At 57.5% G+C, this 138,746-nt stretch overlaps 2 protein-coding genes and 3 long non-coding RNA genes across 11 annotated transcripts; 2 read left to right on the forward strand and 3 right to left on the reverse strand.

The window, feature by feature from the left end:
• Positions 1-2,275: 2,275 nt before the first annotated feature.
• On the reverse strand, positions 2,276-5,098 carry LOC144297805 (uncharacterized). Its single transcript, XR_013364663.1, has 2 exons — positions 4,647-5,098; positions 2,276-2,988 (listed from the first exon to the last, which is right to left on the reverse strand). It is a non-coding gene; the product is annotated as an uncharacterized LOC144297805 (long non-coding RNA).
• LOC144297804 (checkpoint protein HUS1) lies at positions 3,798-15,328 on the forward strand. Of its 7 annotated transcripts, none has more exons than XM_077871927.1 (9): positions 3,798-3,957; positions 4,689-4,816; positions 4,899-5,075; positions 6,213-6,320; positions 7,404-7,478; positions 11,969-12,068; positions 13,333-13,452; positions 13,992-14,177; positions 15,096-15,328. In XM_077871927.1, the coding sequence occupies exons 1-8, from the start codon at positions 3,906-3,908 to the stop codon at positions 14,159-14,161; spliced, it is 930 nt and encodes a 309-aa protein (XP_077728053.1). In that variant the 5' UTR covers positions 3,798-3,905; the 3' UTR covers positions 14,162-14,177; positions 15,096-15,328. The 7 variants fall into 7 exon arrangements, with proteins under 7 accessions (XP_077728053.1, XP_077728051.1, XP_077728054.1 ...); XM_077871925.1 differs by having other exon boundaries at positions 13,992-14,105; XM_077871928.1 differs by having other exon boundaries at positions 4,689-4,789; positions 13,992-14,105.
• Positions 15,329-21,092: 5,764 nt separating this feature from the next.
• LOC144298763 (uncharacterized) lies at positions 21,093-24,031 on the reverse strand. The gene is made up of 3 exons (XR_013365648.1): positions 23,592-24,031; positions 23,179-23,317; positions 21,093-22,546 (listed from the first exon to the last, which is right to left on the reverse strand). It is a non-coding gene; the product is annotated as an uncharacterized LOC144298763 (long non-coding RNA).
• Positions 24,032-24,492: 461 nt separating this feature from the next.
• On the reverse strand, positions 24,493-29,820 carry LOC144297806 (uncharacterized). Its single transcript, XR_013364664.1, has 3 exons — positions 29,488-29,820; positions 29,079-29,160; positions 24,493-25,426 (listed from the first exon to the last, which is right to left on the reverse strand). It is a non-coding gene; the product is annotated as an uncharacterized LOC144297806 (long non-coding RNA).
• A 2,644-nt stretch (positions 29,821-32,464) lies between these two features.
• On the forward strand, positions 32,465-110,215 carry LOC144298899 (polycystin-1-like protein 1). Its single transcript, XM_077874097.1, has 56 exons — positions 32,465-32,851; positions 33,703-33,791; positions 33,962-34,082; positions 34,561-34,757; positions 35,562-35,845; positions 38,694-38,867; positions 40,116-40,235; positions 40,717-40,885; positions 41,347-41,586; positions 42,782-42,914; positions 46,729-46,935; positions 49,792-49,973; positions 51,837-52,058; positions 54,474-54,634; positions 55,475-55,789; positions 56,391-56,655; positions 56,975-57,093; positions 57,200-57,318; positions 57,476-58,127; positions 59,010-59,087; positions 60,261-60,403; positions 60,974-61,094; positions 62,890-63,001; positions 65,205-65,400; positions 66,120-66,176; positions 70,583-70,795; positions 71,964-72,203; positions 73,912-74,022; positions 74,133-74,287; positions 75,351-75,451; positions 76,274-76,466; positions 77,622-77,705; positions 79,434-79,641; positions 80,560-80,666; positions 81,315-81,537; positions 82,267-82,490; positions 82,760-83,291; positions 83,376-83,442; positions 83,678-83,724; positions 84,411-84,555; positions 86,005-86,143; positions 87,094-87,178; positions 87,564-87,716; positions 88,590-88,708; positions 91,923-92,033; positions 92,968-93,091; positions 94,335-94,418; positions 94,667-94,815; positions 95,338-95,572; positions 96,132-96,236; positions 96,475-96,615; positions 97,486-97,620; positions 99,246-99,419; positions 103,214-103,375; positions 104,256-104,426; positions 108,001-110,215. The coding sequence occupies exons 5-55, from the start codon at positions 35,632-35,634 to the stop codon at positions 104,412-104,414; spliced, it is 8,724 nt and encodes a 2,907-aa protein (XP_077730223.1). The 5' UTR covers positions 32,465-32,851; positions 33,703-33,791; positions 33,962-34,082; positions 34,561-34,757; positions 35,562-35,631; the 3' UTR covers positions 104,415-104,426; positions 108,001-110,215.
• The last annotated feature ends 28,531 nt before the right edge of the window (positions 110,216-138,746 follow it).

A 138,746-nucleotide genomic window follows, 5' to 3' on the forward strand; every position in this document is an offset into this window, starting at 1 on the left:
AGCCCACTCCCACTCGGGTGGGACCGTCCCTCGTGGAGGACATCATCTGGGCCCAGGAGTGCAAGCGGGGCGATCAAGAACAGGTCGCAGGTTAGACATAGTCCGCTTTGAGGTTTGTCCTGAAGCGAGCACTTACCTTCGATGTCATGCTTTATTGGTTCATCCATCTATTATTTGTTAAAGATTTTATTTTTATGTCCTCTCTACACCCAACATGGAGTTCAAACTCACAGTCCTGAGATCAAGGTCCCCCGACCAGGCCGGCAGGCACCCCAAGGCCATGTTTCTCATCTCTTTGCTGGCTCGCCTATCTCTGCACCCAACTGGGACATGGAGTCCATGACGGGGGAGCTTTAGCTACCTCCGAACCTAGAACGTTCTGGCTGTATCCCCATCCTAGAACGACCTTCACCATTGAATAGCAATTTAAATAAATCGGCAGGCAAATGACTCCTGGTCAAGGAAATGGCCAACTTGTCAAGTGTGTGGGCCCCACTCCCTGGGCTCCCAGGGAAGCTATGGTTTCTTTAACATCGATCAAGGTCCCAATGACTCCACCGCACCTCCACGCGGGGGCTCAGTTTCTGCCCTGACACAGGCAGCACGTCGGCTTCAATTACTACCTATCAATCAATCAAAGTGAGCCTGGCCGCTCGGTGTGGTTCCTAAGAACATGCGACTCTTGTTCTTGGGGCGGAGAGTTCAAGCCCCATGTGGCGGTAGAGATGACAGAAAAATAAAATCTTAAAAAGAAAATCAATCAGTCGGTCTGGGGGAGACACAGCCCCGGATCCCACAGGGGCAGGGAGCCGGCTGACGGGTCTACGCACAGTATTAGAAGCAGCAGAGCACAAAGTCAGAACTTTCAGAAGTCTGCTAGAGTGGGGGACACGCCGGCCTTGACGGTGCTCGGGAGGCGAAGTGGGGGGCGGCCCCTGGAGCGACAGGGTGGGCTCAGGGTCCCCGGGGTCCCAAGGACGGTGGCGCCAACGGTTCCCAGGCCCAGGAGCGGGGACCCCGGCCGAGAGCCGCGGGACTAGGGCCAGCTGTCTGCCCTGTGTGGCCACAAACTGCAAACCCCTGTGCAGTCACGGAGCCACGTCCCTGGGCCCGGCCAGCAAAGGCCAGAAGTGGGAGGAGACCCCCCCGGGTGGGAGGAGCACGGGTCTCCTCCAGGGCAGCCCCTAAAACTTGGAGGTGTGAAACTCAGTCACTTGTCCGAGATCAAAAAATAAACAGAAGCTGGGCCTCAGGCAGGGTGAACGCAGGGTCTGCAGAAGCGGCGGAGGCCCGGGGCCGGGCGCTCCTCTGCGGAGGCCCCTGCAGACTGGGGGGCGGGAAGCTCAGCCCCAGGCCCAGGGGACCCGGCGCCCCTGCCGCATCCCGCCCTCAGCGCCCAGGCTAGGGGCAGCACAGCGCTGCCCGCGGGAGGCCAGACCCCGCCTCTGACCCGCAGGTGCATCGCCCCCGAGGCAGGTGCATCACCCCCGAGGCAGGTGCGCATCTGACGTCAGCGCCGCGGCCCCGCCCCCAGGCCCCGCCCCGACCCCTCGCTGCGGCCAGGTGGACCCACGACCGCAGAGGCCGAGGCCGCAGAGCTCCAGCTCCGCGGGGAGAGTGGGGTCGAGCTTCGTCTGTACTTTGTGCTTGCTTTATTTTCATTTCTTTTCTTCGATTCTTTTTTATTAATTGCTTGATTTTAATTTTTATGTATATACCTTATATGTGACTTATTTTTGTTTACTTTCATTGTACTTTGATTTTCTTTCTTATTTTGGAATTTAGATTCTTTTAACAAGCAGGCCAAAACACACACAGGATCTAGTGGGGTGTTTTTTTTTTTTTTTGGGGGGGGGTGGTTGCTGTTGTTGTTATTGTTGTTTTTCTTGTTTTTTTTTTTTTCTTCCTTCTTTCTGGATAAAATAAGGAGATGGAGAAATTCACCTCCATAAAATAACATGAGGTAGTACTCACGGCCAGGAAGTTCATCAATACACATATATGACGTCTAACTACAGTTTAAAACAATGATTATAAAGATAGCAGCTGGGCTGAAAAAGAGCACAGAAGAAAACTAGAGAATCCCTTACTGTAGAAATAAAAGAACTAAAATCTAGTCAGGCCAACGTTAAAAATGCTATACCTGATGCAGTCCCAAGTGGAAGCCTTCAAAACAGGAAAGGTTATGGACCACAGAGGCAGACGTAGGGAAGTCAGCCACTTATTAAAACAATAACATTCATATCATAGGAGACTCAGAAGATGAAGAGAGAGAAAAGGGGCAGAAGTTTTATTTGGACAAATTATGTAAACTTCTCTAACCCGAGGAAGGACACAGACACTGAAAACGAGAGCACAGGGAACTCCCACTGAATTCACGAGCAGCCGACGCCGCCAGGGCACGTGGCAGCTGAACTCACGAGGTACACAGACAAGGAAAGAGTCCTGACGGCGCGAGGCGGGGTTGCGGGGCGGGGGGGGCCCTAACCGACAAGGAGATGAATCGAGTTTCAGCAGATCTGTCCACAGACTTGGCAGCCCCGAAAGGAGGGGAAGGACATGTTCAATATGCTGAATGGGAATAGTATGCAGCCAGGAATCCTTTCTTCAGCGAGGCTGTCGTCCAGGACGGAGGAGAGATCAGGAGTTTCCCAGACAGGCAACAAATAAAGGAGTTCAGGACCGCTGAGCCAGTCCGGCAAGGGACTCTAAGGGGGAAAGAGGGCGAAACCAACAAAGACTGGAAAGGCCCAGAGAAGGGCGCCGGAAACACCAGGGGACTAAGTGCGCGTGTTTCGACAGACACCCTGGGTGCAGGCGGGCGAGCGCGCCCATCAGCGCCCCGACAGGGCGGGCGGCCGGCGCTCGGGCTGGGGGCTGCTGCGGCGGGCCGGTCCGGTCCGGGTCGGGTCGGGTCCCCGGCGGGCTCCCTGCGTGCGGCCTGCTTCCGCCTCCGCCTGGGCCTCCGCCTCTGTCCCGCGTGTGTCCCTCATGAATAAATGAATAAGACATTTTTAAAAAGTTGTAGGATATCAGAGCGCATAAGCACACGAGCGTCCTCTGCCGGTGCCGGCCGTCGCTGCAGCACCCGCCCCGCCCCGCCCCTGCCCCGCCCCGCCCCGCCCCGCCGCGCCCCGCCCCGCAGCAGCGTCCCGCCTCCTCCCGCCAGGCCGCGCGAGCCAGTCTCCGGTTGGGGAGGGCCCTTTCATCTTCAGGGCCTCGAGCCCCGAGAGACTCAGAAGTAGAAGCGCGTCACCCGGCTCCCTCGGGGCCAGGAGGGCCGCCGCCGCGGTGCGGGCCCGTACACCGGGCGGTGCTTGGGCTTCATCCCTCGTGCATAAACTGTCGGTCTCACGTGTGTGTTCACAACAGTCGGAAAGAGGGTGTCAGGGCGTCCCCGCGAAGCCCGAGGCCGCAGACACTCCCGTCACTCCCGGGTGACGACCGGGCGGCGCAGGAGCCCCCAGAGGCCCCGGCCCCGCCCGCCCCGGGCTGCGACCTCCGAGCCCCCGGAGCCCTCACACCCCACGGCCCCGGGAGCGCGACCCGGACCCCGTCCCGGGGCGTGACCTGGAGCGAGACCCGCACTGAGCCCGGGACCTGCTCCTCGGGGGGGAACCTCACGGCGCGGGGCCTCCGGGGCGCGGCCGCCCCACCCCCGCCCCCGCCCCCGGATGTGCCCCGGAGCCCCGCCCCCGGATGTGCCCCGGTGCCCCGCCCCGGATGTGCCCCGGAGCCCCGCCCCCCAGACGTGAGCCCCCCCCCCCCATCCCCGCCTCCCCCGGATGTGACCCCGGTCGCCCGCCCCGCCGTGCGCTGACGCCCTCCCCGCGCGGCGCGGTGTCCGGCGGTCGGCTGCAGGGGCGTGGGGAGCGCCCACCGGCCCGGGCGGCGCGGGTCCCGCCATGAAGTTTCGGGCCAAGATCGTGGACGCGGCCTGTCTGAACCACTTCACCCGTGAGCGGCGGCGGGGAGGGCGCGGGGGCGGCGCGGGGGCGGGGGCGGGGGCCGGCGGATGCCGGGGCGCGCGGCGACGGGGAGAAGGGCGTGGGGCAGCGCGTCGGCGCGGGGCGGGGAGGTGATGGGCCCCCGGGAAGGGGGGGAAGGGGGGGAAGGGGGGCTGGAGGCCGGTGGGGCCCGCGGGCTGAGCCGGCGCCCAGGACGGTCGGGGAAGTTGCCTTGGGCCAGACGAGCGTGGGGGGGGCCCTGGGCTCGCCCCGGCTCGGCCTGCAGCCCTGTGGCCCAGCGTGAGAGGGAGCCCCGCGCCGCCGTCCCGTCCCCGTCTCCTCCCCCTCCCGCCCCCTCCCTGTCCCCGCTCCGTCCCGTCCCAGTCCCCCCCCCCCCCCGCCCCGTCCCCGCCCCGTCCCTCCCCCGCCCCGTCCCGTCCCGTCCCGTCCCGTCCCCCTCCCCGCCCCGTCCCCGTCCCGTCCCCCTCCCCGCCCCGTCCCCGTCCCGTCCCCCTCCCCGCCCCGTCCCCGTCCCCCTCCCCGCCCCGTCCCCGTCCCGTCCCTCCCCCTCCCCGTCCCCGCTCCGTCCCGTCCCGTTCCCCCTCCCCCTCCCAGTCCCCGCTCCGTCCCCTCCCCGACCCCGTCCTGTCCCCGTCCCCCCCCCCCCCTCCCCGGGCGCTGCACCAGGCCCCTTCGCACCAGCCTCCTGAAGCAGCTGCCCTGCGCCCTCGCTCCCCGCAGGGGTCAGTGCCATGATCGCCAAGCTGGCCAAGACCTGCACGCTGCGCATCAGCCCGGAGAAGCTGAACTTTGTGCTGTCGGACAGAGTGGCCAGCGCAGGGGTGAGCATGTGGTGTGAGCTGGAGCAGGTGAGAGGAGGCGCGGGCGGCCGGGGCACCTCCGCGGGAGCCCTGGGAAAGGCCACAGGGTCCCCTCCTCGCCTTCCCTCAGGAGAACTTCTTCAGCGAGTTCCAGATGGAGGGCATCTCTGCGGAGAACAACGCCATCTATTTAGACCTAACCGCGGAAAATTTATCTCGAGCTTTGAAAACGGCCCAGAACGCCAGAGCGTTGAAGATCAAGCTGACTAATAAGCACTTTCCCTGCCTCACGGTCTCGATAGAGCTGGTGAGTGGGGGGCAGCGCGGAGCCGGCCCCGGCCGGTTACCAGTGGCTGTGAATCCGGACTTTGCAGCAGCACACGGGAGGCTAGTTGGCTTACCAGCAGGAGGGATGTGCGCGCAGACACTTGCTTTCCACGGGAGTCAGGCCCCCTCGTGTGTAAATGGTGCTGCGCTCCTGCCGCGGGCTGGGACCCTGTCTTTCCCCGTGCCAGGGCCCTCCCACCCCGCTTCCGACTGCGTGTTCCCATTACAGGTGTGGTCACCTCGTGCACAAATCATGCTCTCTGTCTGTTTGCACCTTGGGAGGACTTCCCCACGTCCCCTCTGACACCTTCGGGTGACCTCCTGTTCTCCCAGAATGCACACCTGTCAGTGCTGCTTCCAGAAGCCTCTGTTGCCTGGCTGTCCTCGGGACACACACCTTGTAGGCTCTCTTGACCCACAGGATGGGGTTGACGTGTCTTACCATGATGTCCAGAACCCTGCGCGCCTGGCCCCCGCTGTCTTGGAGCCAAATCACCGACTCCCGCCGTCCACATGGTCCCCTGGAGCATCCTCTTCTTTCCCAGCTCCCAGACTTTAGGGGCCCTCAGGCTTCCATTTGGAATGTCTCCCTTTCTGGCTCCCTGAGACCTGCAGCCCAGTGCCCTTCCTCCTCACCTTCCCTCAATGCAGCCACCTCCCTTTTTTAAAGATTACTTATTTAGTTATTTGAGAAAACACATGTTTGCATGTGTGCACCTGAGCAGTGGGGGCGGAGGAGAGGCGGAGGGAGAGGCAGACCCCCGCCGAGCAGGGAGCCCCACTCGGGGCTCGATCCCAGGACCCCAAGATCATGGCCTGAGCTAGAGGCAGATGCTTCACCGACTGAGCCCCGGATGCCCCTGTGGGTGTTGGTTTTCTTGCTCATTGACCCACCTGTGCCCCTGGAACTTGGGGATCCTGTGTTACTTCCCACACATCTAACCTGTTACAGGATTAAGAGCCAAACAGGCCTGCACTAAATATCTGGTGAATGTGCCTTGATGAACAAATTGAGGCCGTTCCACTTAGATTTGGGTACCCATTTCCATTTATCCTTCAGTTATTCTGTCTTTTTAATTCACGCTACGAGAATATGTTTTAATTTTTCTCTTGACAGTTATCTGTGTCGAGCAGCAGTCGCGTGGTGACCCATGACATCCCCGTCAAGGTTATTCCTAGAAAGCTGTGGAAGGATTTGCAAGAACCTACCATCCCAGACTCCGATGTGAGTGATGCCAGTTGTCTTTCGCTCGTGACGTGTTCAGTGCTGTGATTCCAGTTCCCTGATTTCAGATACGGTCTTGTAGTTTATTTTATTTAAAAATCATACAGTACCTGAGAGGAAATGCTAGTCATTTTTAAAGGATACTTCAGGAAAAGAATTGCAGTAATTGCCTTTTGTGGATTATGTAAAATACCTAAAGATAGCGCTGCACTTGGCGGAAACACCACACGCGACACACGGAGAGAGAAGTGCTTGGGTCGTAGCACTGGAGTTAGCGGGGCACAGAGGGGACAGATCTGTGGGGAGCGCTGTCCAGGACGTGTATAAGAGCGGGTCCTGCCGGGGGGCCTCCCAGAGCCCCCGAGAGTCAGGGCGGTGCCACAGAGTCCTCCGCCTCTTGCTCACAATTTCTGGAAAGGGAAGTGTTGACACAGACTGGGGAGACCGTTTACTCCTGCTGGCAGGTCCCTACAGGGACCGCACCGTCTCAGGCGCTGTTCGGAGCCCGGGCTGAGGGCTGGAGCCAGGCTCCCTCGCAGGGTTTATCCGTGTGGGGTGGGGCCAGCGTGTGGCTGTGGCCCCGCAGGGCAGAGGATGGTGCTGCATCATCCCGCCGGCCGTGCAGGGGCATCTTGGCTAAAGGGCTGCCGGCCTGGCCCCAGGCGGATGCCCACAGGGACGCCATCGCCCAGGTGACCAGAGGCAGGAGGAGGTAGCAGGGTGGTAAAGTTGTTTTTCTTTTCATATTTTTGTGTTTTAAAGATTTTACTTATTCCTGAGAGACACAGAGAGAGAGGCAGAGACCCAGGCAGAGGGAGAAGCAGCCTCCGTGCAGGGAGCCCGACGCGGGACTCGATCCCGGGACCCTGGGGTCCCGCCTTGTGCCAACGGTAGATGCTCAACCACTGAGCCACCCAGGCGTCCTTCTTTTTGTGTTTTTAAAGGAACTTTATTCAGACAACTAGAGAACGGGCCTTGAGAGCTGCTAAGCACACACGCATCGCAGACGGGTAGTGAGCCCCTGTCACTACCTGACCGTGCTCATGTTTCTAATACCTTCGATGTTCCTCGTTGGTTTTGTAGGTTAGTATTTACTTACCAGCCTTGAAGACGATGAAGAGCATCGTGGAAAAAATGAAGAACATCAGCAATCACCTTGTAAGTGGTGACTTCTTCAGAAAAGGGCATTTCACGTATCTTACAAGCATTTGGCTTGGGCCGCGTGCCCTGGGAGAAGGCCGCGCCTGCTGGAGGTATGGATGCCTTCATGCCCCGCCCTGTGGTGTCCGGGCGCCCCGGAGACCTGGCCTGGGTGCAGAGCCAGCACTTTCACCGGTGCCAGCAGAATCCTGTTCTGGGGCTTCTCTGCTGCCTCCCCTCGGGGAGAGCATCCACCGTGGCCCTCGTCCCGTGTATTTGCATCTGTGGCCTCGTGAGGATGTGTTTAGCGGTTTTGGGCCTTCTTTCCTATGTTGGACACGACGTTCCATGTTTGATCTGCTAATACGTGTTTGTTTAAGGAGTCACTGGTGCTGGCCGTGAATGGAGGGTCCTGTCCACTTAGCCCGGGACGAGGCTACCCCCAAATGTCTGCGTTTTCTTGTGGCTGCTTTCACGTGAATCCAGCTGTCAGGCTGGGAGCTTCCTCTGGGGCAACTCTGGGCACCCCCAAGAGGCTCTGAGGGGCTTCGTGAGGCACATGGGGGGACAGGCAGGGCAGTTAATCCAGGGCTCTGAGTGTTCTTTTGGTTCAGTGGAAATGACTCAGCACAGGGGCCCAGAGCCATCAGAGATGTTTTTCTCTCTCTGGAATGTTTATTTATTTCTTTTTTTTTTTTTTTTTTTTTATTTATGATAGTCACAGAGAGAGAGAGAGGCAGAGACACAGGCAGAGGGAGAAGCAGGCTCCATGCACCGGGAGCCTGACGTGGGATTCGATCCAGGGTCTCCAGGATCGCGCCCTGGGCCAAAGGCAGGCGCCAAACCGCTGCGCCACCCAGGGATCCCTATTTATTTATTTTCTAAAACTTTTTAAAGATTTTATTTTATTTATTCATAGAGACAGAGAGAGAGAGGCAGAGACACAGGCAGAGGGAGAAGCAGGCACCACACAGAGAGCCTGACGTGGGACTCGATCCCGGGTCTCCAGGACCACGCCCCGGGCTGCAGGCGGCACTAAACCGCTGCGCCACCGGGGCTGCCCTCTCTGGAATGTTTAAAAACAGATTTCATGCCGTGGCTGCTACAGTCTGGAACTCTTGCTGGGAAGTATTCTGGAGTGGCCAGGCACACAGCTCAGTGAGCCTGACCAGAAGTCTGCGTCCGAAGGGGGAGAGAGGGAAAGGAGGGGGCTCAGCCTGCGCAGATCCCCCTCCAGGAGGTGCTGACACCCGGGCTGAGCCCCCCGGTCTTTCCCTACCTCCTGGGTACGGGGTGGGGCCCGTGCGGCTGTACTTGGGGTCCCAGGCAGGAGCGGGGAGGCCTGCAGGGAGAGCCAGCTGACGTTCTGGTTCAGGAGGTGTGGGTTGGGGTCTGGGACCAAGTCCCGATGCGCAGCCTGGTGTGCCTGCTGCCTAGCCTGGCACCGCCTGCAGTGGCCGAGGTGAGAGCCCCGTCCTGCTCCGCCTGCCCTCAGCTCAGAAGCTGCACTCGTCAGCTTTGTGGTTAAAGCAGGGGTGATGGTATCGTGACGCTGTGGCAAGGGGTGGTCCTCGGGCCACGTGGGCCTGAGGCCCCTCCTGGCCACACTGTGCAGCCCATTGGCCTCGTGCCAGGTATCCCCCGAGGTGAGCAGGATGGCACATCTTCATGGGAGCTTTGCTGCTCTGTGTGTGCAGAGAGACGCTTCCTGCTGGCTGCCCAGCGCACTGGGTCACGCTTAGAAGTGGTAGGGGACGGTCACTGGCGAAATCACAGAGAAGTAAGGGCTTTCCCAGCCCCGTGAGAAATAGAGTAACGTTGGAGCGGTTGATGTTCCCGAGGATGGTCACAGCCAGCCTTCGGTGGCCCGCGCTCAGAGGACTAGGCCTTTGTCCCTCTGTCCCTGAGTTTTGGTGGCCATTACACTCCAGACCCTGCTGGTGCCCCAGTGGGTGGGCTCGTGTGCGATCACTTCGGTTTTAGGATCAGAAGAAAGCTTAGGAGAGCCTGGCAGGCTGCTTTCCTGAATGAAATCTTGATATGAAACCACTTCAAAGGCAGTGAGAACCTGCAGGTTGTTTTATGTTATTTTGCTCAGGTTCTGTGCTGGATTCCAGGAGGATGGGCTCAGAAATGCGACAGCATGTGTCTGGGTTCACATGGAGAGTTGACAGCAAGCACTTAACGTTCGAGGGCATGTTTCCAAGATTATGCAACAGTCCGATCTTTGGAGGACTGTTTCCTATTCAATTTCAAGTCATCAGAGGCGCCTGGGACGCTCGGAGCCTGTGGGTCCTTGCCTGGCTTCTGCGCCTCTCCTGCTCACGGTCTCAGGCTTGTGAGTTCAAGCCCCACGTCGGGGGTAGAGATGACCTAGAAATAAAAATCTTAACAAACTCCAGATAAGTGCTCAGTCAAGTTCAGAGAGGTTTTTAATTTTGTTTCTAGAATGAGAAATACTTGAGTTCACAGGTATTAAGGGACAGGAATGAGGAATATCAGACTGCGCTTGCTGCGTACAGATGCGGCTGCCCGAGCCCAGAGCCTTGCGGGCCGAGTCCCCCCACCCACTCCCCGCAGGTCTCAGGTTTCCCACCAGCCTCTGGGTTTGGTGGGTAACCAAAACTGCCGACTTGCAGACAGCTCTGTGGATTCCCGAAGACCTCCGGCTTTAGAGGGGGGCAGGTGCCGACACCTGGGAGAGAGACCGCATGCCATGGGCTGGTCCGCGAGGCCGTGGGCTATACGGCGGCACACGCATCTTTCTGTGAACCTCACTGGTGGGTTTAGTCCCGTTACCCAAGCGTGCTGGTTGGTGGTGGAGGCTGCAGCTGGAAAGGAGAGCTGTCTGTGACCTTGGAAGTGGCGTAGGCTGGGAGACTGGGAGGCGGGTTCTGGGGATTGGCCGGGGCCTGTCCCTCAGTGCAGGTCACCAAGCCACTCTGCTGGCAGTGCAGACGGAAATGCCACATCTCCAGACCTTTCGAAATTTGGAAATCTCACCTCCCAACCTTGAGTCTGGTTTTTACCCTTTTTTTTGTTTAATTGTGATAAAGAACTTATTTATTTGACAGGGAGAGTACATGCACACACACGCACAAGCAGGGGGACGGGCAGGCGGAGGGAGAAGCAGCCCCCCTCCGCGCAGGGGGCCCGACACGGGGCTCGATCCCAGGACCCCGAGATCATGGCCTGAGCCGATGGCAGAGGCTTCACCCACTGAGCCCCCCGGGCACTCCTGAGCTTGGTTTTTAAAAACGGGTTATGTTCCCAGGAGATTCTCAAAGTTTTGTAGTTACGTTGCATTTGTAGTTAGAACACGGGTTTGACAGCTTAGAGAATACAGCTGTGGACAAGCTTCTCCTGATTTCCACATGCCCCTCCTGTTTGTAGCAGTTGAGGATGTCCCCGTTGTCAGCGCGGAAACGCTCCCATGGGACTCTGCTCCCACATTCCCCTGTAAGTGGCGCGGGTGTTGCTTGCGCCGTACGGGGACAGCAGACCGCCTGCGGTCCCGTCGAGCCGCCTCCCAGAGGGTCGCTTGGGACAGACGACCTGGGAGTCGTGTTGCTCGGCGTTCCCGCCACCCTGGCCTGTACCGCGTGCTCTCCAGGGCGGGCGGGCTTCCGCTCTGATTGAGTCACTGCGAGGAGTGGCTTTCGCGGTGGGGACAGGCGTGGCGAGGGGCCTTCTCTGGAGCCTGCCGTGAGCCGCTCCGGCCGGCCTTCCTCTGTGCGGGCAGCGTTCCCCGCAGGCAGATGCAGGTGCATCCCCTCCCCATTTCCAGGGCTCCCGGGGACCGCTGGGCCCTCATGTGCTGCCCAGGGCTCCGTGTTGCTGCTGGGCACCATGCCATCCCGTGTCCTCCTCCGCTGTCTCTGCCGGCGACCCGGCCCCAACTCGGGCTCTGCTGTCTCCCTTCTGTTCCCGGCGGTTTGCCCTCGCGGAGCTGGACGCGGCTGCTTGGACCCTGCGTCTCCGAGCGCTCTTGCCACCGTGCTGGCTGTCTTCTCTGAAGATTTCACTTTGGGGCTTGACCACAGTCCTTTGAGGAATCCTCTAGAGCACGGGTTCTCATTTTCGGCATGAGAGTGGGACCCCAGATGGTTTTGAGGTTCAGGGCTTAGGGCTCTGTCCTGCTGTGACCACGGCACGTCACAGCACGCCGCCTCCACGGCGGCCCCTCCGCTATCCCTTCTCGCTCTTTGTCCTCCCCTCCTGGAAACCCCCCTCCCGTTCCACTCCCCTTGTGTTTCGCCCCCATGGCTTCCTGTCCGCGCGGGCACCTGCCAAGATCCTGGGGCCAGGCTGCTGCCGCCTCTCCCCGGTCTCTGCTCTGATGGGCCCTCCTGTGGGGGCCGCGGGGGCTGCGGGGTGTCGGGTGGGCCTCCCTCCCCGAGGGGGCTGCAGCTGGCGGCCGCTGTGTTGCCTGGTTTAGCAGGAGCTGATCTTCTTTCTCCCCCTTTTGTTTCCTTCTTTTTTAAGACTGTAAAATACTCCATTTGCAGATCATGGAAGCAAACCTCAGCGGAGAGTTGAACTTGAAAATAGAAACAGAACTAGTGTGTGTCACAACTCACTTCAAAGACCTTGGGAACCCTCCGCCCGGTACGTGTTCCCAGGGGTCGTGTTGTGTGTGGAACACGTGGTTTCGGGGGGCACAGCTTGCTCAGATCTCTGCGTGCAGAACGGGAGAAATGCGGCTGACGGGGTCTCAGGCTTGGGGAAGCTCAGCCGCCTTGGCCTGAGGAGCAGCGCCTGCACCTGTGGTCCCTGGGGCCCCAGGGGCCCGTATCTGCCCATTTCTGCCCTGGAATAGTGACACCGGGTAGACAGGGTTCACCTCCTGCCGCTACAGTCCCTAGTATTTATGGACTAGGTTAGCACATAACAGCTTTCTTCGCCTGACCTGATGTTTCGTCCCCTCTGTGGTGTTGGGACATCACGGGACCAGTTCAGTTGCGGCAAGTGACAGGGTGACAGGGGCGCCGGGGGTGAGGGGGCCCAGTGGTGCCTGCAGAGCTCCTGGGACACACAGAGCGGGTGCTGGAGCGGACGCCACACGGGGCCCTGGGACGTCCATTGATGATGTGGAAAACGGATCGATCCCGGGTGTGTTCTGTTCTTTCTCTAAAGTTTTAAAAGTATTTTATTTTATTTGTTTGAGCAAGAGCTGAGTCGGGGAGAGGCAGAGGGAGAAGCACGCTCCCCGCTGAGCAGGGAGCCAGATACAGGGCTCGATCCCAGGACCCTGAGGTCATGACCTGAGCCGAAGGCAGGTGCTCAACCACTGAGCCCCTGGGGCCCCCTCCAACGTTCTCAACCGTGTGATAGGACTCCCGGTGCTACAGTTAGGGTGTGTCAGTGCACGTTGCGTTAAGAGAGGTGCATCCTAGGGGGGTCCACTCTATAGCGAAGCATGTGCTGATCCAGCCATGGGAGGTCCACCTGGCGAGGCTTTGCTGACAGCCATGTGAAATGAGTGCCTTCCGTGTTACTCGTTTTCTTTATTTTAATGTGTTACAACAAGGGTGTGTGATGCTTGGCCAGAGGGGGAAGGACCGTTTCTTCCCCCTCGTTCCCAAGGAGGAGCAGTCACATGTGAGCTGTGTGGTCCCGCTCCTCAGCATGTGGCAGGGGGCTAGCAGGAACCGTTTCCTTGGACCAAAATGGGGAGAGTGGGTCATATTTCAGGTAGAGTTCCTGGGAGTTTGCACAGTGTTTTAGAGGGAAGGCCTCGGTAGCTGCTTGCTGAGCCACGACTGTGTTCACACTTTGTATTTCCAGGCTGTGCCAGCCAGTGGCAACGGGAATCATCCGTTTAAGTCCCCACACTTCCCGGTCACCTCTCACACTGTCCGTGTCATTGTAGCCTCTGAAGACGCGTCTCAGGAGAGACCCCCCGAGCAGATGGCTGAAGTGCACATAGACATCCGGAAGCTCCTGCAGTTCCTCGCTGGACAGCAAGTGAACCCTACGAGGGCTGTGTGCAGTGAGTGTGTGTGTGTATCGTTGTCCACGTTTCAGATCCCATAATCAGAGGCAGGCCCGTGACGGTACGTGGTCTCCTCAGTGCAGACACAGCTCAGCCACAGGGACCCGGTGTTCTCAGGCAGGTGGGTGTTTGGGGTTTCCTGGATTTAGCAGCGCCTGGTGGCCTGCAGCATCGCTGGCTAGGCACGGGGCTGTGTGGGTCTGTATCCGGGGAGGCTTCCAGACAACGGGTGCTGATCGTCCAGTCTGACCTGCTGAGAGGAGCCCCTGACGTCAAGTGGGCTTGGCCCCAGCTCCCCTGCTCTGCCTCTGTTGCCTTCGTGGGTCGAACCCTGAGCGCTGCCTACAGTTGTCCCCTACCTGGCCGTTTGCCTCCTGTCCCGATCTTTGCCTGTGGGCCCTGGATCGCGGTCGGCCCCGTCTTCCTCAGCTTGCACCTCCCTCCTGGCTCTCAGGAGTTATTGGCTACACAGGAGGAAGGGCTTGCTCGCCCTGAGCTTTCCATGGCTCTTTCTGTCTCCTCGCCGCTCCGATCAGGGCATCTGAAAGGGAGCCACACCTTCCACAGAGGAGCCGGCAGGCTGAGCGCCCGGCCACCTGGGAGCGGCGCTCAGGACGGCCCAGGAGCGCACCTGACGGGAACAGAAAATTGTAGGTGGCTGTGCCTGCCAAGGAGGAGCAGCCCCATAGAAGGAGACACGCAGTGAAGCAGATCACGGGAGGGCAGTGAGCACGTCCACTAGATGGGGCGATGGGGCACGGCGACCGAGGGTCAGGGTTATGGTCGCAGATGCTGGAATGGCCGGATCCTGGGGTGGGTACCAGGGTCTGCGTGCGCTGCATCCCGAGAACCCTTGGCCTGGCCTGTTGTGGGTTCTAGGGCTGAGGGTGGGAGCTGCGTCCTGGTGTGGGGTCGGACCAGGCTTCAGCCAGCCCTCCCGTCTGCTGACAGGCTCTGCACAGGCTGCTGGGTGGCGCCAGTGCAAACCGGCCCTGCCCTGTGTAGAGTGGAAGCCCGGGGGGAGGGGGGCATTGCCCTTGAGTCCCCCCCTCGTGGCCCGCTCAGGACAGCGGGCCTTGTGGGTTCTACACCAGGCGGCCAGCTGAGTGGCTTGAGCCCTCAGAAAGGTGACTGGGATCCCCAGAGGTCAGTGATGAGCCAGGGATTGTGACACAGTACGACTTGGATTTCTCCTACCCTTTGCTTGATATTTCAAACCAGCTTTTCTGTCTGTGGTTTCTGGCCTGGGGTGGCGTCCTGCAGCGTCCCACTCCTCTGCCCCACACCCTGGGTCTCCGCCTGCCCCACCCACGGCCCCTGTGACTGGTCCCTCCGCAGCCTGGCACTTGGCCTGGCCTACCCTCATGGGCTCCATGGGGTCCCCTCACCTGCCCCCGCGCTCCTGCCCGTGCTGGCTGTGGCCCTGCCGTCACCACTGCCTCTCGCTAGGGCCTCTCATGGCCATTGAAGCGAGCGGGGCTCCCAAGGAATGTGCCCCTCGCCCTGTGTGCGCCACCTGACCTGGGCTTCGGTGCGACGTGCACCCCTCCTGTGCCCTGTCCTCCACTGCAGCCTGTCCCCAGGGAGGTGGGCCGCAGCGCTGGGGCTCTTGGCAGTGACAGGGTTTCTTCTCTCCTCAGACCTCGTCAGTAACAAGATTATCCACTTTGATTTGCTCCACGAGGACGTTTCCCTGCAGTACTTCATCCCAGCCCTATCATAGACCGGTCCCTGCCCGGGAGCTCGGGGCTGCGCCGTGCTGGCCGTGGGCCATGTGTAGAGCCATGCAAGTCTGTGCATTTTACTTCTTCAGAAATTTTCTGGCTAAAAGTTGGGTTAATGAAAGACAGTTGGATAAACATACTACATTTTATTCTCACTTGTTCTCGTGTCTGTTTTGTTGTCAAGATGTGGAAAATGAGGAAAAGAGACTGTGTTTATCCAGACTTCAGGTAGGTTTAGGCTTCTACACCCCACCCTCCCCTGGCTCTGTCCTCGGAGCCTGATAACCGGCCGGGGCAGCCCTGTGGCCGCCTCAGTCACACGGGTGTCCAGCTGCAGCACGCAGAGCCCCCTGGCCCTGCTTCCCGCCCCCCCCCCCCCCGACGCTGCCCCATCCGATCCCGCTGTGGGGAGGCCGCTGTGACGCGTCTTAACTGGCATGTCAAGGCCGAGAAGTGAGGTGCGGGGTTAGGGTAAGCGGAAGAGGAATCTGCAACCTTGAGCAGTTGTCTTCCAGCCACTTGAGCGCGTTGGAGCGCGTGGTAAGACCCAGGGTCGCGAGTGCTGTTTCTGATGCTTGTCAGTGAGCGTTCGCGTGGGACGTAGCATTTGTTAAAGCAACTCTTTTTTTTTTTTTTTTTTAAAGATTATTTATTTATTTATTCAGAGAGAGAGAGAGAGGCAGAGACCCAGGCAGAGGGACCATGCAGGGAACCTGACGTGGGGCTCGATCCCGGGTCTCCAGGATCACACCACGGGCTGCAGGTGGCGCCAAACCGCTGAGCCACCAGGGCTGCCTGCCCTCAAGCAACTCTTTAAAGCTCATATCGTTCCAGTTTTCAAGTGTCTCTTCTCTCTTCTCTCCTTGCTGCAGTAAGACTTGGAAATCATGATGTTCAGTGAAGCAGCCTGAAGATAGTTCATAAACCTTTTTTTTGCTGTGATAGTTACCGACCTGGGAAGTTGGTCACTGCTGATTATCCAAATGATGTTTCGCACAGAGTGAGTGTACAGTACTGGTTTGTAGCACGAGGTGGTGGCGCAGTGGCTCCTGGCCGCCCCCTGTGGCCACCGCGCCTCAGCTCCTCCGGCGTGCGGCGTGTGTATTTTTGCATCCCACCTTTGGGCATCCGGTGTTGCTGGAGGGCCTGTCCCGGCTGGAGCGGCACAGACGCCTGAGATCCTTTGTCAGAGTGGATCTTGCAGTGCACCCAGCCACGCCGAGCTGGTGGCAGGGATGGCACTCGAATCCAGGCCTCTGACGCGTGATCGGTGGCCCTCTCTCCAGGCTTCGCTGTGCGTCCAGAGTAACGAATCCTACACGTTTCAGGCTCCGTGTCCACCAGTCACTTCACGAGTCTGGGAAGAGCGTCTTCATTTTAACTCTGCTGTGGTCAAGTAGCTTTGCACGCAGGTTCTAAAGTGCTGTAAACCCACAGGTGATTTGTTTCTGCGTGTAGAGTTGTGTTGATGGTTTCGGGGCTGGCCCAAGTCTCCGTGTGGGCAAGGCCACCCAGGCTGTCTCCGGGGGTCAGGACGCGGGGGTCTTTGTCTTCCGCTCGGCAGGACGCCCTGCTTCGTGCTTCCCTGGGTCTCAGAGCCTTGACTGAGGACGGCTTTCTCTCCCACGGGTGCTTAGGGAAACCAGCAAGCTGCTGTGCTGAGCAGTAACCACTGCAGTTCCGTTAGCTCAGGTTAGAAACGTGAACATAACTTGAACAGTTAACATATTTTGAGACTCGTCTGTCCCAGTGCTGAGCCCCTCAGTCACGTCCTACACCCGGGAGACTCGCTCTGCGGCTTCCATCGTGTGGGGCTGGCCAGGTGCCGAGCGGCCTTCCAGTTCTCGGTGGATGGCAGAAGGGCAGAGCTGCGCTTGGAATCGTGGCCTTTTATGGGGGTCCCGATGGGAGATCTGAAAGGAAGCCTGAGCTCTGCTGGGTTTTTTGGCTTCTCCACGTGAACCCTGAGCTAGGATGTGGGTCAGGATGGGATACGGGAGAGACATTAACCCTGCAGCCACTGCTGGGCTCTGGTTGGGTTTTTACGTGTGGAAAAGCCTTAGAAAGGGCTGTCTGCCCTTTGACCCAATACTTTTTATTATAGGGATTTACACAGATAATTAAAGGTGTTCTGTATTGTTGTACCAAAATCCCTGAAATATCCTAAATATGAATTCATAGGGGATCTGTTAAATAACCTATGGCTCGACAGTGTTTTCTGCTCTCAAAGTAACGTTACAGAAACAACATACTGACATGGTGCAGTGTTTATGATCATAGCTACAGGTGGTATGACCGGACTCCAGGTCTGAGAATAGCCACGTACGTGTGGGTGTCAGAAAAAGGTTGGGGGACGCCCAGGGGCTCCGTGGTGGAGCGCCTGCCCTCAGCCCAGGCCATGACCCCGGGGTCCAGGGATCGAGTCCCACGTCGGGCTCCGCACAGGGAGCCTGCTTCTCCCTCACCTGTGTCTCTGCCTCTCTCTCTCTGTCTCTCATGAATAGATGAAATCTTTAAAAGAAAAGAAAAAGGTTGGAAAAATATGCAGCAGCACTTAAACCTGATGACTTGTGAATGTTTCATTTTGGTCTTTGTAAACTTAAGTATTTTCTAAAACTCTTCTAGTCGGTTTTGTAATGAAAAAATAAATTATTTTTTAAGGGACTGAGTAGTATGTATTATTGGAATGCAGTCCATCATCTCTGGCCGTTTGCTCACCATAGGCCTTTAGACTTTTTACCTTCACGCGTGTACTTTCTGGATAGAAAAGTAAATTCTGACTCGTCATGTTGAGGTCCGGGAGGCCACGCAGACTTGTGCATCAGGTAGCGGCACAGCGCAGAATGATTGCTTCCCGCCCTTGAAGGTGGGCGGGCCTGTGGTGGGGCCCAGGCTGCAGGGCCTCCCGTCCCCGATGAGCAGATGATGACCCCTGGGAGCATGGGGACGGGGGGCCCTGATCCCCACTGACTGAGCCCCGGTTCCAGCAGAGACCCCGGGAGGCCCGGGGAGACCCCGGCTTTGCACCCCTGTGCTGGGTGTAGCCCTGGGCTTAGCATCTCGGAGGCCACTGCTGTGGGGTCAGAGGGAGCACAGCCCTCAGGCGCTTGGCCAGCCGGGTAGGAACCAGCCCTGGGTCTGGTCCTAGGGTGCCTGCCAGCGGCCCCCCAGGAGGGCCTGCCCGTGCTTCCCGCATGCCGTGACTACAGCCCTGCGCCCCAGCACAGGTGACCAGAACACCTCTGTCCTCAGGGACTGCTTGCTGTGTGAGTCGGAGGAGCAGGATGGGCGGGGAGACTGAGGGCCGGGACGGGGCCTGGGGCGTCCCCTCCTGGGGGCAGACCTGTGAGGAGGTGGGGGGCCGTGCCCCCTGCTGACCTCCAGCCCCTGGCGGAAGAGCCCCCGGGGAGTGGCTCCCCCAGGCCTGGACGGGTCTCCAGAGGGTCACAATCCGGGTGACTTGGGGTGTTTGGTGGCTCCTCTGCCTCTAGGGACACGGGACCTCCCTGCATAGAGTCGGCAGTGGCTCTCCTTGTCCCCGGCCCGCCTCCAGCACACGTGGTGTGAGGCTGACATCACTTGATCTCGGCGGCCGCAAGTGGCAACAGCTTCCGAAGATCTTATTTCTGGATCATGGTTTATCATTTAACTACGTCATGAGTTTTGTTTGGTGTGGATTTAAGAGGGAGACCACTTGAGGCAAAAGGACAAAGGAAGAAGGCGAGAGCCGGGCGGGTGCCCCCATGGTCCTGCGCTGCTCCTGTGGGCCAGCGTGTGTTCTGGACCCGATAGACCCCACCCTTCCAAGACTGCCTTGGAACAGGATTAGGCAAAAGTACTTATGATTTCCTGCTTGTGATGTATTTTTAAGAGAAAAATCAAAGTGATCACTGGAGTCTTCAGGGCTGAATGATGACTTCTGTGATGATCTGTGTCCTGCTGGTGGGATTGCTCCCTGTAACTTTGCAGGAGAGGAGAAGATTGGGGGGGGGGGATGGAGGGGGGCGGGGAAGGAGGAGGCGAAGGAAAGGATCAGGATACCAGGAGGGAGGCCCTGTGCCCAAGTGGCCAGAGCACCCCAGGTGTTTGGGATCCCTTATGGTCCCCTATGAGGGTGTTTCAATGCTCATCTGTGGACACTCAACTTCCCTGAAGCTGAGACAGTGAGTGTTGGGACGGTTGCTCCTCCAGCAGCAGGAGTAGCTGGCAGAGGGCCGTGCAGGTGTCCCATGCAGGTGTCCCGTGCTGGCCCTCCCCTGGGAGTGCAGGGCGCCTGCCCCGTGTCACTCCCCGTTACCAGGGTACCTCCCTGGCTGGAGCTACACTTGCCCCTGTGTGTTCCCACCATGTAGGAGGCGCCTTTGAGGGGAGGCTGCTCCAGGCCTTGGGGGGGGAGGGAGGAGGTGGGGGGATGGAGAGGGAGGGGCGGGGGAATGGGTGGGTGAGACCTGAGCTCCCCCACCCAACACACTCACGATTGGCTGGTTGGCAAGGTGCTAAGGGCTGGGCTCGCTGTCCCCGCTGGGACACGGGACAGGCCACAGGACGGCTGTCGCCACTGCAGGCCCATCGGAGGTGCCAGGGTTTGGGGTGTGAGCAAGAGGCCCCATGGGCGCCGTCTGCGGGGAGCTGGGCTGGAGGGTGCTCGTGCAAGCAGTGCCTCTGCTGTGCTTGCTGCAGCCGCTTCCTGGGGACACCTGGAACGAAGGTGAGTGCACGTCCCCCGGGATCTCCGCACCTCCCTCACCTTTGCTGCAGTGTAATTACCGCCCCCCGCCGCTGTGATGCTCGTGCGGCAGGGGGCACCCACAGGCGGGCACTGCGCCCAGGCCGTGGGGACCTTGGGGATCAGAAAGGCGCGGTAGAGCGTCCGGTGTGAACGCGGGTGCCGGCCTGCTGCGCGTGCACCCAGCTGAGCTCCGTGAGGTGCGGGGGAGCAAGGGCTGTGCTAACAGCCCAGGAAGGTGACCCCGCAGTGTCCGGCTGTTTGCCTCCGTGTGACTGATGCACGCGCCGCCGGAAGGTGTGCGCACCGTGCTGCCCTGTGCGTCGGGCGTTAGATCCGAAACATGGAGTTTGTGGTTAAAAAACAAGTCTGAAGAGGTGGCTTTTGTTCATTGAAGTTTGGCAAGAACCAAGGAGGGTTGGACGGCTGCCTCAGGTGCCTTGCGTCCCAGAAGACCCTCCTGGGGGCTCAGTCCTGGCGCAGGGAAGCTGTGGGAAACGCCTCCAGGACTGGGCGGAGCCGTCCTGGGGACTCCTGGTGGCTCCCCACGGGCCTCCGTGGCAGTACCAACGGGAACCACCAACCGATTCCGTCCACAGCGTCTGCACGGAAAGCAGCCTGAGAAGCTCCTCCAACACTGTCACCTCTGTGGCGTCTCTGCGTCCTCATGAGCGGCACGGTGGTGGCCCCAGGCCCACACTGACCCTGGAAACGTGGCTAACAGGATGGAGGTGCTGGATCCACGTACCTGAATGGGCTCAAGGGGCCCCAGGTGGCCACAGCTGGCACGAGGGACAGCACAGGGACACTGCTGCTGTGCGGGGCCCCCGCTGGCCCCCTCCTGTGTCCCAGTGTGCTGGGTTAGTCCTGTGCCTGCAGCGTCAGCCGGGGCCCCGAGGCCCCACGGGAGGAGATGGCCCTGACTGCAGGTGCCATGCCAGCTCGGGGTGGGGGTGGGGCTCAGAAGTGGGCCGTCACATTCGCCAGGACGGTGACCAGGGGTCGCAGAGGCAGCTGTAGGGCTCTGGAGAGGGGTTTTGTTTGTCCACCCAGCGGGTGTTTGATTGCCGCGGATCCCTCCTGTGTGCACAGCTCGTGTGAAGGCCGTGACTGGTGGAGTGGAAAGTACACACTTTCCTGCTGGGAGAAGCCGCGGGCTGGGAGGCCGAGTGCGGCTGTGTGTGCTGAGCACCGGCTGAGGCCTGACCCCCCAGGGCCTCGGGGTCTGTTTACTCACCTGCACCTGGAAATCACAGGCTCAGAGCGCTGCCTCAGTGGGACCTGCGGGCTCCTGGGTCGTCCTCCGAGCCCCCCCACCCCAGGAACGAGCTCCTGCCACAGCGTGCGGCACCCAGCACCCCCCCAGGACATGCAGCCCCCCCAGTCTACTCCCAGGGCTCACCCCAAGTGGTCTAGTCTCCTGGGTGAAACAGAGTAAAACTAACTCTTGTAAAATCCCAATTCAGTTAGAACGTGGACATAATTAAGGGAACTGATAAAGATTAAGAAAAAAAAAAGAGACTTGCCCTGGGAGGACTCGGACCAGCCCTGGGAAGGGGGGTGTGCAGCTGAGGCATGCAGGGGTGCAGGGGGCGCAGGGCAGGCCGGTGCCGAGGGTCCCCGTGGAGCGTGGGGCAGGAGCGCAGGCCTCGTTCCAGTTGCCCCTCTGCACACCCGTGTGCGTCGTGCTGGGCCCCGTGGCCCTGGGAGTTCCACGGTCCACGCGCCCTGCCCCGGGCCCAGGGTCAGCAAGGTGTATGGAGGTGGCCACCGGGGCCTGCATGTGCCCCGCGTCCTAGGGGCCTGTGCAGGACAGGCCGCCCCTGCCCCTCCTCACACCTGGCCTCTCCGGAAAGTGCACGTGACCCCACTGTCGCACCTGCCGCCCCCCAGGGCGCTTTGAGGGTGAACGGGATCCCTGTCCTCAGCCGGAGCTCGCCAGGAGCAGGCTGGGCCTTGGCTCCCTGAGCCTGTCTTGTTACCGCCTGTTTACGGGAGCAGCTGGTTCCGGGGGGCCAGTTCCTCGCTGTGTCCCCACGCTGCCCGCTGCGGCCATCACCTGGTTTTCTGGCTGTTATCACCTCACTCTGCTTTGATCCCAAATAGCTCCCAGCAGCTCCCGGAGCCTTGCCGTTGGCACTTGGTGGTCCCTGTGTCACTCTGCAGGACCACCTCTTTGTCCCCAGAAGGATGGGAAACAGGGCTTGGGGATGTCACCGTCACTTTTTACCTACACCTCTGGATCTTGTGAGAAATTCCACCGACGCAGGGCCCCTTGGCACAGTACCGAGCCCTGTGTCCGAAGCAGTGGAGTCACAGCCGCGGCGGCTGTCCGTGGAGGCACGGGAGGTCTCCTGGCTGTTGTGCCCACCCCAGCGCCGAGCTGGCCTTCCACTGTGTGCCTGTCCTCAGTGTGTGTGCTGGCGTGTCTGCGAGTATGCAGAGGCGGGAGTGCCTGTGTCTGCGTGTGTGCGCGTGCGCTCCGTAAGTGCCTGTGTGAGCCCGCGGCGTGTGGACACGTCTGAGCCCCCTGGACCTGAGGTCCCCTTACAGCCACAGAGGCCCAGGCGTCCCTGGAGGGTCTGTGCTGCGTAGCCTTACCTGGGAGGTGGCGCAGGGGGAGCTGCTGCCCCCGGAGGACCTGAGTGGGGACATGCCCAGAGCACACGGTGGCAGTGGCCTCTAAGGACAAGCCCCAGGACAGAGAAGGCAGAACAGCTCCCCCTCCAGGCCTGCCAGGGGGATTCCTCTGCCCTCCCCTGCATCTGTTCACATGGGGGTCCCCACCCTCCCCCTGGTGGGTCTGTTCACATGGGGGTCCCCGCCCTCCCCTGCTGGGTCTGTTCACATGGGGGGTCCCCGCCCTCCCCCTGATGCATCTGTTCACATGGGGGTCCCCGCCCTCCCCTGCTGGGTCTGTTCACATGGGAGGTCCCTGCTTCCCCCTGATGCATATGTTCACATGGGGGTCCCCGCCCTCCCCTGCTGGGTCTGTTCACATGGGGGGTCCCTGCCTCCCCCCCTGATGAATCTGTTCACATGAGGGGTCGGTTCCTGCCCTCCCCTGGTGGGTCTCTTCACATGGCAGGTCCCCACCCTCCCCCTGGTGCGTCTGTTCACATGGGGGTCCCCACCCTCCCCCTGGTGCGTCTGTTCACATGGGGGTCCCCGCCCTCCCCCTGATGGGTCTGTTCACATGGGGGTCTTAGCGACTTAGGTGCAGGTTTCCCTTGATGGGGCTGAGCCCCAGGTAGTGCCCCCCATACCACCTACCATGAAGCCGTGGCCCTGAGGAGGGTGTCCTGAGTCCCTCCAGTGCTCTGCGTCCCCCAGTCTCAGGGAAAGAAGAAGGTGCCGGCAAGTGTGGGGGAGCATCGGGGTCCTTCCTGGGCTCAGCTGGGCCCACCTGGCCCTGGAGAGGAAAGTCTCGTTCTTGGTGCTGGAAATACTGAGGTGCCCGTCGGCACCCCCGGATGCACAGGAACCCTGTCCCTCCCTGGAGTGTGAGCAGTGCCGTCCCACGGGGAGTGGGGGGCAGCTTCAGGAACACATCTTCTGGGAGCGTGGCCAGAGCCAGGTGGGGGCCCCCGGGCCGGGTGAGTCTCTCCCACGTTTACATCATCCTCTCTACACCCCACCCCATTGTTTGCAGTAGAAAGGGTTTTTGCCTCGTCAGGCACCTGCACCTGCGTGGTCTGCACCCTGAGAGCACTGCTCAGGAGGGCTGCTGCCGTCACACGTCGTCCAGGCGCAGCTCTTGGCTCTGGCCTCGGGTGGGGGCAGGCCTGGGGTCCCAGGGGCCTTGCCCATGTGACCTGCCCCTGGCCCTGCAGAAATGCCTGTAGCTGTGCCCTGTGATGTGTGCGATTCCAGCTGGTCTCTTGCCCGTGCTTTCACTCCTCATGGCCCTGGCCTGTGGGAGCCCGTGAGGCTGAGGCTGGGAGGGAGACGCTGGGATGGCTCATGGGGCGGCTGGCAGAGGCCCCAGCCCAGACTGTCCCCCCGTCAGCCCCCGTTCTGCAGAGGGTGCTCGGCGGCCCCGGGCGGCCCCGGCTGCGCCCTCGCCTCCAGAAGACAGTTTTGAGAAGACCGCGTCTCTCTCAGCAGGAGGCTGCCCGGCCTCACAGGCACACCCGGAGGTAGGAGACCCACTGGCGAGCCTGCGTGTGTGCGTGCATCCTCGCGGGGAGGCGAGCCCAGCCTCGGGGCGGGGTTCACACCCGCCGGACACACCGCAGCCTGGTACCCTGAAGGGCGCCCCTCGTCTGCTCAAGACCCGGACTCCACACCTCGGTTCAGGCCTATTTGAGTCACTGCACATGGATCTTTCTGGGTGGCTGGCGGCCCCCTGGACACAGGCGTGGGTGCCCCTGGCCCCGAGAGGCCAGAGCGTGTAGGGGGGTGAACAGTGCCTTCCCCAGCCCCCACTGGGCAGCAGAGCAGAGGTCGGTGGGCCCAGGGAGCCCCGAGGGTCACGTACCACCGCTGTACGCAGGGCCCCAGAGCCACGTCCTGAGCTCGGTGGGCGCCCTCGGGGAATGTGGGAAGGCGCCGTGGACGGTTGGCGCTGGAAACATCACCTTGAAGGTCAAGCCAGGACAAGCTGCTTGTTCTCCCCCGTCTCCCTGACCTGGCCTGGGGCGTAGCTGCACTGCCCCCGCCCTGCTCCGCGGTGGGGGCACATGGGAAAGACCCCTGGCACCGCGTCGCTGCTGGTCCGGCCTTTCCCTTCCCCGTGGGTCAGGTCCCCGGAGAGGTGAACGTGGCCGGGGGACGGGGGCATGACGGGGAGGGGGGCGCGAGCCTGACCTGCTCTGCTCCCCGAGCTGAATGAAGCCAGAGAGCTTACTTAACAGTCAGACGAGGAATCCGTTTCAAGTCATGATTTGAGAACTGGCCCCGTGCTTACGTCCGTGTGTGGCCCCGACGTGCTTGTCTACTGGATGCGGGGCACACAGACCCGGAGGGAAGAGTGGGCCTAGGGTGGCTGTGACTAAAACCATGGGACTTCCTGCGGCACCCGTGGCCGACTCCCACCCTGCAGGAGCCAGGGGCGCAGGGGCTTCGGCCTCGGGCGGGGTGCTCCTTGAGGGCCTGGGAAGACAGCTGGCCCCCGAGGGCCCGGTGGCGCCACCTCCAGAGGGGCCATCCTAACCCTGTGGCCAGGTGAGGGCAGGGAATGAAAACACTCGGCAGCTGGCCCCAGGCTTGCCCGTCAGCGAGGCTTTCGGCTTTGGAAGCCCCGTGTGGCCCAGAGCCTTCCCACCACCCCTCCTGGAGTCTCCTCACTCCAGGGTATCGGCCCCCCGGGGGCTCACTGAGATCCTGGGGCCGCCCCAGCCATTATGCCTCAGGGGCCCTGGGGGCTGCTGCTTGTGCAGGGGCTGCACCTTGAGAACCCCCGAGTCTGGGGGCCACCCCGGAGCTAGGAGACAGGGTGCCCAGGTTACGGGGGCTGCTTCACGGCCACAGGGCTGAGGTTTCCTTGCACCAACGCAGGACGGGATGTCCATTATTGATCCTAGAAAATAGAAATCCCACAGGGTTGCTTAATTTCCAGTGTTCCTTTGCAGGGGAGGCGTATCTGAGCTCCCACCCGGCTCCCACCCACCCGGTGCACCCGGCCTGCAGACGCCAGGAGGCGCACGTGTGGGGTGGGTTCTGCATCTGGACTGAACCCAAGGCCAAAGCAGCGCTCCCATTCCTCTGTGAAGGTCATGGGGAATGATGTCCCTCATCCAGCCCATTTCTCCCCTAGCGATTTCTGTTGATGTGATTCTGTGACCACGTGTCTTCAAGATTTTTTCATATAATTTTTGCTGCCCGGGACATTTCCACTGCGTTTCCTTCTCATAGCCTGAGCGCAGCAACTCTGGGACTCGCTTGCTTTCAGAGAACAGAAGTCGCTTTATCACCCTAGCTCATTCGCAGACATTTCCGGGGACATATTAGTTGGGGAGTCACCTCATACCCAGGTTGGCATATTGCTCCATGGGTGGCAGGTTGCCACACTCACAGCATTATTTTAAAGGACCCTCGGGAACATGGTTGTGGGTTAATTTGGGTCACCTTTTATTGGCATGATTCGAATCCAGTGGTGTTGACTCAAAATATTTAAATCAGGCTGGACGTCGTCCTGGGTTGGGGGAGGCGGAGGCCAGTGTCACGGGCTGGGCGGTGCTGGGGAGGGCTGGTCCTGGGGATCCTGGCTTCTGGCCTCCAGGAGAGGCTGCGGCAGCCCCTGGAGCAGAGCTGGGTGTGGGAGGAGCCCGAGGGAATCCAACTAGAGCACCGCCTCTTCCTACCTGTGCATCTGGGCACCGCCCTGGGGACCTGCCCGGGGGCCGCACCTTTGCCAGCATCTCCAGGACTAGAGAAAAGGGCATCACAAACACCCTCAAACCGGCACCAGCTTCTACGGCTTTAAACCGTGTGCAATTCTTAAAAATCAAACTTCCAGGGATGCCTGGGTGGCTTGGTTGTTGAGAGGCTGCCTTCGGCGCAGGGCGTGACCCCGGGGTCCCGGAATCGAGTCCCGCGTCGGGCTCCCCGCAGGGAGCCTGCTTCTCCCTCTGCCTGTGTTTCTGCCTCTCAGGAATAAATAAATAAAATCTTAAAAAAAAAAAAAAATCAAACTTCCAGGGCGCCTGGCTGGCTCGGTCAGTGGAGCGGCGACTCTTGGTATCGGGGTTGTGAGTTCGAGCCCTATGTTGGGCGTAGAGATCACTTAAAAAAAAATCCACTGAGTAAGTTCAATTCATGCTTCGGCAGGTAGAGTTACGCTCTCGGGAGTTGCGCAAAATGGAAGATTTTTACAGGAAGGCAGGACACGGAAATTATAGGAAGAGAAAAGAAAGGCTTGTTCCAGGCAAGGTCACCTTCCCTGAGGGGAAGAGCAGAGGTCTCACTAGTGGGTCTCCCCACCTCCCTTTCGGGGGGAAATAGAGTCCGTCACTGATGCTCACCCAGAAATTCCTCACTGGGGGTTTCTGGGCGAGGCTGGAAGATGGTCAGTTTACGTGCGGAGCCCTGGTTTGCCGACGTGGCGGAGGGTCCCCTTTGCGGCCTGTGGCTTTCCTTCGGATGCATGTTCCGTCTAACCCCCATCAGCCGAGGCAGGTGGAAGCTGGCCTGGCCGTGCCAGGGGCGGGGCGGGGGCCTCCGGAGGGAGGCTTTGTGTGGGAATGTCCTGGCTTTGAGACTTTGGCGCATCTTATTGGTCTTCACGTTTGCCCAGCAAATCCTCGCCCAGACTTTAGGGCTGGGGCTCCCCCGCTTTGTGTCCCATGTTCCTGATGGAGAAGCCCCGGAAGAGGGAGGACAGCCCTCCGGGCCAGGTGGGAGCGTGGGCTCCGTCCTCGGGGCTCCCGGCATCGCCTAGCGCGGACTTATCTCCGAGACACCTCACTAGTGAGTCAGAAGCCACACCAGGCGCAGACACGGCCCTCTCAGAGGCGGGTCCCACGGGCACCGGTGTTGTGACCCGCCCGGGAGGGCTGTTCACCTGGGTGGACTTCTGCTCACGGCTCCTGGGATCCCCTCTCTCCTGGTCTTCAGGCCTTATTTTTCCCTTTTTCCCTAGAGCTCCACGCTAATCCTGTGCCTTTTACGAGCCCCGCGAAGGTGAGCCATCCTCCAGGTGCATTGACATTTGGGGAAGAAGCCCAGGTTCTGGAGAACCCGCCCCCACTGGCGTCCTGGGACCAGGTACGTCCTGAGAGCAGCCACCCCCACGTGTCTGGGGAGCTCGAGCTTTGCTTCCAGAAGATGCAGGCATGGCCCGTGCAGCCCGGGAAAGCCTGCCTAGTCCGGCAGGAGCGGATCACACTTGCTTTCAGCCTGGTGCTGCGTCCCTGAGGCCCGGTTCACTTGCAAAGCCCGAATCTGCTGTGGGAAGCCGGGGTGCAGACCAGAGGCATGAGTGCGGGCGGCCTGCACCCCGGGGGCTCCCACGCCGGCAAGGCTTCCGGCGGCCCAGGGAACGGAAATCCTATTTTGGGGCATCGAGGAGCTCTTGGAAGGCCTTGGTTAATAAGACTGGACTGCCGGGCGTCGGAGCAAAGGCGTCTGTGTGTGGCCATCAGAACAGCCGACAGCGGGGGGGATGGAGGGGGGGGACAGGTGTCTCGGTGGCTCGAGGAGCAAGGCAGAGTGTTAGTGAGCTGCGGGGGTAATTGGGGGGCAGGGTCCCAAGAACAGAGCTGCCTGCGCATGACACTGCTGCGAAGGAAGAGCTCCGACTCCGCGTGCACAAGTGCGGTCAGGCCAGATTGTGCGTCCTGGTCCTGATACGAGGGAGCCAGTCCTGTGGAGGCTTCTGGAACCTCTCCACCCCTGGCAGAAATTATCCTGCAGCTCAACTTCCAGTACTTGTGGGGGTCCTCAGTACTCCCCAGTACTCCCCATGGGGTTCTCAGTACTCCTCAGGGGGTCCTCAGTACTCCTCATGGGCTCCCCAGGACTCCTCATGGGGTCCTCAGTACTCCTCATGGGCTCCCTAGTACTCCTCAGGGGGTCCTCAGTACTCCTCATGGGCTCCCCAGTACTCCTCATGGGGTCCTCAGTACTCCTCATGGGATCCCCAGTACTCCTCAGGGGGTCCTCAGTACTCCTCATGGGCTCCCCAGAACTCCTCATGGGGTCCTCAGTACTCCTCATAGGATCCCCAGGACTCCTCATGGGGTCCTCAGTACTCCTCATGGGCTCCCTAGTACTCCTCAGGGGGTCCTCAGTACTCCTCATGGGCTCCCCAGTACTCCTCATGGGGTCCTCAGTACTCCTCATGGGATCCCAAGTACTCCTCATGGGGTCCCCAGTACTCCTCATGGGGGTCCTCAGTACTCCTCATGGGGTCCTCAGTACTCATAGGATCCCCAGGACTCCTCATGGGGTCCTCAGTACTCCTCATGGGGTCCCCAGTACTCCTCATGGGGTCCCCAGTACTCCTCATGGGGGTCCTCAGTACTCCTCATGGGGTCCTCAGTACTCCTCATAGGAACCCCAGGACTCCTCATGGGGTCCTCAGTACTCCTCATGGGCTCCCCAGTACTCCTCATGGGGTCCTCAGTACTCCTTCCTCATAGGGGTCCATAGTACTTGTCACGGGGGTCCCCAGTACTCCTCACAGGTGTTCCCATATTCCCCACAGACGTCCCCAGTTGTGCACACAGTACCTCAGGGCATTTGTGTCTGAGGATTAACGGGTCTCCCTGTCCAGCCTGCTCCTGTCGGGAGCTCTTTGAGGCTCACGCGCCACTTTAGGAAAGTTCAAAGTTGGGGGGGTTTCCAGGTTAACGAGAAAGGCTGTCAGCCAAGGTGCCCTTGTGATGATCTGGGAGCAGGGGTGGCCAGGGGTTCACGTGGGGCTGCATTCCCAGACCCCTGCTGCCCTGGGGCTGTGGGCTGCCCACCCCATCGGCACCTGCTCGGTGACCCATCCTCCTCAGGGGGCTCTGCGGTCTGCACAGGCGGAGGGTGTGTATTCAGCCTTGCGTCCCCGAGGCCTTGGACCTCCTGCCGCCCCCCAGGGCCCTGCTCCCTGGAGCCCCCCCGCCCCCCCCATGGCCACCTGGGGCTACAAACCAGGGCCCTGGCGGCTTCGATGAGGAGGCGTTTGTGTAGTATCGCGTTGGGCAAACTCCAGACTCTTCGTTTTGTAAAATGCTTTTGCTGCCCAGGAAGGAGGGCAGGCCTGACTTGAGGAGGATAGGCCGGTGGAGCCGACTACACCCCATTTGGTAAAAGTCACCTGCCACATTGGGATTTAGAAGAAATGCACATTTGGTTGTGGGGACGCCCACGCTGAACTTCCCACGTGGGTGCGGTCATGGTCCAGGGCTAGTGGCGCACAGCTCTGGGGACCCTAGGACTTGCCGGCAGTAAAGGGCCAGGGGGTGTCTTTTGTTATGTTTTGTTATGGAGACTTTGGAACCCTCCCCAGGGCTGGGGGCGCCGGTTGCCAGGGGAACTGACCTGGGATCACAGAGCTCCCGGGGCAGGTGCTCACGTGCAGACTGGGGTCGGTGGGCCCCGTGGGGCGTGGGAGCTCCAGGCGCCGCTCCCTCCCGTCTGGCCCTAGACTCGCATCCTTTATCACATCCCTTCCAGGTGAAGGTGGCTGTGGGCTTCCTCCTAAGGAGGAGAGTGTTGGAACCTGCTGTCTGTAGTGGTAGGTAGGTCAGAAGCAGAGGGAACAGCCTGGGGCTCACGGCTAGGGCCTGAAGTGTGGGGGGACCCAAGGCCGTCACCTGCGGGGTCTGACGCTGCCTTGGGCAGAAGGTGCCAGAAGTCAGTTGAATTCTTGCTGGTATCTGAGAATTGCTTGGTGTTAAAACAAAAATTAAAAAAAAAAAAAAAAAAAAAGCATTGCTTGATGTTGCAGGGAGGATCCCACCCCCCCATTCCAGAGTTGGGTCTGGGAGCCATAAAAGATCACAGTTGGTAGATTAAATGTTACATAAAAAGTTGATAACCAAATTGGTTTTCCTAGAACAAACACAAATGAGTAAGTACAGCTCCTTACCCCAAGTGAATCTTAGGGGTGGTTAAGATCATAAAACGCACTCCTATAGTTCAGCTGGCAGATTGGGGGTGATTTTCGGCAAACAGACCTGGAGATCTTGAGTTTAGAGTGACAGGACGGGACGCGCTGGGGGGCTGAGCCGCGTCCTCACCCTGCCCCGACCCCTGGTGAATCCCGGGTCTTTGAGGAGGGGAAGGCACCCACTGTCTCGGCTCAGAACATAAGAGCTAGCTTGGCGCTTTCTGTTCTCAGGATGCCCCGTTCTCTGAAAAACTGTTCCCCGATGGGAATTATGTTTTTGTGACTGCCAGGTAAAGTATTTGGGGCTTTTAGTAACGTCTGTCAGGTAGTCAGCACTGCCTCCCGCAGCCTTGGGGGCGCAGGTGCGGGCGGCCCTGGGGTCACGGGAGGAGGGTGGCCATCGCCCCCCACGTGGTCCCGTCTTGCAGGCCAGCCCCAGCAGCCGGAGGCCTCCCCATCTGCTTCCCTGTTGTTCTTCGCTGTCTCGGGCTCAGCATCAGCACGGCCGTTTGAACAGGTCATTGTGTCCCCAGCCCTAGTCCCCCCCAGAAAACCCTTCGGGTCCGGTGGAGAGCGTGGCGGGTGAATGATTGCCGAGACCCACGCTCTGGGGAGAGACGGGCAGCCGGGCCTTCTCGGGCGAGCCACGGTAGGAGGCCGCCCTGCCACGCACCGGACGTTCCTGCGCATCTCACGCTGCTCAGAGGCGGGCAGCGTTCAGAGCTGCACCTGCTGGATTACTCTGTGGTCTGTCAGTACTTGCTCGAATGACGTATCTTCAGCAAGTTGACCACGTTTCTAGAATATCGCTTCCCAAATTTCCTTAGCTGCAGCTGCATTTTCCTGGGTCGGCTGTGGTTTCCTTTCGGCAGCGGCATCAGCGGCTGTGGGAGGACCCGAGGACAGCGGGTGGGGTTCTCCTGAATTCTCCGTCTGGAGGGTGCTTGAGAGCTGCCCCCCCGGCTGGATGCTAGGACGCCCGGCACTAGCGTCCCTGTGACCCTAGCATTGCCGACGCTCGCTGGGCATCCGTGGGCCTGGCCTTGCCCCCCCGGCCCGTGGGATACGCGTGTCCTGGGCTCCTGCTTGTCCTCAGTCCTGCTGGTTGAAGGTGAGCACTCCCTGCCCCAGCTGGGTGCCTGGGCTGTGAGGCCTGGCGGGGAGGGTAGGCCGCCTCCCGGGAGCAGCGATGCCGACCCAGGTGCCAACCCAGGTGCCGGGGAGCTTGGGGGAGGCTTTATGGGCAAGACGTGAAGCTGCAGGGCTTTATGGGCAAGACGTGAAGCTGCAGGGCGCTGATAGAGGGCGGAATGGAATGTGCGTGGTGGTGGGCGGAGGGCAGAGGTGAGGAAGGAGCAGTGGGGTGTGCGGGGTGAGCGGTCTCCGCGACAGGAGTGCTCATGGGAGGGAGGCCCCGGGGCTGGTGGTCGCGGGGGATCCTTGGGGACAGGGCCCGGGGCTTCATCCCTGCCCCCGTCCCATTGCCTCTGGGTGCTCACGGCTCACAGCACCTGCCAGGGCTCAGGAGAGGGGCTGCCTTAGCGCGGGTTTCCTATCCTCCAGAGGGGATGGGGGCAGTGGAGGGCAGCGGGGCCAGGCGTCTGTCGGCCTGCTCTGCAGCCTTTTCAGGCCCTCGAGGCGCCTTCCTCTGGGGGGTGAGCGCCTAGCCCGGCCCTCAGAGCAGGAGGGGGGTGCACGTGGGCAGTCCCACGAGTGCCCATGAGTGGGTCCCCCAGAGGGGATGGGCCCTTGTTCATCATTGGCTGAAACCACTGACGCTGAAACGGATGTCGAGCACCAGCTAACGCGTGGACCCTCCTCCACCCGAGGGTGCTGGCTCCTTTAAGGCACACACGCATAGGGGAGCACTGTTGGGGGCGCTGGGGGCTTGTGCATGTGGGACGAGGCGGTGGCCGCCCCGGAGAGTTGTGACGCACCCTCCACCTCCACTGCCAGCTGCTCCCTCCTGTTTGTCTCAGGGGCTGGATTTTGTCGCGGAAGCCACAGCTGTAGGGCACAGCCGAGGTGGGTGACGGCCTCAAGGTCGGGTCCCCTCCAGGTGCCCTGCCTGCACCCACCCAGGCCCTTGGCATTGTCCCCTGGTTCGCAGGCCCTGCCCCGCGGCTCCAGGAGGTAGGGCACTCCGTGGGGCCGAGAGAGACCCTTGAATCCCTGAGCTCATCCTTCCTTTCCCCACTCTGTCCAGCACACTTAGGAGCAGCACGGTCTTGCACAGACAGTCCTGACTTGACGATCGCTCATCTTACAACTTTTCGACTATGTCATGAAAATAATACACGTTCAGTAGAAAACGTACTTGGAGCTTTGAATGGAGATCCCTTCCCATTGCTGGCGACGTGCAGTTCATCCTCTCGCGGGTGCTGGGTAGCAGCTCCCAGGCAGGTTCGCGGTCGCAAGTGTCCGCAGCCGATGCCCCGACGGCCCTTCTGTGCCCACACAGCTACTCCGTTTCCTCCTGTCTGCACAGCATCCAATCCGTTACAGGAGGGAGTCAGCACTTTAGTTTAAAATAGGCTTCGTATGTGAGGGTTTTGCCCGGCGTAGGCTCCTGGAAGTGCCCTGCGCACATTTGAGGCAGGCCAAGCTGAGTTCTGACATTCGGGAGGTTGGGAGTGTCAAATGCATTTGCCACTTAACAGTATTTTTGACTTACGATGGGTCCATCTGGACACAGCCCCGTCATAAATCAAGGGAGACGTGTGGTGTTCGGCTGGACAGAAACTTCCTACGGAGCCCTGCCTCTGTGCGGGTTCCCTCAGGGGTACCGGGGCTGCTCCGTGGCCACGGCAGTGCTGGAAACAGAGCTGCTCGAGTCGGTAGAGCCAATCCAGTGTCTGAATTGAGAGCCAGTTCAGAGTATCCACTTTGGGATCCTAGTCTCCTGCAGATGCTTCCAGTGTGGCAGCCAGGCCGGTGCTTCCAAAACAGTGGCCAGGCTGTGCCCTCTGGTGCCCACACCCCTGCGCCCTTCAGAGGGACATGCAAAGGCCCAGGTCAGAAGACCCCGACTGACCTCCCTGCCTCCCACCCACCCCCTGCCCTCCAGCTTGCCCCCCGTGGCCCCAAGGACGTGGCCCCGTGGGGACGGGAGGCTAGCCTGCTTTATCTGGTGCCGGGGCTCTGCGGCCCAGCGGGGCCAGCTGCCATCCTGTGAATGAAACAGTCTTACTTTCCCAAATGTACTGGGGTTTTGTGAGCAGCTCTCAAACTAGCACTGTTTGTCCCACTCGCAGGACATTGTGAAAGCCACCAGCAGAGCACCACTAAGTGCCGCCAGCAGGAGGTCGCAGGCCGCTTCGGACCCGGGCGACCACACCGACAGGTATGTCAGTGAGCCCCCTCGGAGCCCCTGCATACGGGCCTCCGGGGACCCGCCTGGGCCGGGGTGCGCTCAGGAGTGCCGTCTGGGGAGGCAGTCCTGGGCCCACGGGCCACGTGAGCCGCGAGTGCCACCAGCCCCCCTGTCCTGCGACTTTCCCCCTTCATCTTCAGAGAATCCTGGGGACCTTCCGTCACAATCACGAGCTTCTGGAACAGCAGTGGCCCGGACCCCTGTCGCCCACGGAAATGTGCGGTCGGGCCAGGGAGCAGTGTGCCCTGTGGCCTTCTCCAGGTGGGTGCCCGCCCGGCACGGGTGAGCGTGGCCAGAGCGCCACTGGGGTCAGGTGGCCCTGGAGCCCATGGCTGAGGCCCGTTCCCAGGACGCTGCTTGGGCGGCCCGAGAGCAGGCCATGACTCGGGGCCTCCGTAAAGGACCAAGGACACCGCATCGTTGACGTCTGCAGGAGCACCACGGCCCGGCTGGGCGCTCTGGTGTGTAGCTGACCCTGTAAACGTGCTCATGCAGAGCAGCTGAGCCGGGGAGCAGTGTGATCGGGGGACGACAGCGGCCCCCAAGCTCCTGGTGCTGGCTGCTGATCTCCCTTGGCGCCCCCACAGCCCATCTGCAGCGCACAGGCCCCCTGCACCTGCAGCCCCGGAGGAGGGAGCCTCAGCCCTGCTGGGCCCCAGGGCTTCCTGACGGTGCAGAAACCAGTGCCGACCCTGGCCTCGGCCCTGTCGCAACCCCTCCTCCACTTCTTGAATTGCAGCGCAGCTGTCCCCCGGCAGGGCCCTGCCGCCTGAGGGTGCGGATCCCCTCCTGCCCGTCTGCAGATGATGTGGCCTCAGACGTGCTTCCAGGGACTGACGTCGCCTCGACCGCTGCGTCCCCGGGGGTCCCCGTGAGGCCGGCTGTGTCCGCCCCGACCAGCTCTCCGACTGCACATCCTCCCACCTTGCCCAGAAGGTAGGGTGAGGGTGGCGGGGAGGCCGGCTTCCACCCTGCACCCCGATCCCGGAGCCACGGCTGGTGAGCTGGCCACGTCACTCGTGGTGGTTGTGTGTGTGGCCAGTGCCTAGGCCCCTGGGAGCCCGACTGCGCAGCCGGCCACTGCTTCCCACCGGAGCCCACGCTACTGCGGGTGCTTTGTGTCTCGGATCAGTCCTCCAGCCGCCCAGCCTGGAGCTGTGATGACTGCGTGTTCCTGGCAGGCGCGCGGGGCGCACGGCAGGGCAGGGACACCACAGGGAGCGAGGACGTGGGCACTGGCACCTCGACATTTCCACGTTGTCAGAGTTTTCTCTCTGCACTTGGCGGGCTTTCTGCCCTGGTTTACGGGCCCAGCCACCGAGGCAAACGATGATCACCCAAGACGTCCTGCGAGCTGGCAGCCGCCGCCCCAGCTGTGGGAAGTGGCGCCATCCGTGTTGAGCGTTTCCTCAGAAACATCCGAGGGACACACTGTGGGCCTCACTTCAGCGACGAGGCAGGGGCTTCCGCGGCTGCTGGGACTAAGGGCCAGAGCAGTGGCTCTGAGATGTTGGCGGCCGTCAGTGTCCCCGTGGGCTCCTGGCCTGCCTTGCACTTGGCGCCAGTGCCCACATGATGCTGGCGCCACGGGCCCCGGGACCCCACGTTGGGCACCAGGGAGAGTAGCCCCGCCATCAAGTCCTGCCACGCTTGCTTTTGGGGCGGGCGGCCCCCCTCCTGCCTCCGCCCCTGCGGGCCGCACCCCTGTACTCCCTGAAGCTGTCCTGCCTCTCCCCACAGCTCCCTCGGCCACGGTGGCTCAGCATCCTGGCCTCGTCCCCCCACTCGCTGTCACCCCGGAGCCGTGTCCATGCACAGTCCTCCTGATGCGCTGGATGCCGCCGACCATGGCTTCCCCGACACGGACGCTTGGGCCCCTCTGAGTCTGGGCTTCCGGGTCCGGGCATCTCCCAAGGCAGCTCTGTGTCTACGGGTGGATTTCGGGGACAGCTCCGGGGTCCAGGTGACGATCTACAATGTGTCCCGGGGAATCGCAGTCACCGCCTACCACCAGTTCAGGAAAGGTAGGGGGCTCAGCGGGGAGGATCAGAACACGGGTGCGGGGCGCAGGGAGGCAGACCCCAGAGGGAGCGCCGGCCACCCTGGGGCGGGCAGGAGACCCCCCGCAGCCCCGCGGCGCCTGCCGGGTTGAGATGTCTCAGGAGCCTGCGCCGCACCGCTCCCCATATGCCCTTCCTCGCTCACTCCCACCAGGGGCCCTGGGGTGCACCCCCAGTCCGGGGGGCAGGGGGTGTGCTGAGGCCACGCACCTGCGGAGCCACATGACTCCGCCACAGGGAGGGCTTGATCTCCGCTGAGAATCGCACGCACGCACCTTGCACGCTTCGTCACTTGCATGAAATGTCCAACGCTTGCGTTCCGGCCAAGTGGCGCCAAACGTCTTAGTCCGGGCATCTCGGTGCTGGAGCCACTTGCTTGGACAAGGCCCCGGGCCCAGGGCCGCCGGCGGGGGCGGGGGCGGGGGCGAATCCGGACCCTTCCCTGCTCTCCAGCCGCAGCTCACGGCTTTCCGTTCATTGTTTTACATCATGTTTTGAGCGTGGTTCGTTCTCAAAGGTGCGACTCCTACCTCGGGCGACGCCGCTTCTACCTCCGCGATGCCCCGTGCGCCCTACGAGCAGGATCCCGGCCGAGGGCAGCACCCGGCCCCGCTCCCCGCCGCCGCCCGCGTCCACACACGGGGTCCTGGCGGCCGAGCCTGCCCTCCAGGTGCACGGCGGCCCTCAGCGCCACGGATCGGGACACGCCGTCACCAAGCCCCCACCTGCCACTGTCCTTTCCTTGTGTCCCTGCTCAGCGGGGCTGCGGCTGACCATGGTCGGCGGCGGCTTCGTCTTGAGACACTTCAGTGGCGCCCACTGCAGTTGGTATTGGTACCAGCTTTGAGGTTGATAGAACTTGCCGGATGTTGAGGAACTTCTCATCTTTCCCCTTTTATCAGGACTGACTTTCTTACTTAATTGATTTGAAAGAGACAGAGAGGGAGCATGAGCAGGGGGAGGGACAGAGGGAGAGACTCTGTGACAGGCTCGACTCCAGGACCCTGAGGCCACGACCGGAGCTGACATCAAGAGCCAGGCACTCACACTCCACGTGTCCCAGGATTTTTTTTTTTTTTTTAATATCCGGAGACATGGGGCACCTCGCTGGTTTATTCAGTGGAGCACGTGGTTCTTGACCATGGGGTCCTGAGTCAAGCCCCACATTGGGCTTAGAGCTGACTAATGATGTGCTTTCTCCACTTTTTTCATTGGTTTAGTTAAAGAACCGGTGTTTGGGGCACCTGGGGGCTCAGTGAGTGAAGCATCTGCCTTCAGCTCAGGTCAGGGTCCTGGGGTCCCGGGATCAAGTCCCTTGTCAGGCTCCCTGCTCCCTGCTCCCCGCGCTGTTGTCGGGGCTGATCCTGGCCGTCCGCGTCCTCGTGCCTGTGCTTCCCACAGGCGCTCCCCGGATGCGTAACCTGAGCATCCCGCCGTGTGCTGCTCCCAGTCCCTGTTTCCCTGGGTGACGCGTGTCCGTGCCGTGACTAGTCAGGCCACCCGCTAGCGTGTGGGGTGAGTGCCAAGAGCCTTCCTGTGTTTGGGGCAGTCGTTACCAGATGGTCTTTTGTAACAAATGCATCAGGAAGATGCAGGGAATAAGATCGTCACTTCTCACGGTTCTCAGAGGTGCTGTCCTTCAACGACAGCTTCTGGCCGTGGTCGCGTGTTCCCGTCTCGAGGAGCGGAGCTGCTCCGCTCTAGTGCGGCCCTGGTGCACCTTGCACGGCTCTCACCCACCTGTGACGTGTGGACCGAGTGCAGGTGCACGGCGGAGTCCTCCGTGCTTCGGGAGCCGTCCGCGCGATCCTCCACACGTCCCTGCTGGGGGGCCCTGCGGTCGCTTCCCTTTTCCTCCTTAGAGCTGACTTGATGCTTTTGTGTGGCTCAAAGTGATTATACTTGGGATCCCGTAGCTTTCCTGGCCTGAGCCTCAGTGCTGGTGGCCCCGAGTCCACTCTCTCCGGCCCGCGGTGCGCCTTTCCAGTAGGGAGACACGGTTCGTCTTCCTTCATTTCAGCAAAGATTTGTTTTTTTTTAATTATGTCTTGAAATACGCGTCCTTGCTGGCATTTCCACTCTCTCTCTGGGAGACAGGCCACGCACGCGCTGGGGGCCTTTGTGTCTCGAGTCCGCTCATTTCATCTGCTCACGCCCCTCGCTTCGGCTCCAAACGCCTCCTGTCCTGCTCTGTCGCTTCTGCTTCCTGTGATTCTCTTTGCAATGTCGTCCTCCTTTCTTGCATTTCTGCCCTGTGGTCTTGTGTCATGGAAGCTCCTGATTCTTTCACATGAAATCCCAGAGATCTTTTCCCGTGGGTGGTGTCCTTCGTGGGTTATGACTTGGTACTGAACTTCCCGTCCTAAGCGTGGTGTGTTTCGCGAGCTGGGGTCTCCCTCGCTCCTGCCAGCCGGCTCACCCCACCCCTCGTGGCACCCCCCACGTCATAGAAGGGCGTTGTGTGCGCGTGTCGCATGCGTGTTGTGATGGTCACAGCCACGGCAGTCCGCCTCGCTGCGGCACGGCCAGGGTGTGTTCCAGCCTCGTGAGTGTGCACGACTGCATCCCCTCGGGCCCAGGGCAATGTCAGAACGCGGCGCCCTTTGTGAACAAGAATTATCAGATGCTCGGGACCGTGGAGCATCACAGAGATGCTGCACCCTGCCAGCGTCATGTGCCTGGCCCCGGCCCACAGAGTGGCCCCCCGCGAGACAGGGCCACCTCCGCCGTGTCAGTTCCCAGCAGCCTCACCCATCATCGTCCTCCCGCTGGTAACGGCTCACCACCTGGCCATTCTTGCTTCCTTTTCCAGAAGGAGTCTATGTGCTCAAGGCACTTATTTACAACGACCTTTGTGGACCCGGAAGGGAGCTCGGGCCTTATTACGTGGAGATGGGCCCCGCAACCATGTCAGTGTTCATGAATTCTAGCAGCATCCGCAGGGATGAGCTTCTGGTCTTTGCTGGCTCCCACGCGGATCAGAAAAGTAAGCGACCCATCCGGAGTCTGAGGGCCCACACCGGCCTGCTGGCGGTGAGCGTCCAGGCCGTAGCGATTCTCAGCTCAGATGCGCGCTCGCCTACCTGCCTCATCCGGGACACGATCATTGCCTGGTCCTGTGCCCTGAGGGGCATGTGAGGGTGAAGTCGTGTGACATCCTGGTCCTGGGATTGGCCGCCTAGCAAGGGCCTCGGGTGTGCATCTGAAGAGCAGGAGCTGGGGTGGCCTCTCCTGGGCGTGGCCAGGGCCCGGGGGATTCGGGGGGTGTGGCTGCAGGATGAGGAAGCTCTAAGGGGGACCCTGGGGACTGAGTCCAGACCAAGCACAGAGCGCAGCTCGGCTGGCGGGCACCGGGGATGGAGGAGCACTCACGGGGCGCTGGGGGCTCCGCTCACGTATCACTGCATCAGGCCCCACAGCAACCATGAGGGGCCCCCCTTGTGCTCAGCATCATAGAGAGGAACCCGCCTCGGGGGCCGGCGGGGCTGACGGAGAACCCCAGCTGGATATCCGCAGCGGTGGAAGGAAGGAGCACCCGAGTGCTTGGTCTGAGGGACAGGGTTACGGGCTTCACTTCCCAGGACTGGGAGAGGGGAAGGCGCTGGGGGCCGTGTCCGGAGGCTCCACGCAGCTCGTTCCACGCACTGACGCACACTTCGCAGGCAGTCGGTCTCCCGGAGCCTCCTGTCCGAGAAGTCAGAAAGCACGGCTGGGAGGGTATTTTAGCCGCTGCCCTTGGGTTCTGTGCCAGGAGTGGGAGGCGGAAGCTCGGGCACAGGCAGGAAAGCGGGGAGTCCCGTGCAAATCAAACACAAGCTTCCGCCCGCGGTCACTGCCGCGTCGCAGCCACGATGAAGCTTCAGGTTCTCTTAGTGGGAGGACATCACTGAGTCATGGGATACTTATTTTGCAGAAATTCCAAAGCACCAATGAACGAAACACCCACTGACTCTTATCACTGTTATAAATGAGCATTTTCTCGCTATAAATGGAGAAAGTGCACAGAACAGCAGTACTTGGGAAAAAAAAAAAAAAAGAGGAGATCCGCCTCCTTTCCCCATAAAGATGGGTGAGCTGTTGGGAGTCTTCCCTGCACGACAGCCCTCGGGGACCCAGCAGGACCTTGGGGTTCAGAGAGGGAACGCAACGGATGGGAGACACTGGTCACCTGCCGCGAGAGACGAAGGAGCGACTGCAGGGCCCTTGCACAGGTTTCGTTCTGTCTTCTGTTCAGGCACCGTTGTCACACATCACTTTGCAGCCGGTCCCCCGTGTAACGTGTCCTTCACATGTCAGAGCTGTGTGGCCGGTGGCCAGGCTTGGCCCAGCGTGACTGTCCAGTATCGGATGCAGCGTACGTCTCCACTCTGACCCTGCACTGCTGGGTCCGTCGAGGTCACGGGGGCCCCGGCACGCCCCGGAATCTGTGACTCGCTCTGCTGAGATTCATATTTGCCCTTGAAGCAGCCCTGTGTTCACCTGCAGGTCGTTCTAGGGCTTTCTAGAAGCCACACGCGTGGCGCCTCCGACCTGAAGGCATGGGGTGGGTCCAGGAGCAGGACCCCTCTGCAAGCCCCCGGGCCTGTCCCATGGCCTTTCAAGGAGAAGTCACGGGGATGCTTGTGCATTGGCCCTGTCACTTGATGAGCTGTGGCTTTGGTGGCCTTTGGTCTGCAGCCAGAACCACCCAGCTGGGCTGTCATCGCAGCCGTACGTGCGGGTGGGCAGGCTGGGGATCCCGCTCCCGGCCCCAGGGCACGGGAGGTGAGGATGCTGCGTCCCTGGACGGCCCCCGCCCTCCGCGCCAAAGCTCTGTGCCTCCCCTGCTCTCACAGCCGTCTCTGTCTACACAAACGGAACCATGTTTGCCACTGACATCGACATCACTTTCCTGGCTGTCACGGAGGAAACGGCCCCCTTGGAGTTCGTGTGGTCCTTTGGAGAAGGTCCAGCCCTGAGGACAACATCCAGGAGCATTAAGAGAAGACTCAGCATCCCCCAGTGGTGAGTGAACGAGGGTGGTGACGGGCTGGCGGCCTAGTCATGTGTTGGTCCCCCAGCTGCCCTAGGATGATCTCTGGAGCGCTTTGGCGAGTGGGGGGGACTCACATTCAATGTTATAGGACGAGGAGGTCCCTCTGCCTGAACTAGGGGCGGGCCTGGGGCTTTGGAACCAAGCGGTCCTGGGTTCAGATCCAACCCCCTCCACCTAAATCTATCCCCATCCAAGCAGGGGTCACAGTGCTGACCCTGCTGCTCTGCCAGTGACTGACACGATGACAGGGGTGGGCCCAGCGTCCCTGCCACCTGTCCCGGTAAGCGGGAACCACGGGGTCGGGGAGGCCCTTTTCTGTGGATGAAAGGCACCCCCTGCCCTTCTCTGGGGTGAGAGGGCCGCTCCCTACCTCTGACCTCTCTGACCCGCTCTTGTCACCCCCCGGCCCTGTCCATGGTTCTCACTGCAGGTACAGCGTGACGGTGCAGGCGGCCAGCAGGCTGGGCAGGGTGGCCTCGGAGCCCCGCCGCATCAGGACGCAGAGGAGAATCGTCGCCAACCGGCTGGTGTCTCCCCTCTCAGCTCTGCTGAATGCCAGCGTCACCTTCACGTGCAGACTCAACTTTGGCACCAACGTGGCTTTCCTGTGGGACTTTGGGGACGGCACCGTGGGCCCGGGGGGCAGCTCTGCCCATCACACCTACCAAAGGTGAGCTGTGCAGGCGCAGGTGCAGGCGCAGGTGCAGGCGCAGGTGCAGGTGCAGCCCTGCGGGTGGTGCTGGAGACGTGAGCCCCAGCTCTGCACAGCTCACCTAGCAGCACATGCAGTTGATGGATACTGGGAAGACTCAGATGAACCCCCTGCTCTCCAGGAGCTCCCGGCCTGGGGCCCGGGCATGGCAGGAAGGAAAACTGACCCCCTCAGTGCCAGATGCACGGGTAGGGCGGGGAGACAAGAGGTAGGACCACCAGGGGCTCACCATCCTCCCGAGAGTGTCCAGCATGAGTGAGCGCCTCCTGTTTGGAGAAGGACTGGAGCATTATGGACGCCCCGGCATAGCGGGACCGCTGGGGGGAGGCAGGCGTGCCCAAGGGAGGCCAGGGGTGTGCGCTGCAGGGCTCGCCCTGGCACGGGTGCCCAGGTGCTGAGGCCAGGGAGGCCTCCGGGTGGAGCTGAGCCTCGGCTGGCACGACGCTGGGGCACCAGCAGCAGCAGGGACAGGTGGCAGTCCTTCCTCCGGGCAGGACTTCCTCAAGAGCCCCTGGCCTTGCCGTGCGCAAGGACATACCCGAAGGGCCGCGTCGCTAGCTCTCGATGTACCGGTGCCTTCTCCTCTGGAGGTGGGTGTTCACATAGCAAAGGAGTGGGCAACAGTGCCCAGGTGGGCCCACCCGATGGGCACCCGGCCCAGGCTCCTGGCAGTGTGCTTCTGCCCCGCGCCCTACCTGTTGTCTAGCTCCCCAGGCTCCCCGACCCCCGGCACCCCGAGCAGGACCCCGAGCAGTATGTGTTCCATACTGACACCGCGAAGGCAGGGGGCTCCGGCCCTGTGGGTCGGGGAGCTGGGTAGGAATACCGTGCCCAGACATCCCGGTCGGGGGCCCGCGGTGCCCATCGCATGGAGGTCAGCCCATGGCACGTAGAGGGGCCAGGCCGTGGCTGCCGGGGGTCTCCACGCGAACGGCTACTTCTCCGTCAGCGGGTGACGTCGGTCTGGGAGCCGGGCACCTGGCTCCCCCCGCCCTGCACGGCAGGTGGCCCACGTGGACATTTGTCCTCACGGATGCGCTGTCAGTCCGTCGAGTCCTGTCCTCACGCGGGTGGAGGGTGTTCTGGAGGAAGAGGGAGTGGCAGACGTCTGCCAGGCCGCATGTGTTCACTCCCATGGCTGCGGCCCTTCCAGGGAAGGACAGTTCACCGTCCAGGTCCGAGCCTTCAACGACGTCAGTGCTGTCTCCCTGGCAAAGCAGCTGTTTGTCGTGCGGGAGCCGTGCCAGCCGCCCCCCGTGAAGAACATGGGGCCGGGGAAGGTGCAGGTAGGGCCAGGCCTGGTGGTCATCGCGGCATGGGGAACCGGGGGCGGAGAGGAGCTCTGGCACCTGGAGCTGCTGCAGCGGACGTGGAGGGCGCGTCTCGGGGCTTCTGGGGCCTGGTGCCTCGGCCGAGGGAGGGCCCATCCTGGCCCCCGTGTGCCTGCTCTCAGGGGCTTGGAGAGGTTGCTTGTGCAGGGGTGTCTGTGGGGCTCAGTCAGTTGAGCCTGCCTTCTCAGGGTCCTGGGTTTGAGCTCCACGTGGGGCTCCCTGGGCAGTGGGGACTCTGTCTCCCAAATCAATCAATCACTAAGGCATGGCTGCGAGAAGATGTGAGCATTTTCAGGAGAAAGGGATGTTTGGATTCACGTGATGTCAACACCCAGGGACACGGTCGCTCCTTCCCAAGCGCTTACCAGGGCTTAGGAAGCACCGGGCAGCTTTCTGCTTCTTCTGTTCCTTCGAGCCTCCGGGTTGGAGCGGATTTCCCTCCCTGGGGCCGAAGTGCCCAGTGACACAGGCAACCCACGGCCCGAGGCGCTGCTGCATTCGCCCGTGAGTTCTGTGGCTCTCCGGCCCCAGAGACACCTGCTGGGCCTCTGACCGGGGTGTGGGGTCGGGCGTGGAGACCGGGGGAACACACAGAGCGTCCCTAGGGCAAGGCCCTGGTGGTCCTGGCACGTGGGTCCTGCGGGACGTGACGGCCACCCATGGGCGAGACGCAGGCGCCGCTAGGCCAGCACGCACCCACGTGGTCGGCATTCTGCATGGGCGGTGGGCTGAGTCGGGGAGAGGGACAAAGCGTTCCGGGGGACCCCAGTGTGGAGACTGGAAGCGGCCAGAGCCAGGGCGACAGGGGTCTGGGCCTAAATCCTGACCGTGGGTGCACCCAGGGCTCGGGGCTTCTCCTCCATGAGCCTGGTCCAGGGAGGCATCCGCAGCCCCAGGTCCACACGGTACTGGCTGTACGACCCGGGTTCTGGTCTAAAAAGAGGTACTTAGGGGTTTTTCACATTTGAAGCAAAGGAAACAACACCGATGAGTCCATTTTTTTCTTTATTTTGTTTTTCTTGGACACATTTTCTAAAAGGATAAAGGAAAAGAGAGAATCACCTAAAATGCAGCAAGAGCGCGCTCCTGTGTCTCACACGGCAGGAAGGCCAAAGGTCGATTCCCACCTAGAAGGAATCGCGTATTTCTTAAAATCCCACTTCCCAACTCCTCCTAGAAGTTTACCCTTTTCTCCACTTTTGTGGGAGTTTTTCATTAACAAGTCCTGCAGGGGAGCTTGTGTGCTCACTGTCTACCCCGAGGGGGGTCCTGCCAGTGGGGCAAAGTCTTCATCCCTTGGTCCTCATCCCTCCTCCACCCTTATCCCTCACCCCTGGGCCTCAGCCCTCTTCCATCCTCCACCCTCCACCCTCGTTCCTCATCCCTCCTGCACCCTCCTCTCTCATCCCTGGGCCCTCAGTCCTCCTCCCTCCATCCCGCAGCCCTCAGTCCTCCTCCATCCTCCACCCTCCACCTTCCACCCTCACCCTTCATCCCTCAGCCCTCCTTCATCCTCCATGGTCATTCCTCATCCCCCCCTCCAACCTCATCCCACCTCCACCTTCATCCCTTACCCCTGGGCCCTCGGTCATCCTCCATCCTCCATCCTCCACCCTCTACCCTCCACCCTCCACACTCATCCCTTCCGCACCTCCTCCCTCCTCCCTCCTCCATCCTCCACCCTCCACCTTCCACCCTGACCCCTCAGCCCTCAGCCCTCCTCCGCCCTCAGCCCTCATCCCTGGGCCCTCAGTCCTCCTCCCTCCATCCCGCAGCCCTCAGTCCTCCTCCATCCTCCACCCTCCATCCTGTTCCTGGAGAAAAAAAAGAGGCAGAGACACAGGCAGGGGAGAAGCAGGCTCCCTGCGGGGAGCCCGATGCGAGACTCGATCTCAGGACCCCGGGGTCATGCCCTGAGCTGAGTGGAAGGCAGATGCTCAACTGTTGAGCCCCCAGGTGCTCCGGCAGTGATCTCTAAAGGTAACCTAACCCTAGCTCATTATCCCACTGCTCTGTCTCCAGAATTTCTTAATGCAATTGTTTGATGTGGGATGCACAAAGATTTCTTATTTAAAAAAAATAGAGAGAGAATAGGGGAAAAAAAAGCTTTTCTTCATCAGCTAGATCTGTAATTTCCCTAAAATATTGTTAGTTCAAAAAAGCGAGAAAATAGCGCTGGAATCTTTCCCTTAATTCTCAGCCTTCGGAGAGGGAGGGTGAGCACCGGCCTCTTCTGATGGTGACAGCTGAGCTGTGGGGGCTTCGTGGGAGGACGGGGGCAGGGGCCGCTGATTCTCCGCGTGATCGACGTCATGTTAGCTCTTCCGTCATTGCAGACATGGTCTGTGAAAGGCTCGGGGTGGCCTGTCTGGGGCCCGTCGGGTTCGCTCTGGGCTCGGGCCTTCTGCCTCCCCGACTGGTCTTGGAAAGCTCCTGCCGTGCCCACGGGCAGCTGCCTTCGCCTGGAAGTGACATCTCTCGACGGAGCCCCAGGCTTTCGCATAGGGTGACGGGGGGTGGAAATCTGGTGCAGGGGGTGCTCGGTGTTCCTGGGGCGTCATCGTGTGCCAGCTCCGTAGAGCACATGGCAGGGAGTCACACATTCAGCATAAAGTAGGCCATGATTTCACCTGCTGTTTCCCATCCAGAAACATTACGTATGCAGAATTTACATGTTTTTGAGACATTTTATGCTTGAATTCTCTCCTGTTAAAAGCTCTGCGTCTATAACATCAACATCATTAATTATTAGCACTTTTCCTAATATATATGGGAAATGTTTTCAAAGTAACAATATCAGAAGTGAAACCTCTTTGTGAGTTTTCAGATTTATCTGTGGTTCGTTCTTTGGCCCTTAGAATATATCCTCAAGACGCTGTACATTGAAGTAACTTGAAACATTTCTCTTTTCTCTCTTGCTTCCTTGAAATATGGTTGCATTCCTTCGTTTGGGTTCCCGGTTAGCAAATAAATTTTTGGTTTCTTTTTGCTTTGTTTTTGCATTTTGACTTGATTTTTGAATATATACAACATTTATGTAATTTCATAGCCAAAAGCCTACAATGAAATGTAAGTGTAAATTTCATTTTGTGATTTGCCCACGTATGTCTTTGCCCATTTTTCTATTGGAGATGTTGAAAATGTCTACTGACTTTAAACAAAATTAACTGTCATGTATTTTGCAAATGCTTTTCTTTTTTCTCTGTTGATTGCTTTTTAAAATGATTTTTTAAAAAAGAAAAAAAAAAGATTTATTTTTTTAGGGAGGGAGACGAGAACACGAGCAGAGGAGGGGCAGAGGGGGAGACTCTCCGGCAGACTCCCCCGCTGAGTGGGGCTTGATGTGGGGCTCGGTCTCATGGTCTGAGCCAAAATCAAGAATTTGATTCAGTCACTCAGCCCTCAACCCGTGAGCCACCCAGGCACCCCTAAAATGAGTTTTGACGTTCAAGTTATTTTTTATCGGAATCAAATCTCTTAACTCTCTCCTTTTGTATTTTCCCATTAACGTTATGCTTAGGATTTTTTCTCATGATCATTTAAGTATAAATAGTCACTTATTCTTCTTGTTTTTATATCAACTTGTTAACTTTTGTCTGTAGAAATGACATACATTTGTTTCCGTGCTTTATATTACAACTGTAAGGATCCCACCTGTGATGGTGCAAATGTGTATAATTTGCGTACCCTGCTGAGAGTAAGCGTTGGTGCTTCTCTGTGGCGTTAGACATAATGGACGTTTCGAGATCTCTTTCTCCTTAACCCGCAGGTGTGGAGGTCTCAGCCTGTGACTCTGGGCGTCACGTTCGAGTCTGCGATCCTCTGTGACATCTCCCAAGGCCTCTCCTACACCTGGACCATCCGGACCTCCGAGGGGTGGCCAGTGCCCCTGCCCCCTGGTGTCAGCACACGCAGGCAGACCATCACTGTCCCCGGCTACTTCCTGGAGCTTGGGAACTACACCGCTCTCGCCAGGGTGCGTGACCGGCTCACAGGCTTCCCGCCAGCCTCAGAGCAAGAGCTCAGCCCCTGTCTCCCCAGCCTGCTCTATCCAAGACAAAGAGGTTTACACAAGTGTGGCTGGGCTCCTGAGAAATGCTTCAGTTCCCCTGAGAGAGCAAATTTCATGTCTGAACCCGGGCAAAGTAATTGTGAAAATCTTGTTCTTCTAACAAAAGCCTCCTGTGCATCCGCTTTGATGGTGTCTCTGAGGTAGTCCCGGGATGTCAGGGGAATAGCTGTGTCATCACAGAGCTTCTGCCTGGAAAGGGAGGGGATGTTGTCGGAGAACTGAGGTCATGAGGGCACCCTGGTGACAGGGCCGCTGTTGGCACTTGGTGTATTGTGGCTGGAAAAATGGTGAAAATGTGTCATGATCCCTTCTAGGAGAGTCGGCTTCATGGAACAGAGTCTGTTCGCCGGCAGACACTGGGGCTCGTGCCCGGGGTGCAGGCTGGCAAAGCAGGCAGGGAGCAGAGGCTGGAGGGGGCGTCCGGAACCCCCTGCCACGTGGGCTCTGCAGTGGCAGCGTGGGTGGACGTAGGTGGACTTGGCCTTAGCCACCTGCCCTGCTGACTGCTTGTAAAAAATGACCTGGGAAATTCAAAGGAAGTTCTGAGGCTGAGCGCGTGGAGCAGAGCAAGGCCACTCCCTGTTTTCCTGGTGACAAGAGGCTGTCTGCGCCTGGCTCTGCTCCAGGGAGATAAGGATGCAGGGAGGACTATGTAGCCTGAGCCCCCCGGAGCTCGACAGCTCCTGGGGGAGGGAGAACATGAGACAGGGAGCCCGGGGTGGGCTGTGAGCCAGGTCAGGAGAGGACCCGGGGTGGCCCAGGCTGTGGATGGCCCCATGGAAGCTCTTGGGCTCTGAGAGGGTGGGCAACGGAATATGGGTCTGAGCACAAGAGTGTGGGTTTCTTCTGAAGACTAGGGGAAGGCAGAAATGAAGGGGTCGGGCTTCAGTGCTTAGTGGGCCATGTTGGAAATGGTGGAGGGAGTTCAGGTGGATGTGGGGGGCTAGGGGATTGTGCTGGGGTCCCTGAGCAGGAGGGCAGAGCAGTGGGGGAGGAGGGTAGATTGCAGCTGGGCTGCCGGGGCCCAGAGCAGACCCTGTGGCTGCAGTGGCCGCCCTCCCAGCCTGACTCCAGGTGTCCCTAGGGGGGCAGGAATGAGGTGCAGGCATAATCCCACACTGGGTGGCTGTCCCGCTCCTGAGAGGCCAGGTGTCTATGGTGGTTCTCCGGCCCGAGACTATGCAGACCACACATACTGTTGGAGGTTAGTGGGGGGTTATTGTGCAGGACCTGGTTCCTACTGTGTAAGGACACAATGACGACCTGGCAAAGAGAGGAGGGGACAGGACAGCGTGCCCGCGAGGTCCCCTCTCCCTCCGTGGCTCTGAGCAAGTGCACAGCTGTGTAAGATGCGCGGTGACGGGCACTGCAATGCTGAGGGGACCAAGCGCCGTGGGCTGGTGTGTCCGGGGCTGCGAGACGTCCTTTCCCCAGGCTCCGGCCGGTGGGGTCACGGCACCACTCCTGCCCACGAGGGACGGCTTAAGGGAGGGGTGAAGCCACCACGCTCAAGGGCCCCCGTTGCCTGGCATACTTACTCATGGGCCACTTCGTCGCCGGGGAGCAGGCTCCGGCCACGTCTCCCTCCAGGTCCTGCCTCGATGAGGTGCTTTGAGGTGCTTTCGTTCGAATCTGAGCTGCTCGTCCCATGGCTCGGGGGTCGCACCCTCAGAGGTCCCGCCATCCCACCATGCTGATGGGCAGCTCCCGCACCTGCACGTCCCCATCCTGGGACAGCGCAACACTCCTTGGGCGGGCCTGGCTGAGCCGGCAGACATGGGAGTGTGATCCCAGGGGGCTCGACGGCCGCCAGGTCGCCCTAGGGGAGCCACCAGCAGGGAGCCGCAGCGCCTCTGAAGGAGACTGAGGACCAGGCGCAGCCCACGAAACGAGCAGCAAGTGTCATGCTCTCATTTGCTTTGGTTTCCAAATTGCGTCAAAGTCCTCAAAGAGCCCTTTGGGACGTCCTGTTTATCGAACGTTCCAGGATTCCCGAGGTTCCAAGTATGTGTCTTGAAGTTCATTTACGTTGCTTCAAGACCATCACGTGGAGGCCACAAGTGTAGGTTGATTTTTTAAGATTTTATTTATTTACTTATACATTTATTTGAGAGAATGAGAGGGTGGGAGGGTGGGAGAGGTAGGAAGCATCTCCAGCGGACTTTGCACTGAGCGTGGAGCCCCAAACGTGGCTGGATCTCATGACCCTGAGATCGTGAGCTGAGCGGAAACCGGGAGTTGAATGCTCACGCAGCCACCCTAGGAATGCAATTTAGGGCAAGCGAGCTCTGCCAGCCAAGACCGTGGACAGGCTTCCCGTCGTAGGGCAGGCTCGGCTCAGGACCGTGTGCAGATGATGGGGAGCTGAGTCACGGAGGCGGGAGCTGTGCCCACTCGCCCCTGCCTTCCTGCACTCCGGCCACCGTGGCTCTACTCGGGGCACAGCTGGCTGTTCCTCTGACACAGGTGACGTGCTGGGTTCCCGGTACCCGGGCCGCTCTGGAGCTGCTGCGGGACCCGGTGGCACGTTTACACTCACCAGCTTCCTTCCAATTTTGTCTTATTTTTTAAAAACTTGATTTATCTAAGTCATCTCTGCACCCAAGGTGGGGCGTGAACTCATGCCCCAAGTTCAAGAGTCTCACATTCCACTCAGAGCCGGTGGGCACCCCAATGTCCTTCCAGCAGTAGAGGGCGGTCCGGCTCCAGCGAGCATGCTGCCCGGGCCCCGAGTGACGCCCCCTTGTCGTCACGTTGCAGGTTCAGGTGGATGGCAGCGTCGTGCACAGCAACTACAGCGTCGGGGTGGAGGTGCGGGCCAGGGCCCCCGTCAGCGTCATCTCCGAGGGCACACAACTGTTCATCTCCAGGGCCCCCTCAGTCACCGTCATCCTCAGTGGCTCCCAGTCCTACGACCCAGACAACCCCGGGGCCACCCTCAGGTGAGCGCGGGAAGGCCGTGGGACCGCTGGCGAGGTGGGGGCAGCCTTTCTGCTCGCCCGTGGCCCCCTCCCAGCCAGGGCTCAGAACGCCGGCACGGGTGGCTGTAGAATCCCGCTGGCATCATCTGCACCCTATTGGGACCTCTGCCTTTATCTGTTGAGCTAACGTCTCACTCAGGACCCTCGCGTGGGGAGCGTGGGGGAGGGGCAGGAGGAAACCCGGAGCAGCATTGGAAGTTGGCATTTATGGCACATTTTGAAAAATGAAGCTTAAATATCGTCTCCGTCTGTGCAGGCTGCCTAACAAACCCCACAGCCTGTGAGCTTGTAAACAGTGGACACTTCTCTGTGTGGACGTGAGGCCGGAAGGCCAGATGGACGTGCCGGCCGCTTTGGTGTCTGGGGAGGACCTGGTTCCCAGCTGGTCCTCACAGGGCGGAAGGGGCTCGGGGGCTCTCGATGGGTTCTGCTATAGGAGCACCAGGTGTCCCTGCCTGAGACAGCCCCCTTCCCCTGCCGTCATCCTGGGCGTTAGGTTTCCCCATCTTATAGGGCATTCAGTGCTCAGCAAGTAGGCTCTTCTGGTATTCCTTGCTTTGGTGTCTGGGGAGGACCTGGTTCCTAGCTGGTCCTCACAGGGCGGAAGGGGTTTGCATGACCTGGAACACGCATCCTCCACGGATGCCACCCAATGCCCATGACCTAGAACACGCATCCTCCATGGACACCATCCATGTGCCGGTCACCTGGAGCATGCATCCTTTGTCCAGACGGCTCTTGGCCTTCAGGTTGGGTGTCCTGCCATCTCCTGGCCTGGTCCCTCTGCGGCCTTTCCATCTCTGCCGACGGAGGCATCCTTCCAGTCTTTCAGGCCAAAAACCTTAAGCAGTTCTCTTTTTCTCTCCCGCTTCCTGGCCAGTCTGTTGGGAAAACTCACTGGCCCCATCCGGGCCGAGTGGCATCTTGGGCTCCTTTCAGGGGTCTCCTCCCCAGCCCCCATGTTCCCTGTGACCATCATCAGACCATGCCTCACAGAGCAGGTGGACGGAGTCTTGTCAAGCTCTGCTCCAACCCTGTGGCTCTCAGCAAGAGCACAGAGGCTCCGTGCCTCAGCATCCACCATCACCTGCGCCCCGAGTCCTCACCCTGCCCTGCGGTTCCCGCCTGCCCTCAGACGCCCAGCTATGCTTCTCCCTTGGTGCCTTGGCAGTGGGGTCGCCTTCTGCATCTTGCCTCAGTTTGCCCCTGAACTGTCACCACCCATCTCCTCCGTCAGACATCGTGTGCCCAGGGAGGCTTCCAATGACCTCATCCACAGGGATGACGGTCCCGTGTTGAGTCTGCGGTTTGTCCATAGCTCCTTCTGCCTGTGACATCCCATATTCACTCACTCACTGCAGGCACCGTCAGTGCTCTGTCCCTGCTGCAATCCACTCCAGGAGGGCAGGGCTGTGGCTGGCACAACGTGGGTCCACGACTATTCCTGAACAGCTAGAAGAGTCACTTTGTCTCTTCACCCCGTGAGCGGGGACGTTTGCTGCGTCCCAAGTGTGGGCTTTGGTGGAGGCGAGAGGCGGCCACTGGGCTCCCCAATCACACGCTTGTGTTCTGGGTACGTCCGGCGCCCGGCCTCAGGAGACGTGCTTCTTGTTCACTCTGTGCCCCCCCGTGTGAGCCCCGCGTAGTGCCCACGAGCTGGAGTCCAGCGTGCGTCTGCTCCCTGGGTGCGGGGACCATGCCCACCAGGCCTGGAGGAGGAGGAGCGCTCCCCCCAAGGGCCTCCCCCACCCCCGCCTGCTCCCGGGCCCAGGGAAGCCCGTTTAGTGAGCCGGCGCGGTCGCCCCACAGCAGCTTCTCCCACAGGTACCACTGGACGTGCACCGCGGCCGGTGCCCCCGGGGAGCCCTGCTTCACCGCCTCCTCTCCGCACAGCCTGCATGCCGGGGCCCCCTCCCTTTCTTTTCCTGCCAGCTCTCTCAGCAACAGCTACGACCAGTTTCTCGTGACGCTGACCGTGTCCAGCGCCGGCCGGAACTCTTCAGAGGCGCAGGTGTTCCTGTCCCCGCGCCCCGACACGGCACTCAGGTACTGTGTGCCCCGTGCCCCCTGTGTGCTGGGCCCGGGGGTGATGGGGGGTCGCCGGGACCTGGGGCCACACAGGACCCCTGTGCTGAGGGCCAAGGGGCCCGACTGACGAGGGCTGGGGCCTGGGGACGCGCGTACAGGCTACTGCTGACGTGGGGGGCTCCTAGGAGGAGGCGCCCCTCCAGCCCAGCAGCTGCCCCGAGGCAGAGGCCTGTGCTGGGGCTCGGGGCTGAGGCACCCGGGGCCTCGCCTCAGGGCCTTGCGGGCATCACAGGGCTGGGCCACGTGTGACGTCGAGGCAGCACAGGGCGCAAGGGTAGGGAAGCGCTCCATCGGCAGCTGGGTCTGCAACGAGGAGGCCAGACCCCGGATGCATGAGCCGCAGCTGCTCCCGTCACCCCCGGGGGCCTGGGTCATCAGGGAGCGGGCCGGGGGCACGCAGGTCACCTGGACGGGCCCAGACGGGCAGGCCGCTTCCGTACACGGACCTGCGAGGGACCTGGGCAGTCACCACCTTGACGTGAAGACAGCCCGTGGTTAAAAGTGTGCAGAACTGGGTGGGTCCTGGGAGGCTTCCTGGAGGAGGAAGCAAATTAGCTGTGCTGGCAGGATCGATGCTAGGGAGAGGACGTGAGCTGTGGCACCGAGCTCAGACCGCTCTGAAGGAGATGCCCCCCAGGAGCTCAGGCCTGAGGCCATGAAAAATAAGGTGGACAAGATGGGGCACCTGCCCACGGTCCACACAGGCCAGGCCACCTGCCTTTCTCAGGAGTCCTGACGTGTAGTCAAACTGGGGGAATCAGGGCGCCCACTGGCGCGGTCGGTACAGGCTGTGACTCCTGATCTCACCGTCCTGAGTTCAAGCCCCACGTTGGGTATGGGACCTACTTAAAAAAAAAATTAGAGACAGAAGGTGAAGGGACGTACAGGGTCACAAACCTCGGGCCGTAAATCGGAAGATCATATGTAATAAATAAGACACTTTTGTTCTAAAAAATACAAAGTACTATGTAATTCTGCTCCTTGCAAGATACCAAATGTACTAATTGTCAATATTTTATTTTTGTATTAGAGAGAGAGAGAGAGAACGCATGGGGGGAGGGGCAGGGGCGGAGGGAGCAGTGGTCGCCCCGCTGAGCAGGGAGCCCATCGGGACTCGATCCCCGGACCCCGGGACCTGGACCTGAGCCGAGGCAGCCACCTGAGGGCCCTGAGACAAAGCGCTGACTCTGAAACCCTCCTGGACTGTGTTGTGAGGGAGGAGGTGGACACTGCCAGCTGTGAGGCCCGGGTTGGGCCGGGTGGGCCCCTCCTGGCCCGACTGCACCCCTGCGGGAGACGTGTGAGCACTTAGGGGCGGACGCACACACAGGGACGGGCCAGCCTGAGCCCCAGGGAGCCTGTGCGCCGTGCTCTCCCCACGCCCCCACCCCTCCTGCGCCGGGAGCTGCACCTACGGGCTGCAGTCTGAGACCCGCGCGGACTGGCGCCTTCACGTGGGAGATGCCGGCACCACGCACCCACTCTGGGGCCTCCCCCACCCTGACCTGCTGAGGGCCCCGCGTCCACAAGCAAACACCCCACTGGAGCGGGCCTGGGGGCCAGAGCACTGCATCATGTCCTGCAGGACGGCGAGTGAGCCTGGGTGGCAGCAGGGCCTGGAGGAGGGGAGGAGGCTCGGCCCGCAGGCCTGAGGGAGCTGGGGTACCACGTGTAGGGTAGGGGCAGCAGGCGGCCGAGAGTGGACGGGGCCGTGGGCATGAAGGATGCACCTGGCAATGGGGGCACCCAGGTCAGGCTCCGGGTGGCAGAGGGGGTCCGAGGTGAGGGGAGCAGGGGTCGGGGAAGGCAGCCTCCCTGGGTGGGGAGGGCGGGGTGCGTGGCCTGAGGGGGGTCAGGGTGTCATCCTGGCCCTGCCTGAGCTCTGTGCAGCGTGGGGGGGGGACGCGCGGCCTCCCGGGCAGGGTGCACGGCCCAGGGTGGGGGTCAGGGTGCCGGCCCGGCCCTGCCTGAGCTCTGTGCAGCGTGGGGGGGGGGGGGACGCGCGGCCTCCCTGGCAGTGTGCACGGCCCTGGGTGGGGGTCAGGGTGCCGGCCCGGCCCTGCCTGAGCTCTGTGCAGCGTGGGGGGGGGGGGGGTCGCGCGGCCTCCCGGGCAGGGTGCACGGCCCAGGGTGGGGGTCAGGGTGCCGGCCCGGCCCTGCCTGAGCTCCGTGCAGCATGGGGGGTCGCACGGCCTCCCGGGCAGGGTGCGCGGCCTGGGGCGCGAGGCGGTCGGTGCTGGGGGAGTGTGTGCAGGCTCGGTCAGCCCGTAGGCTCCGTCGTGCCGGCCTTGCCGGTGCCACACGCCCCCGGGAGAGCGAGGCCGAAGCCCCCCGGCTGCCCCTAACGCCCCACCCGGGGTCTGCGCGGTGCAGGTTTGTCCGCATCTCCCGGGGCAGCTTCAAGGACGTGCTTGTCAACTGGAACGAAGAGCTTTCCCTGCGCGCCGAGTGCGACGCGTGTGCCGCGGGGCCCCGCCTGTCTTACTCCTGGGACCTGTTCCTGGTCAATGCCACGGAAGGGACCCGAACAGACGGTACGGCCCCAGCCGCTTTGGCCTCGCCCACCCGGGGAGGCAGAGGCCTCAGGTCCCGGGGCAGACGCGGACTTGCCCAGACCCATGTTCCGGCCGTGCCCTCCGGCGGGCGTGACCACGCGGGCGCCCCTCCTGCAGGGCCCTTCCCACGCCCTGTGGGCTTTTCGGAACCAAAGTCGGGGGGACGCGGAGGGGCTGACGAGCAAACAGCCGGCGCACGGGTTGCAGCACAGCAGCGAGTATCTCCCTCTATCGCCCGACAGTCTCGCTGTGACGGCAGCGAGGAGTCCCGGAGCGACCCCGTAGAAATCCTTTCTCGTAACTCAAGGCAGCGCCGCTTAGATTGACCACACGGGGGGGGGGGGGGGGGGCACAGGTGAGCGTGTCTAGAGGAGGCAGGACTAACCTACGCCAGGTGTGCGGGGAGGGCAGGTGCAGGCGGACCAACGCGAACACTAGCTCTGCTCCTCCACCTACCTCCCTGCTTCCCCCCGGGGAACCAAGCTCCCCGCCACTTCCTGCACGAGTCCTTCCCAGGTAGGGGTCACGTGTGTGAAGGTGGCATGCTGATGACGTCCGTACGCGGTTTTGTTTCTTTTTATTTGTTTGTTTAAAAAGATTTTCTATGTAATCATTTGAGAGAGAGCAAACGTGAGCAGGGGGAGGGGGAGGGAGAAGCAAACGCCCGCTGAGCACGGGGCCCCACACGGGACTCGATCCGATCGCAACCCGAGACAGAATGAAGAGTCAGATGCTCAGGCCCCTGGGCCCCAGTGCCCGCAGGGTGACACGTGTACTGCTCCTACCCCAACGTCTGACCCTGGTGCCCGTCTGGTCCAGGTCCCTTTTGCAGGGCGGTGGGGCTGCTGGGCGCTGCCGGCCTGGGGGCCGATTCCATGCAGCTGCCGTCCAGCGCACCGTCCACGGCGGCGAGCTGCCCGGAGCCCCGCGGGACGGGTGCGGCGTCCTCACAGAAGCAGTCACCACAGCCCTGGGTGCAGCCGGGACCGTCACTCCCGGGGACACCATCCTTGGGGCCCGTCGACACGCACCCGCTTCCTGATGCGGGCGACGCCGCGTTCCCTGGACTGGCTCGCCGGTTCGCGGGGTCCCCTGGGACTTGGTCGCCCTGGAGCCCGTCGCCGTCCCCCTCTGGTAAGTGCTGAGCTTGCAGGACGCTCGTTCTCAGGTCCCTTCTCCCCAGCGAGGCCGTGTCGGGCTCAGGGCCGTCCTGTCCCCCACTCCGTCCCGGTGCCCCGGCCCTTCCCTTTCCCCCCAGTTTCCAGGCTGCACCCGAACCATTTCTGTGCCTCCCAAGTGGAGAGGGGACCCTTTGTCGGGGAGCACCGTCCCCTCGTGATGTCACCGACGTGCACCTTCCTTGGGCAGCAGCCTGGCAGATGTCCCCGCCCCAGGGGCCCTGGGCCTCAGGCCAGCGGGTGGGGGGCCTCTGCACCCCCAACCCCCGGGACAGGACAGCCGCGGGGATGTATCTACCTCCGTCCTGCTGAGGGGAAGGGGCACGAGGCTCTCTGAAGGGACAGGGGAGCCTGGGGGGAGCGAGAGCTTGGCTTCGGCCCTGTACCCACGGCGGCTCATCCCGGGGAGCCAGGCACCCAGCCGCCTGCCCCTCCACGGCCCCAGCAATGGGGTGACGCTGCCGAGCCGTGGGTGGACCCTGCACGAGGCCTGGGCGGCCGTGGGCACCTCGGGAGGCCTGTGCACGTCACGGGCAGTGCTGTGCTCCTCCCCATAGACTTCGAAGCCGACTACGGGGACATCCAGGAGGCGGTGCCACCCACAGGGAGACAGCCGGCCCACTGTGAGTCGTCACCGTCACCGTGCTGGGGCTCCCCGTGTCCCCCTGTCCCCACGCCAGCCCAGGCTGCAAGGTGTCCCCTCTCTCTGGGGTTCCCTGTGTCGCTGTCCCCACGCCAGCCCAGGCACCAAGGTGTCTTCTCTCTCTGGGGCTCCCCGTGTCCCCGTGTCCCCACTCCAGCCCAGGCTCTGAAGTCTCTGAAGTCGAGAGCTCCCCTTCTGCCCTGGCATCATGAGCACTGAGAGCTCCCAGAGGCACAGGGAAAAGCTGAGACTCCTTTGCAGGGCACTGTCCACCCCGATCTTCTGGCTCAGCCTCCTCTGTACTCGGGGTCCCTTGCTCCAGAGCCCCAGGTAGCCCCAGGCCCCCAGAGGCGCCGTCCATGGCCCCCACCTTGGTCCACGGGTGTTGGCGGCCGGAGCCCCGAGGTGTCCCCGTGGAGCCCGGCCTCCTTCCCGCCGGTGCTTTCCTCCTGCTGGGCCGTCCCGCCTCCGTCTCCGCCAGCTCTGCTCCTGTGACAGCCCCGTGTCCTTGCCGCTGCTGAAGCTCTCGGTGCTTGCCAGCTCTCCCCCCGTGGCCCTGCTCCTGCCCTCGGGCGCGCTTCCACGGCCAGCGTGGACCCTCGATCCAGATGATCACGGTGCCTGGACTCTGGCTCGAGGGACAGATAGTGCTTGGTGGAGGACGTATCCATCACTGGACAGGATGGCTGGAAGCTCAGGGGGTGACATGTCCCTCTGTGTCAGGACAGCCAGATGGTCATGGCGGATTTGTCCATCTGTCCAGCCTGGCGTTGTCGGCGCCCTCCTCCCCTGCCTCCACGGTGTCATTAGGCCTGTCCCGGCTCCACCCCGTGTCCACGCAGGTGTGTGAGGGCTCACCCGGGCTCACAGCAGGTGCCCCGTAAATAAGGCTGAATGAAGGGAAAGCACAGTATTGATGGAATCGCCTTCCTGCCTGTGAGTCGGTTCCGAGCCCCACGCGGGTCGTGTTCTCACGGCATCTCCTCCCGGCGACTGTGAGTCTGCAGTCAGTCTGTCCGTCCTCCGTGGCATCCTGGCACCGCCGCGTGCCCGGGCACCCGTGAGCTCTTCCTCCGTCTCCGCCTCCCTTCCCGCCGCCTGGACAGCCCGCGCCCGGGTGCTTTCAGGGTGCAGCCGGGCCCCCCGCAGGCCATCCTCAGTGGCCTTCTGGCACTTTCTCCCACCTCGTTTCCTGCTTCCTCACCCCCTCAAGTCGCATTTCCCCCCCTCCTCCGGGTGCTCACTGCAGAGCTGGCTCCGGCCTGTGTCTGCACCTGCCCCAGGCGATGGCCTGGCCATGGCCCACCTGCTGGGTCCCCTCCACACCCTGCTGTGTCTGTCCTCACTCGCCCTGGCTTGGCCTGTAGGACGGCAGTGGCCAGCGTTGTCTGCTCTGCTGGGCTCAGCTGGGGCACTGGCCTTCTGGGACGTCACTGGGACTTGTCCCTTGACCATCCGTTGCCTTGGCTTGTCTTCCTAGGGTCCGGCGCCAGCCTCCCGGGAGCAGACCCGAGTTCGAGTCCTGGTGGGGGCCAGGGGGATGGGGACAACCTGCTGGGCCCCCTGCGCCCCGCGGCCGGGCCGGCCCTCATGGTGGACTGGCCCAAGGCCCCGGTGGGCCGCGCCCTCTTCCGCAGCTACACGGCCTCTGGTAGGAGCACTCGCTTCACGTCTGGGGATTCGCAGCTGGTCAGGGGTTGGGGACCAGACCTCAGTTTCCTCTGTAAGTTTTCCTTTCAAGAGAGCAGCCCGAGGGCTCATTGTGCCTTTTCTCCTCGCGTGTCCCTCTGTGGACAGGGTGCAGAGGCTCCACTCCAAGGTGGGGGGCTCCTCTGTGGCCCACCGGGAGCCCTGTCTGCAGGCCGTGGGGTGCAGGGGCCACCAAGCCTGTGCCAGGCAGCCCCCCGAAGCCGGGGACCCGGATGTCCTCCCTGGGGGCGGCCAACACGTGACGTGGGCACGGGGGCTCTGCTGGCGGTGCTGCGCGTGGGACTGCACTCCCGCCCTGGAGCCCCGGGGTTCCCCTGACATCACATGGCTGTCTCCTCCCCATCCCCTGCCACATTTCGGGAAACCAGGGTTTCCCTGCTGAGACCACCAGCCCGTGCTTGGGGTCAGCCTCTGGCCGCTAAGGAGGGGACCCGTCACCAGTGGGCAGTAGTCATACCCAGATTTAAGAAATGCTTCCCAGTCGGTGCCCTTGGAGACGAGAACATCGCTTTGAAACGCCTTAATCATGCGCCGTGGGCAGACCCCATGTGTCCCGTGGGACCCCGTGGATGCCCCAGCTGGCACAAGTGTGATGTGGGCTCCCGCCAGGGTCCGCTCGCTGCCAGAGCCGAGTGCGATCCAGACGTGACCCCAGGCCCCCGCTCAGGGTGCTCGGGCAGGGGGGGCTGCAGGGGGCTCCCAGGCCCGCAGCCAGGCGGGTCGCACCCTGAGGGCGGTGGTGGAGGCAGCGATCACGCTCCGCAGGCGGCTCCGGGGCCGGGGTCTGTGTGTCCGCAGCCTGCTGATGCCCCCTTGTCCGCAGGCATCACGGGACACGCAGTGACAATAAAGCCGTTCTCGCTGAGCCCCGGGGAGACATACGTCGTGCAAGCCTCCGTGGGTACGTCCCGCTGCCCGCCGGCCCTGCTGCGGGGACCATCAGGGTTTGCTTTTTCTTAAAGATTTTCTTTATTAGAGCGAGAGAAAGCGAGCAGGAGCAGGGAGAGGCAGGTCGGGGAGACCTGAGCCCCCAGGCGCCCGGGGAAGCGGGTTGTCATGATTCATGGCGCTTCTGGAAGCTGCAGCCCCGTCCATCCCCTCGCCCCGGAGCGCGCTGAGCTCCCTCCGCCCCTTGAACCTCCCCCCCCCCCCCCCCCCCCCCCCCCCCCCCCCCCGTGCTTCTGGGCCGTATGGGGTCAGCAGCGTGTTTAGGTCACGGTAAAGGTGGAGATGTTTGCCTCTAGGAAGACAGAAAATGACGTGTGCATTAGGTTTTTTTCCCCCAAGACAACTGTGTAAATTGGTTCTCTCCCCGCAAATTGACTGATGACTTGTACGCCTGTTGAGCCCCGAGGAAGTGACGGTGGTTCTGCGCAGCCTGGGTTGTGAGTCGCCTGTTCGCACGGCGCCTGCTCCGCACCCTTCTGGCTGCTCCATAACCCGCTCTCACATCTCCCTTCGGGGGCAGTTTTACATTTTCTGCCACATTTCCCGAGGCTTTTGGTTCCATATGACCTGATGGCTTATGCGTGTGCACGGGTTAGAGTCACAGTCCGCCGCTTGGGCCGAGTCCCCAGCCCCGTAGCCCGATGGGCCTCCCTTCCCGAAGCCCGAGGGGTCCCCAGCCATCACTCCCATGCCCCGTCTCTGCCTGACGACTTTGCAAATGTCCTGCAGCCCCTCACTCGGTGCGTCCAGAAATGCACCCCCGGGCGCCTGCGTCAAGCACGTGGGAGACCTTTGCTTTTGTGGCCACGAAGGCGCCAAGCAAACCTGTGGCCACACCTCACTCCCACTGCCATTGCCATTTGTCCAAGTGCGGACACGGGGGCTGTTGGCTTTGGCCGGTCACTGCCTCGGGGTGGGGAGACTCAGAGCCTGAGCGCTGAGGCCTGGGTCGTCCCTGCTGTCCCGCTCATGTCCCTGTGCGCCCCAGCAGCCCTCCCCCCGCCCCCTCCGCTCCCACGCTCGCCAGGCCGGCCTCGGCCTTGGGATGGGCTGCGAGGCTGTGTCTCTGCCCCTCACACACGGCACCATGGGGGGTGCGGCCCTCACGCCTCATCCTCCGCTGTAGCCTCCACGCGCGGCCTGCTGGGGAGGGCGCAGCTGTACCTGACCCTGCATCCAGCCCCGCGGGACGTGGCCTGCCAGGTGCAGCCACACCGCGGCCTTGAGGCTCACACCGTCTTCAGCATCTTCTGCATGGCGATGAGACCGGTACGCGTGGCCACGCGGGTCCGTCCCAGAGGCCGGGGTAGAGGAGGCGCTCGGGGAAGTGCTGTGGGTGTGAAGCTCGGCGCCGGGGTTGGCGCAGGGGTGCTGTGGGGATGCCCTCCAGCCTCTCGGGTGCCAGGCCTGCTCCTCCCACAAACCCACCACGCGCGGCCCCAGGGCTCAGATCCTGGCCTCCTGCAGGTCCCAAGTGCCCTGCTCTTCTTTTTTTTCCTTATTAAGTCCTATTTATTTTTAAGATTTTATTTATTCATTTGAAAGAGACAGAACTTACCCCCAGGAGGCCCAGATATCTGTGTCTCTGTGGCTTTTGGGGTTCCCAGGCTCGGGGAGCGCGCCACCCTGAGTGACAGCACAGCATGGGGCCCTCTTGGCGCCAGGCAAGGGGCCCCGGAGGTCGGTGGTCACCCCCGTGCGAGCAGCCCCTGCCCGGCCCCAGCCCGTCTACCAACAAGGGTCCTGGGTGGAGTGAGGGACGCAGGGCTGTGTGTTTACTGGGGATCTAATTCGGTTTGTTCAACATTGTGTTTTGCCCCCGTATGGAACGGATCCTAGGACTTTCGTTACAAATTTAGTTACCGGATAGGAAATGCCTCCGAACACACTTTGTACCACGGGAGAGACACCCAGTATTACTTCGTGCTGCCGGCGGGCGAGCCCTCGGACAATTACAAAGGTGAGTCGGGCGTGGGCCTGGACGGCTGGCGGTGCTCGTTGACGGCCCTAGACCTTCCCCTGCCTCCCTAACCTAGGAAGTCTTCAAACTATGTGTCTAGAAATTACCATTGTTATGTATTCATCTTAAAACATCTTGTGCTTCTTAGATTATCTGGATCCCCTATTTTTTTTTAGCTCGAAACAGAGCATTAGCAATATTAACTGTAAGTCGATTCATTTCTTGTACCTGGAGGTTGTAACTGAACTATATGCAAGGGCCACAATGCCCAAGAACACTTGCATTCATGAATTCAGCCTTTGAGACCAGCCGCCTGTACTCACAAAGCACAGGGCATGAGGTGGCCCCGCGTGGGACCCAGGTCAGTGACGCTGGGCAAGGGCGTTCCGACCGCAGGGGCCTCTGTGCGTGGCCTGGGTCATGAATTCCTCCACAGTGAAGCTGCGCACGCCCCGTGTCTCCTTGAAACAGTCCTGCATGCGGATGCTCCCCCGCCTCCCCCACCCGCTGGAGTTGGCCGTGCAGCCCTCGCTGGTCCGCAGCCCACAGGCCCCTCACCCACGCCCCCCTGTGGCCACATGGGACCCCATCTGAAGGCCGACAGACCCCAGGGCCGGGGAGACGCCCGCAGGATGTCGGGGCAGGGCCTCGGCTCCGTGTCGGACGAAAGGGCTTCTTGATGTGAATCTGCAGACCTAGACTTCAGGCCACAGCCACTGAGCGGGTCGGGGGCGGGGGGTGGTGATGTCATTCAGCCCTCCCCCCCACCCTGAGGAGCACAGGAGGCTTGTGCACACCAGGGTGATGGATGCCTGTGAAGAGCTGACTTCCAGGGTCATGGGGGCAGGGGCACATGAGCGGAACAGGTGCAGCGCATCTCTTGCGGGTGGCTTCCCCAGGCTGCGGGTTGGGTACAGCCTGCCCACCTGCCCGCTGGTGCTCTCACCTTCTCCACCTCCCAGGGGGCCCCGTGCTCTGCCCTGGAAGCCCCACGTCCCTGTGGCACCAGCCCTCTCGCCGCGGGACCGGCCCCCTTGCCTGCGGGCTCAGTGTCCTGCTGGGCATGTGCCTGGACTGTTTGGGTGGCCCAGGGTCCAGGGGCCACATCTGGAGAAACGCCGATGGTCAAAATCAAGTGCCAGACCCTTGGCTTTGTGTTTCCGGTTGCGAAGGCTTTTACGCGGCCACCTGCGTCTGGTCTGTGCCTCGGTGAAGCTCCGGGCTGGCCCTGTGGCCTCCATGGCAGCAGCGCCCGCTCGGGTCCGCCCGCAAAGCCCTGGTCACGGGCCTGTAGCCGGGCCTGCTCAGCCGTTGGCCGGGCCACTCCCAGGGCTGCGTAAGGAAGTCCCGGCTTTGCCCCCAGACCTGCCCTCTCCGTGCATTGCTCAGGAGCTGCTTCGAACGATCACTGTGCCCTTGATCCTCGAGGTCGGGTGGCCCCTGTCTCCCGGGGGGCCGGGCCCGTCACCGCTGTGTCGTGCTGCTGCTGGCGAGCCGGGCTTGCAGGCCGGACGAGGGAGTGCCTGGGTGCGTGAGTGACGCTGCCGGGCTCCTGAGGCCCGTGGCGGCCACGTCTGTGGCTCCGGGCCCACGGCCAATCCTGCCGGATGCTCTCCAGTGCCCAGGGCCCCATACTGCCGCGTGGCACTGTTGGAACCCCTGCGGGGTGGCCCCCCGCTTAGGCCCAGGCCTGCTGTGTTGTGATGTCACCTCCTGGGCGCATGGATCTGCCCAGAGACTCTGGATGCTGGGCATGTGGTCTCCACAGTGACCCTCCTCCCACGTTCCCTTCCAGTCATGGTGTCCACGGAGATCACGGACGGCGTGGGCTCCCGGACGCTCCCATGCGTGGTGGCAGTGACCGTGCTGCCCCACTTCCACGGGAGCCTCTGCCTGGACGAGGACACGTGAGTGTGCTGTGCGGGGACACCCTCGGGCCGGCCCGCGCCTCCTCGGGAGCAGGGTGTCCCCCGATAGCCACAGGCGGGGTCTGTGGTGGCTCCCGGGGACCCGTCCTCTGGGGACGAGAACAGAAACAGCCAGGGCTCTGCCTCTGCGGCCCTGACTCAGGTGTGTGCGATGCGCCCAGGGGGCCGCGGCCTGCAGGGCGCCCGCCGTGCCGGGATCCCACCTGCGTGCGTTTGGCCCCTTGGGTTCGGTGCACGACACAGCCGAGCGCCAGCATCACAACCCCTAGCTTTGGGGCTTTGCCATTGTCCCCTACACCCTCGGGCTTGCTCGCCGTCCCCCTCCTTCCCCGACCACGCGGCTCCCTCCTGCAGCCCCGACAGCTCCCCTACGTACGTCCTCCCACAGATTTGCCGGTCCTGGACGTGGCTGCAAGCAGGCTCACACCCCGTGTGCTCCTTTGTGTCTGGCCCTTTGCTTGAGCGGCGTCTTTGAGGTCCATCCACGTTGCGGGGCTGTCGCGACCCCGCCTCTGTGAGGCCAGGTGGCACTCGGCTGTGGGCCCGCCACCTGTTCATCTGTTCATCAGTTGGTGGACGTGTGATGTGTTTCTGCTTCTGACTGTTAGGAATAATGCTGTTAGGAACAGAGATGCGGGGTGTGGCGGATGCCTGAGGGGGAGCTGCTGGGCCGCAGGGCCGCCCGGTGATCCCCTCTGGGCCAGTGTGCGTGTGGCGTGAGGTAAGGCTCCAAGTTCATTTTTCTGCAGGTATATTTAGTTCTTTCGGCATCGTGCGTCAGAAAGGCCAATCTCTCCCCATTAACCTGTCCCAGGCCCTTGGTCAAAATCAATTGGCCAGGAATGCCACGGAGCCTCAGTGCAGCTCCGTCTGCCGCGTCCCCCTCACCCCGAGCCACGCCGTCTTCCCTCCTGCAACTTCCTAGCGTATTTTGGAATTGGGAAACACGAACCCACCGGCCTTGTTCTTCTTGTTCAAGCCCGTTCTGGTTATTCTGGGTCTCCTGGGGGTTATTTTGGCAACGTCAGCACAAAGCCCCCCGGGGATCTCGACAGGCACTGCCTGGAGTCTGTAGATCGCTCTGCGAAGATCATCATCTTGAGAACATGAAGTCCACCCATCTGCGGTTTTCCCTTTATTAGATTTTAATTTCTTTCAGCAATGTTTCATAGTTTCCAGGGTACAGGTATCGAATTTTTTTGGTGGAGTGTAATTATAAGCATCCTATTCTTTTTAATGCTATTGTAAATGGAGTTGTTTTTCCTAAATTCTGCTTTTGGATTCTTATTGCTACTGTGTAGCTATACAATCGGTGTTTATGTTATCGATCCTGTTTCCTGCGGCCTTGCACACTCATTTATTTGTTCTCATAGCTTCTTAGTGCGTTCTTGGAGATTTTTCACGTCGTTTTTCCATTCTGCAAACAGAGCTTTACTCCTTCCTTTCCAACCTGGATAACTTTTTCTTTTCCCCCTAGCTGACTCACCCGGGCTGGACTCTTCCAGTCAAAGGTGAATAGAAGTGGCCAGTATGGAGATGTGGGCGCTCTCTTCCAGTCTAAGCCGGGAAGCCTTTCATCGTTCACCACTTAGTGTCGTGTTCGCTGTAGGTTCTCCATTGGTGTGTTTGTTTTGAGGTTGAAGAAGTTCCCTTGCATTCCTAGATTTATGGTATTTTTTTTATCATGAAAGGGTGTTGGATTTTGTCAGCGGTTCGCTGGCTCCATGGAGAGGATGATGTGGGTTGTGTCCCTCGGTCCGTTACCATGGGCTATCATCCTGACTGATTATCATACTTGGGCTGCTCTTGCGTTCCTGGCACAAACCCCACATAACCAGGGTGCGGGGTTCAGATGCTTGGGGACCTCCAGCCAGCTGTGGCCACGTTGCTGTCTCCATCTAGTTCAGGCCCGTCCTGCGTTGTGCGCCGCAATGCAGCTCTGCCATTGTGCTTGGCACTGGGCCTGTTTCAGCTCTGCTCAGGGGTCTTTCGGAGTTCTGATGTTAGGCCTCACAGCCTTTTCTGAGTTTCTCTTGCACCGACTGCCTGTCCTCCGAGCCATTCCCCGTCTGCCCTGACCCCCCAAGGAGTTTTCTATACCAGGTAGAAGTCCTCCAGGCCGCAGGCGGGGCAGGCTTGCAGCAGGCTGGAGCAATCCCGACAAGTCTTCCGTTTCCTTCAGATATAACTCCAGCCTGAAGCACCTGTCCACCCTTCAGCTGATGGGCAGTTACACCGAGATCAGGAACTATATCACCACGATCACCAGGGTCCTGAGTCGCTGGGCCGCGGAGGACCGAAGTCCCTCATGTGGCCAGTGGTCGCGGATACAGGATGCGCTGATTTCTTCTGCTTGTGGACTGCCTGTGGCAGATCAGGTGCGGTGGGAGCAGGGTGGGCTCCGTGTCCCCAGTGGCATCCCTGTGGCAGGCCCGTGGCCGGCGGGCTCACCAGCACACCGTCTAGCTTGTGAAACATGGTCAAGGAGGGAGGTCGGGAGGCCAGCCCGCCTGGCCCGGGTGTGCGCCCCAGTATCACTGCAGATCTCTCTGCTCGTGTTTCTCTAAGCCAAGGGGGGTGAATCCCGCCTGACTTGACTTGTCAACCACGAAATGACCAAGTCAAGTGTATGATGATCTGGGCTTGGAAGGAAATGGGCGCATGTGCAAATGCCTCTGGGCCCGATGAGCACACGTCTGCGTCTCCCGCCGCCGGCAGCCACCCGAGGGTGCTTGTGTCTCAGAACATGCCCAGGGCCCTGTGACGCTGAAGCCCCAACCCAAGAACTGCACAGTTCTGTTTCTCCCCCCTTGGCGCCTCTCACCCTTTTCCCGAACTTCCCCAAGCTCCGGCCTTCTCTCTGGCCCTTCTGGTCACACCCCGCTGGGCTGGGGGAGGCCAGAGGCCAGGGGACGCCCGGAGGACACAGGGCCCTAGCCGGCCAGGTGGGTCCAGGGGACGGTGCCTCCACCGTCTCGGCTCAGAGACCAGGATGTGCTCTGCGTGCGGGAGGATGCTGGGAGCGATGCCACTTGGGACCGTGACGAACTTTCCTTCTCTCTCCGTCCCCGTGTGTTTGCTTGTTTGTCCCGGTCAGGAAGACATGACCCACTCCGTCCTCATGCTGAGGGGCCTCCTACGCTTCCCTCGTAAGGTGAGTCGTCTCCTCCCAAGTGTGCTTTCCTATGTTGTTGTTTGTTTTTGCATAATTGGGAGGCCCTCGGTCAGTTGTTAAAGGACCCACAGTGCAGGCTATGGTTTGACACTTAAACTAGATGCGGGACTTGCCCTGAGAATTCGCGTGAATAGGGCCACCCATCCCAGATCACCGGGGATGAGCTCGTTCCCCAATACAGAGGCCAGGAAACCCCAAGTAGAGAGGTTCCGGCGGTATCACCCGTGCGACACATGCTCCGGGTAAGGGGGTGGCTCTCTGTTACGAACCTGGGTACAGGGTTTCCAGCCTCCTCTTCTTTCTTTCAAGTTTTTATTTGAATTCCAGTGTAACCAGCCTGCAGGGTACTGTTAGCCTCAGGTGCTCGGTGCAGCGGCTCCGCCTCCCATACGGCCAGGTGATCCTCACGACAGGCGCCCTTCGTCCCTGTCACCTGCGCCCTGCCCCCTGCTCACCAGCAGCCTGTTCTCTAGAGTGCAGAGTCCGTTCCTTGGTTCCTTCCCCTTCGCTTGCTTGCTCTGGTCCTTAAATTCCACACGGGGGCACAACCACACGGTGCTAGTCTTCCTCTCACTGACTTCGCTTCACGTAATAAGCTCTAGGCGCATCCGCACCGCTGCCCGTGGCAGGATTTCATTCCTTTTTATGGCTGAGTAACCTTCCACCGCGTGCACAGCACCGCTCCCCGACCCATTCCTTGGCCGGTGGACACCTGGGCTCCTTCCACGGTGGGGCTGTGGAGGACCTTGCTGCTGTGAGCACTGCCGTGCACGGGCCTTGGAATCAGTGTCCTGTATACCCTGGGTAAGCACCTGGCAGTGCTACTGCTGGGTCCTAGGGTAGCTCCAATGGAACTTTCCGAGGGCCGTCCACGCTGTTCTCCAGAGCGGCTGCGCCAGCTTGCGTCCCCGCCAGCAGTGGGGCGCCCCTTTCTCATCCTCACCAACACCTGTTGTTCCCGTGTTAATTTTAGCCATTTTGACAGGTGTCAGGTGGGACCTCATCGGGGTCTGCTCTGCATTTCCCTGATGACCAGTGATGTCGAGTATCTCTCCATGTCTCTGCTGTTTGAGTGGGTTTTTTTTTTTTTTTTTTGAGAAATGTCTTTGTGTGTGTGTGTGAGTGAGAGAGCGAGAGAGAGCGGACATAGGGGAGCGCTGGAGGGAGAGAGAGAATGTCAGGCAGACTCCCCACTGAGCACAACGGGCTCGATCTCACAACCTCGAGATCATGACCTGAGCTGAAATCAAGAGTTTGAGGCTCAATCGACTGAGCTGAGCCACCCAGGCGCCCCTCTTCTGCCCATTTTTAACTTGATTATTTGTTTTATGGGTGTTCAGTTTTATAAGTTGTTTATAGATTTCTCCTTCCTCTCTTCCTCCCTCCCACCTTCCCTCCTTCCTCCTTCCTCCTTCCCTCCTCCTTCCTTCCTTCCTTCCTTCCTTCCTTCCTTCCTTCCTTCCTTCCTTCCTTCCTTCCTTCCTTCCTTCCTTCCTTCCAAGATTTTATTTATTTATTTGAAAGACAGAGCCCACAGTGGGAAGGGGGGAGAGCATCTCCAGCAGACTCCCTGCCAAGCTCAGACCCCAACATGGGGCTTGATTCCACAACCCCGAGATGTCGATCTGAGCCCACACTGACCCCCTGCCCCCACCCTTCTTTCTTGTCAACCCTCCCAGCTCCAGGTCGGAGCTCTTGGCTGCCTTTCCCATTTCTCCCTCTCTGCGGGATGATCCCCTGCTTGCTCAGAATGTCACTTATTTACAATCCCTCTGGACGTCACCCCATTTCTGGCTCCTCTTCAGAGCCGGGCCTGCAGGAAGCTGGCTCTTGCCTGTGGCACCTGCACACTTTAGCTGAGGGGATCTGGCTGCTGTTCTGCCTTAGCAGGGAGCCTGTCCTGTCCCAGCGCCAGCCAACTCCCGTCCTGTCGGGAATCCCCCCCCCACCCCCCCCCGTCGGGACAGTCTCCTGGCTGTGACCGCTGTGGGCTCCTCCCTTCTTTGCTCGGTGCCCCATGCCCCAGGGCAGCGTCCCTGGCCCTATGCTCTCTGCACCTCCTCCCCGGGAGGGGGACGGGGGTCTCACCACCACCTTCTCCGTTATGTCTGCATGACGGTGACACTGACCTGGGGCCTCCACGCGGGCCTCCTCAGGGCTCAGGCGCGTCACTGCAGCCGCCCACTGGTTCCCACACCCGCACCTCCTCCCCCGCCCTCGCATCCACTTCCTGCCTGTCGTCCCTGCCCTGCGACTATGCTCCCTGCCCACGACTGTGCTCCCTGCCCCTGACTGTCCTCCTTTACCCGCGACTGTCCTCCCTGCCCCCTACTGTGCTCCTTGACCCCTACTGTCCTCTCTGACCCCAACTGAGCTCCCTGCCCCCCAACTGTCCTCTCTGCCCTCAACTGTCCTCTCTGCCCCCGATTGTGCTCCCTTCTCCCTGACTATGCTCCCTGTCCCCTGACTGTCTCCCTGCCCTCTGTCTCCCTGCCTCCTGACTGTCCTCTCTGCCCCCAACTGTCCTCTCTGCCCCAATTGTGCTCCCTATCCCCCAAATGTGCTCTCTGCCCCCAACTGTGCTCTCTGCCCCCGACTGTGCTCCCTGCCTCCCGACTGTGCTCCCTGCCTCCCGACTGTCCTCCTTTTCCCCGACTGTGCTCCCTGCCCCTGACTGTGCCCCGACAAACCTGACCGTGGCTCTCATTTCCAGAAACTGCTTCCGATAGTTTTGGTTGAAAAACATCCAGTATGACAAATGGTCGTAGTGTGTTCTTTAAAACACTGAAAACATGGATGATGAGTTCCTTCCTGTATGGTGCCGTTCATAGTGGTTTCTGGGTATTTCCAGACTAGCTAATTTTACTGCTGGTGAAAGAGTTTGATTTCAGGAAGTATTTCTGAAACATTAACATTTTGGTTAACCAAGCATGCTGTCAGAAAGGAGAATCTTAATTCCATTTCATCAATATGCATTTATTAGCAATTCCCGGGAGCTGCTAAGGCACAAGGCAGGAGGACATTTGGTTTTGTCTTTTAGGCCGGATGACCGAAGCTAAATGTGGGACCAGACTTGCTTCAGTAAACATGTGGGGTCCTTTAAGGAGGAGGGTGCCCAAGTGTCCCAGAAAGGCAGTGTGGAGAGCACTCTGCCCGGTGGGCATTTGAAATTGGCTCTAAAAGCTACGTGGGAAAGAACCATGATTCATCTTGTTCGGTGCGACCAGAGCGTCATGGACAGGTCTTTAGAAAGACTTCTCATCTGTCAGCAATGCACACTGATGTGTGGTGGATAGAAATGATGCTTGAGATTTCCTTTAAAACATTGTCCTAGAAATCCGAGGGGGGAAGGGCGCCTGGGTGGCTCATGGTTGAGCCCGTGACTCTTGGATTCGGCTCAAGTCATGATCTCAGGGTTGTGAGATCCAGCCCTGCGTTGGCTCTGTGTTCAGCAAGGAGTCTGCCGAAGGTTTTCCCTCTCCCTCTGCCCCTCCTCCACCTCTCTCTCATATAAATGGATAAATCATTTAAAAAAAAAAAAAAGAAATCCAAGGAGGGATAGAAAATCTGTTGCCAATGAGTAAGGGCCACAGCTGGGAGGGGGGCGTGTTGGAACACTGTATTATTCTCTCTACTTTCACACGTGTTCGAAAATGGTCCCTCTTGTATTATGCTGAGTGAAGTAAGTCGGTCGGAGAAGGACAAACATTATATGTTCTCATTCATGTGGGGAATATAAATAATAGTGAAAGGGAATATAAGGGAAGGGAGAAGAAATGTGTGGGAAATATCAGAAAGGGAGACAGAACGTAAAGACTGCTAACTCTGGGAAACTAACTAGGGGTGGTGGAAGGGGAGGAGGGCGGGGGGTGGGAGTGAATGGGTGACGGGCACTGGGGGTTATTCTGTATGTTAGTAAATTGAACACCAATAAAAAAAAAAAAAAGAAAAGAAAATGGTCCCTCTTAAGTGCTTGGGAAGGACAGGAGTAGGATTTTGCCGGTAGACACAGGGCAAGGGCGTTGCAGGAAGAGGCCTCGGTCCTTTGGGAGCCCTAAGAGTTCGTGGGCTCGAGATGCCTGCAGCAGGTGGTGGGGGCCATTTCAGAAGGGTTTGTAAAGCAGCTGTTGGGTTCAAACCAAGTAGTGTCTTAGCATAAACGGCCATGGGACCTTTATTTTCTGTGGTTGTTTCATGGGTCAGGAGACTGAAGACGAGAGAGGACGTTGGCGCCAATGAAGTTGGCCAATAATGCGCTGGGCACCAAACCCAGGCTCGATCCCCAGTTCCTGGAGCCCTGGAGTGGCTTTATTTCCCATAGTGATGGAAGAAGCGGGGATGGGGAGATGGGGAGACCTCCCTTTACACCTTCTCTTTTCCCGCAGCTGAGCTTCAGGAGCGCGGCTCTCATCCTGAAGTCTGCCCGGGCACCCCTCGCTCAGAGCCCGCTGTCGGGGAGGCTGGCGGTGGACAAGGGGCTGATGCTTGAGCTCATCCTACTCGTATCTGAAGTCTTGGAGGCCTCGGACTGGGAGAAACCCAGGAATTCGGGCTTCCTGCAAGAAGAGGGGACCAAGATCATCTCGGATCTCTTGTTGGTACATCAGACTTTTCTCTCCACGGGTAACAGCCATCCCCTCGTGTAGCTGCTTCTAGAAACCAAAAAGTAGAATTGGCTCTTCAAGTACTGTGTTGATTGTTCGGGGTGGTCGTGGGGCCCTTGGAAATTTTTGGTTTGAATTCCAAGTGCTGGGATGCCTGGGGGGCTCAGAGGTTGAGCGTCTGCCTTCGGCCCAGGGAGTGACCCCGGGGTCCCAAGATTGAGTCCGGCGTCGGGCTCCCTGCATGGAGCCTGCTTCTCCCTGTGCCTGTGTCTCTGCCTCTCTCTCTGTGTCTCTCATGAATAAATAAATAAATAAAATCTTTTAAAAAATCAGTATTTCATGGGAATATTGTAATATTCCCATGAAAAGCTGCTTCTGCTCCATCCGTCCACGTTTTGGTAGCTTTCCTTCTGGGATGTCTGCGGTGCTACCAGCTTCAGAGACAGCATTTCTGAGCACACGTTCTTCTTGAGGAGCAAACTGAAGTAATGCAAAGGATTCCTAATGTGCATTCATGCAAAAAGCATGTTATTCTGTTATTCAACTACAAAAAAATCCACTGACGTTTGTTTCTGCTGTAGTAACTGCAGGGTTGACCGGATTTTTCCCCCATAGGAAATGGCCCCAGGTTGTAAGGAGTTCATAGACAGGCTTCTTTTTCTCCTCTCCTACCCATTTATCCTCTTTCCTGCCCAGACTTACTGGTTTAGCTTACATTTGGGAAATCCGAAAATAAACACGCTCCCGCTTGAATCTCTTAAGAGGAACCGCGATTAGCGGTCACGCATTTGTGTGCTGTACACCTAACTCTCCCCTCACTGAGCCCTGTGGCACCGTGCTGAGGTCAACTGCCAGGTCCACGCAATGTTCAGGCTGCTTCTGGATGAGCTACAAGACCCCCAGAGGAATAATGAAAGTATAACACTTGTTGCAAAATGCATAAAATCACGGGAGGACGCGTCAGAAGCAAAGAAAACAGTTTGTGTGTTAGTATTGTCCTTCGGTGCTTAGGTCTTCATGTCACAGCGCTTGCTTGGGCCACCGAATCTCAAGCACCCTGAGATGGGCCACCTTTCCCCTTGTTCGCCGCCCCTCACCTGCTTCTGGCCCGCGATACCTGACCCACAGGCACGGCAGGCGCTGACCCTGGGCTTTGTTTCAGGACGGCCTCTCTGCAAGCACGGAGCACCAGCTCCACGTCAGCGCTGGGCAGATGGAGTTCCGCACGCGTCTTCACCACGACCTGCAGAGCTCCGTGCAGAGCCTGGGCTCTGTCCAGGTGCACCTGCCTGCAGACCTGGCCGCGCAGAGTCCTGTGGGGGCCGTGCAGGGCCCGTGCTACATTAGCCAGCTCATGCTCTTCAAGAAGAACCTGTATCCGTGGGGACGAGGTCCTGGGCAGGTACGAAATGGCAGGTGACCGGTCCCTTCCCACGACCACCTCCAACCCGCGGTAAGGAAGCTTTGGTGACGAGGAGAGGGTGCAGGTGGCATGTGTTGCTCAGGGCCAAGAGAGGGCCCATGTGGAATGTGCCCTTGGCTCTATTTTTTTTGGAAGAAACTTTTAGCAGAACTAGGTCTCCCAGGATCCAGATGTCTGGGTCCCCTCAGTAGTGCCCGTGAGGCCATTTTAACCTGGTTTACTCGTTTCTGTGACCAAATAAAGACTTTAGCCCCGTGAAACTTAAGAAGGGGCTACCTCGGACCGCCCAGAGCGTACCTCTCTTCTTCCATGCTCACTCACGAGCACGCCCGGGCTGGACCAGCGAGGGTGGCCGCTGGGTCCCCAGGAGGCTGTCAGAGGAGGGCAGCAGGGTCAGAGCGGGTGTCAGACCGGGGATGTTGGGGACGTGGTGCCTCCACACCCAGGACCCACGTGAAGGACCCCAGCCTGGCTCAAGTGCCCGATAACGCCTGATGAATGAATCCACCACTTACTGGCGGATTCCTTCTTTGGGTGAAAAATGCTCATCTTACAAAACATTGACGTTTTATTATTGCTTTAGGGAAATAGAAATGCTTAATCAGCATATGAAAGCCATTCACATTAACAAGCAGTAAGGAAATAGAAATTAAAATGATTTTTTATTTATTTATTCATGAGAGACACAGAGAGAGGCAGAGACCCAGGCAGAAAGAGAAGCAGGCTCCACGCAGGGAGCCCGACGCGGGACTCAATCCCAGGACCCCAGGGTCACGCCCTAGGCCCAAGGCGGCGCTAAACCCCCGAGCCTCCCCAGGGATCCCAAAATAATTTTTTTTAAGGTGCAGCAGTGTAACGCTCCAAAGGGACTCCCCTCCAAGGAGCTGCGGCAAGCAGGTGTCCGTGGTGCATGGTCCCCGAGCAGAGCTCACGCGGAGCTTCAGATGCCGGACCTGCTGCTGTGCTTGCAGGAATCCAGAGGAAGCGAGGGAAGAGTCATTCAAAGCACGATTTTTTTTTTTTATTCAAAACATTATTAGTGATAACCCCGGTAGAGTCGTTCCTAAACGTTCAACGGGGAGCTACAGCTCACCGACGATTTAAGTGAATTCCGATGATCCCTGTGTAGCCAAATAAAGTGACGTCAGCTGGGGAACTTTGGCGATTTTGGAAGATGTTGCACAAGACCCCAGGAGCCTGGGTGTACATGGCTGGCGCACAGACACGGCCTCCGACGTGGCTCCCCCGGTGGGGCCGGCGGGGCCTCCGAGCGCCGCCGTTCCGGGCCAGCCGCTCCACTCCGTCTGTGCATCCTTCTGTACCTTCCTGGCCGCCCGCAATCTGCCTTCCTGCTGCTCCTCAGGGAAGGAGCAGAAGCGCCGCGGTGCGTGGGTGGCTCAGCTCGGGAAGCGTCCGACCCTTGATTTTGGCTCAAGTCCTGATTTCGGGATCGTGGGACTGAGCTTCGCAGGGCGCTCCGCACGCTGTGGGGAGTCCACCTGGGAGTCTCTCCCCCTCTGCCTCTCTCTCCTGTCGGGGCAAAAAACTGCTTTAAGGGCTTTGGAAATGATCAGTGTCGTGAGGGTCCTCGCCCGAGCGAAGCAGCGGCGCCGCAGCCCTGCCATCTTGGCCGGTTCCCGGCGGGTGCACAGCGCGACCCCGGACGTCGGGGCTCTTGTCTCCGCAGATTGGCCAGGTGGTCTCCGCATCCCTGTTCGGCTGCTCCAGCAGGAGGCCCGTCGGCGGCTGGCGGCTGAGGGCGCCCGTGGCCGTGGAGTTTGAGGAGGAAGGCGGCCTGGTGAGGGCCCTGCAAGCCCCCGGGGTCGCGCCGGCCGCGCTGACCCGCTTCCCCTGCCTCTACTTTTGCAGAGGCCGATTTTGCTGACCGAGCTTTCCATTTGGTGACAGGACAACGGAAGAACCAGGACGGCGTTTGTGCTGCTTCAGGACAGAGTGAACGTTCATGAGTTCACGGGCGCTGCGACCCCCTGGGAGTCCCTGCACATAAGGATTGAGTTTTTTAGGCCCCCGTCAGGAGCTTTCCCGGTCATGGTGCTGGTGAGGTGCGTTGCCCGGGCCGGGGTGGGGGGACCCCGCCACCCCGGAGCCAGGCCGCAGCAAGAGCGTCTCCGAGAGCAGGGAGGGAAACCCACTCTGCACGCAGTCAAGACGCTGTCGTCCAATGGCCCTACGTGACGTGGTCACTGGCTCACGGAAGGAGCCGCACGCTGTCTCCTCTGAGATGTGGCTCCTGCCCGCTAAGCTTAGAAGAAGAAATACCTGAGCGTCTGTTACCGCACAGGCGGCCCCATGCAGAATCCGGTTCTCTCTCCAGTGTAGACCTGGGTCAGAATTCTACTTTTTATTTATTTTTTTTAATGGAAAAAAAATGTGTTCAAACCGATGTATCTGAGAAGGAGGTTTGCTAATGAATCCCCTTCCCCACGATACTGAGCTTGCGAGGCTCAGGTAGGCCCAGTTCGTGAGTGGATCGAGAGGGGATGCTGAGCAGCTGGCCAGTGGGGAGGGTGTCCTGGGATCCCGCAGTCACAGGGCCGGGTCCCCGGGCCTCCGACAAAGCTTCCCTCCAGCGCCCCCCTGCCCCAGCGGGCCCCTCCGCCAGCTGCGCCTCCCACGGGGCTCCGTCCACACCGCCTGCCGCCTGGGCTCGGTGTGTGTTGTGGCTCCACCCTCATCCTGCCACGTGAGCGGGGCCGCTACCTGGGGCAGGCCGCTTCTCTCCGTTTGCATTTTCACTTAATTCTTTAAGTCACACAGACACAGGTAGACGGTTCCCAGCGGGCCTGTGGGGCTCACCGTCTGCCGTCTGCCGTCTGCCGTCCCGGAGGCCGCGGCCACTGTCCCCAGCAGGGGAGGCTGCCTGGCCGCCACCTTCCTGAGCCCGCGGAGCTACCGTGTTCCTCCCAAGTCTGTGTTTCATTCAGAGGTTTTTATTCTGCGGCGCCACGAGGGGTGGTGCCCAGTGGTGCTGTGAAGTGAGCGCAGCTGCGTCCCCACCTGTGTCCTCGTCGTCAAAGGGATCTTTGCACAAAAGCGTCTGGTGGAGGTCTTTGAGGGGAGAAAGCAAAACACGACTGGACACTGGGGCTTTGTCTTCCCTTCCAGGTTCTCCGAGAAACCCACTCCTTCTGCTTTTCTTGTGAAAAAGGTCTACGTCTGGGATGAGCAGCCCGTGCACCTGCATATACCTGCTGGGCCTCTGAGAGGTCAGTGGGCGAGGTCTCCTCATTTTAATTTTAATTTTTACTTTAAAAATCTTTAAAGAGATTTTTTTATTTATTCGAGAGAGAGCGAGTGAGCATGCGCATGAGCTAGGAGGGAAGGGGGTGGAGAGAGTCTAAGCAGACTGCCTGCTGAGCACAGAGCCCGACAAGGGGCTCGATCCCATGACCGGGGGATCAGGACCTGAGCTGCAACCAGGAGCTGGGCGCCCAGCACACTGAGCCGTCCAGGGACCCCGTCCTGTCAGTCTGAGTTGCTCTCGTGGTGACAAGGGCTGTTCTAAGGTTCGTGTGGATGGCAGCGCCTTGCTTCAGTCGTGGCGGAGGCATCGAGCGGCAGGTGCACACCTGGGTGTGGCCCGAGCCCATTCACCATCTCCCCCCCCCCCCCCCCCCCCGCCACCTTCCAGGTGCTGCTGCTGCCTCTCCTGTGGGGCCTCCCTGCCTCACCCTCCCCCATCAGGGTGGGGAGGGACCTGGGTGCACCCGGAAGAGAGGCACACGGATCCGACACCCTGCTGGCCGTGGGAGGGCAGGCGGGGGAGCTTGTCTGCACCGGTTTGCTGCACAGTTTAAATAATCTGGGAGAGGAAGTGGCCACATGACTCTTCCCCCGCCCCGCTGCCCCCATCCCCAGCACCCCCATGCCCTGCTCCCTGCCCCACGGCCCCTCTGCCCCTGCCCCCTGCCTCCCATGCCCTGCCCCACTGCCCTCCGCGGCGCTGGCCACTCCTCCAGTGGCTTTTGGAACACATTACACCTTGAACCTTCAGGTTGTATTTATTTCATTTTATTTTCTCCTTTTAGACCTCAGCTTGGGCTATTTATCCTTATTGGATGCTGACTATGACAGAAGCCCTCGGAACAGATACTCAGCCAAGGCCGTGAACTACACTGTGCGCTTCCACTGGCTGCAGTGCGTCGTCTGGGAAGCCGGAGAGTGGAGGCCAGCGAGCTCCTCCCCACAGCCAGGAGTGTCTCCAGGAAAAGTGAACTGCAGGTACAGACGTGCTGCTGCGGACAAACCCGAGGTTTTTAGAAGCCGACCGCGTTTTCCTCGGCGTGGGGCCGGGTCCCTGGAGCCTCCCTGGCCGTGGGTTCCTGGGAACCTGGTTCGTGCGCCCCTGCCCGTCCGCAAGCCTAGTGCCCTCGGTACAGGAGCCTCCAGGAGAGCCAGGTCTGGCTGTCCAGTGCTCTTGGGTGCCCCCTGCAAGGGGACGGCTGCGGCCCGCGTCCCCGAGTCTGTCGAAGCGCGCTGCTGGGTGGACGGTGGCGCCTGCCGTGGCTGCCCTCCAGCCATGCGGCCTCTGCCATCTCCACCGCTTGTCTGCGGAGAGCCCAGCTCACGTGTGATTGCCGGAGCAAACTCCATGTGCGCACGGTCCCCGTGGACCATGTCAGCCTCCGGCGAGTTGGGTGCATGGGTCGCACGGCTGGAGCAGACGCTGTTCATCATCCAGCGGCCAAGCTGACCGTTCCGTCAGGGGCGCTGCCGTGACCCCTCCCCCAGATGCGGGTACAGTGACCGGGCACGTTTTGGAATGGAAATAGTCACTTCCTTCTTACAAAGAATCGGGGGCTGCGGCACCCGATAGGTCCAGGTCCTACCCCACATCGGCACGTCTCGCTGCTGCTCTTCTGTTGTGTTTTTTAATTTATCCGGTGTCCTGGCTAGTGACACATCGACCCTATTGGTCGTGGCTCAGAAGTTCAGTTTGATATCAAAGTAATCATGAGTGCGCTGACATATTTATTCCCTATTATGTCTTGCCGTCCGCGGGCACTGGTCTGTGGGCCGGAGGCCCAGGAGTGACCAGCGCATGGGCCCTGCTCCCAGGATAATGAGAGACAAGTAGGTTTTACTAAAACCTTAAGAATCGGCCTCCCAGCAGTTGTCACGGAAGGAGTGGCGGGACGGGGGCCTGTAGCCCGGGACTGGCGTTCGGGTGCTGGTGGGAGTCTGGTTGGTGGCCATGCGTCTGCCCCCAGCGGGGCCGGGCTGGAGCCTGCGGGGTGTGGAGACTGAGGCATCTGCATGAAGTCGCGATTACCAGCCCCGGGCACCCCTTCTGGCCCTCCTTCCACCCACGTACATGATGCTGTAGACGCCACTCTCGGCCCGTGCTTGGTGCCCCAGCCCACGTCTCCCTCCTAGCCATGACCGCCTGGCGCCCGTGTCCATCTCGAGAAGAAGCCCGAATGCCACTTTCTCAGCGAGTGACATTTCCGAGCTGCAGAGGTGAGCTCCGTTTTCTGGAGAACAGTAAGTTTTACTTGCGCCGCTGCCCCCGCGGGAGCCCACGTGTCCTCCTGAGATGCCCGAAGCCCACGTCGCTGTCGCTGGTTTGCATCCTGGCCGGCCCACATGAGTAGATAATCTTCCATGAATATCATATGGCGTCTGTCCTTCCATCCACGGGCAGGAGACGCAGAAACGTGAGAATGTCCGCATCCTTTTTAGCCTGTGGGTCCACATTGACAGGGCTGTTCTTGTCGCCGGGGACACGGTGGTGCGCCCAGCCTGGTTTACGCATGTCCGTAGCTCCCTCTTTCTCTTCCAAACAGAAGGGAGCTGTCTTTATTATTTTTAAAAATTTTTAAAAGACTTTATTTATTTGAGAGAGAGAGCGAGTGAGCACGAGCTGAGCGGGGAGCCCGACATGGGGCTCGGTCCCAGGACCCTGGGATCGTGACCTGAGCTGACTGGCAGATGCTTCACCAACTGAGCCCCCCAGGCGCCTGTTTATTTACTGGAGTAATCGCTACACCCCATGCAGGACTCGAACTCACAACCCCAAGATCAGCAGACACACGCTCTTCCAACTGAGGAGCTGGGTGCCCCAAATGTGTCCCGTTTTAGATAATAGATTGCAACTCAAGCTCATTTCTTGGGCTATGGTTTTATACAGAACAAGCATATTTGGATTCTGAAGCATGAGTAAGTAGAGGGTGAGCTTGTGGGGGCAGGAGCCCTTGCTCGCCCCCCACATGGACCACGGATGGGCTTGGCTCAGGGCAGCACTGAGCGCTGTTTGCTGAGTGAATACAGATGGCAGAGGCTGCGTTTCCTGATGAGCGTTGGGTCAGGCTCCTCCCCCTTATGCTGACGTAATGGGGATCCCGCTGGACCATATTATTTAACCAGTCACCAAAGAGTAGATAACTCTGTAGACCAGTGAGTGGATCCCTGATACCACAGGTGTGGGGGCTGCGAGGTCACCAGGCATCCGGTGATGGGACTCGGGACAGCTGTTCAACGGTGTTTTGGGATATGACGGGGGGGGGGGCAAGGAGAGGGGCAGCCCCGGGGACCCCCACGTAAAGGGCAACATCCCAAGTCAGGCAGGGGCAGCACAGCATCGGCCCAGCACCAGCCCTCTCCCGCCCTGCAAAGCCCCGTCAGAGGCCCGTGAGACTCCAGGTTAGGGTCCTGCACCAGGGATGCGAAGCGGACCCCGCTCCGTGGGTCTGGAGGGGTCGGTGACCCCCTGGCCAGCTGTGGCCCTGGGAGCAGGAGGCGAGGGCCTGTGTGTGGGGGGCAATCAGCCCGACCGTGGAAGGTGGGAGGGACGGGGCGGGTGGGCAGGGTCTGGCGGGAGGGAGGGGGTGTTCATCACACCCGATGTCCAAGCGCTTTATGGACGTCATACCCCTGAGTCTTCGTGTGGCCAGCGGGACCCATGCTCTGACTGTGTGTCATCAAGAAAGCGCCCAAGCACACAGGGATGCAGAAGCCACACCATGCCCTGCGCCCTCCCCTTCTTGGCCTCCTCCCCAGGCCAGAATCCACTGTCTTCTCCGGTTACAAAACGGACAACAATCTACAAACACTTTGGTGAAGACTCAGGGCCTCTCAGCACGTGTGTGTGGGTGTGCGAGTGCGAGCCGGTGTAGGGGGAGTTGCTTAGTCTTTGCCTGAATGTTTATTTTCATGATTCACTACTTATTCCTCTCCTTTCGTTCACAGACACCCGGAGAACCTGCTCCCCGGTGTTTTGATCGTAGTTTTTACAATTCTTTATGCGCTTCTGGTTACTAAAAGCAGACGGGTAGATTGTCATGAGAGAAAGAAAGCCGGTTACATTTTTCTGCAAGAAGATGCTCCATCCGGCCACCAGCTGTACGCGGTTGTCGTGGACACAGGCTTCCGCTCTCCCACCCGCTGTAGCGCCAAGGTGAGCCGGTCGCCCCGGGAGCCGCACGGTACGGGGTACAAGGCTGCGGATGGCGCGAGGGATGGCCCCAGACGTGCCCAGCGTGGACTGGCCCGACCGGCTGCTCCATTGTCCCCCTCCTCTCCCACTGTCCCACTCTCCCTCGCTCATGCCTGTGTGAGCCCTCTGCACCCGCGGGGCCACCCCAAACACCTGTCCCTCTCCATCTTCTCCGTGGAGAACAGCCCGGACATCCAGCCCGCACGCCCTGCCCCGTGTGAGGCAGGTGGACGGTGCACAGGGCACATCCCGAGCTGAGCATGACGGGGGAGGTCCCATGGGAGGGGCAGGGACCATTTGCAAAAAGCCCTATTAAACCTCCACCTCACGTGCCCCAAAGCAGCTCCACGAGACTAGAGACTGTTGATTGAAACAAGATCTAGAAACTTCTCAAGGGAAGCTGTACTTTGCGATGGGGGAGGATTTTAAAAACTGGAAATAAGTAAGCAGCTTTCTTGGAGACAAGATTAATGAGCTGCAGGCCTCAGAATCGTGTCTCTGGGCCACAGAAGCTGCCCCGGTGTGCAATGGGCAGCCCCGGGGCTGGGATGCGAGGCTGCAGGGCCCGCGGCCACCCTGGTCCCAGCCACGGCCCCCGTGAGCCCGGGAGGGTGACGCGCCTGCACCTGCCCTCTCCCTCTGAGACCTGCACGTGCCCCCGTGAACCTGAGCGGCCGTCTCTGGCTTTTCTAGATCAAACATGTTGGAATCCGGCTGATGCGGGCAGGCGCTGCTTCCGGGGTCTGTCCCGGGAGAGTGCAGGGCAGTGGCCAGGGGCAGGGCTGTGCTGTGGTCCTCGGCCTTCCAGGAAGGTTCCGGAACAGCATAGTGTGGGGTGTCCAGGACCTCAAAGTCCTACCCTTGTGTCTCTGCTCTGAGGTTTACATCGTCTTATGTGGGGAGCATGGGCTTTCAGGACCCCGGGAGCTCTACTGTCCGGAGCAGCCCCTGTTTGAAAGGAATTCCAGGCACACCTTTGTCCTGAGGTGAGCGAGGCCCGTGAGGATGGGGTGGCCAAGGCAGGAGTCCGGGGGGAGCACCAGTGCGCACGTGGGTTTACGCGGTCGTTCCTGTGTGCTGACGCAGAGGGGAGCCCCCTGCGCACGGCAAGGGGGGGTGCCCAGCTCCTCACAGCCCTGACCCCGCTCTCCTGCCTTGGGGAGAGTGGACACGTGTCCGTGCGGAGCCCGAGCAGCTGGACGGGTGGGGCCACTGACCCAAGATCGGCCCCGCTGGGCCCCGAGGTGTGGAGGAGCCACCCTCGGCGCCCTTGCTCCTGGAGAGCTTGTGTCCCAGGTGCATCGGGTGCCAGGGTCCTGCCCCCAGAGGGGTCTCCTGCAGGCTCATCCACGCCGGGGGCAGGTGCACGAAGGCCCTGAAGCGACGGGGCTCAGGGGGGCCGGCAGGTACAGGAGCTGCATGTGCTCCCGCCCGGCGCAGCCAGGCACCTGCTTTGAGGGGCCCGGGGGCCTGCGGGGTTCCCTGCCCATGCCCCAGGCTCCGGAGGGGCCCCAGAGGTCCCTTGCGGGGCGCACGTGGGCTGACACGCCCGAGGCCCCCCGAGGGTGGGAATCACCATGCTCCAGGCCCCACCGCCCACGCCCCGGCCTGACCTGGTGCCGCTGTGTCCTCAGCGTCCCCACTCTGCTGGGCCCGCTGCGGAGGATCTGCCTCTGGCACGACAGCCGTGGGCCCGCCCCGGCCTGGTACGTGAGCCACATCATGGTGAAGGAGCTGGCAGCCGGGCCCGGGCACAGCTGGCTCTTCCCCGCTGAGTGCTGGCTGGCGGCGAGCGGGCGGGACGGCCGCACAGCGTGGGAGCTGGGCAGCCTGCGCCGGGGCCTCGGCTTCTGGAAGGTAGGTGGGGGGCTGCTGGCACGACACGAGGCTGGGCCGCATCCCCCTGCGGCGACGCTCTGACCCGCACTGCGGTTAGCGTGACGCGCCCAGTGAGCAGCCCACCGCCGAGGGACGGTCCTTGCCGCCGTCACTGAGCACGGTGCCGACCTTGCCCGTGAGGACATTTCACCGAACTCACGGCCGTGCATGGCCTGCGGCGCCCAGGGGGCCGCCTGTTAGGATGGGTGCCCTGTGTGTCCCGGGCCCCGGATGACCAGCAAGCAGCAAGGGTGGGACCGGGGGCAGAAGCACGAGGGGCCACAGCAACGCCACGTATGGAACTTGCTCTGCCCATGGCCCCATCCGCCCTGTACGCCAGTGTGCTTTACACGGGTGTAACTGCACGTGCGCATTTTGCACATTCGCTGAGGCCTCTGAAGCCCGGGTGGCCGGCGCGCTCCCGGCCGTGGGGAGCGTGCTGGGAACGGGGGGGCCTGTGGGCACATGGACTGTGGACCCTCAGGGGTGGCACAAGAGCCAGCGACGGCTCATCCCGGGGCTCGGAGGCGCCAGCCCACAGCAGGGCCCGGGCGCAGGGCGGGGGGGCCTGGGGGCCCGAGCACCCAGCACGGCCCAGCGTCCCGCCGGTGGGCTAGCAGCATCACCCCGGGATGGCTGCCCCCCGGAGTTCCCGCCGTCGGGGCGACCCCCCGCATCAGCGGACGTCCCTCTCGCGGTCTGTTGCAGCTCTTGTACTGCAAGTTCACAGAGTATCTGGAGGATTTCCACGTGTGGACCTCCGTGTACAGCCGGCCCTCCCCCAGCGGCTTCCTGCCCACGGCACGCCTCACCGTGGCCTTTGCCCTGCTGTGTGCCTACGCGTGTCTCACTGCCCTGGTCACGGCGGCAGGACAGGAGCAGGTGGGGGGCGCCACGTTTTCTGGAAGTGGCTTCCGACTCCCAGACTCACGGTGTGACTACTGCTCAGCCCAGGGATCCGCGGGCTCACAGTCCTAGGAAGAGGGCCTAAGCGGGGTGGGGGGGGCGGGGGGAGGCTGTGATTCGAGCGCCCAGAGGGGATGCACGGCCGCTGGCCTGGGTGCAGGCGGGGTGCTCTCTGGGCGGCGGGCCTCCTCCCCGACCACCGCAGCGCACAGCACGCCCTCCTGAGCCCCCGAGGGGCGCAGCAGCCTGGGCTTCCCAGAGCGTGCTGCTAGGCTGTTTATAAGGCTGCCAGTTAATTCAGATTTTACAAATCCTCCGGCCAGAAGCAGCAGGGAAGAGTTCCGAAGGCCATACTTGCCCAGGGGATGCCCGCCTGCGGTTGGCAATGTGGCCTGACTGCGCCGCATGTGACGCAGACGCTGCTCAGAATCCGCATGGGCGGCTGGTGGCAGGCGGGGGGAGGAGGGGCTAGGGGCTCTGCTCTCCTGCAGAAGCGCAGCACGACTCTTGGGAGGTGGAAATACTCACACTCGCCTCTTATGGTGACCTCATGGCCATTCGCGGGCCTCCCCTTTGCTGGGACCCTGGTGAGGGATCCTCAGATAGGCGTCCGGCAGCGCATCCAGCAGAGAGCTCGGTGCGCTCACCTTAAAGCCCGTGCGATGACACCAACGCACTCTGGTGACCTGAGCACCTCGCTACAGCTGGCGTGGGCCCTCAGCGCCCCCGATGCTGCAGCCGCCGGGTCCCTGTGGACGGGCCTCCTGGGCACCCTGCTGGCTTCTCCCGGGGCACAGCTCTTGTCGCTGCTCTTCAGGTTCAGCCAGGTACGGCAGCCTGTGCACGCGCCCTGCTCCCCGGTCCTCCTGCGTCGTGGGGCGCCCGCCCTGACGGCCGCCTCCCTTGTGCAGGACGCTGGCGGACCTTCCCGCGTGAATGCCTGCCAGTCCCGCTCCCCGCTCGTGGGGGCAGCTCCGGGTGAGTGGATGTGGAGAGCAGCCGGGAAATCAGGCAACGGCAAGGGGAGAGGCTGCAACCCCGCCAAGCCCCAGCCGGGAAGCCACGGGGAAGGGCTCACGGGCCGCGTGTCCTGTGTCTCGGGGAGGCCCAGCTCGGCCCGGCGGGGCGTGGGGAGGCTGTGTCCTGAAGGAGGCTCTCCCAGAGAACCTGGAGTCCCTGGGTGAACACCGCCATTGGACCCCTTTATCATCAGGCCCCAACCCCCGTGGAGGAACGGCAGAGGCAGGGAAGAGGCGCGAGGTAAGCACAGGCGGCCGGCCTGGTCCTGTCGCCGTCCTGACGGGTCTCTCTGGACATGGCGGGCCAGGCCCGGGCGGGGATGGAGCTCGCGAACCGGGGTCAGGGCCCAGCAGGCCGGACCGCAGGGGAGCCCCGTGGAGGCCGCACCAGAGGGGCCGTGGGCCAGAGTCGGGAGGGCCACGCACCCACCGGCAGAGGCACTTTGGGGGTCGGGCTGGGGGTCGTGGGTCGGCAGGGCCAGGGCCGCGGTGGCTCAGCCCGGTACACGTGCCCACGAGCAGGTCCGGCTGTGCCCGGGGCGCCTCTGAGGCCGGGCGAGCGTCGCGTTGCCGTCCTTCGGGGCCTGCCTGGGCCGGGCGGGGCGCGTGGCTCCCTGTGCTCTGCAGCCCCCGCCTGCCTGCCGAGCGCCCCCTCCCTCCGGGTCGGGCCCCTGGGCCCTGCTCCCCCGCCTGGGGCTGTCAGCCGCACCGGACCCGCTCTGGCCGCTCCGTCTCTCCCTGTTGGCCGCCGCCACCCCGCACTGCCTGGGGCGCCGACCACCCCGGCAGACGCGGAGGAGCTGGTCCCGGGCTGCCCGTGCCTCGCCCACCCCCACCTCGGCCCCGCGGGCTGAGTCCCCGGGAGACGCCGGCCCAGCTCCGGAGAGAGCCCGCAAGCCCGGCCTCGTCCTCTTCCGTCCCTTGCAGGGCAGCCTTGTCTCCGGGAGCAGCGGGGCCTGCAGGAGGGCGGCCCGGGGTGACGGTGCAGGGTGTCCGCCCCCTGAGCGGGAGGACCTGGGAGCTGACGCCGCCCAGCGCGCTCGGAGGGAGAAGGGGAGCCCCGGGGCTCAAGGTGCAGACGGTGACGTCGGGGCCGGGGGTGGGGTTACATCGGCCGGGCGTGCAGCGACGTCAGGGCCGGGGGTCCAGTGACGTCGGGGCCGGGGGTGGGGTTACATCGGGCCGGGGCGCGTGACGTCTGGGCCGGGGTGCGGTGACGTTGGGGCGGGGCGCGGTGACGTCGGGGCGGGGGTCCAGTGACGTCGGGCTGGGGTGCAGGGCCGGGCCCTCCTGCACCCGGGGCTCCTGGGAGACGCGGGGCCCCGCAGTGGGAGCTGGAGCCGAGGAGGAGGCCGGACGCTCTGACCACACGCGAAGCTTTGGTTCCCGCGTCCCGGGCGTTCCCGGCCGGCGGGCGCTCACTTACGTGGGTTGGTCGCGTCTTTGGGTCAGGAGGGACTCTCCGCTGCCCTTGGCTCTTCGGCCACCTTGGCTGTGCCGCAGGGTGACCCGCTACAGCTGCGGCAGGGAGCCGGGGGTGGGGGAGGGGAGCCGGTCAGCGCTGGCACGGGGTGCCTGGGGCGGGGGCGGGTGCAGGTGCCTGCGGGGGGAGCAGCGAGCCCCCAGCTCCAGGTGCCCGAGGTCCTCGGCGCCGGCTTCGGGCGCGGGTGTGGACACGGAGGCGCCGGGGTCTGCGGCCCGTCCCGGGGAGCGGGGAGGGCGACTGGCACCGACAGCCCAGCAGGCGCACTGGGCGCATGTGGGCGCAAAGGCCAGCAGGCCGTGGAGGTCGGGGGAAAGGACAACCGCTGAGCTCGGCCCCACCGCGCACACAGCAGCCTCCTGCCTGGAGCCTCCCCGCGGGTGCTCCTCGCTCCAGGCCGGCAGGCCTCCTCCTGCCCCACGCGTGCCCCAGGCTGCTCCCCTGAGTGGCGGGGCTCCCGCCGCCTCCTCTTGCAGACACGAGATGTTGGGGGGCCTGTGACCACGTGCTCCGCTCCCCAGAACGTGCCCCCCGGGCCCTGCAAGAGGCGGCTGCCTCCACACGGTCCTGCCTGCTCTGCGTGGCCCTGCTCTCCCCTCCCCTCCCCTGCTCCTCGCTTCCCATCCTCCGCTCCTCTCCTGGTCCACCTCCTCCTCCCCATCTCTTGCTCCCCCCCATCCTCCCCTCCATCCCTTCCCTCCCCCTTCTTCCCCTCCTCCCTCAAGGGCACAATGAAACCTGTAAAGGGGCGCAGACCATGGCGGCATCCGAGGGGGAAATCCGGGTGTAAGAAGCACCGTGCCCTGAGAACGTGAGGCAGTGGGGCCGCGCTCACGCAGGCTGCCTGCCGCTGGCCACGGCCCACCCACGCGGGGCAGGCACCCCGCTTCACTGTCTGGCCAGTTAAGGGTCCGTATCTCTGGAAACCTTTCCGAGCCACTCAGGAACCGTTTACATCCACGCCCATGGCCCTCCCGTGGACAGGGCGCCAGCCGCACGCGTGGCTGGAGGTGATGCCTCTTCCCTGCTCTCCTGCAGCAGCCAGCAGCGGGTTTGGAGGAGTCGCTGCGCTCCGCTGGCCGTGGGCCCTGCTGCCTTGGTTGGGCTCCGCGGCATGGGTCCTCTGCGGGACGGTGTCCGTGGCCTGTGGCCTAGGGACGGCGTTTCTAGGATACAGGTGAGCGTGCACGGCCTTCAGGTAGCCTCAGGTCCTTGGATGGAGAGTCTGGCGCTTAGTAAAAAAACCCCAGCTTGTCTGGGGCGCAACGTGAGGGCCCCGATGGCTGCTGCCAGTTCGGTTCCCGTGTTTCCCTCCCGCGGCCCTGGGTGGGGAATGTGTCGACAGGCCCCACGGGGCAGCTGGGCCATGGGCTCGCGGATGCAGCCCCTGCCACAAGAGACCGCAGGACCCTCACACCCAAGGAGCCGGGCTTGGGCCAGGCGTGCCGGCACCACGGTTCTGCTTCGGTCCCTCTGCACGGTGGCCTCTCCATCTGGTCCCCAGGCAGCTCGGCGTGCCCTCGGGCCCCGGGAGGGGAGGGCAGCTGTAAAACCGGGACACATCCTGCTCTCCCCGACTCTTTTCTTCAAATGCACGAAGTCATTCACGTGATGACAGGGGACTTAAAAAACAAACAGAAATCCTACTTCTCTGCAACTCGGTTTGCTCAGCTGTTAAATGGGGACATTCACAGGTCACAGGGTTTAGGAGAAGCAGATGAAATCCCGGGCTCGGCGCCTGGCACCTGCTCAGTGCTCCGCAGATGCAAGACCTATCGGGCCTCATTACCCTGGAGCCTCCCCCACACCTCCTCCCCCCCCCCCCGCCCCGCCCCGCCCCGCCCCTGCCCCCAGTGCCCGCCCCTCTGCTCTCCCGGTCCCTGTGTGGCTCAGCAGCCCCCCCCCCCCCCCCCCGGGGTGATGTGCCCTCCCGCCCCTCCCCATAGAGCCTCCCGGGGTGACGTGCCCTCCTGCCCCTCCCCATAAAACTCCGGCCGTTGCACAGAGGGACGGACAGCGGACAGGGCGCCCAGCTCCGCGCTGCGCCCCCCCCCCCCGCAGCGCCCCCCACCCACGCCACCCACGCACAGCCAGGCAGCGCTGACAGCTGCTCTCTCCCGCGGACAGGTTCAACCCGACGCAGTGTGTGCGCTGGCTGTACCTGCTGGCCGCCTCTGTGCTGTGCTGTGTGCTGGTCACGCAGCCGCTGCTGGTGAGCAGGGGGGCCGGGGGGGCTCCCACGGAGTGGCTGCATCAGCCGGGGTGGGGGCTGCACGTGATGCATCCTTACATCCCTTCACATGTGACTGAGCATAAGGAGGAGCTCGGGGGGCAGGGCCTGCACCCTGCTGCCTGGGGCCTGCTCGTTGGTCCTTGCACACATCCGCGGACCGGGCGGGGGGGCGGGGAGCGGGGGCCTCTCCAACCCATTTTTCACCCAGGGACACAGGGCCACAGGGAGCGGAGGCTCTGGCCCAGCCTGGCCTGGGGAGTGGCCAGCTGGGGACTCCCAGGCAGACGACACTGGGTCGTGTAAGATCCCGGGGGGCCGACTGGTCGAGGGAGGTGGGATGCACTGTCGGGGTCTCTCCCTCCAGGTGAGCCTCCTGGCCTTGGGCTTTGCCTGGAGGAGGAGACACGACCCGCACTTCTTCACTGAGGCTCTGCATGCGGCCACCAGGGACCTGGGCCCTGAACTGGAAGCGCGTGCGAGGCCCCACCCGCCCCACTGTGCGAGCCAGAAGGAGGAGGTGAGGCCACCGTGCGCGTCGTGTCCGCGTCGCTTTCCAGCTTCACCCAGCCCCTTGGAATTGACTCTTCGGGCTCAGATTTGATTGCTTCTTTGAGTGCATTTAGTTTCTGATGCTCCTTCACATGTGCCTCGCGATGGGGCCGCATGGGACCCACCTCCTCACCTCCATCCCCCCCACCAAGACACCAGAGTATCAAGAACATGAGCTTATTTTAAAATATGGAAGCAAATAAATGAGAAATAGAATTCTGGGCCATGATCTTAGAGAACTTCTAAGTCATTTACATTTCAGTGGACCCACAAGAAACTCACACCCCCCCACCCCCCCCACCCCCCCCACCCCCCGCTGTGGGGCATCAGCATTTCCTATTGTGTGTGTAGGCTTTTCTGGGTCACACCCCTGCTCTGACTTCCTCACACCTTCTGGGTCTTTCCTCCCCTTCCTGCCCCGTGGCTGGTGCAGGGGGTGGGGGCGGGGTCTGCTCCTTGCCCTCCGTGACCTCGCCTCAGGGGACAGGTCTCTCACAGAGGTCGCATCCTCAGGTCAGCAAGCCTGGGACGCCTGTGGCCCTGCGGCACCTTGCACCTTGCGACACCCAGCGTCACCCAGCAGGGTCCTGTCCCTATTGGACTCAGGGTGCTGCATGGGCTGCAAGGGAGGAGAGTCCTGGCCCAGGCTCCGCACCCGTGATTCCCTGGACACGGGCCTCTGACTCCTTAGGCATGTGGGCCCCTGACCCAGCCTGGTACAGGCTGTCCTGTACGGGCCGCAGGGCTGGCCCAGGGCAGGGGTTTGTACATGCCCCCACGACCTGGTTCAGGGGAGCAGCCCTGCCCACATCCACGCAGCTCACCGCACTGTTGTCCACAGGTGTTGGCGGCCCGGCAGCGAGCGCGCCACCTGCGCCGGGCACGGCCACCGTCCGCTGCCCAGCTCAGCGCCGTCAGACAGAAGCTACAGCGACAGACCCGGACGCGGTGGGCGCTGAGGTGGGTGGCAGCCCCTGGGAGCTGGGCGCGCACGTGGGGACCCAGGCGCAGGGAAGGGGACACCAACGGACCAGCAGGGCCGGGTTGGCAGTGACAGCAGATCCGGCGGGAGGCGAAGCCACTCCCTGGCGCTCGGAACATCCCACCGAAGCGAAACGAGAAGAGCAGACCGACGCGGAACCTAGTAAGGTGACAGGTTGCGACCCTAAAATGCGAGACTTGGCGGCTTCGAGTGCGCGGAGAAGGCAGCAGAGGTTCCCTCAAGCGGGGGAGGAACGGCAGCACGAACATGCGAGCTCCCCAGGGGCTGTCGCCCAGAGCTTGCGCAGGGAGCGTGAGCGGCCCCGGGAGGCCCAGGGTCACCTGTGCAGGACGGCAGGATGCCGTGTCCTCTCAAGCTCTGAACTCCATGTGCAAGCTCACACTCGACCCCTCGCCTTTCCGCCCCCTGCTCGCCCTTGGCGGGGTCTGGTTGGTGCTGAGGCCCCTCGGCAGGGACGAGTGCGAGGGCCGGCCAGGAAGAGCCGGGAGGTGGAGCGAGGGGCCCCGCGTGACCTAGGCTGTGGGCGTCCCCAGGAGGGCGGCTCTGCACGCACGGGGGACTCAGCAGAAGACGAGCCCCGAGGCCGACCCAAACCCACACCCGAACGTCACAGCGCCATGAGCGAGGGAGGCGCCGTCTCGGCTTCTGGGGAAAGCATGGAGTTTTCCACGAGGAATCAGCAGACGAGGGGAGTGGGGAAAACCCAACAAGTGCAGGCTTTTGTCACAAAATACTCAGGTTAATTGTGAATGAGAACCGTTTAGACGTGAAAACCAAACCATACAAGTCCTGGGAGGGAACAAACGCCTTGCGTCACAAAGGAGGCTGCAAGTAGTGTAAGGAAACGGCTGCAGGATGGGGAACATATTGTAGCCAACGGTGCTTCGTCTTCGGGTACAAAGAGGCTCAAAAAAAAAAATTGGAAAGAAAAAGACCAACAATGTCTTTAGAATGAAACTGGACTCAGGAAGCCAGTGGACGGCTCATAGAAAAAGTCCATGCGGACGTGATGAGGAATCGCTAATTGAAAGCCCTGGAATTTGGATGTTTGGCCCCGTGCCGGGGCGGGAGCTCACGGAGAAGAGGTGTCATACGCGGAGCGGGTGTGAGCGCCGCTGTTCCTGTGGGGACCTGGGGAGGCCCAGCACGGTCACAGGTGCACCTGTCCCAGGGAGCCAGCCGCAAACCCGCAACAGGCCCCGGGCGCCGGGCCTCCTGTGATAGAGACAGCCTAACACTGGGGCGCCTGGGGCTCTGTGCCATCAGCGCAGGTCTCCGTCTCAGGGTGGTGAGTCCAGCCCCATGCTCGGCCCCACGCGGGTGCAGCTGAGCCTACTGGGCCCCCGGTTACTGGCGCGGGTGAGGTCCGACCTGTCCTGGCTCAGGTCATGACCTCAGGGTCACGGGACCGAGCCCCGCCTCGGGCTCCAAGCTCAGCAGCACGGAGCCAGCTTCACACCCCTTCCCTCTGCCTCTGCCCCCGCCCCCTGCAAATGAATAAATAAAAATTTTTTTTTTAATCTGAAAAAAATTGTTTTAAGATTAAAAGCTTTGACCTTACAAGCCCGGTCCCTAAGGACAGAGAAAAAGTCATAAAGCTGTTTCCACTAATGGTGTTTCCTGTTGGAAGCCTTGGTCATTGACATGGGAGGAAGCCGGTGAGGGTCTTTGCCTGCCATCCTCGTGCCCTCGGTACGGGACGGCGGAGGCGCAGACTCAAGTCCGAGAAAGTCAGAACCTGTAGTCCTGAGTGGGAATCAGAAGGATCGGTATGAAATCATGTTGGGTTTTTAAAAGTATTTTATTTTAAGAGAGAGAGAGAGTGTAAGTGGGGGATGGGGAAGGGTGAAGGGAGAGGGAGAAGCAGGCCCCCCCCCGCCCCCCGAGCAGGGAGCCCGACGCGGAACTCGATCCCAGGACCCTGAGATCCTGACCTGAGCCGGAGGCAGACACTGAACCATCTGAGCCCCCCAGGTGCCCCTGTTGTTTTGTTTTTAAGGGAAACCCATTATTTTCCTCCATCTATCCCCCAAGAAGAGGCCTAGAAAGAAACCCGGGGCCAGTTGGCAACCGTGGCACCTAGATTCTGGTCCACAAATATCATTTTCCACCAAAAAGAAACGGGCGCCGTTGGGCCTCTCAACTTCAGGTCTGTGGCAGGAAACGGACAAAGGGAGCCTAGGACACATCGTGAGCGAGGGAATAATGACCAGCTACACGGAGGCCCCTTTGGAGAGGCTCACGGGTCCAAACACTGACGATGCGACCTGAAATCGGGGACCGTGGTGACCGCGAGTTGGAGCTCATCTGACGTCCCCAAAGCCCTGAGTTTGCAGCGACACTGGCAATGTGGTCGGCGGGTGTCAGCAGACGCGTGGGAACCGACTCTTACAAAGCTGGCGGCGAAGAACCGAGCCCCGTGAAATCACGTACCGAGAGAGGGAACGTTTCTCCTTACGGACGTGTTTAGTTACTGGAGGAAGACAAACTGATGGAATTAGGCCCGGGCCATTTTTGCAGCCTTTGATGAACTAACGAGTGCAAGCCTTGATCCTAGACAAAGGCCAACGTAAAGAGAGAGAGGAAGAAGCGGATATTATGCCTCGGGCACACCCGACCCCAAGCGGCGTGGTCTTGCCTGCATGAGGGATGCCCGGGGGGCTCAGCGGTGGAGCATCTTTTTTTGGGGTCCCGGGATCGAGTCCCGCGTCGGGCTCCCCGCACGGAGCCTGCTTCTCCCTCTGCCTGCGTCTCTCATGAATAAATTTAAAAAATCTTTTTTTTTTAAGATTTTATTTTTTTAATTTTTATTTATTTATGATAGTCACAGAGAGAGAGAGAGAGAGGCAGAGACACAGGCAGAGGGAGAAGCAGGCTCCAGGCACCGGGAGCCCCACGTGGGATTCGATCCCGGGTCTCCAGGATCGCGCCCTGGGCCAAAGGCAGGCGCCAAAGCACTGCACCACCCAGGGATCCCAAATTTAAAAAATCTTAAAAAATAAATAAATAAAAATGGTGCTAGGGAACCTGGGCATTGATGCGCAGAAAAAAAAAATGATCCTTTTACAAAAACTCGTGCAGGGATTTCGAAGGCGTTGAAAGGCCGGGTCTGAAAGGGGTCCTGCTGTTTTGTCTGGCCGCACAGCTGATTTTAAAATTCGTTTCTCTCAGAGACATGTGCATGTTCACCCTCCTGCTGCTTCTGCATTTGCTTATCCTCTGCCGGACGGGCTCCCGGGATGCGCATTCCCTGCATCACGCCATCCGGACCGAGTTTACAAGGTAGGACGCTTGGCAGCTGCTCAGGCCGGGCTACTGCACTGGGAGAGGCCTGTGCGTGGCTGGCGGCGCAGACAAGTCCAGGGCGGGGGCCGCTTGGCCTGGAACAAACACCCCCCCCCTCCGTCCTCAGGGAGACTCGGGCGTAGAGCCACGGGGACCCGCTGCTGTTTGCTGTGGGGACGTTAGGGGCGCAGCATCCTTGGCTCTACCACGGGTCCTTCCCAAGAGGCCGCGTGGGAGGGAGCGTGCCAGGAGGTGACACGGGTCCGCTCTCTAAAGATTCGCCTTCTCGTCCTCCCTTTGGCTGCGGCTTGGCACTCCTGACGTGTGCGTGCAGCGCAGCCCGGGGCACGCGGCCCCAGCCTATCATCCCAGCGAGCAAAAATGATCCGTTTTACGAGTCTGAAATGGCTTCAGTGCTCCCGAAAGCAGCCCCCGGTTGGGAGGTGAAACGGGTATCTGGCGGGAGCAACGGAAATGAGCTGGAGAGAAAGCGGCCGGCACCCACGGACTCCCAGCGCACGCGGCCCCCGCTTGGCCTGCGCCCCCTCGCCCGACGCTCGTGCCGTCTTGGCCGCGGGGTCGGCGGCTGTTCCGGGTGCTTGGCCGGGGAGAGGCAGGGCGATGCTGTGCCCGTAGGCGGTGGTGGACGAGCCGTGTCCCTGCTGAGGGTCCCGGCCCCCGCCCTCTGCTCCTGTCCCCGTGCCCGCCCTGCACTGGCCACCCCCTGCCTGCGCGGCGGAGGCGGTCGAGCGAGCAGGGCAAGCGACAGAGGCATCACATGGGGCGGCGCTCCCGCCCGCGGCCCGGGGGCGAAGGGCTCCCCGAGTCACGCCGGACCTCACGCTGCGCGTGGCTTCACTTTCACTCCTGCAGGGACTTCAAATCCATATGTGAGAAAAAATAATCGCTTTTTGTTTCTGCTCGTGCTCAGGGGTGCCAGCAGCGCCTCGGGCGGCCTGGGAAGTGTGGCGGACTGGTGGGGCTGGACTCTGACCACGCTGCTGGATGGCCTGCACGGAGGCGGCGCCCCCCCGGCCCGCCCACCGGGCACTCAGGTGGGCTCCGCCTGCACCCGGGGCCGTAGAGGAGGGCGCGGCACAGACAGCCGAGGCTGCCAGACGCTTAGCGTGCAGTACCGGGTGCCCTCTGGTTTGGGGTGGTTGTTTTGTTTTTTTGTTTTTGTTTTTCTTGTTTTTTTGGAAAGATCTATCTATTTGCTTTAGAGAGAGAGCACAGGGCGGGGCGAAGGGAAGAGAGAGAGGCTCCCCAGCAGATGCTGAGTCGCGACCCGAGCTGAAACCAAGGTAGACGCTCGAGCGACGTCACCCCCGGTGCCCCCACCGTGTGTATTCCCGAGTGACCACGAGGTCGTAGGCCAGTGGCTGCCTGCCGTGGGTCACCTGGCTGCTTCTTGGCCCAGCGCGGCCCTGCTGCGTCCTAGCACACCCTTGTCAGGTGCACACCTGCGGGGGCCAGGCCTGGCCGGGCGCAGGGCTCAGCGGGTCCCCAGGAGCTCTGGGGCCGCGGGGACAGAGGGCTGTATCCGCACACAGAGTGCTGTGGCACGGGGGTGCAGGGCAGCCCAGGACCGAGGGGGAGCATCCAGGAAGCTTCCACCAAGAGGCCAGGCTTGCCCTAAATTCTGAGAAAAAGTGACCAGTTACGCATTTCAGAGAATAGAGCCCTATTCCCTGCTTATCTTCCAGTTTCTACCTTGTTTTAAGAAATAATAAAATGATTCTCTCCTGCATCCCCCAAACACCATGCAGCGACCTCTGGGGAGCGCAGGGTGCGGGTGCCGCCCTCCGTGGCACTTTCCGGTCCCCCCAGAACCGGGCTCTTCGCAGCTGGCGGGCGGGGGGGACCCAAAGCCTCAGCGAGGACACGTCACTGGACACGCCGCGTCCAGACGGCCGTCTGTGTTAGACGTGCCATCTGCTGTGTTGTCCCGATGAAGGAAGCTGGAGACGAGACGTGTGATTAAGAGAATTCTAAGGGAGAGGAAACACGACTACAGTCCTGTCCTGTATTTATCGGAAAAAAATGCACGTGCAAGTGGACCAGTGCTGCCCAAGGGCCCGCGGGCTTCCGGGCCCCCATGTCGTCGCGTGGGACGCCGCTGGGCACGGTCTAGGGGAACAGGCCAGGTGGCCCTTCAGCTGTGATGCAAAGGCCGTAGGGGAGCTGAGATCCCACAGAGCGTCCTGTTGGTGGGGGTGGCTGCTGACCCGGCGGCTGGCGGGGAGCGCCGTGGGGGCCGTGCGACATCCCACCGGCCCGCCTCTGTTCTCCCTCCAGCCCCGGGCCCTTGGTGGCACGTGCTACCTGCTGGGCTCCCTGGTAATCAGACAGCTGCGGTGGCCTTCAGGAAGCGCGGGCCAGGTAAGCTGCTCCACTCGGGCCCTTCTCCCGGGCTCGCTTCTTGCTCAGGCGTCGGCTTCCTCGAAGTGCACTCAATGTGTCGTGTTGCACTGCACGGCCCTCCCGACGTCTGAGCCCTGACCCACTGGGCTCAGCAGAAGCCCAGGACAGGAGGGTGGGCTGTGTGGGAGCCGGCGCCGGGGCTCGGGCACCCCAGGCCACAGGGCTGAGCGTCTGGTTCTCCCTCCAACCAGTGGTTTCTCCCGCAGCTGCCCAGCCGGGCCCCGGCGCTCCCCGAAGACCCTCCCCCCGAAGTTGGCGGCCCCGACGGCGCCCCCGTGACGGAGCCTGTGACCCCTGGGGATTCCAGAGGCTGTGGGTCCAGGGAGCCATGGGAGCTCAGCCTGGGCAGCACAAGGTCAGTGGGCTCGGGTCGGCTCCGCCCCGTCCGTCCGTCCGTCGCGGCAGCAGTGGCAGGCCCATCGCAGGGCAAGGCAGGGTGGGGAGGCGGTGGCGGAGACGGTGCTGCCTGCTAACGGGGCCTCGGCCCTGAGCACGGAAGCAGCGAGCCACGTTCCTCCCGAATCCGCCCAAGGCCGGCGCTCAGGGAGCCTAATGGGAGTCGTCCTGTTGGCTTCGTGCCTCGCGGATGCTCACGGGCCTCCTGGTCCTCAGGGGCCTTGTGAGCAGGGCAGGCCTCTCCCACGTGGCTCTGATGAGCCACCCGCCTTGCAGCCGTGGTCCGCGGCCGGGTGCTGACAGGTCAGGGGGCTTCAGTCCGGCGCCACGGTGGGTGCACCCAGGACGGGAGGCAGAGGGCCAGGCCTCCCCAGACGTGCGTGTGTAGGGGAGGCCCCGGCCTCGGGCCGCGGCGGGAGGCGGGCACCCGCAGGGGCACGTGCGCAGCCACAGCCGGGGCCCCTGATGTGCCACCTTGCAGGCCGGCAGCCCACGCAGCACTGAGCGGCCTCAGGGCCGGCGGGTGGATCGACGGCGGCACCAGCGCCGTGTCCGTGCACTTCGTCCTCTACAACTGTCCTACACGGCTGCTGTCCAGCGTGGCCCTGCACGCTGAGCTGCTCCCCGGGGGCGGCCTGGCCCTCGCCCCGCTGGTGGAGTCGGTGGCGGCCTTCCACAGTGACTCGGGCCTGTGGCACCGCCTCGCGCTTCCCGAGGTGGGTCCTCTCGCCCCTTGCCGACCGGGGCTCACAGGTCTCCCCTGTAGCGCTGGGCACAGTGGCCGCCCAGATAGCGGGTTGGTTTACATAGACCTCAGCCCGTGCCCCGCTGCTCCCCAGGAGGCAGACGGATGTCCTGAAGGGGTTTTTACCTCAGAGCCCCAGCTGGGGGTCCCGGGGAGCTCCCCGCCCCCACAGGACGGGCTCCCGGGTACCCCGTGCCCCACCCCCGGCTCAGTGAACGGACACGGGAGAGGGAGGGCACGGCCCAACGGCGCGGAGGGGAGCATAGCCGGGCTCCGGGAGCCTCGAGGGCCCTACTTGGCCCAGGGCTGAGAAGCCACGGCTCGATCTCCGGAGCTGCTGGGGACAGGCCCTGGGGACTCTCCGGCTCACACTCTCAGGATTTGTGTGTGCGCCCGGCCCAGATGCGCTCACACCTGGCAGGTCGCCCAGGGGTGACGGGGGGGGGAGGCCGCGGGGAGCGCCAAGCGTGGGCGCCCCGCGAGTCCCGCCACCCTCTCCTTCTCCCCCCGCGTCGCCCCTCCTCCAGCAGCTGGCCTTCCTGGTGCTCAGCCTGACCCAGTTGTGCCTGCAGCTGCACCGCGCGGCCCAGGAGGGCGTCCACAGCTACTGGGGCGAACCTGGGAGCTGGCTGGAGGTAGCGGTCCTGTCCCCTTCCCCAGGAGAAGCCGGACAGTAAAGCCCCACCCGGACATGCCACCTGCTGTGCCGGCTCCTTCCGGCCGTCAGGCAGTCCCCCGGTTGCGTGCTGACCCTCCGCACGGCATCGCTGTCCGTCCCCTCGCTGCCCCCGCACTCCCTTTGCCCGCTGAGCCTCAGGGGCCGTGGTGGGCCCCCCCGGGCACCCCCTGAGGCACCTTCTCCCGCCCTCGCAGCTCGCCATCGCCGGGGCCAGTCTCGCCCGCTATGCCGCCTCCTGCCACCTGGCCACCGTGGCGGGCGCAGTGACCGACCGCCTCCACAGAGGACACTTCCGAGGGTCCATGGACCTCAGCCTCGCGGCGTCATGGAGCCAGGTACGGCGGGGCGTCCGGGGCCACTCGGTGGGCCGTGCCCGTGACGCCGCCCGAGGGGACAGCTCATGCACATCCCTGAAGGTTCAGGGGGCAGTGCGGCCCCTCCCGGCCTTCCCGAGTCCCGCGAATGTCAGCCCGGCCTCGGGGGGCTCTCTCCTCAGGGCTGGAGGCTCCAGGGGGCAGGGAGGCGGATGCTCGGCTGCTCACCTGCCAGGAGGGCTCCCTCAGGCTCCTGCTCCGCCCCCCCGCCCCCGCCACGGGTCTGGGCTCCGTGGCTCCTCCGCCTTTTTGGGCTCCACCCCAGAGCCGCAGCTGCGAGGCCAGGCTGAGTTCCGGGGACCACGGGCTGGTGGCCGACACTCACGCCCCCATGCAGAGAGGGGGCCTGGCCCCCAGGAAGGAGCCATACAAAGACCGGAGCGCTGGTCCGTGAGCGAACCCCCCCAACGTGGGCAGGGGCGTGAACAGCGTGGGGCCGACCGACAGGAGTGTGGTCCCACCTGCCGGCCCCCCACATGGTGCACAGTGCTCCCCGACTGCGGCCTGGGGACGTGAGGCCCTTCTTGTGGCTGCTTTTTCCCAGCCCGGTAAACTGAGGCCCAGACAGGGCAGCCGGCCAGGTCTGAGCCGTGCAGACCTGCATCAAGCTGGCCCAGTCAGGGTCCCGGGCTGGCAGCTGCGTCGCGACTTGTCCTTACTCCGCGTCCTGCTCCTGCTGTGCAGATGGTCGCCTCCCGTCCCGCAGACGTCACACCCAGTGGACACCCACCCGTGGGACGTGCCCCTGGAGCAGGGCTGGCAGGTGCTCGGGCGTCATGCACCCTCGCTGGCCGGGGTGACCCGCTGACCGGCTCTGTCCTTCTGTCTCAGAGGGTGATGTGGCTGCAGGGGACCCTCTGCTTCCTCCTGACCCTGAAGTGCATCCACCTTGTCAGCATCCGGGGCACCACGGCGTCCTGCTCCTTCCTGATGCGGTGCTCGCTCGCCAGCACCTTCGCGGCAGCGGTAAGAGGTCTCCCTAGGAGGCGGGCACAGGCCGTGCCCTCTCAGCACCTTCTCGAGGGGGACGCAGCCTACGCAGGGCTCTCTCGTGATTCCCCCCCCCCGAATCATCACAACCCCACATGGCAGGCCGGGTCCTTCCTCGGAGGCAGGAGTGGGGCACTAACGCCAGTGACACTCCCGACTCTGGCCCTGCACCTGGAGACGCCCCTGCGATTGCCCGAAGCCCACTTGCAAGCTGCTTACTCCCCCTTCCCCACGGAATCGTGCCTCAGTGGGCCTCCGAAGAAAACACACCTGTAGGTGTGGGTGCTCGGACAGCCTGGCTCCCATGCCCGGGGGGTCCAGGGCTCAGCCCCGCACTGGCAGGCTGCTGATACCCAGAATCAGGAGGGCCAGGGCCCCGCGTGGGATGCTGGCCACGTTCTGGGGTGCAGGTGGTTCCGACCTGGTCCCTGGCGATCCTGCCCCACAGCCAGGTTGTCAGGTGGACGAGGGTGCAGGCGAGCTGGCCTGATGAGGTGGTCTGGCTGTCAGCCTCCCAGAGCACCAAGCACAGGTCCCCAGACCCTGCTGGCCTTATGCTCGGTGGCCGGGGCAGGAGAAGCCGACACAGGAGTTGGAGACCTGGCTTCAAGCCCGGCTGCACCTCTCCTAAACCCACTGTCACACCTGCGGGCCGGTTCCCCAAGCTCTCTCTCCAGAAGCGCATGGAAGGTGTGTGCCTGGTGGCTGCCCGGGCCCAGAGGTTACGTGTGAGGAGCTTATCTATTAAATTCATCTGTATTATAGCCCTTAGCAATACAAGCAGTGCAAAAAAATTAAGAAAAACTCAGAACATCATGAATAAATTATTTCCAAATTAAGCAGAGAATCCAAACCATCCAGAAATTACGGGCATGCAGGGAGAGCACCTGCTTGGTCCAGACGCTGGCGGCGCGCGATTCCACTGGGGGAGTAACAGCAAGTGAAGGGAGTGCCCACGTGTTCGTAGGGAGGCCCCGGATGCAGGGCTGGGACAGGGAGCCGGGAAATGGGAGCAGCAGGGGCTTGGGGGGTGCAGCCGAGGAGGGTGCTGCGATGGCCGGTCCGCCCACCGGGGCCGTCTCGTGCCGGTGCATTAGATACACACACGTGCGCACACACACTGGGCCCCGGGTTCAACCCCAGGCTCCTAGGCCAACAACCGACCATAAAATGTCACCTGAGCTAAACTGAACTCTCTTTGCTCCGTAAGTGGTTTATTTTACCGGGGCCTTGCTGGGCGCCGGGCCACGGGGCGGGTGACAGGGCCAGCCCCTGGGACAGCGCGGCTGCCAGCAGCAAGGGCACAGGGCAGGGAGAGGCAGGAGGGATAGGCACCCTTCCCCACTGAAGATGGAAGAGGAGCAGGGTGGGGGGCTCTGGGGGAGGGTCAGGGGAGGGGGGAAGGGGGCGGGGAGGAAGGGGCCGTGAGCAGGGCCTCAGAGGGCACGCGCCAGGAGGAGCCAGGCCACGAGGGATGACATGACCAACACTCCAATAACTGCTTCTCCAACCTTCTTGTTACTGTAAAACTCTGGAAGCCTGCAAGCCTGTCTTAGGCTCTGTGGGCCCAGGGCCCGGGGTCACGGTCTCTCTCCCTGCAGCTGGCAGGCGTCCTGGCGCTGGCCGCGCACAGCCACTTGCGTGCGGTGCCACCGGGCACCCTCACAGACTTCTCCCGAGGCCCGCGGTCCCGTCTTTTCAGGTCCGACCTGCAGGCCCCAGCCTGGTGCTGCGGGGCCCTCTTCATGGTGATGAGCACCGCATGGTTGGGAATGGTACGTGCCTGTTGCCCAGACTCTGAAGTCAGGGTGTGCCTGGGATCCACCTGCCGTCGGGCTGACCTTCTCCTTGGTCCGTGTGCACATTCCCACGTGGCCATGGCTCCCTGAGGCCACTGCCCTATGCTGGGCAGGGGCTGGACATGGCTGCAACCTGAACAGGTCCAGCAAGACCAAGCATTCCAGGGAGCTGCCTCCTCCAGGGAGCCCCTGGCCCTCTAGGCACCGAGCCACACCCTGTCTCTTTCCCAACCTCCTCTCACACTTGCTGCTAACTTGCCTTATTATTTCAATCTTCCCACCTTATAAGGGTTGCAGTCTATCGGCTAGCCTTCACTGGACAGGTTCTCTGGCCTCAGGGCTGCGTTAGGAATGGGGCTCCCTGTTTCCCAGCCTCCTATTGATCCATCACTTGCAAATCTAGTCATGTACACACACACACACACACACACACACCATAAACTCAGACTTTGACAATGCTCAGACCTGAGCCCTTTGTTTCTTTCAGTGTTCCTAGCTTCCTACTCACTGCTCATCCATCTACCTAGTCTTCCATCCATCCATCCACCCACCTGTCCACCTACCATTCATCCATCCATCCATCTATACATCCATCCATCCATCCATAGACCTATTGATCCATCCACCCATCCATCTACCATCCATCCATCCATCATCTACCATCCATCCATCCATAGACCTATTGATCCATCCACCCATCCATCTACCATCCATCCATCCATCATCTACCATCCATCCATCCATCCTTAGACCTATTCATTCATCCACCCATCCACCTACCATCCATCCATCCATCCATCTACCATCCATCCATCCATCCACCATCCATCCATCCATCCATCCATCATCTACCATCCATCCATCCATCCATCCATCCATCCATTCTTCCGTCCATCCATCCAGTCATCCACCCACCCACCCACCCACCCACCTATCCTCCATCCGTCCACCTATCCATCTATCCATCCATCCATCCATCATCTATCCATCCATCCATCTATCCATAGACTTATTCATCCATCCACCCATCCACCTACCATCCATCCATCCAGCCACCCATCCACCCACCCACCCACCCACCCACCTATCCTCCATCCATCCACCTATCCATCCATCCATCCATCCATCCATCCATGATCCATCTACCATCCATCCATCCATCCATCCACTCATTTGTTCAATCATGCGCCCATTCAACAATTACTTAAAGAACACCTATTCTATTCAAGCAATGGTGAAACAAACATAGGAAGACACGGTCCACAGTCCATAGAGGAAGACACGTGTATAAACAAAGAATTATAGCAATTTTTAGATTTTTGATACATTTCCTTTATTGGATATGTCATTTGGAAATATTTTTCCCATTCTGTGGCTTGTCATTGTCATTCTCCTAACAGGTTTTTTTGTAGAAGTTGTTAATATTTATAAAGGCCAATTTATCAATTTCTTCCTTTATAAATTCTACTAGTGTCCTATCTGAAAATGAATGGCAACCTCATGGTCACATGCGTTTTCTCCTATGTTTCTCTTGGAAGTTGTTTAGTTTCATTCTTTACTTTTTTAAGATTTTATTTATTTATTCATGAGAGACACAGAGAGAGGCAGAGACACAGGCAGAGGGAAAAGCAGGCTCCCTGTGGGGAGCCCAATGTGGGACTCGATCCCAGGACCCCGGGATCATGACCCAAGCCAAAGGCAGACACTCAACCACTGAGCCATCCAGGCATCCCTGTATCTCCATTTGTTTAGGTCTTTGTTGTTTTTCTTCAGTGTTCAGTAGTTTTTAGCAAATTGTATGCAATTTTACTTTATTTAAGATTTATTTATATTTATTTGAGAGAGAGAGTGTACATGCAGGGGAGAAAGAGGGGGAGAGAATCTCAAGCAGGCTCCCTGCTGAGCGCAGAACCCCACATGGGGCTCAATCCCAGGACCCCAAGATCATGACCTGAGCTGAAACCAAGAGTTGGCTGCTTAACCAACTGAACCACTCAGGAGCTCCACAAATTGTCTGTGGTTTTAGAACCTAACTAAAGCTTCCTCAAAGAGCAAGGGAAATAGCGACCACTTCGTCCTCCTGAGGAGACCAGGACATCCTCACACAGAAGAAGGGATAGTTGAGGTGGCCTTTAGCGGATGAGAGGGACCAGCCCATGGAGACGCCTGGGAGCGGCATCTGTAGTCTGGGGTGGAGGGCTGGGGGTGCAGCATAAGAACAAAGGTGGTGGTGAAGCCCATGATGGAGCTCAGGGTCAAGCAGATGTGGTTTCGGTAATGATGCTTGGAGCCAGGTGTGGCGGGCACTGAATGTCATGCTAAGATCATGAGGTGCTTGGACTTTGTCATTAGGAGCAGGAGGGCGGTGGTGCCCAGCGTCTCTGAGTGCAGGAGCAGGGACGCATTACCACAGGCTCCTGTGGCTGGGAGGGCAGGAAGCCTGCTGCCCACATATGCTATCTGAACGGACAGTGTCCTGTGCTCAGCACCTAGGCGTCCCTGCGGGGTTCTGGCCCGTTGCCAGGGCTCAGGGATTTAGGGCTGATGCAGGAAAAAGATACGACCACGAGAGACAGTAACCCACACGAGCTCTATGTGGCCACATCTTGACAGGCGTCGTGGCAGGAGACCATCCAGAGGCTGTGTCTCAGGGCCACCATCAAGAAGGGGGAGGTGGGGGATCCCTGGGTGGGGCAGCGGTTTGGCGCCTGCCTTTGGCCCAGGGCACGATCCTGGAGACCCGGGATCGAATCCCACGTCGGGCTCCCGGTGCCTGGAGCCTGCTTCTCCCTCTGCCTATGTCTCTGCCTCTCTCTCTCTCTCTCTGTGACTATCATAAATAAATTTAAAAAAAAAAAAAAGAAGAAGGGGGAGAAGGCCAGGGGGATGTGGAGGGGACCGTGCGCGTCTTTCGTGGGTAGATGGCGCCCGGCAGCAAGTGGGAAGGCTGAGTCGGAGCGCCCAGGGGCAGCAGCGTCTTGGAGTCCTGGGAAACAGCTGTCCCTGAGGTTCTGCAGAGTATGCAAAGCAGGCTCAAAATGGCTCAAACTTTGCTTGTTTGGACTATTTTTACAACAGTTGAATGCATACAACTTTGAGTTTTGTGCCCACAGGCTTTTTGACCTAACAGGTCTCAGCCTGCAGTCGAGAAAGGAACAAGCTGGGCTGCTTTGCAGAGGCCCCGTGAGGTCGTTTCCCTGCCTTGCGGGGTAGGGGGCGGAGGTAGCTGCCCCCAGCCTGGAGGGGCTGCAGAGCACCTTGAAGCCAAGTTTGCATGTGGAGATGTCCACCCTGTTGACCATCTTTGTCCTCAACTGTTAGACACTGAAAACACCCTTTATAGAAAAATGCTTTTGCTTTCTTTTTTTTTAAAGATTTTATTTATTTATTTGAGAGAGATTGAGAGTGAGAGAGATCACAAGGAAAAGGGAGAGGAAGAAGCAGGCTCCCCACGGAGCAGGGAGCCTGGCGTGCAGTTCGATCCCAGAAGCCTCGGATCATGATCTGAGCTGAAGGCAGAAGCCTAACCGACTGAGCCCCCCGGGTGCCCATAAGATCCATTTTCATTACTGAATTCATCTTGTTGCAATTTAGTTCAACGCATGAGAGATATTTCCTGACTTTTTTGCTAAGCAGTTACCGTCTTATTAAAAGGTGATAGAATAGCATCATCAGCTATAATCTCCATTTTATAGTCTATCACATTAGGAAAGCCATGTTTTGGTTGATAACATGAAATTTGTCTGTTTTTTTTTTTTTATTCTCCCCAGCTGAGAGGTTCCTTCACGACTCTTGCTCAAAAAAGGAAATCTTTTCAAAGCCAGTCTGTTGTGAGACTGGCAGACGTGACTGCCTATGTGCGGACAGAGGCCCTGGCCTGGCTGGGACTGGAAAGGCCACAGCAGGAAGAGGCCGAGATGGTTGAGAGTCATGTAAGCTGTGGGTCTTGGGCCGGCAAGCATGATGGCTCATCCAGACGATGCTTTCCTTGCACAGCGTTGCTTCTGGTTATTTAAGTGTGATTGTGCTTCTTTGCCAAGTGTTGTTGCAAAGCCGTGGCTTTTCCAGTTGAAATTCTAAAGCACTTAGCAGATTAGAAGCACAGTCTCTTCCATTAGCTCATGATATCCTTGGATGACCCTGTAAGGTTAGAAATGGGGTTTAGGACTCTGGCCTCTGCTAACACAGACTCCCCCACCCCCACCCCCCACCCCCCACCCCGCCCCACACTCTGTCCCTGCAGAGCAACCATTTGCTTTCGGTTTCTGCCACCAGGGCCAAACTTCTCCCCAAACATGAGGACTTAGCACAGGGTCTGAGCCTAGTCACCCCAACATGAATGTAAGCGAATCAAAGCAGACCACGGCACACTGAAGGCCAGGCTACTCCTCTGTGACTGATACTTGGGCATCACTCAGTACAGGTCCAAAGCCAATCATGTGCGATTGTGATCTTGGGCATTTTTATAGGGCTTCACTCTTTATCATATATTTTACCATCCCTCATTGCCTTTAAATCCACGGTACAGTCCTCATATGGGCATTCTGAACCCCAACATTCATCTGCGTGTGACCTGGGGAGTCAGGGACTAGTGTGCACACCTGTATGTGCCTGGGGCATCAGGGAACAGAGAGCTTAGAATTCCGGCCCAGCACCCAGGCCTCTGACTCCAGGATCCAGTTAGCTTTCTAACAAAGCACAATGCCATCTAAAGTCAGTATCATAAAATACTTCAGAAAATGAGGGGAAAAGAAAAAAAAAAAAAAAACAGTTTCTTGAAGGCATTCACTAATCTGATTTTCTTTGCTTCAGAATTACTACCTGGATGACGTTTCTGATCTGCTGGATGAACTTCTGTCAAAGATTCATGCTTTGTCTGACAGCCTACAGCTTCCTCTTCCAGAGCAGCAATTCTGTGATATGCGAGAGGCCAGGGCAAAAGGTCATTCCTCAGCGGGTATTTCTGCCTAACAAGCCACTGGGGTAAACAAATGAGAAATTATTTTTATCACTCTTCTTTGTAGCAAGAATGTTTTTTTAAGTTCTAAGGAAGGTATGAACTGGTTGCTGTTCTAAATCATGAGGTTGATTTGCATAAATATTTCCTCTGGGGAGGTAAGCTGGTAGGCAGGTGTGCTCTGGCCAGAACTAAAGAACTACTTAATAATGGAAAAGGTGTCACATGACTTCCAGCTTATAATGGTGGCAGAAATATCTCTGTGCCCTTACCTCTGATTACAGCTGGGATCCACAAAAATACTGAGAAACAGAAGTGGGAATTCCATCTTCCCAGACACCAGGAAATATCCATGCCCCAGAACATGACCAAGAAGCCCCCAAGTGGTGGCCACTGCAGAGAAAATTAGACCAAAAGGAGAGAGGACCCTGCCATTTCCAAGAACACACAGAGTTCTCCAATCTCAACAGCACACAAAGGCCCCTGGTTTGGAAGAAAAGAGAATACAACACAGAACAGCTAAAAGAACCCCTTGGAACACAAGTGTTGAGGACACAGGGCTGATGGGAAGCCATCTGTTGAAGAAACCATCTGTTGATGTGGTAGCCAGAGAAAGGCTGTTGGTGGCCCACAGACCTGGAGCCACACAGACACACATGCTGGGGTAGCCACACAGTGAAAAGACAGGTGAGCATGGGGCTCCAGTGTGTTCTCAGGGGGTTCCCTGAGATCCAGAGAGACTCTGTGGAGCCCAGACCAGCCACAGTCACAAAACCCAGTGTCATGGGCGTGCTCCCTGGCCACTGTGGGATGGACCCCTTCGTGCAGAAGTGGGCACTCATAACAAACTCAAATCATCATGGGATGATGTGTCATGCTACCCAAGAAGCAGTCGTTAAAGATGACCGTGAGGAGGACCAGGCCTAAAAAGGATTGCCACACACAGGTCAGATCATAGGCATGATGTTCTCCACACACAAGACTAAATGCACAGAGAAGTCACTTCTCTGAAATAAGAGTACAGAGCCAAGATGTCAGAGCTAAAGAGTGTTTGGGAGCACAAAGGGGAATTGACAGAGTCGAGGAAAGAACGGGAACAGATGCCAGAAACACAGGCTGAGCAAAAGGAAAACATAACCGAGTCACAAAACGGAGAGTGGAGGATATGGATGGCAAGTTTGAGAATACTCCACAAAATAGGATCTAAGAAACAAAAAGTTAAAATTGACTTTAGGGGAAATCATACACATAGAAGTCAGACAAAAAAGAAGTCAAAGAAAGGGCGTGTGTAACTAGTGTCTGCCTCTCCCTCACAGAGAAGGAAGTTTGAGCAGAAAAGAAAAATATTTAAAGATATAATTTACGAAAACTTTCCTGAACTAAAGATATAGATCTATATATTTAAAGAGTGATTGTATCCCAGGGAAGAAATGGATTCCGTGGATTCCAATCTATTAAAACAAGAACCAATCCTAATAAAGTAACTAAAGAAATATCTTACTGACATCCAAATGCCTTCCCTCCTCCCGAAAATCAAGTCACTTCCAAGTAGTTAAAATTTTTTAACGGTTATTTACTAATTACTATTTAAGTTATGAGAAACTACTTAAATGTATATGCCAGTAGAAAACTGGGCAAATGATAGGAAAAACAGAATTGTTACAGAATAGGAAATATGGCATCCATATTTGAACTTTGAAGAGAAAGAATCTATTAAAAAAAAAAAGCACAGGTGCCCCTTACTATCTTTGTAACATGAAATAATGGAAAGGCTCAATACAAAATTTCAGAAGAAAGATGATTCTGTGCATTTGTATTCATTCACACCGTGAGGTCAATGATATTATTTCTAGATTATAGAGTTAAAACAAAGGACAATGTATACCACTAACTTAGCGCTCAGAGGAAAATAAGGCATGTTATGGAGTAGCAGCCAATGAAAGTGAAGTAAATGTGTCTTCAACTGAAATCATCAGAAAAATGTGGACGTGTACAAATGCACATGCACACACATACACACATGCACACACGCGTGTACACGCACATTCGTACATACTCATGCACACGCATGCACACATATGTATACACGTGCATGCATGCACGCGTACACTAAGTAAAGCTAGAAGGAAGGAATTTGTAAGATGAAATGCAATTTAATTAAATCAGCTAAAAATAACCTGAGAGGAACCTTATAACAGTGGATAAATTCTCAGCTAATATATAGCTAAATATGATAGAAGAAAGTACAAGAAATGCACAGAATAAAAATGAGAAAGCAAAAGTTAGGGGAATTAAATGAACTATAAAATATTTGGAACATGAAAACAGCCCTCAATGCTCCGACGAGCTGACTCGTCAGACCAAAGCTGCAAGCCCTGTGTGAAGACTGTCCTTTCCAAGGCATCTTGGCTCAGATGGTCCCACAGGGGACATAGGATCAAACTGTTCCGAGACACTTGAGTTCAAAATGTCCTTTGAACGGTCCCAGACTGCAGAGACAGAGAGAGCTTCCAGGTGTGCTTCTGCAGGACTAAGTGATGTGTTGACGTCAAAACCGGGCAGCAACATCTCTAATTCAGAAAGACAAAACAACCACATGCCAGGCCTTATTGATTTTGATACCAGAATACCTAAATCCATAAAATGAACGAGCCCTATTCATGAAACCAAGGATTCCAGGGAACCAGGCCCAAAATACAGAACCTCTTCTCTCGATCGGAAGAAGGTGGGCAGCGTGCAGCTCTGTGTTTTTAACCACATTTCACATCTCATTTCACACCCTGGATTGCCAGAGAATTGGATAGAACAGGTGGCTTTCTATCACAAAGTTGCTGAGTCACATCCAACTTCTTTATCATGAGAATCTTGAAAAGCATATAAATCGAGTTTATTTCTAAAATACATGGAGCAAGTTAAGGGTTGACTCAAGAGATCATTTTCATAAGATGAACAAGCAAGTATTCGACCAACATTTATGCTCAATAGGCTGAGCATCCTGCACGGTGAGTGGAGACGGTGGAGAGAGGACGTTCCTGCCCCTCCTCCTGGAGCTGGTGGCGTCCAGTGAACAGGGCAGTGAGGCTGCCTTCCAATGTGGTGCCAAGTGCATACTGATCCTGATTCCCTAGAAGCAGGTTTCTAGAAATCATAAAACAGGACTTTAGGAATTTAGCATTTTCTCAGAAGAATATCATCATGATTGGAGGTCATCCTCTTTATTAAGAATGTAATCTTGCTAAGATGCTGGCTCACTCAGTCAGCAACTGAGCGACTCTTGGTCTCAGGGTCACAAGTTCGAACCCCACAAGTTCAAACCCCACATTGGGTGTGGGAGCTTCCTGCACCCTGACCAGCTGGCCCAGAACAGGAGAGAACCAGGACGGTGGTCGGCATTGGAGCAGGCTGGGCCGGACCTCGCAGGACAGACCCCTTTTGTATGATGTGATCTCAGGAAACAACCCATTTGAATTTCCTAACTTCGGGGCAGCTGTTTTTCATCTTTGCCATTAATGATTAAGATTTGTATCATAAACTGGAAGAGTTGGATGCCTGGAGCTATCAGAACCACCTACAAATCACATTGTTCTTTGTCTTTTCCAGATGAGTCAGTGCAGCGACATGCGGTGGGGCTGCCCCCCCCTGCACTCCTCTCGCCACCCCCCCCCTGCGTGGTGACCGCAGGGTGCCTCGGCTGCATTGATCCACCCACGGGGAGAGCCGCACCCCAGCGGTGCTTCTCGCTGAGCAGAAGGACTTTGCCCCCAAATTCTTAATTCTTAATTCTTCCTGATGTGCGAGCCCCGTTGCCACCCCACCCCACCCCACCCCGGGGACACGCTGCTTTGCAGGGATGGCCAGGCCACTGAAATTTCGATGCAAGTGAGAGATGCCAGAGCAGCTTTTCCTGCATATTTTCCTGTGGATTCACCTTTATGAATTTGGTTACGTAAGGCAGGAACATCCAGAAGGTCAGAAACACCCTGGCCTCAAGCTATAGTCTGCCCCAGCGGGTTTGGTCCTTTTTTACAAAGAAGTGTTAATTCCTTAGCACTCGCCGGCCAGGAGGGACACTGGGCGTTTGGTGTGACCGCGGAGGATCCACACTCACTTTCCACATCGGGGTCCTCGTGACTGTGGACGTGGGTCTGCCGAGGAGGCTGGCACGCCGGCGCCCGTGGCCCCTGCTTTCAGGGAGGTTTGTGTGTGCGTCCTGCGAGTCAGTGACAGTTAGGACACAGGGAGCCATGAAAAGGGTGGATTTTCTTCCTACTTCTTCCCTTAACTTTGCCAGTTTGCGGGCGAGCTTAGGAGATACTTAGAAGACCTGATTTTCCTTAATACGGACCGCCTACAAATGTCACAGAAACCTGTCCGGGAAGTTTGCTCAGCTCCCTTCTCCCACCCAGGACTTTTTGTGGTCATAACTGGGTTCTGTAAACCCAGCTTTCTGGGCTCATGAACACTCAATACTTGAATCCTTGAGAAGAAAACGGGTTATGAAGGGTTTGGTTTGCTTAAGGAAATATCCACTCAGCCTGAGCACACGGAAAGTTTGGGCCCCCCAGAGAGGCAGGCAGGACTGGTGGGGGAGCACCTGCTGAGTGAGGGTCAGAGGCCAGTGGCGGGGGGTGGGGGGCTTGGGTAGTGACTTCACTCCTGAGCCTCAGTGTCCTCCCCGGTAAAGGAGGCTCTCCCGGTGCCTAAATGTGTGGTGCTCCTCACGGGCTTCACATATAATCACTCAACCTGGGTTTTCATTCGTTCACCAAGAGATGCAGCGGGCACAGCTCCAGGGGCTGCGGGTGGGGGTCCACTGATGTCTGTGTCCACCAAGAAGACACAGTGTTCCTGAACTTGGAAAATGCACATCTCAGAACTGGGGGCAAAGTTCTGAGCAACGGATCTGCAGGACGAGGCTGTGAGGGGCCACTCAGGATGCAGATGCTGGATTACAGTGAGGTCTTGGGGTGCCCGGCTGGCGGGGTTGGTGGAGCACGTGACTTTGGATCTCACGGCTGTGAGTTCAAGCCCCACATTAGGTGTAGAGATCACTTAAGAATAAAATCTTTTTAAGGGAGAGTAAAGAATAAAATTAGGGGGCGCCTGGGAGGCCCAGTTGGTGAAGCATGTGCCTTCAGCTCAGGTCCTGATCTCGGGGTCCTGGGATTGAGCCCCATGTGGGCTCTGTGCTCAGCAGGGCGTCTGCTTCTCTCTCTGTCCCCACCCCCACCCTCTCTGTCCCAGATAAATAAATAAAATCTTTTTAAATAAATAAATGAATAAAATGAGGTGTCCTGGGAAGAACGTGCTCCCCTGTAACTCCCAAGATCCACTCGGTCTGGAAGCAGGAGATTTGTCCTGGATTTGACTGAAGTGACTCAGCATTCCTGCTGGGCAGCCCGTGAGCTGTGTCTCCCCCTCTTCTCACAGTGTTTTCTACAGAACCGACTGCCCAGTAAATATGTAGCCATCAATTACTGGCAAAAAAGAAGCTACCGGAATGTGGATACGGGTAGAAAGAGGCAAAATAACCAGGGCAGGATGTTAATACATGATTCCAAGTAGATGTACAGGAGCGCTCCAGTGAACTATTCTTGTAATTTTTTTTTTTTTGTAATTTTTCTTATACGTCTGAGATGATTTCCAAATGAAAAGCTTCGGGGGCACCGGCCTGGCTTGATTGACGGAGTGACTCTTGATCTCACGGTTGTGGGTTCGAGCCTCACACTGAGTGCAGAGCTGACTTAAAAAAATTAAGAAAATAAACAAAAAGTCTCTGTTGACTCATTCAACGGCAAGATGACAACACTCTAGAGTCACAGCTACGGGTGTGATTAGTTGTGATGGTTCTTGTTTTTTTCCTAAACTTTTCTCCATGCCCAAGTATATTTTGGAATTTTTCCCTTCCATGGACACCACAAGAAAAGCTAATTAAATTCAAGAGAACTATTCAGATGTGATTTGCAAACACATACTACATTAGAGGTGGAAAGAACCAGACGGAAATGTTCGAGCAGACAGTCTTCAGAGATAAATGTCCTCTGCTCTCGGGATTATATTTAAGTCTGCCCGTGATAACTTCACAAGACGGAGCGTTGTTGTTGGGCTTGATTCATTCCTTCCGGGCAGACTGAGCTCCGGCAAGGTTGAAATATTATTGTTAATCCCTTTTTATTTAGATGTGCGCTAGAGTAGCATTTGAGACACGATGGATATAAACCAGGACTTCTGCGTTACTATGAAGACATAATTTATTTACTCGAACCAAATTATCTCGTAGGGGGAGCCAAGGAAGTTGAATTCCTCAAGACTGAACTACGCTGTCAGCTGGCTTCCTTCCGGAGAAGTTTCTGCTTTAGCTAAAGAGTCAAACCACAGTTATTTCCCAAAATAATAAGCAAAATGCTGCATTTGTCTGCTGGGGCGGCGGCAATAAAACCTCCGGAACATGAATGTACTGTGTCACGGTGGGGGGGGGGGCCCGGATCCGAGACGCGGTGCCACTCGGCCTCGTGGCCTCTGAGGGCGCAGGGGTGGGGGTAAGGGTGGGGGAGGCCGGGTCTGCTCCAGGCCGCCCCCCGCCCCCCGCCCCAGCGCCTCAACCAGGGACCCCGCAGCTCTGGTTTCCCTGGCGTGACCCCGAGCACATACCTCTATGTGTCTTAAAAGGACGCGGTTTCCCAGGGTTGGAGCCCACCCACGGGATCTCATCTTGATGTGATCATCTGCAGAGTGAGGTCCCATCCGCAGGCCCTGGGGTCAGCATCTGGATGTCACCCCCGGGTGTGGAACCCATCACACATACCTTTGAATAGCTGCAGCCATTTGCAGACAAGGGCCCTGTCGTTTTAATTAATTTCAGCTTTTTGAGGAATTGCACTTGGGTGAACATAAAAACTTCACAGACTTTCTATTTTTTCACTCTGCACAGATCCTCCTGTAGAGAGGCTTTCATAGAACGAACGTTTGCATGTTAGGACCCGTTGATTATCACAAAAACTACAGAAGAAATGAATCATCTGAGTTCTTTCACTCTGAAAAAGATCAGGTAATAACCAAAAGTGAATTCTTTTTTGCCCCTTGAAATGGCAGTTTAAGGGGCACCTAGGTGGCTCAGGTGGTTAAGCACCTGACTCTTGGTCTCATCTCAGATCATAATCCCAGGGCTGTAGGATCCAGCCCCAAACAGTTGGGCTCTGAGCTCAGGGGGGAGCCTGCTTCTCCCTCCCCCTGCATCCCTTTCCCTGGCCCACGCACTCTCTCTCTCTCTAAAATAAATACATCTTAAAACAATACAGGAGCATGACTGGGCCTCCCCGTGAAACCACACGGGTGTCTGGGCGCCACACCTTTAGCAAAGGACTGGCCCCATCCCCCAGTGGCTGGGAAGTAAGTGTCTACCCTGGCAGATTCTAGTGAACTGGCTGCCCTTGGGGTGCCCTCGGGGTGCTGCCTCAGGGATGGGTGCTGAGGAGCTCATCTCACATCATGAAGTCAAGGGGTGAGGCAGGAACTTTGAAGGGGGAGCCAAGGGGAGAGGAAGAGCAGAGGCTAGAGCTTCCCTGCCAGACCCCACTCTCCCCTCCTGGCATCTCCTACGTCTTTCTTGAGTGGAACAGAAAAGGCCCTAATTACAGCAGGCGTGGTGGCTGCGCCAGGCCCAAGCGTGTCACCACTCACCGCCCAGTGTGGGGATTTGCTGGACCAGATTTGTAGACTGGGAACCCCTGTCCCCGGCTGACCACCTTCTCCCCGATGTCTCCCGCTGTTGTGGATCATCTACGTGCCAAACTGGCTGAATGGCACTAAAATACTGGCCTTCGGCCTCAGAAAGGTAGAGGCCCTAGGGAGGCTTTCTGTGCAGCAAGCAGAGCTTGGCCATTTTCTGGACATCTGTGCTGACTCTGGCAGCTTCACCTTACTGCTTGTCGTTTGCACCATCTTCCTGGCCCCGAGGTCGGGCAAGGAGCAAGGAAACTTGGTTGTCGAATTTCAGGAATGTGGGCTGCCCTTCGAATGACCTCAGCAGGCCCAGGTTTTGCTCCTAAGGCTGTGGGTGCCAAAGTGCATAATCCTCACGGGTTGCTGGTTTCTTGGATGCTGAGTCAGCGGAGAGGGATGGCTGTGCCAGGTAGCGGCAATGGTCAGGACGGTGCAGTGGGCCAGAGCGACAGACACAGAGATCACGGGGACAGAACAGAGAATCCAGAAATAGAGCCACGCAAACAGGCCCAACCAGTTTTTGACGGGAGTGCAAGATAATTCAGCGGAGGAAGAACAGCTTTCTCAACAGCGGTGCTGGTGCAATTGGACAGTCAGAAGCAAGGAAAAAAAAGAGAAAAATAGTGCTTCAACCTGCAATTCACATCTTCTACAAAAATTAACTCAAAGTGGATCAGGGTCTTAAATGAAAAACATAAAGCCATAACGTTCTTGAAAAAAGAGCCAAAGAAACACATCAGCACAATTCACAAGATCAAAACCAGAAGCTTTGCTTTCTATGCTACCCTGTTTAAAGGGCAAACGACCGTAGATTGCAAACCGCAGTCAACAGAGGACTAGTATCTAGCATATATAAAGAACTCTCAGAACTCCATAATAAATTACAAGAAATCCAATTAGAAAACAGACCAAGGGACACCTGGGTGGCTCAGCAGTTGAGCACCTGCCCCTGGCTCAGGGTGTGATCCTTGGTCTCAGGATCGAGTCCCACATCGGGCTCCCTGCATGGAGCCTGCTTCTCCCTCTGCCTAGGTCTCTGCCTCTCTCTCTGTGTATTTCATGAACAAATAAAATCTTTAAAAAAAAAAAAAGAAGAAGAAAGAAAGAAAGACCAAAACATGATTGGACAGTTCACTGAAGAGAACGCCCAGAAACTTGGGAGAAGCCTCAGCAGCCGCCAGGGAGATGCAGAGTGAGACCATGGTGAGGCATCACCCCGCACCCATAACAGTGGCTCAGGGAAGAGCAGTGACTCTACACAGGGTGCGGATGCAGAGACCAGGTCTCTCATTCACTGCTGGTGGGAATGTAAAGTGGCACAGCCCCTCTGCAAAGTACTTAGGCAATTTCTTATAAAATGAAACATGAAAACTTAGGATCTGGGAATGGCACCAGAAACGATACATTTATCCCAGAGAAATGGAGACCAGTGTTCACACAAAGCCCTGTGCATGAAAGCCCCTAGCTTTATTGTGATACCCCGAAGCAGGGAAACCTCCCCATAGCCGTCACCGATGGAACAGCTAAACCGTAGGGCCTTTGTCTGCGGAATACTACGCAGCACTGAGGAGGAACAGGCTCTCTGTGTGTGCAGCACCAGGGTGGGTCTCAGAGAATTCTGCTGCCTGCAAGGGCCAAGCTCAGGGTATGTCCTGTAGGATCACTCTTGAAGTGGCAACGTTATAGGGCTGGACAGCTGAGTCTGGAGGAGGAGGGAGAAGCCTGTGCTAGAATAAGGCAGCAGGAGGGACCCTGGCGATGGAATGTTCTGTATCTTTATCAGATGTGACATCCAAGTTGGGATTGTCCTCTGGTTGTGCAAGATGTTACCATTGAGGAAAGCCAGATAAAGGGCTCGTGGGATCTCTGTACAGGTTTTTACAACTGCATCTAACCCTACAATTCTCTTAAAGTAAAAAAAAAAATTAATAATCTTATTATAACATTCAAGGCCAACATGATGGAAATGACACTTTAATAAGAAATGCAGTGTCTTTTTCTAGCAGGCAGGAGAGTGGCTCGGCTCAGAAATGTGTATCACAACCTGAGCTGCTTCCCAGACCAACTTCCTCCAGCCCAGCCTGTGGTTTATCTTTTCCCTCAATTATCTTTCCAGGGTGAAAGTTCCAGAGCACGGAGGCATCTGAGATCCTCCAGGGGGTGGCCATCCTGAGTGCTCTGATTTCTGCCTAATGAGGTCCAGCCCCGCCTTGGGCCCCATGCCATGTGTTTCCATTTCCTGACATACTGAGACTCAGATGGGGGAGATCCTGTGCCCTGGTGGATCCTATAGAGTCATTCCTGGAAGCTCAAAAGGTTGGGATTATTTGGGATCAGAGTAATATGTTTGTGTCAGTGACCAGGCCCCTCCAGAGAGAACACTGGCAGGAAATGTGGGTGGAAGAAAGATCAGAAAATCGGCCAAGCCCGAGAGATACAGAAGCTCTGCCCGCAACAGCAACCACCCTGCCTGACATTACAGCTCAGCGAGCTGACAGCTTGCTCCGGAAGAAGCAGTACATTTCAGCATGTTTCAGCCACAAAAGGCTCACCAGCATCTGAACAGCATCACAGCCCAGACCCAAATGGACCAAGGAAAGTGAGCCAGCCCAGGACCATGAGGGTTCGTAGTCAACACGTCCTGCTCAAGAGCTTGGCCTCTGCCCTAGGGTGGGGGGCCCACCTCCCTGGCCATGCGGTCGCTGACCGGCTGGTGGGACACCTTTCAGCAGGGTCCAATTTCTTCTACTTCTGGGCCCATGTTTGCTGCCCTCGCCTAAGAAATAAATGGAAATCTTTGTGGTGCTGGGCAGGGCCGATGGCGTGCTTCAGGCGGGCCTCAGACTAGATCCGTTGTTCCACTGAGTTAAGGGTATGAGGGTATATTTTCAAAGACTGTTGAGATTCTCTACTGGACAAATGTCCTGATTGAATCACTAATACAACAGCTTGTTAGCTCAGCTCATGTCTAAAAAGATATGGTCACCCGTTTGTTCTATGGGCAAAACTCCTTCAAAGATAAATGGTCTTGCCTTGCATTCCGCATAGGTCTGGTTCAGGATCCCAGGTGCCTCTGAGGTAGCAGGAGGTCTGGGTCGCAGCCCCCACAGCCCCTGTGTGGGGGACGGCAGTCATGGGACAGAGGCCAGTACACATGGGCCTGAGACGTCAGTCGCCTCCAGGCCATGAAAGAGGAACTTTCAGGTCACTGATCTGGGTACAAGTGATACAGTTGCATTTCCAGCGCCGTTGTTGCTACTCAGGATTTAAATACCCTGGAAACTGGGGGGGAGGGGCAAGATGGCGGAAGAGTAGGGTCTCCAAATCACCTGTCTCCACCAAATTACCTAGAAAACCTTCAAATTATCCTGAAAATCTATGAATTCGGCCTGAGAATTAAAGAGAGAACACCTGGAATGCTACAGTGAGAAGAGTTCGCGCTTCTATCAAGTACAACTTGCTTTTGGCCACTCTGCACTGAGCAAAATGACTAGAAGGAAAACCTCACCTCAAAAGAAAGAATCAGAAACAGTCCTCTCTCCCACAGAGTTACAAAATCTGGATTACAATTCAATGTCAGAAAGCCAATTCAGAAGCACTATTATACAGCTACTGGTGGCTCTAGAAAAAAGCATAAAGGACTCAAGAGACTTCATGACTGCAGAATTTAGAGCTAATCAGGCAGAAATTAAAAATCAATTGAATGAGATGCAATCCAAACTAGAAGTCCTAACGACAAGGGTTAACGAAGTGGAAGAACGAGTGAGTGACATAGAAGACAAGTTGATAGCAAAGAGGGAAACTGAGGAAAAAAGAGACAAACAATTAAAAGACCATGAAGATAGAATAAGGGAAATAAACGACAGCCTGAGGAAGAAAAACCTACGTTTAATTGGTGTTCCCGAGGGTGCCGAAAGGGACAGAGGGCCAGAATATGTATTTGAACAAATTCTAGCTGAAAACTTTCCTAATCTGGGAAGGGAAACAGGCATTCAGATCCAGGAAATAGAGAGATCCCCCCCTAAAATCAATAAAAACCGTTCAACACCTCGACATTTAATAGTGAAGCTTGCAAATTCCAAAGATAAAGAGAAGATCCTTAAAGCAGCAAGAGACAAGAAATCCCTGACTTTTATGGGGAGGAGTATTAGGGTAACAGCAGACCTCTCCACAGAGACCTGGCAGGCCAGAAAGGGCTGGCAGGATATATTCAGGGTCCTAAATGAGAAGAACATGCAACCAAGAATACTTTATCCAGCAAGGCTCTCATTCAAAATGGAAGGAGAGATAAAGAGCTTCCAAGACAGGCAGCAACTAAAAGAATATGTGACCTCCAAACCAGCTCTGCAAGAAATTTTAAGGGGGACTCTTAAAATTCCCCTTTAAGAAGAAGTTCAGTGGAACAATCCACAAAAACAAGGACTGAATAGTTATCATGATGACACTAAATTCATATCTCTCAATAGTAACTCTGAATGTGAACGGGCTTAATGACCCCATCAAAAGGCGCAGGGTTTCAGACTGGATAAAAAAGCAGGACCCATCTATTTGCTGTCTACAAGAGACTCATTTTAGACAGAAGGACACCTACAGCCTGAAAATAAAAGGTTGGAGAATCATTTACCATTCGAATGGTCCTCAAAAGAAAGCAGGAGTAGCCATCCTTATATCAGATAAACTAAAATTTACCCCAAAGACTGTAGTGAGAGATGAAGAGGGGCACTATATCATACTTAAAGGATCTATTCAACAAGAGGACTTAACAATCCTCAATATATATGCCCCGAATGTGGGAGCTGCCAAATATATAAATCAATTATTAACCAAAGTGAAGAAATACTTAGATAATAATACACTTATACTTGGTGACTTCAATCTAGCTCTTTCTATACTCGATAGGTCTTCTAAGCACAACATCTCCAAAGAAACGAGAGCTTTAAATGATACACTGGACCAGATGGATTTCACAGATATCTACAGAACTTTACATCCAAACTCAACTGAATACACATTCTTCTCAAGTGCACATGGAACTTTCTCCAGAATAGACCACATATTGGGTCACAAATCAGGTCTGAACTGATACCAAAAGATTGGGATCGTCCCCTGCATATTCTCAGACCATAATGCCTTGAAATTAGAACTAAATCACAACAAGAAGTTTGGAAGGACCTCAAACACGTGCAGGTTAAGGACCATCCTGCTAAAAGATGAAAGGGTCAACCAGGAAATTAAGGAAGAATAAAAACATTCATGGAAACTAATGAGAATGAAGATACAACCATCCAAAATCTTTGGGATGCAGCAAAAGCAGTCTTAAGGGGGAAATACATCGCAATACAAGCATCCATTCAAAAACTGGAAAGAACTCAAATACAAAAGCTAACCTTACACATAAAGGAGCTAGAGAAAAAACAGCAAATAGATCCTACACCCAAGAGAAGAAGGGAGTTAATAAAGATTCGAGCAGAACTCAACGAAATCGAGACCAGAAGAACTGTGGAACAGATCAACAGAACCAGGAGTTGGTTCTTTGAAAGAATTAATAAGATAGATAAACCATTAGCCAGCCTTTTTAAAAGGAAGAGAGAGAAGACTCAAATTAATAAAATCATGAATTAGAAAGGAGAGATCACTACCAACACCAAGGAAATACAAACGATTTTAAAAACATATTATGAACAGCTATACGCCAATAAATTAGGCAATCTAGAAGAAATGGACGCATTCCTGGAAAGCCACAAACTACCAAAACTGGAACAGGAAGAAATAGAAAACCTGAACAGGCCAATAACCACGGAGGAAATTGAAGCAGTCATCAAAAACCTCCCAAGACACAAGAGTCCAGGGCCAGATGGCTTCCCTGGGGAATTTTATCAAACATTTAAAGAAGAAACCATACCTATTCTCCTAAAGCTGTTTGGAAAGATAGAAAGAGATGGAGTACTTCCAAATTCGTTCTATGAAGCCAGCATCACCTTAATTCCAAAACCAGACAAAGACCCCACCAAAAAGGAGAATTACAGACCAATATCCCTGATGAACATGGATGCAAAAATTCTCAACAAGATACTGGCCAATAGGATCCAACAGTACATTAAGAAAATTATTCACCATGACCAAGTAGGATTTATCCCCGGGACACAAGGCTGGTTCAACACCCGTAAAACAATCAATGTGATTCATCATATCAGCAAGAGAAAAACCAAGAAACATATGATCCTCTCATTAGATGCAGAGAAAGCATTTGACAAAATATAGCATCCATTCCTGATCAAAACTCTTCAGAGTGTAGGGATAGAGGGAACATTCCTCGACATCTTAAAAGGCATCTATGAAAAGCCCACAGCAAATATCATTCTCAATGGGGAAGCACTGGGAGCCTTTCCCCTAAGATCAGGAACAAGACAGGGATGTCCACTCTCACCACTGCTGTTCAACATAGTACTGGAAGTCCTAGCCTCAGCAATCAGACAACAAAAAGACATTAAAGGCATTCAAATTGGCAAAGAAGAAGTCAAACTCTCCCTCTTCTCTGATGACATGATACTCTACATAGAAAACCCAAAAGCCTCCACCCCAAGATTGCTAGAACTCATACAGCAATTTGGCAATGTGGCAGGATACAAAATCAATGCCCAGAAGTCAGTGGTATTTCTATACACTAACAATGAGACTGAAGAAAGAGAAATTAAGGAGTCAATCCCATTTACAATTGCACCCAAAAGCATAAGATACCTAGGAATAAACCTAACCAAAGATGTAAAGGATCTATACCCTCAAAACTATAGAACACTTCTGAAAGAAATTGAGGAAGACACAAAGAGATGGAAAAATATTCCATGCTCATGGATTGGCAGAATTAATATTGTGAAAATGTCAATGTTACCCAGGGCAATATACACGTTTAACGCAATCCCCATCAAAATACCATGGACTTCTTCAGAGAGTTAGAACAAATTATTTTAAGATTTGTGTGGAATCAGAAAAGACCCTGAATAGTCAGGGGAATTTTAAAAAAGAAAACCATATCTGGGGGCATCACAATGTCAGATTTCAGGTTGTACTACAAAGCTGTGGTCATCAAGACAGTGTGGTCCTGGCACAAAAACAGACACATAGATCAGTGGAACAGAATAGAGAACCCAGAAGTGGACCCTGAACTTTATGGTCAAGTAATATTTGATAAAGGAGGAAAGACTATCCATTGGAAGAAAGACAGTCTCTTCAATAAATGGTGCTGGGAAAATTGGACATCCACATGCAGAAGAATGAAACTAGACCACTCTCTTGCACCATACACAAAGATAAACTCAAAATGGATGAAAGATCTAAATGTGAGACAAGATTCCATCAAAATCCTAGAGGAGAACACAGGCAACACCCTTTTTGAACTCGGCCATAGTAACTTCTTGCAAGATACATCCACGAAGGCAAAAGAAACAAAAGCAAAAATGAACTATTGGGACTTCATCAAGATAAGAAGCTTTTGCACAGCAAAGGATACAGTCAACAAAACTCAAAGACAACCTACAGAGTGGGAGAAGATATTTGCAAATGACATATCAGATAAAGGGCTAGTTTCCAAGATCTATAAAGAACTTATTAAACTCAACACCAAAGAAACAAACAATCCAATCATGAAATGGGCAAAAGACATGAACAGAAATCTCACAGAGGAAGACATAGACATGGCCAACATGCACATGAGAAAATGCTCTGCATCACTGGCCATCAGGGAAATACAAATCAAAACCACAATGAGATCCCACCTCACACCAGTGAGAATGGGGAAGATTAACAAGGCAGGAAACAACAAATGTTGGAGAGGATGCGGAGAAAAGGGAACCCTCTTACACTGTTGGTGGGAATGTGAACTGGTGCAGCCACTCTGGAAAACTGTGTGGAGGTTCCTCAAACAGTTAAAAATATACCTGCCCTACGACCCAGCAATTGCACTGTTGGAGATTTACCCCAAAGATACAAATGCAATGAAACGCCGGGACACCTGCACCCCGATGTTTATAGCAGCAATGGCCACGATAGCCAAACTGTGGAAGGAGCCTCGGTGTCCAACGAAAGATGAATGGATAAAGAAGATGTGGTTTATGTATACAATGGAATATTCCTCAGCTATTAGAAATGACAAATACCCACCATTTGCTTTAACGTGGATGGAACTGGAGGGTATTATGCTGAGTGAAGTAAGTCAGTCGGTGAAGGACAAACATTATATGTTCTCATTCATTTGGGGAATATAAATAATAGTGAAAGGGAATATAAGGGAAGGGAGAAGAAATGTGTGGGAAATATCAGAAGGGGAGACAGAGCGTAAAGACTGCTAACTCTGGGAATCGAACTAGGGGTGGTGGAAGGGGAGAAGGGCGGAGTGTGGGAGTGAATGGGTGACGGGCACTGGGGGTTATTCTGTATGTTAGTAAATTGAACACCAATAAAAAATAAATTTAAAAAAAATGAAAAACTTCAAATAAAATAAAATAAAATAAAATAAAATATAAATACCCTGGAAACTGGTGAGTCTTAGGTCAAAGGCTGCGACACGTCAAAGAGCAGAAGTGGCTTCATTATTTGTAAGAGGAATACTTTGTTCATTTTGCCCAACTGAAAACAGTACTTCTTTGATGATGCCCCCATGTCCATAGGATATTGCCCCTCCCCTCAATCCCACATACAATTGCACCCAAAACCATGCGCTACCTAGGAATAAACCTAACCAAAGAGGTAAAGGATCTCTGCCCTAAAGATGACAGAACATGTCTGAAAGAGACTGAGGAAGACATAAAGTGATGAAAAAATATTCCATGCTCATGGGTTGGAAGAATTAATATTGGGAAAATGTCAACGTGACCCAGGGCAATTGACACGTTTAATGCAATCCTTCTCAAAATACCATGGACTTTCTTCATGGAGTTGGAACAAATCATCTTATAATTTGTGTGGAATCAGAAAAGACCCCGAATGGCCACGGGAATAGTAGCCAAGAAGACCACAGAGGGGGCGCAGCACAATGCCGGATTTCAGGTTGCGCTGCGAAGCTGTGCTCAGCAAGACAGTGTGGTACAGGCACAAAAACAGACACATCCATCAATGGAACAGAAGAGGAATCCAGAAGTGGACCCTCAACTCGATGGTCAAGACCTTATATTCGACCAAGCAGGAGAGACCATCCACTGGAACAAAGACAAGTCTCTTCCATAAATGCCGCTGGGAACGCTGGACAGCCACATGCAGAGGAGTGAACCTGGACTACTGTCTCACACCAGACACAAAGATAAACTCAAAATGGATGAAAAATGTAAATGTGAGACGAGATTCCGTCAAAACCCTGGGGGAGAACACAGGCAACACCCTTCCCGAACTTGGCCACAGCAACTTCTTGCAAGATACACCCATGAAGGCCAGAGAAACAAAAGCAGAGATGAACTATTGGGACTTCACCAGGATGAGAAGCTTCCGCACAGCCAAAGAGACACTCAACAAAACTGACGGACAATCTCCAGAATGGGAGCAGCTACGTGCAAATGACCTGTCGGATAAAGGGCCAGCATCCAAGAGAAATGACAAATACCCACCATTAGATCTTAGATCTAATCCATTAGATTAATCATTAGATCCACCCATCTTTAGATCTCTAAAGAACCTATTCAACTCCACAGCAGAGAAACCAACCATCCAATCCGGAAATGGGCAAAAGACATGAAGAGAAATCTCACAGAGGAAGACACAGACGTGGCCAACAAGCACATGAGAAAATGCTCTGCATCACTTGCCGTCAGGGAAATACAAATGAAAACCACAATGAGATCCCACCTCACACCAGTGAGAATGAGGAAAATTAACAAGGCAGGAAACCACAAATGTTAGAGAGGATGTGGAGAAAGGGGAACCCTCTTGCACTGTTGGTGGGAATGTGAACTGGTGCAGCCACTCTGGAAAACTGTGTGGAGGTTCCTCAAAGAGTTAAAAATAGACCTGCCCTACGACCCAGCAATTGCACTGTTGGGGATTTGCCCCAAAGATTCCGATGCAGGGAAACGCCGGGACACCTGCACCCCGATGTTTCTAGCAACAATGTCCACAATAGCCAAACTGTGGAAGGGGCCTCGGTGTCCATCGACAGGTGATGGATAAAGATGTGGTCTATGTGTACAATGGGATATTCCTCAGCCAATAGAAATGACAAATACCCACCATTTGCTTCGCCGTGGAGGGACCTGGAGGGTATGATGCTGAGGGAAGTAAGCTGGTTGGAGAAGGACAAACATTATATGGTCTCACTCAAACGGGGAATAGAATAGTGAAAGGGATTATAGGGGAGAGGAGGAGAACTGAGTGGGAAATATCAGAAAGGGAGACAGAACATGAGAGACTCCTAACTCTAGGAAACAAACAAGGGGTAGTGGAAGGGGAGGGGGGCGGGGGGTGGGGGTGACTGGGTGATGGGCACTGAGGGGGGCACTTGACGGGATGAACACTGGGTGTTATACTATGTGTGGGCAAAACGAACTTCAATAAAAAATATATGTATATTTTTAAAAAAAGATATTGCCCCTCTTCCACCACCCCATCTTCCATGCCCCGCCCCCGCCATCCCGTCTGACATGGCCCTGCTCACCCCCCCCAAAGGACATGGCCCTGCACCCACCATCCCATATGACATTTCTGCGTCCCTCACTTGCCTAGTGACTCCTGGCGAGTCTCCTGCATGAACTTTCTTTGTGTCCAGAATGACTAACAAGAGTCTAGGAACAGGACTGCGAATTGTATTGTATTTGTTTATTTGTTTTACCGAATCTGTCCTAGCAACAAGAGTATAATCTTATGTTGTGAAATTTCTAGTTTAGCTGCTGAGTCTCTGTTCCTATAAGTTAGCACATAAATCTAATAAATGCAGTGAACTGTCCCAGGACAGGGCTGCTTGGTGGCTCAGTCGTTGAACATCTGACTCTTGATTTCAGCTCAGGTCATGACCTCAGGGTCATGAGATTGAGCCCAGCATCGAGCCCCCTGCTCAGTGGGGCTTTGATTGGGATTCTCTCTCTCCATCTCCCGCTACCCCTCCCCGCCTGCTCCTTCTCAAAAGAAAAGAAATGGACCAAGATGGGGTTTTGATTTTTTTTTAAAGATTTTATTTATTTATTCATGAGACACACACAGAGAGAGAGAGAGAGGCAGAGACACAGGCAGAGGGAGAAGCAGGCTCCGTGCAGTGAGCCAATGTGGGACTCAATCCCGGGACTCCAGGATCAAGCTCTGGGCTGCAGGCGGCGCTAAACCACTGAGCCACCTGGGCTGCCCGGGGTTTTGATTTTTAAATAGAGTTTTTGAAATAAAGTCCTCATTCTATAAAGTTAGCAATTGATTGTAAAGTTGGCTTTCATTTTTTTCCCTTACTAATTCAGTACTAAATGGTCAAACTGAAGCCTTGCGGTTGACTGGGCTGCTATTTTTGATCCATTTAAAAACCTACGTGCAAAAAAAAAATAAAAAATAAAAAAAATAAAAATAAAAACCTACGTGCTCTTTTGCCGCTTCTTGGAGTACCAAAAAACAAAAAAACCTTACCTGCTCAGATCAGATTTAAGGAGATTATTGAATTTGGAGGGCATGCTCATATTTTTGGATTCTAATAGTTTCCAAGTGCCTAGTTTAGAGTGCATTAAAAAAGAGAAGATGGGGCAGGTGGGTGGCACGGAGGTGCGCCGCGGCCTCCCAGCAGCGGGCTGGCGCCCGGCGGACAGGGGAGGTTTTCAGCGCTGCCTCGTGGTGTGGAGAACCCCGGGCAAGGCTCATCTCGAAGCGTCGTCACCTTGTGGGCAAAATGGGAGTAAACTGGAACCCGCCTCGAAGAGTGTTAAGAGAATTGGTGGTAATTTCTGTGCGTTTATATATTTGGGGACGGGGAGGGCTCCTCCGAGAGGACAGTGTGTCTCTGGACTCTGCAGGGGCGCCGGTGCGGGGAGACCCGTGTGGCCCCGTGCTGCTGGCGTGGCGGGCGCAATGTCTGCTTCAGGACGTGGCAGGGCCAGCCGCCACCTGGGCCGTGGTGTGCGTGATTCAGGTGAGCACAGGTAGGCACGGGAGTGGGCTGCTGGCTCGTCTCTGTTGCTCTGCAGCTTGCAAGAGTGACACGTCCGTGGGGACCCGGTGGTCTTACATGAGGGTGGGTTAGAGGATGAGCCGCTTTAGCTTCTGGGGGCCCGAGGCCACGTGACGAGGACGCAGGTGATGGCACCAAGCAAGGCAGCGTCTCTGGGCGCAGCCCCTGCCAGGCACCTGCCAGGAGTACCTTGGTCCGCAAGCTAGGTGGCTTACAAACCACAAAATTCATTATCTCACAGTTCTGGAGGCCAGAACACTGACATGGGTCTCACTGGGCAAAAGTCTTGGAGTTGGCTGAGGCCTGGCCTGGGACCAAATCTACGTCTCTGGCCCTTCCGGCTTCCAGGGGCCCTGATGGGTGGCTGCTGCTCCTTCCTCCATCTTCACAGCAGGCAGCCCGGGGCGTCTTTCTTGGGGCCACGGCTCTGACTCCCCCACTGCCTCTGCCGCTAAGGAGCCTGAGATTCCACTGGGCCACCAGCCAATCCTGAATTATCTCCCCATTTTAGGGTACAGTGACTGGCAACCATAATTCGATCCACAGCCAGAAGCCCCTTACCATGCACAGGCTCCAGGTTTGGCCTGGGGACGCCTCCGGGAGGGCCATTCTGTCCCCACCGTGGTGTCTCCATCCACCTGCACACACACCTGACCAGGCCCTGCAGGAAACGGGGTGGAGAGGGTGCGGGGTTCCCGCAGGGAGGGGAGTCACACATCGTCCAGGGGCTACAGCTTGACTTCCTGGGGTCTCACGACTCCGCAGCAGACGCTGTCACCATCGCCCACTGTACAGCTGAGTAAACAAGGGCCCTCGGGTGGTCAAGTACCTGGGCTAGTGAGTGGCAGGGCCAGCTCTCCGAACCACAGTCCCCATCACTCCTCTGTGGGCTCCGACAGCCACTGGGCAAATGGACTCGGGAGAAGGTTCTGTTTGGGAAAACCAATGGGGAAATAACCACTAGGGAAGGTGCTAAGGGACCTTCACCCCCAACCTTGAACACGGACGGTGGTGCAGCGCCAAGGCGCCGTGTGGGCCCCACAGCCGGCGGCTGGGACTCCCCAGTCAGGCAGCAGCCCCAGAACCCCGGAACGCTGCACAGTCGGCAGGTAGCGTTGCTCCAGTCGGGCTGGAGCGTGCAGAGGCTGTGGGGTCACTGGCCAAGGCCACAGCCCTCCTCCTCCTTTATCCGCTTTGAGCATTTCCCGGTTTCCGAGAGACACGGCTTCTTCATTTGCAAAATGTGGCTGCGTCTCCTGCCTCCCATGGTAGCAGAGGGAACTGGCTTATGATTTTTATTGAGCTTCAGGCTCATACTTGGCCCCAGAAAGCTATGGGGTCATGCACAGCTCCATCAAATACGATGGAAACGCTCTCCCAGGCTGTCGGGGGAGGACGTGATGCTGTCGTGTGCACAGAGCCGATTCGCTACCCGAAAGCTGCACACACAGGACCGTTTCGTTTTCCCCAGAGCCACGGAGGTCCCGACTGTCCTTGCTGTCGGACAGAGCGGCTCGGAGGCGAGTGGCCCGGCCCCGTGGCCAGATGCCAGGGACCCTCTGGAGGTGGCTCTGAGGGGGCATCTCCTCACTTCCATGGAGAACAGAGCTGCTTCAAGGGGCCCGTGCATCCCACTATGGGGGGGCAGCCCATCGCGTTGGCCTCCTGCTGCACTCCGGGTGCTGGGGCCCCTCCCGGTGCAGCCTGCCCAGGCCGGGTTCCCGCCCCCGTGGTTCTCGCCCTCGCCCTGAGAGCCCCCGTCACACACAGGGTGGGGACCTCACAGCGGGGCAGGCAGCTGGCTGGAAGGGAGAGAGGAACACAGGGCATTTTCTATGAATCTGTGTGCAGGTGAGAAAGCCAGAAACACGCATGCAGGGCTAATTTCTGTTTTTATAAAATTGCTTTCCTAAGTGAAATAGAGAAAGACAAATACCGTATGTCTTCCCTTAGGTGTGGAATCTAAAGCCACAAACTCTTAGATGCACAGAGTAGTTTGGTGGATGCCAGAGGCAGCAGGTAAGAACGGGCCAGTGGGTGACAGGCTCAAAGGTACAAACTTGCAGGTGCAAAGTGAATGAGCAAGTCCTGGCATCTAACGGGGGGCACGGCAACAGCAGTGCACAAAACAGTGCTGTGTGTTCGAAGTCTGCCAAGAGTGTAGACCTTAAAAGCCCTTTCCATAAAGATGTCATGGTGACCATTTGCAACGCACACAGGTATCAACTCATCACACTGTCCACCTGCCACGAACAAAATGTTACACGGAGATTATGTCAATAAAAACATTAAAGCGTATTTTACGAAAAAATTCTTTTTAATAGTATTTTTATTGCAAACAATGAATTGTACATATTTCTGTTTTTCACACCTGCCTCTTTCTAAATAAATAAATGCATAAATAAAATCTTGAGACAAGGTATAAACAAGGATGTCAATCCTGCAAGGTAGTCAATAAACTAGATGGGGAATAAAAACCATGAAGAAGAAAGCAAATGACAGCAAGGATGAAAATTTGGGCCCAAAACCAGCCACAGGCGACCAGGATAAAGAGGAAACTCGGCCGGTCCACAGCCTTGAAAGGCAAGGCATTGTTGAAAGGCATTGAGCGATGCTCCTCCAGCCCTGGTTTTGAGCAGTTCCTCGTGAAGGACGTGGAGGCACTTTTCAGGAATTGTCCCGTCAGTTCACTTCAAGGCTTGTCCCGAAACACTCAGGAAGCCTTCTTGCTCTTCTACTCAATGTGCCATTAGGCATGGGCTCCCGGATGCACCCACCTGCTCCGACACAAAGCACTGACGAATGGGAGGCCAGATGCACCACCCCCATGGGCCAGGAGCAGCCAGGCTCCAGGGAGCAGAGGAGGAATGAGAGCCCCCAGGCTCTGCGTCCCGCAGTGACTCCCAGGAGATACTCGGACAAAGTGCAACCTGCCCTGGGGCTGGACGCTGGCCTGGGGACACCACATCTGCCCAGGAGCCCGGCTCCTCAAAGCTCCGGCGCCTCCGTGCACGGAGACAGAAAGTGCATTCCTGCGGCCCTGGGGGCTTGGACAGCACCACCAGGATCCGTGGCCGTGAGGCTGGGTCTGAGTTCCCTACACTGACTCCATGGTCAGCACCCCAAAACAGCACCAGAGGAACTGGTGGTTTTGCCCTGGCCAGCGGTCTGGGTGGGGCACCCACAGAGTCAGCAGCAAGAGAGCTGTAGGTGAGACGAAGAATAAGATGAAACAATATCCAAGCAAAATGAGATGATTTCCACTCAAAATGAGATGATACCAAAAATTCAAAACCCCTGAAGTTTTTCGAAACTCAGGAGGAAAGTCAATAAAAGCAGTGATCAATACAAGAACTTAAAAGCAGATAGAACATGTTTTTAAAGATTTTATTCATTTATTCATTTTAGAGAGAGAAAGCGCACACGTGCACACAAGCGTGGAGGGGCAGAGGCAGAGGGAGAGGGACAAGCAGACTCTGTGCTGAGCACAAAGCCCAACGCAGGGCTTGATCTAGGACCCCAAGATCACGACCCCAGCCAAAACCAAGAGTTGGATGCCCCACTGACTGAACCATCCAAGGGCCCCCAGATGAATTTAAAAAAAAAAAAAAAAAAACAAAGAGTGTGAAATAGAACTGTCGTAAGGTAGAACAAGAGAGAATGATGAAAAGTTTTAATCTAAGAAATTGAACTGTAGTGCTGACATTACAATCAGAAAAGCAGTAGAAAAAAAAAAAAGAAAAGCAGTAGGAAAGATGGACTTTAGAGACAGTTGAAGGTAAAGGTGGATCAAGGGCCCCGTTCCCCAGGATCCACAGAGAGCAGAGGAGACCACACCTCAATGAGGGGCCCCGCAGCAGACAACGGACTTCCAGAAAAAAAGGAATGCAGAGAATGGAAGAAAACCCATTTTGAAGATAAAGTACCTAAGACATTTTAGGCTCTGAAGAAATGCAGAAGTCCTCAAACCAGAAGTGCCCCCTGCAACAGGCATCCTGCTCAACGGCCAGTCCACAGCGAGACACCTGTACAGGGACTCTGGGCGTTACAACGCTGACGCTACCAGGGAAGATGGTGCAAAACAGGGGTCAGCTAGACCACAGAAGAGTCCTCTGCAGGGAAAGCAGAGGCAAGAGGCACCAGAATGGTGTTTTCAGAGCACGGAGGGTGAGCGTTCATCACGTGGAATCCTATGCCTTGTAAACTCGCCTTCCAGCATGAGGTCGAGAGGCTTGAGAGCTATGTCCTGCCTGCAGACAGTTGCACACGAGGGAGAAGACAAGCACACCCGGAGTGAAGTCGTGTGTACAAGGTCAAGGGCCAGGACAGGACTTGATACGTTATAGTAAAATAAAAAAATGATTATTAATTCTTTCGTTAAGATGATAAATTACAAATCTGAACGACAGAAACTGTATGGGGTGGATGATGTTCAGCAGGTAGTTAGAAGATGTGCCGCTCTCTTAGGCGAAGATGCGGGAATGCAATGTTGTGATATAACACTGAGGGTAATGAACGACAGTTCAGCTCCGTGTGCGTGTGAATCTGTGTATTAACGTAACGTACTGGCTATATAATACGTTAATACATACATGCGTGTTGATCTACATGCCACATATATACCATGTTGCATCCGAGGTGAGGATAACCCCCAGCAGACCCTGTGTGTTCTTCAGAACCAGGAAAATGAGGCACCGAATATAAACAGTATACAAAACATTTACAATAGAACGGAGGCACAAAGGAAGTTTTATTTTATTTCATTATTTTATTTTATTTTATTTTATTTTATTTATTTTATTTTTTTATTTATTTTTACAAAGGAAGTTTTAAAAGGAAAAGCGGAGAAAAAAATGATAAAAACAAAAGAGAAGAAAGGTAGATACGCCCAAACATGGTCACCTATAACAAGAAATACGATGAGTTAAACTTGTTATTAACAAAAATGATGAGGCTGGGTTTTAAAATAAAATTCAGCTGTGTGTTGTATAAAGCATATCTTGGGGTGCCTGGGTGGCATTGTCAGTTGAGCATCTAAATTGTGATTTCGGCTCAGGTCATGATCTCAGGGCCATGAGGACGAGTCGCGTGACAAGCTCCATGCTCAGTGGGGAGTCTGCTTGAGATTATCTCTCCCCTGTGCCCCTTCCCCCATGTACACACACTCTGTCTCTAAAATAAATAAATAAGTCTCTTTTTTAAAAAAAGGCATTATCTTTTTTATTTTTATTTATTTATTTAATAATAAATTTATTTTTATTGGTGTTCAATTTGCCAACATACAGAATAACACCCAGTGCTCATCCCATCAAGTGCCCGCCTCAGTGCCCATCACCCAGTCACCCCCACCCCCCGCCCTCTTCCCCTTCCACCACCCCTAGTTCGTTTCCCAGAGTTAGGAGTCTTCATGTTCTGTCTCCCTTTCTGATATTTCCTACCCATTTCTTCTCCCTTCCCTTCTACTCCCTTTCACTATTATTTATATTCCCCAAATGAATGAGACCATATAATGTTTGTCCTTCTCCAATTGACTTCCTTCACTCAGCATAATACCCTCCAGTTCCATCCACGTTGAAGCAAATGGTGGGTATGTACACACACTCTGTCTCTAAAATAAATAAATGAGTCTCTTTTTTAAAAAAAGGCATTATCTTTTTTTAAAAAGGGATTTATTTTTTAAGTAATCTCTACCCCCAGTGAGGAGCTAAACCCAGCATCAAGAGTCACATGCTCCACTGACTGAGCCAGCCAGGCGCCCCTATAAAAGGCATACCTAAAACAAAACAATGTAGAAATATTGAAAACACTTAGAATTAAAACTGTACAAATTAAATCAAAGGACAGCAATAATAATATCAAAAGATAGAATTTGAGGCAAAGAGGTTTAAAAGGGGTAAATATAAAAGGAATGATCAATGATGAAGATGTAATCATCACAAGATAGTTTGTACCTAACAACGTAGTCTTGAAGCAAAGGTGGACAGAGTTACAATAAAATGACAACTTGACCTCCATCTGGAAAAGGATCAAGTATACACAAAATAGTAGTAAAAACAGACAATTTTTTATAAACTTATTAATTTTGATCTGATGGCTCTTTATGAACTCAACAAAAAGGAACTATACATTATTTTTGAAGTCACGTGAGTTATTTACAAAAGTTTGTTGTGCAATATGCCACAAAAGAAGTCTCTACAAATTTTCAAGAACTTAATGTTACTTAGAACCCCTTCTTTGACCACAATGCAACCATTTGCTTAGAGCAAAAAATAAAAAGATTATTTGGAAACAGCCATATGACTGGAAACTTAAAATAACTCTGAAATAACTCATGACTTAAATATAAAATCACAATGCAAATTACCTTGAATGATTCATCTCAAGCAGTATTAGAAGAAAACATATCTTAAATATATTTATTATAAAGCAGGAAGGTTTAAAAATAATCTTAATGTTCAACTCAAGAACCTAGAGAAAGATAAATAAACATGTAGAAAACAAAAATAAAAATGGCAAGCACGGAAGTTAATGTTATTAAAACATAAAACAGTAAACTCAACAAAATCAAAAGATTTTTTTTGAAAAGAATGTTGCAAGTAAATACATCTCATCAGAAATGATACAGAAATAATGGGGAAAGAATGCAAATAAATAATAAGATTATAAAAAGACATGAATTCAGACACCATGCAAATTGAAAATTTAGTAAGACAATACTATGAATAACTTCATTCCAACACATTTGAAAACTTAAATGAACTAGACACTTTCTAGAAAAATATGATCAAATTGACTAAAGAAAAATGGGAAATCTAAATCATGAATATTAAATAAGTAGAATTAAAAATCTAGGAGTACCGAAAACCTGTAGAGGGTTTTTCACAAACAAGTGCTATGAAACATTCAAAAAAATAGATATTTCTGTCTCATACCCATTGTACCAGAGAATTTCTGAAAAGGAAAACCTAATCAAGTTGTTCTGTGAAACTAGTATGATTTTTTTAAAGATATTTATTTATTTATTTATTTATTTATTTATTTATTTTTATTTTTTTTTTTTTTTATTTATGATAGACATAGAGAGAGCGAGAGAGAGAGGCAGAGACACAGGCAGAGGGAGAAGCAGGCTCCACACCAGGAGCCTGACATGGGACTCCAGGATCACGCCCTGGGCCAAAGGCAGGCACCAAACCACTCAGCCACCCAGGGATCCCCAGGCATGGATTTTTTTAAAGAAAAACTGACTAAAATCAATGTAGGAGATGAAAATTACAGATCAGTCTTATGAACACACATAATTTCAGAAATATTAAGTATTTAAAAATCAAATTCAACAGTGTGAAAACAATGCATTATGACAAGTAGGACTTAGCGTGATAATGAAAAGATGGCTTAACATCAGAAAATGTATTAATGTTATTGGCCACATCATCGATTAAAGGAGAAAAAATAATCCATAAAATTCAGCACTATTTCACCATAAAGTCTTCCCCACTAATTAGTGAGAGAACTCGAGTGGCTTTTCCAAAGCTGTAGTGAATGTCACCCCGGATGGCGCGGTGTTAGAGGCATTTGGTACATATGTCTGCTCTCACTGCTTCTGTGCTGTGGATAGAAAACCAATGCAATAAGATAAGAAAAAGATGTAAGAAGGACGAGAATAGGGAACTAACAAAACTGTCTTCATTTTCAGATGACATGCTTGCCCCCTCCCCAAATCAATACAATCAATTGAAAAAATATCGTGCACTGAGGTGGGCACTTGACAGGATGAGCACTGGGCGTTATTCTCTATGTTGGCAAATTGAATACCAATAAAAAATAAATTTATAAAAAAATCTTAAATAGAAAATTAATATACAAAAATGAATGATGTCCCTGTACATCAGCAATTAGAAAATGCCGGAGTAAAAGACGCTGCTACTCACCGTGGGCGGGGAGGCCATGAGCGAGTACACCCAACAATAATCTAAGGAGATAAAAAAAAAAAAAGATAAAAAAATAATCTAAGGAGATACGTGGATGCCCTTCATTTTTAAAGATTACTGATCACTATTGAAAGACGTGAAAGAAAATCTGAATAGATGGAGAGATGTTCCAATTTTTGGGTGATAGTTACCCAAAACGAATGTGTGAATTCAATTCAGTTCCAATCAAAATCCCAGTGCGAGTCTACGCGGAGATAAAAACAAGGAGGGACTTAAATCTCAACTCCCTGCATGGAGCCTGCTTCTCCCTCTGCCTCTATGTGTGTCTCTCATGAATAAATAAATAAAACTTAAAAAAAAAAAAAGAAAGGGTTTTATCTTAGGGCGAATAGGAAACGCCCCGTCAGATAAAGTGATATTTGAACAGAAAACTGAATGGGGCGGGGCGGGGGGGTGGTCCTGTGTGGCTCAGTCAGTTGAGCATGTGACTCTTGGTTTCAGCTCAGGTCATGATTTTGTGGATCGTGGGATGGAGGCCTGGGTCAGGCTCTGCACTTGATGGGAAAACTGCTTGATTTTCTCTCTTCTCTCCCTCTGCCCCTCCCCACCCTGCTCCCTCTCTCTCTCTCTCTGTCTCTCTGTCTCTGTCTCTCTCTCTTTCTGAAAGAGATAAATAAATCTTAAAAAGAAAAGAAAACTGAATGAGGTTAAAGCTGTGCACCTGCCTGAGGGGGAGGAGTGGCAGGAAGATGAAACAGCAAGTGCAAAGGCCCTGAGTGTGTGAGGGACAGCAAACGTGTCTGCAACATAATGAGAGAGACACAGAGACAGAGAGAGAGAAGGGCAGAGAGGGAAGGGGGTAGGAAACTAGGTAAGGAGGTAGCCCGGGACCAGGACACGGGGGAGGCTTGTGGACACAGTATGACTGTGATTTGATTCCGAGTGTGAGCAAGCAGGGCGTAAAGATGTAAAGACCGAACTGTGCTGCAAGAACAAGAAGCTGTAGGGGAGCGAGCAGGAGATGAGGAAGGAGGACTGGCTGGGAGGCCGAGGAGTCGCCCGGGGTGGGGGGGGGGGGCGGGGGGCTGTGGTTTGAGGTTGGGTGAGAAGCGGCCGGTTTGAGGGGCTCTGTTTGAAGGAGGGGCTGTGGGGTGGGCTTCGGGGACAGGAGTCAGAGCGGCCCTGAGTGCGGCTCTGAGCTGGGGCGACTGGGGAGGTGGTGTATGCACGACAGGATGGGGAGGGGACACGTCCCCGGGGAACTCACGGTGATGAGACCACTGGAGTCCATGTGCATCAACATAAATTAGATTCACCCTCACACTACAAAAAAGTGTACATTCCCAACGTGTTGGAGACCTAAATGTAAAAATGTAAAACTTTCATGTGTTTTTTTTTAATGCACACACAAAAAAATCATTATGGCCTAATTTATAGCAGGAAAGGAATTTTGTTGTTTTTTTTTTAAACAAGACCCAAAAGCAAACTTCAAAAAACTAAAATAATCTTGTTATTTACAGCTTTTGCCCAGCTTCCCCGAGATAGAATTCACAAATGAAATTAGAAGTATTTAAGGCGAACGACACAGCAAGGAGGTGTACACGCGCGCTTGCAGTGACCCCAATAGGCGCTGACCCACACATCCCTTCGCTCACAGACTTGTCATCTCTTGCGTGTGATAAGAACCCGAGGCCTACTGTCGCAGCAGACGTCGAGCACACAACATTGTAGTGACGGTTGTCACCATGCTGCACGCGGGCCCCGCCGAATTATCCGTCTGTAACTGAAGCCACGTGCCCTTCGGTGGATGGATGTCCCCTCACCTCCTGCCCCCGGTTGCCATCGTTCCGGGAGGCCCAACCGTTTGGCTCCCATGTACAGGCGAGATCATGCAGAATCTGTCCCTCTGTGCCCAACTCCGCATCACTCGGCCCGTCTCCTAGGTCCATCCATGTTATTGCAAATGGCGTCACTTCCTTCCTTTTTGAGACCAGATGCTATTGCACGGCGCACGTACCCCAACTCCTTTACCCATTCACCCGCTGACGGACGACGCGTGGGTCCCTTCCACGTCCCAGCTACCGTGAATCATGCTGCGGGGGGTGTGGGGTGCAGACCGCCCTGAGACCGTGGCTTCACATCCTGTGGATAAATACCCACGACTGGGCCTACTGGATCACGGCGGTCCTGTGTGACCTTGAGGAGCCTCCGTGCGGTTTTCCACCAGTTCGCGCTCCCGCCAACGGCGCACAAGAGCTCCTCTCCCCCGCGTCCCGCCAGCACGTGCCGTCTCTCTCGTTGTCTTGACAAACCATCCTGATGGGGGTGCGGCGGCGGGCCACTGTGGTTTGGATTTGCATTTCCCTGGTGACGAGTGACGTGGAGCGTCTTGTGCGCCTGTTGGCCGTTCTGACACCTTCTTTGCAAAAATATCTATTCGGCTCCTTTGCCCATTTTAGAGATTTTCTTGTCTGCTTTTCACTGCTAAGTTATGTGTGTTATCCACACGTCGGGTTAAATCAGCCCCTTATCCAATGTATCCAATGTACTTGGCCAATATCTTCCCCCGTTCTGTAGATTGCCTTTCATTATGCCAATGGTTTCTGTGCAGACGTTTTTGAATTTGAAGTAGTCGCACTTATTTTTTGTTTTCTTTTGTTGCCTTCTTTTTTGGTGTCAAATCCAAAAAAAAAAAAAAAAAACCTCATGGCCCAGAGCCACGTGAAGGAGCCTCTTCACTAGGTTTTTTTCTGCCTCTTGTATGGTATCAAGTCTTACACCCAACTCTTTAATCCATTTCTTCTTTTTTGAGTGGTAGGGACCCAGTTTCATTCCTCTTCAGCAGACGTCCAGTTTGTTCGATGTTATTTATTGAAGGCCGCCCTTTCCCCGTTACGTGTTCTTGGCTCCCTTGTGGCACCATCTTCGGATCAGGCGAGCGTGTACGTGTGGATTTACTTCCGGACTCTGTCTTCGGTTCCGCGGGTCCGTGTGTCTGTTTTATGTCAGTGCCAGGCTGTGCCGGTCACCACAGCTGTTTAGCATCATTTGAAAACCAGGAATCATGGCGCCTCCAGTCCCGTTCTTCTTCCTCATGGTTGCCTCGACCATTTGGGGTCTTCTGTGGGTCCGTGTGAATGTTGGGATTGTTTGTTCTATTTCTGTGAAGAATGTCTTTGGAGTCTGGATAGGGATAGCATTAGATCTGTAGGTCCTTTTGCGTAGTATGGACATAGTAACCATACTAAGCCTTCCACTCCAAGAACGCGGGATATTTTTCCATTTATTTATGTTATCTTCAGTCTCTTTTTCTTTTTTCTTTTTTTTAAAGATTTTATTTATTAATTCATGAGAGACACAAAGAGAGAGAGAGGCAGAGACGCAGGCAGAGGGAGAAGCAGGCTCCATGCAGGGAACCCGACGCAGGACTCGATCCCAGGACCCCGGGGTCACGCCCTGGGCCACCCAGGTATCCCCATCTTCAGTTTCCTTAATCAAAGTCTTATCATTTTGAGACCACAGGTCTTTTACCTTCTTGGTTAAACTTATTCCCCTAGTGTTTTATTCTTTTTGATAGTGGCGTAAGTGGCATGTATTTTTTGTAATTTCTCTTTTCACGTTTAAAACTCTAAAATTTTTCTCCGAAATTGAAACCTGTAAGCAAAAGTGAGAAGATAGCCGTGGGGTGAGAAGAGAGATTCTTACTACGCATAAGTGACAACGAATTTGCACACCACACGTACAATGAACACCGGGAGTCCAAGTGAAAAAGGCAAATCCACAAAAACGGCCAAAAGTGAGAAGATGAGGGTCAGCACAACCAGCACAGCAGCAGTCAGCAGGACAAAAGGATGGATGTTCAAAAGCCCCAGGAATCAAGGAAACATTAACATAACCCGCGCTGCTGCTCGTACCCCTCCCTCGGGCACAGGGGCTTGCCCAGGACGGAGAGGCAAGGAGACCCCTGTACGCTACCGGAGAACCACAGACCCTACAGTCACTGCCCCAACGGTTTGCCGAGAGGCAGGTCTTCTGGGGGCTCAGTCGGTTAAGCGTCCGACTCTCGGTTTTGGCTCAGGTCATGGGACGGAGCCCCGGGGAGGGCCCAAAGCTCAGCGGGGCGTCTGCTTCAGCCTCTCTCCCTCTCCCTCTGCCCCCCACCCCCCCCCGCCCCACTCACTCCCTCTCTCTCTCAAATAAATAAATAAATCTTTACAAAGAAGAAGAAGGAGCACCCGGGGGGCTCCAGTGGTTTGGCGCCTGCCTTCGGCCCAGGGCATGACCCCGGGGTCCTGGGATCGAGTCCCGCATCAGGCCTCCCACATGGAGCCTGCTTCTCCCTCTGCCTGTGTGGACACAGGTTTTGCCTCGGAGGAGAGATGAATGACGGCGCTGGTAATCCGACCCCTGCCCTTCTGGGGCCAAGAGCCGAGGGACAGGCAGGACAGCCTGTGCCTCTCCAAGCCACGTAAAAGGAGGCTTGCCTTGCGTGGGGGAGGCCATTCATCACCTTCGGGGAAAGAGCATGTAAACAGGTTCAGATTTATCCTCTGGCTCTCCTGGGGGGCCCAGCCGCCCCAGACGGGCTCACCTTGTCTCTGCTCGCGGGTCAGGGGTCAGAGGTCCATAGAGCTGCTCAGGCTGCGGGGGGTCCAGCACACAGGCCCCACAATGAGCTGCTGTCGGAAACCAGAACTGCTGTCGCCAAAGCCAGGGGTCGGGGTCAGGCGGGCTGCGCTGGGGGATCCTGCTGCCTGAGCCCTGGGGTCGGGGAGGGGCTGCCCCAGAGGACGGGCCGCTTAGGGCTGCAAGAGGTGCATGCCGCAGGCGTCCGAGGCCGCAGGGACAGCGCACAGGCTGGATGGTGGATGGCTGGATGGTGGCAGAGCCAGGCGCAGGCCCCAGGCACCCCGGGGAGGACGCAGGCCCTGGCGCCACCACCCAAGAGCTTCCAGAGGTGCGTGGGCCCGAGGCTTCCCGACGTCTCTGGCCGTCGCTGGGGCAGGACAGCCCTGCACCCCCGTGTGTGAGTCTGTGTCCACTCTCGTTATCTGAGGGGACACCGGAGGCGACTCTGCCCTGTGCCACGTGGAGTCGGGTATTTTGAGGGTCCCCATTGCTGGACTGTCCCAGATGCCCAGAGGCTGGAGGCAGTCCCTCTGGGCCAGAGGGACGAAGAGCCCACTCCCCCGAGTGTAGACGGCCTCCCGTCCTGGGTCTGTGTGCGCCGTGCTCCCCCGGTGTGGCTGTGTGCAGAGCTCCCCTTGGCTTCAGAGCTCGTGTGGTGCTGGCCCAGGCCCCCTGCCCCAGCGCAGCCCCTTCTTCTCCGGGCAGCACCTGCAAGACCCTACCTCCACCCAAGGGAATGAAGGTCCTGAGGGGCAAGACCACTTCAGACGGACAGACTCAACCCATGACCCCTGCTGAATCACTCCCGGGAGGGCGTAGGGCGGTGGACGCCCCCTGGCCCACAGTGTGGCCGGGACCCCTCACCATGACTTCCCTGGTGCCGGGCGCTAGCTTTTCTTTTTTAGTTATTAACAGGGTTTTGTTTTTTTTTTAACTGAATTTTTATTTTATTTTTTATATGTATCTTTTTTACTGGAGTTGGATTTGCCAATATATAGTCTAGCCCCCAGTGCTCATCCCATCAAGTGCCCCCTTCCGTGTCCGTCACCCTGTCACCCCGCCCCCGCCCACCTCCCCATCCACCGCCCCTTATTCTTTTCCCAGAGTTAGGGGTCGCTCATGGTTTGTCTCCTCCTCTGGTATTTCCCACCCGGTTCCCTCCTCTCCCCCGTGATCCCTTCCACTACTTCTAGGCCCTGAATGAGTGAGACCATGTGATCCTCCTTCTCCAACTGACTTACTTCACTCAGCATCATACCCTCCATTCCCATCAGGGTTTTTATTTTATTTTAATTTTTTTTTAAGATTTTATTTATTTATTCTTGAGAGGCGGAGAGAGAGGCAGAGACACAGGCAGAGGGAGAAGCAGGCTCCCTGCACGGAGCCCGATGTAGGACTCGATTCCGGGACCCTGGGGTCACACCCCCATCAGGGTTTTTTATTTTTTATTTATTTATTTATTTATTTATTTATTTTTTTTTCCATCAGGGTTTTTTAAAACAGGGAATTCATTCTTATGTAAACTGGCCATCTGTGGATTGGCTGTTTGGGTCTTTCCCCAGGACACGAGCGCATGTCTCCCCTGATGTTGGCTGGAACCGAAAGGATGCCGAGAACAAGCAGCGCTGAAAGCTCCACGAGCCGGGGATCCTCTGGCCCCGCACGTGACCCTCCTTCTAGAACCAGAAGCCACCACCCATATGGCCGAAATAACCTGCCACTTAGAACCAAAGTATAGGGCTCAGGGCTCAGCTCTGGCAATCTCTGTGTCATTCCTCCAATCTCTTGTGGCTTCTGTTACGCTGCCGGCCAGATGGAGATCAACGGGCATCCTCCTGGGGCTCCTGAGAACTAATGGGCTCTCACACATCACACTCTGGGGAATGTCTGCACGCCCCGGGGCTGCTCTGCAAGGACCAGATCGTGTCCATCCTGGGGGAACCATC

Source organism: Canis aureus, chromosome 26 (assembly GCF_053574225.1).
Source record: "Canis aureus isolate CA01 chromosome 26, VMU_Caureus_v.1.0, whole genome shotgun sequence".
Lineage (NCBI taxonomy): Eukaryota > Metazoa > Chordata > Mammalia > Carnivora > Canidae > Canis > Canis aureus.

Excerpts from the sequence above, each read along its gene's own strand:
- LOC144298899 (XM_077874097.1), top strand. The coding sequence starts at position 35,632 with ATGCACAGTCCTCCTGATGCGCTGGATGCCGCCGACCATGGCTTCCCC. Across the intron at positions 35,846-38,693 it reads CTACCACCAGTTCAGGAAAG|AAGGAGTCTATGTGCTCAAG; the intron begins GTAGGGGGCTCA and ends TTCCTTTTCCAG. Across the intron at positions 40,886-41,346 it reads AGACTCAGCATCCCCCAGTG|GTACAGCGTGACGGTGCAGG; the intron begins GTGAGTGAACGA and ends TTCTCACTGCAG.
- LOC144297804 (XM_077871925.1), top strand. The coding sequence starts at position 3,906 with ATGAAGTTTCGGGCCAAGATCGTGGACGCGGCCTGTCTGAACCACTTC. Across the intron at positions 6,321-7,403 it reads CTACCATCCCAGACTCCGAT|GTTAGTATTTACTTACCAGC; the intron begins GTGAGTGATGCC and ends TTGGTTTTGTAG. Across the intron at positions 12,069-13,332 it reads CCTTGGGAACCCTCCGCCCG|CCTCTGAAGACGCGTCTCAG; the intron begins GTACGTGTTCCC and ends GTGTCATTGTAG.